This window comes from Phodopus roborovskii, unplaced genomic scaffold (genome assembly GCF_943737965.1).
Source record: "Phodopus roborovskii unplaced genomic scaffold, PHOROB, whole genome shotgun sequence".
NCBI lineage: Eukaryota > Metazoa > Chordata > Mammalia > Rodentia > Cricetidae > Phodopus > Phodopus roborovskii.
The window spans coordinates 4,822,974-4,944,294 of record NW_026126618.1 but is presented as its reverse complement, the minus strand read 5'-3'; the positions used below and the strand labels follow the sequence as shown (position 1 = coordinate 4,944,294).

At 44.9% G+C, this 121,321-nt stretch overlaps 3 protein-coding genes across 3 annotated transcripts; 2 read left to right on the top strand and 1 right to left on the bottom strand.

Moving 5' to 3' along the window:
* Window positions 1–43,498: 43,498 nt before the first annotated feature.
* Snrpf (small nuclear ribonucleoprotein polypeptide F) lies at window positions 43,499–49,186 on the top strand. Its single transcript, XM_051206330.1, has 4 exons — window positions 43,499–43,604; window positions 45,082–45,207; window positions 48,525–48,589; window positions 49,048–49,186. Exons 1-4 carry the CDS (start codon window positions 43,602–43,604, stop codon window positions 49,112–49,114), a joined length of 261 nt encoding a protein of 86 aa, XP_051062287.1. The 5' UTR covers window positions 43,499–43,601; the 3' UTR covers window positions 49,115–49,186.
* A 716-nt stretch (window positions 49,187–49,902) lies between these two features.
* Ccdc38 (coiled-coil domain containing 38) lies at window positions 49,903–102,180 on the bottom strand. Its single transcript, XM_051206322.1, has 17 exons — window positions 102,118–102,180; window positions 101,969–101,984; window positions 101,688–101,787; window positions 96,539–96,594; window positions 96,276–96,376; window positions 94,470–94,635; window positions 88,869–88,933; window positions 82,686–82,849; window positions 82,492–82,572; window positions 76,253–76,404; window positions 71,437–71,497; window positions 68,938–69,013; window positions 58,982–59,133; window positions 57,100–57,235; window positions 52,075–52,280; window positions 50,629–50,722; window positions 49,903–50,159 (listed from the first exon to the last, which is right to left on the bottom strand). The coding sequence occupies exons 1-17, from the start codon at window positions 102,178–102,180 to the stop codon at window positions 50,046–50,048; spliced, it is 1,803 nt and encodes a 600-aa protein (XP_051062279.1). The 3' UTR covers window positions 49,903–50,045.
* Window positions 102,164–114,284, top strand: Amdhd1 (amidohydrolase domain containing 1). Its single transcript, XM_051206276.1, has 9 exons — window positions 102,164–102,315; window positions 103,641–103,747; window positions 103,842–103,906; window positions 105,785–106,062; window positions 108,224–108,449; window positions 111,584–111,708; window positions 112,030–112,123; window positions 112,819–112,979; window positions 114,122–114,284. The coding sequence occupies exons 1-9, from the start codon at window positions 102,179–102,181 to the stop codon at window positions 114,207–114,209; spliced, it is 1,281 nt and encodes a 426-aa protein (XP_051062233.1). The 5' UTR covers window positions 102,164–102,178; the 3' UTR covers window positions 114,210–114,284.
* The last annotated feature ends 7,037 nt before the right edge of the window (window positions 114,285–121,321 follow it).

Genomic DNA, 121,321 nt, shown 5'->3' with positions numbered 1-121,321 from the left:
AAGACTAGTAAATATGGGAGATTCCTTTTGTTTATATCTTTGATATAGTAGTATAGTGGTTAGGAGCATGATATATGGAGTCTGATGTTCCTGGGTCTTCGGCTTACTGTTTGGCTGGGGTTTTATGTGTCCTTCCTACATTCCTATATGGGGATGATAACAGTGCCTAATTCATAAGGAGGTTATAAACAACATGTGAGTTAATATTCAGAAAAGCACAAGACATTATTTTTGTCTTTGTTAAATACAAAATATAAAAAAAGCAAGTCCATCATATATATACTCTTGACCCACCTTGAAATTTCATTCTTGAGTTATACACAGATAGTCAGTAGAAGGAAAATAGTGGTCCTGGCTTAATTTTAAAAATGGCTTTCCTTCTGTGAGACAATCTCTACAGGAGATAAAAGCAGGAAGGAGCCAACCCCCAGCTGGAGGGCTGAAGGAATTGGCATTAAATGATCATCACAAATAATGAGGGCCATCTGTGTGGCTGTTGGATTAGAACTATCCACTGGACACTGGTGGGGTTATAGTAGATATGGCTGAGGTATTGACTCCTTCCTTCCCAAAATAATTTTAGCTAATCTTTATGATTTACTTATATTTATTTTATGTTGGTTGGTCTTTTGCCTGCACGTATGTCCGTGTGAGGGTATTAGGTCCCCTGGAACAGAAGTTACAGACTGTTGTGAGCTGCCATGTAGGTGCCGGGAATTGAATCTGTGTCCTCTGGAAGAATAGTCAGTGTAACCACTGAGCCATCTCTCCAGCCCACCCCACCTCCCTGAATCTATTCTTAAGAAATAGTTCAGTAGTGAGGGATGGGACCCTAGTCCTTCATCTTTGCCCATTGTTATGCTGACCTGGTAAAGTCATTCATAATTGTTGAGAGTCCATGATTTTAATGACTGTGGGTTTCCCAGAATATGACGTTTTACCAGTGTCCTCTTTAGCTTCTGGCCTTTATAATCATCTTTCCACACCTCCTTCTGCAGTGTTCCCTGAGTCTTGGAGAGGGTGATACCACAGTCTTGTTTGGGGCAAGCTGCCATTTCCATGATGAGGCATTAGAAGAGTTGAATAGCTGAGCCAAGTTCTCCACAGTTGGGGAAATGCACAAGTTTGGATTTTGTGTAGGTATACATGTGTGTTCATGTGTTTGCAAAGATCCATGTATATGTGTGTGTATGGAGTCTAGAGATCAAACTTAGGTGTCATTAGGTGGAGCCGCTGCCCACCTTGTTTTTTGAGGCAAGATCTCTTACTGGGACCTGGGGTGAGGGTACAGGCCAGCTCAAAAGATCCTCCTGTCTCTGTGTCCCCAGCCTGAGAAGTCAAGTGTGTACCATCATGCCAAGCTTTTTACATGGGTGCTGGGCATCTAAGTTGGGTCCTTAAGTGGCGCCACAGTGGGTGCTTTACTCACAGAACTGTCTTCTCAGTTGGATGTCAGGGTTTGACCTTTCCCTGACTTGCCTCTTTTAAGAGCAGCATGGTAGGGGAGAGGTTAAGGGGAGTGGCTTACCATTAGATGCCAGCTTCCCCTTTGATAAACACATTCAGAGAGTGTTTAAACCTTAACAGTGACAGTTTACCCCACCAAGCCCATGGAGTTAACCACCATCTATCTTACTCACCCCCCCAGATCTCACTTCATCTGGGGATTTTTATCTTTACCTGTCTCTGGGCAAGTCTACCTAGACACCTTAAATTCAACACTGAACTGAATTCACTTCAACTCCAAAACTAAGTGCATCATCCAATGCGTTTCTTCTGCAGTCTATCTTAGTAACTTTAACTATTATTCATCTTTATAAAACTACAATCTCATCTATTATCTCCAAAAGAAGGGAACCTGTGAATACTTAACCACTAGTATCATTTTACCTCATTAATAATTTCAGCAACATAGAGGCTAGGGAGATGATTCCACAGATAAAGTGCCTATTGTTCGAACAAGCATCAGGCCTGAGTTCAAATATCCACTCCCATGTAAAAACCAGATATGGTGGTGTGCATTGATGATCTCCAGGTTCAGGGATGAGACCCTGTCTCAAAAACACAGCGTAGAGTGCACTAATTGAGGAAGCCCCCCCCCCAATATCTCCACCCATACACCTGTGTGCACCCCCCAACACACACACACACACACACACACCAGCATAAGAAAAGATGGTGGAAATGAATCGTTTAGACACTTCCCGTTTCTCTCATGGGAAAACTGAAGCCTACTGAAATCACACATTTAGAACTTGCTATTGCATAGCCTGATCTCACCAAGCTGCTACAGCTAGCTGGGGTTTGTGGGAAAGATGGGAGGCCACAGAATTCTCTTTCTTTCCACCTTGATTGAAATTTTAAAAGGTGTCCTGATGGGAGATGCCTTTTCAGATGTCTACAGAACACTTAGATTCAGCAAGATGGTCCACATGTTCTGTGGAAGAAGAATACAGCCGTCAGGTAATTTTAATTAGGTCAGGCTAAGTTAAATGGGATTTCTCAGACATTTTAATACTCCATGTTCCACTGCGGATCTCACTTGCAAATGGATGCACTATTATATTTGAAAGAATGCCATTTGGTTGCACGATTGGGAGGCTAAGCTCTTTATCTTAGCAAAATTGGGGTTGATTTTCCTCACATGACAAGAAGTCAGGAAGCATAGAGTCGAGCAGTGTCACTGTTCAAAAGAAGTCATCGGGCTTGTATGGTTTTCTTCCTCGTGGGCACAGTATGGCTGTCCATCTGCAGGGAAGATGAATGGAAAAAAGAGAAGATGAAAGGGTGCACACCAATGGACTCTTAGGAGAAATATGTTTATTCAAGCATTTGCCCACATGTGCGTATGTGCACCGTGTGTGTGCTCACTACCCTCAGAGACCAGAAGATACTGGATCCCCTGGAATTGGAGTTACAGACGGTGGTGAACCACCATGTGGGTACTGGGAATCAAATCTAGGTCTTCTACAAAAGTAGCTAGTGCTCTTAACCCCTAAAGCAGTGGGTCACAAGCCCTTGTGGGGTTCATTGACCCTTTCACAGGAGTTGCATATCAGATACTGACATTATGATTTATAGCAGTAGCTATGAAATAATGTTATGGTTGGGGTCATCACACCATGGGGAACTGTATTAAAGGGTCACAGCATTAGGGAGGCTGGGAACCACTGCTCCAGGGTATCAAGCCACAATCTTTTTTTTTTTTTATAGTTACACTTATTTGTGTTTGTTCATGGAGGTTAGAGCACAACTTTAGGAACTGGTTCTCTCCTTCCATCATCGTCTCCCTTCTACTGTGGAGGCCCAGAGCATCAGTGCTAGACCTTCCGGTTTGGAACAAGCACCCTTGCTTCCTGAGCCATCTCTCCAGCCTGACTGACCTTAAGACGCTTTCTCCTAGCAGCCCAGTCCACTTCCTTAAGTCTACACACCCAGAGCAGGGTCAGTCAGCATCTCCAGATTAAAAGAAAGTCTCAGCCCCTAAGAGGAGCAAAGACTTCCATCCGGGCACACAGGGACCCTTAGCCAAGTCAGGAGTCTATTAAAAAGAAGGGAAGGTTGGGTGTTGGGAAAACGTGGGTCTCTGCATGTCATCAAAAGTTAGCAGTTTCACCCAAATTAGCATATCCCAATGGCTCCCTGCCCCTTGGCAGATGGATTTGTGCTGCTTGGCTTGGCATTCTAGCTTTCTATGCCAGACCAGTTTGTGCCACGGGCTCCTTGCCACCCGTACTGAGCTTCTTGCAATGTCTCCTGTCCTGGCTGACTCTGGCAGGTCCTTGGAAGTCCAGTCCTGATAATAACTGATGTGACGTCTTTCTTTCTCTCTTCCCCAAGGGCTGTCTGTCCCTGTGCTCGCTCACTCGTGTCTCCCACGTATTACGTCGGTGTTCTCACATATGCTTAAACAGCAAGCACTATTGAGTACATGCTTTAATTAGAATGATGGGAAACACATCTAGGAAACAGGCAAAGGACTAAGGTGTAGTTCAGTAGCAGAAGTCTCATCTTGTATGTGTAAGGCTCTAGGTCTAACCCCTAGTACTAAAAAATGAATGATATAGCAAATTAGAGATAACCTCTCTTAGCAATGCCATATACTCCTTGAAATTACACTTTATTTAAGTATTACAGCTATTTAAGTCAGGCTACTCAACAAAGCATACGATGAAGAGACAGCTCAGTGGTTAAGCGCTCATACTGTCCTTGCAGAGGACCGGGGTTCAGTTCCCAGCACCCACGTGGTAGCTCACAAGCATCTATTTCTCCAGTTCTTGGGGATTCAATGCACTCCTTTGACCTCTGGGTCACTTGCACACAGACAGTACACACAAAGCCACGCAGGCATATACCTGTGCATACACCCCTGCACACTTTCACACACACGCACGCACGCGCACGCGCGCACACACTTAAACAACACCAAAATACATAAAGTGGTACCTGAAGAGTGGCATATGGTGGCGTATGTAGTAGGGTGTTAGCAGTGGGCAGAACCCTGGCTTTGGGAGGGTAGAAGAGCTACATGAGATTGAGAATTTCAGCTGAACCCAACAGCCGGGCAGGTATGGATGGATGGCTATGTGGTGGGGGTGGATGAGCCCCGCTGGGTAAAGAAAGCCAGGACTCCTGGGAGCTGGGTCCACTGGCTCATATCCATAATTTCAACTCTTGGGAAGCTGGGGCAGAAGGATTGCCTCGAGTTCAAGGCTAGCCTGGGATACAGAGGGAGACCCTGTCTGAAAGGAAATCAATAGAGGGAGATACCTGGGAAAGCGATCGTTAACTGTGGGGCGAAAGAGTGTGCATGGGAACCGGAAAGAGAGAGTAGAGTGACGACTACGGCCTGCCAGGCTGCGGGGTTATTGAGGGTTACATGGTTCTCCCTGCTGTTGCTTAGAAAGTGATAGTAGGTTAGGAAGGAGGGTAAAGACTCTGCAAGAAGAATTTCAGGGTGGGAGGTACGACACTGTGTGCAAGCTGTTGGCCAAGCTAGATGGACTTCCAGCTCCCTTTTACCTTTATGTCTCAGTAGCCCAGGCTATTCCAGGTGTGGTGGCGCACACCTTTAGTCCCAGCACTTCGGAGGCAGAGGCAGGCAGATCTTTGTTCAAGGCCAGCCTGGTCTACATAGTAAGGCAGTGCCTCAAAACAAACAAATCTAACTATTCTGTAAGTCTAAACTTGTGGTGAATTTTCAAACAAACACCTACCTGAAGTTTTTTTTTTTTTTTTTTTTTTTTAATGTGAAATTTCAGAAGATTACAACACAATTTAGAAGGCAAATTATTCCAGTTTTCTTTAGCCCCCAAATTTCCAGAACAGACCTCTTTGTAGATAGGAATTCAGTTCCCAGAAACAGCTGAAGAATCTCACTATGTGATGTCAAACCCTGACACCGTCCTCAGGGCTCACGTGAATGGCTGTTCATGCTTTTTTCCCCTTAAGATGCCAAGTGCCTGTCCTTGACTTCTTACTACTTCAAAATGCTGTGCCATCCTTCAGGCGGCCAGTTCATACTCTTCTCTCTCTCCCCTTCAAGGTACCCACCCCAACCTGTAACTTGAAAGGGAGGATGTCAAGGGGTAGAAAGAAAGAAGAATCCCCAGGGTAAGCAGTTGGCCCACCTACCCAGCCAGACATGCCTTGATCAGGGTGTTGTGTGCTGGTTGTCTTGAAGGCAGAGTGTTGGTGGATGAATAGCTATAATGATTTGAAGAATAGTTTGAGATTTGCATGCTGAACTGAATCAGGGTTCCTTTTTTGTTCGCTTGCTTTTTTTATCGGGATTGACAGTGATATTCGTTGTTTGTTTCAGGAACCTGTTGCTTATCACAAAGACAAAATTGGAGAGTGACTTAAGCTTTCGGGGTAGAAACAACATAAATAAGGGGGCTGGAGAGATGGCTCAAAGGTTAAGAGCACTGGCTGCTCTTCCAGAGGTCCTGAGTTCAATTCCCAGCAACCACATTGGTGGCTCACAACCATCTATAATGAGATCTGGTGGCTTCTTCTGGCATGTAGGGAGAACGCTGTATACATAATAAATATTTATTTAAAAAATTAAAACACTCTTTAAAAAACAAAAGAAGGAGGTGGAGACACCCTTCACTCATCTCTGCAGAAGCTCAGTAAACAGAGGTAGCCCTAGCTCTCCACAAAATAACTGGGCTCAGGCTCCGGAGCCTTTCTCTGAGCTTTCTCTTGAGGCTCTGAGCCTATCTGTGGGGAGAGTGTAAGGAATACCAGTCCTCAGAAGTCCCAGCGTGACTGTGGATTTCCAATGAGATCATACCTGTAAAATTATAAAATGATAAAGTGTGTGAGAACCATGATCGTTTTTCAGAATTGCAAGTTAGTCTTTGGCTTGTGTGTTTCTCCAACACCAGACACAATGTTTCTGTGATTCGGGATAGCTGTGACAGCTGCTGCCACCTAGGCTTGGAGAATGCAAATATTGCATCCTGATGGTTGTCTCTGCTTATCCAGTGGCAAAATAAGGACAGCCCATAAATCAACAAGTATAAACTATATGTTTTGACTTTTACTTCTAACAGTCTCCTAGCACGTTTTTGAGTCGTAAGGATCTTAGTTTGGGGTTCCAAAAAGACTGGAACAAAGTGGGGGGAAATGCAAAGCTTCCCACCACACTATCAGGGTCTGTAAGAACCAAGAAGGAGGGACTGTGCTGTGCAGCCCCTGTTTGGATTTCCACCTTGCGTCCTTAGTAGAGATGGGCAACTCTGATTTGCTGACATACACATGTAAGTGGCCATGCTTTGCAGAAACAGTTCAGGAAAAAAAAAAAAAAAAAGCCTTACTGTGAGTTAAATAATGCCATGGGCTTTCAATCCATGTTAGCCTCATAACGCTTTTGCCCAGGGAAATCTTGGATACAAATCCCCAAAAGAAACAAATGGGTTTACTTGAAGGTGGGGTGTGCCTTAGACTTGAAACCTGGTGTCATCTCTGACACAGTGCAGGAGCTTCTGTTGTGATGAGCAGTTATGCAAGGATGCTAGGGAAGAGACTGTTCCTCGATGATGTCTGAAATCCACCCTTAAGCACTCACTCCCCGCCTTTTCTCATCAGTAGTCATTTCAAATGCAAATACCTTAGGCAATTTTGATGTCCTAGGTTCTCAGTGTTACTTAGCTTTATGTCAACTGGATACAACCTAGAGTCATTTGGAAAGAGGGATTTCCAATTGAGAAAATGCTCGTGTAAGGTTTGCCTGTAGTGCATTTTCTTGATTAACAATTGATGTGGGAGGGCCCAGCCCACTATGGGCGGTGCCACTCGTAGGCAGCTGGTCCTAGGTTATATAAAGACAGCAGGCTGAGTAAGCCATGGGGAAGAAACAGTAAGTAGCGCTCCCTCCATGGTCCCTATCTCAGTCTCCAGGTGCCTGCTTTGGGCTCCTCAGCCTTGGCTTCCCTCAATGACAGACTGTGATCAGGAGTTGGGAGCCAGATAACCCCGCCCCAAAATGTTACAGTGAGCGTGAACGGCACATTCATGAGTGCCAGCCAGAACTGTGGTTTGGACCACAAAGTTAGATGGAGCTATTTGAACACTTTTTAAATAATATTAAATTTTATATTGATGAGAGTCCTCGTTCACCAGGGGATTTCCTAGTCCACTAATGACCTTGTGGAGATTATGTTTCTGTGGAAAACTGTATTTTATGGCCTCTCACCCACCTACAGGATAAAGGAGACAGAGATTGTTATCTCTTACTCTGAAAAAAAAAGAAATCAGGGCCAGCAGTCTTGAGGTAATAAGTAGCCACGATCAGTAGCTCTGAGTTCTCTGTGTCCCTGGTGTTTGGGGCACAGGTCCTTTAAAGTACACAAAGAGAGTCAAAGATGCTTATGTTTTCCCAGTGTGTACTTTATAAGTATATAAAATTTAATTGCCCCTTTATGGACACAACATACCCTGCAGTCGCCATCTAAAGCCTCGAATTTGCAGATCAGTTAGAGGATTAAGTAAACAAAGTCCTGAGAGAGCCAAGCCTGGGCAAATCTGAGTGAACTTGTCCTCGGGTGCCTACTGTTGATGGAACTTTCTCCCCTGATATAACCAACGACAATAGCTGGCTTTTAATGAGGCCATGGTGCCCTGGGGCCCTGAACTAAGCTCCCAGGAGCGGAACTTTCGAACCTGACAGTCACCTGGAGAGGAGACACTTCAGCCATCCTCATTTTACACATGAGAATGGATGACCAAGGGAGCATCAGAGGAGAGGTCCCATCCAGACTCCAGAGATCACGAGCAAACCTACCGTGTGCTCACGGTGGGCTTAAGGGAGACAGAAAAAACCGAAAGAAAGGAAAACCCACTAAACAGAGAAGGTGTCTCTCCTGTGCTACTTTCCCCCCATATGATAAAGTTACTAATAATTCTTAACTTTCTCATCCTTCTTATTGCTACGGCCCTTGAATACAGTTTCTTATGACCCTAACCATAACATAACTTTCATTGCTGCCTCATAACTGTAATTTTGCTTCCGTTATGAATCATAACATAAATGTCTGATGTGCAGGGTATCTGATATGTGACCCCTGTGAAATGGATGCTTGATCCCCCAGAGAGGTGGAAACCCATAGATTGAAAAATACTGTCTTAAGATCAGTTTTCATGGTTATCTGGTGTTCTCACTAGTACTGTGGTTATTTGGACCTGGGCTCTTTTCAGTATATTAGTAAGACTTTAATACCTACCTGTGTGAACTAAGTATTTTCTCACTCTGAGATTGTCTCCTGATAATCCACTAAATTGAAAATACCAGGTCAAACTACATGTGGGCTACATTCCAAAATTTCTAAGAAGGTTATAACCTTTACAGCCTTTGCAAATTTATAGTTTTTGATACATTTGCACAGTTATGGAAATGCATTTGTACCAATATATTTGTACAGTCACCACTAATGTATGGTGTCTGTTTTTACCTTACCCACGTCAGCATAATCATTATGCTTTAAAATAGAGGCTGGAGAGATGGCTCAGGAGTTAGGAGCACTGACTGCTCTTCCAGAGGACCCTGGTTCAGTTCCCAGCCTCCCTTCCCCCATGACAACTCACACCTGTCTGTAACTCCAGTTCCTGGGGACCCAATACCCATGGCAAAACACCAATAAACATGAAATTAAAATAAATAAATTTAAAGTATCTTCCCTAACTCAAAATGAGAAAAATGATATTTTTATTCACATATGATTGATCGTACTTGAAGCAGACTTTCCTTTCCTGTGCTTGCTAACTAGTCTTATCTCCGCCTTTCATTAATCTCTGAAGACGAAATTTCCTGACTTGCTGGGGAGGCTGGGTGCCTACAGCCTAAAGCTGCAGTTCTCAACCAGAGTGTTGCAACCTTTTGGGGGTTGCGTATCAGATACTTGCATTACGGTAGTATATAACAGCAGTATATACGGTAGTATATAACAGTAGCAAAATTACAGTTATGAAATAGCAATGAAGATAATTTTATGGTTGGGGGCCACCATGACAAGGAGGAGCTGTATTAACTGGTTGCATTGTTAGAAAGGGTGAGAAGCTCTGCTCTAAAGTAAACCACACAATGCTCACAGTTGCTCCCTGACGACTGGTTTTGTTATGTTTTCTCACTTAACTTAAAGAATTTATTTTGAAGGTCTCATTCTGTGTCCCCGGCTGGTTGGGAAACTCATGCAGGTTGTACTGCCTGGTTTTGTGTGTTAACTTGACACAAGGTCAAGTCATCAGAGGAAGGAGCCTCACTTGAGGAAATGCCTGGATGGGAAGTGCCGGTAAGGCATTTTCTCATTTAATGATCAATGGGAGACTGAGCCTGTGGTTTGTGGTACCATCCATGGGCTGCTGGCCCTGGGTTCTGTAAGAAAGCATGCTAAGCCAGGCGGTGGTGGTGCACGCCTTTAATCCCAGCTCTTGGAAGGCAGAGGCAGCCTGGTCTACAAAGGTTGAGAAACCTTTCTCAAAAAATCTAAATGAAAAGAAAGGAAGGGAAGGAAGGAAGAAAGGAAAGAAGGAAGGAAGAGGAAGGAATGAAGGAATGCAGGAAAGAAGAAAAGGAAAAGAAAAGAAAAAAGAAAAAAAAAAAAAAAGCAAGCTGAGCAAGCCATGGGAAGCAAGCCAGAAAGTAGCATCCCTCCACAGCCTCTAGTCTGTCAGCTCCTGCCTCCAGGTTCCTGCCCTGTGTGAGTTCCTGTCCTGACTTCCTTCAGTGATGAACAGCAAGGCTGAAGTGTAAGCCTAATAAACCCCTGCCTCTTGTAAGTGTAAGCCTAATAAACGACTTGCCTCTTTGTTGCAGTGTTTCGTCACAGCAGTAGAAACCCTAAGACAGATCTTCTTGCTTCAGCCTCAGGAGGGCTGGCATTACAGGTGTGAGCCATCATAACTAACTTAAAAATACGTTTGTTGCTCTTGAGACTTCTCTTAGCCGTGTTTTCATGTTCATTTTCATATTTGAGTGTCTTTCAGCTGTTTTCAAAACTCGTTTCTGATTTAATTCTGTTGGTCTCAGAATAAATTCTGTGTGTTTCCTGTTCTTGCAAATGGCTCTTCTTGCTCTATATTCCCTGTGGGTTTGAGAACAATCAGTATCATTAGACTGTTGTGGGATGGAGTATTCTAGAAAGCTCAGGTACAGCAAATTAATCTATCTGCTTAAGTCCTATACAGATTTTTATTCTGTATAGGTCTTCCCTTTCAAACAGTAGTATTAGTAGCTGGTGAACAAGGCAAGAAAAGGCAAATAAAACTCACTTGGCACTTAAAATGTGAAACCAATCACTAGACACATTCTCCATCAAGTTTTCAGTTTGCATCTGGCAACTCTCTCCAACAGTGAAAAAGGTTGTGCTCCAAGACCACAGGGATAAAAGGGTGAATCACATCACCAGTTGGATCTTTCCATAGTCTATGTGACACTTTTATGTCAGTCTCGTGCACCAAATGTTTTTATCTGTGCTCTTGTTGACTTATAATGGGAAAATAATAATAAGACTCAGAGCATTTACATCTTTTTATGTTGTGCCCTCTCTGCACTGTACACCAGCAAAGCCTTGGTGGTGTTGGCGCTGTTACAGAGATTTGTCTGGTTGTATAGCATTACAGTTTTAAGAGCTGCTTCAAAAGCAATCAGGCTGTTTGGAAGACCCTTTTCATAGCTGATGTACGCTGCCGTCAAAATGTAAACAGTGCTCGGATCTCGGGAGCAAACACTGAGTACACACTCGCATCACGTCACTTGTTCCAAGCCCTTCAGCTATAACAATGCAGAGTCGTGAAGCTTGGGTTTACTCTTTAACTCCGACCCTGTTCAAAGATCACTTATTGGCCTCTGATGGGACAGGTGGCATGCCTGTTACACTTTAACAAGGAACCTTTGGGTGAGGTTGTGTCACTCAGAGACCCCAGGATGCTTTCACGTGTGGCAGTGTAAACCCTACAATAGTCTTCTCTAGATCTGGAAGCCTAATGTCCATGTCCATACTGGGCACTGGGCAGAGATTCAAGACTTCTCCTTCCAAGTCATGAATGGAGAATGCTATCTTGCTCCTCAGAGAGTAATGGCTTTGCCAAGCAATCACACTAATTTTCCAGTGTTGGCAGTAATATTCCAGATCTTAATAAACGAGATACATGTTTTTTTTTTCTTTTTGCAAAGCATATCTTAACATTCCTCCTTTTTGTAACAGAATTTACAGGGAATAACTTTGCATAAGAGATACCATAAATTCTATAAGGCTGTCCAGAGAAGTCAAGATTCACTTCCCACATGAACAGATCATTTCTAGCTCACCTAGTCGCATGGGCTGGGAGTGTACTATATTTGCAGTTAGTTTCAGGAGGCTTATATGCTGAGGGAATTGAATTTATACATTTATGAGTGTGCAATTAGGCCCTCTCTAAAATATGTCAGTAGTTTTGTGTAATTTTCTTCATAAAAGTAGAACCGATGTCTCATTAGATTAGCTTTAGACCTACATTGGGTTGTTTTTCATGAATGATATATGTCTAATTTTATAGTTATTGATTTATTTTGTGTCAGAGGTGTGTCACAACGGAGGGTTCAGGACTCAGTTCTCTCCTCCCACTGTGTAGGTTCCAGGGTTCAAACTTAGCTAGCCAGGCTTGGCTGCAGGCACCTTTACCCCTGAGCCATATCACCATTCCCGAGTGGCATCTTTTAGAAACTAGTATTATCTAACTCTTTGTTCTTGATGCATGGCAATTACTGGGTTTTGTACATTCATCTAGCAACTATTTAAGATTTTAGTTCTAATCATATGTCCAGTCTTGATTTTTTTTTCTGTATAAACAATATCATGTGTAATTAAGTAGTTTGCCTTTCCCAGTTTACAAAGACCTTTAAAGATGTCTTAAAAACCTGTTTGTTTTTCTTTCCTAACTACATTGGCTAGAACATTTAGTTTGTTTTGAAAAAGTCACAGTACTGGGAGGACTTCTGGTTTCTCATATTGTCTTGTGAGGTAAACAGAGTGCTTAAAATTATGCTTATTTCTACCCAGCTCCCAGTGTTTTGTACTGATAGGATTCGGATGCCAACCATACAATTGTTTGAGTCGGTTCTTTCTTAAGAGATCCTGCATCTTGACCTTCCCCACTGTCAGAGCCCAAGTCCCCTGAACTGGTGGTTCACTTCCTCTGGCTTCTCTGCTGCGTGACATTGGGAAGGCTGTCCATGTTTATGTCTCTGTGAGGGGTGTGACCTGGAAACAATCCATGGAGCTGAAAGCCGTAACCTTGCCTGTGTGGTTCACATCTCCAGTTAAGACTTCGGGGCCTCTTGCAAGCAAGCAATGATAATCTTCTAAGACCTGGTCCCCAAAGCCCTCCTAATCGTGTGTGAAGAAGGCTTATATTGCCAGCTGCAAGAGGAAAATATCTGGGCTATATTATGTAATTAAGAAATTAAGAAAAAGTGTTGCTTCATTTAATATCAGTGCAGTCAGGATGGGAAAAGAAACAAGGAAAGAATGGAGATATCCTTTAGAGAAAAGAAATAATACAAAAATGCTACAGTTAGCTGGGTGGTGATGCACACGCCTTTAATTCAGCACTTGAGAGGCAGAGGCAGGCAGATTTCTGAGTTCGAGGCCAGCCTGGTCTACAGAGTGAGTTCCAGGAGAGCCAGGGCGACACAGTCAAACCAGGTCTTGAAAACAAGCAAATAAACAAAAATTCTACAATTAACAATTCTCAGTATTGAAAATGTTTTTGATGAGGTGTGATGGCAAATGGTGATAATGGCATGCCCATGAATCCTAATTGTTTGGCCTACTTCTGAGTTTAAGTAAGCCTAGTGGTGGATTCTTTTTCTTTTTCCTCTAAAAACATTGTGGGAACTACAAAGTAACAATACTACTTTCATGGTAAAAAGTAACAATACTTCTTTCATGGTAAAAAGTAACAATACTTCTTTTGTGGTAAGAAATGCTACTCTTAATGATACTCATTGTAGCCATATATACATTATAATCGCTTTACTTATAACTTTCATTCTGGACTGGTGAGATGGTGCAGTGGGTAAGTTTACTTGCTGCCAAGACTGAAAATATAGTGAAAAGAGAGAACCAACTCCCTAAGTTGGCCTCCAGCTTCCACTCTCACATCCCTCCCAAATAAATAGTACAAAGTAAATAATTAAAACTTCCATTCCATGTCCACTCCGTGTCAAAATTAATTTTTTCAGACCAAAACTATAAATTTCTCTTCAGAAAGGAGGCCCGTAAGTCATAACTGAGGTTAGCAAGGAGTTCAGCAATCTGTTTTTGTAGCCTCACATCTAAAGCTTTGTCTGTCTGTCTGTCTGTCTGTCGGTCTCTCTCTCTCTCTTTCTCTCTCTCTCTCACACACACACACACACACAGAGGGGGGGGTTACACTATTTCGTTCACTCATTAATTCGGAACTAGATAGCACAGACCTTGTCTTCACTGGGGATAACACCACAAAGGGACTGGTAGAGTGTGCAAATATACAACTCTATTTAGGATGGAGCCAGAGTACAAATCAAGGTAAAGGGGGATGAAGATTGGATGCTCTGAGGTATTTGCAAGTAACAATGTTAGCACATGAGCTAAACAGAGAGGCCCAGGGTCATCAGATGAAGAGAAGCTTGGAAAGATGTTTTGAAGCAGCCTTCCCAGCCGTGAATAGGCTGACACTGTGATGTGACCATGGATGACCAAGGATGGTCCACTAGGATTAATTCATTTCCAGGCGCCATTAGAGAGGGTACTGGGGATAAATTCTCAGTAAATGTCTGTTCAAAGTAGAGGGAGGATGATCAGTTAGATAGCTATGTGACCTAGTTGAAAATATCCGGGTCCACCGGTGCCCTTAGTGGTTAAGGAAAAAAAATCTCCCTCTGAGTTGTTTTTGTGGGTGTGGCTCCCAGACAGCTTTGGTGACGCATCAGGAAAGACAGACGGCAAACAGACCCAGAACAAGGGCTACAAGTGACCTCATCATAACAGCTTGGGTGGGCCTGGAGGTCAGTTCTCATGCAAGCACATTTGTTCTAGAAAGTTCTCATATGCTTGGAAGACAAAGACACTGCCTTCACCACCATACAAATATAGAACTATCAAATAGGTGACAGGAAATGCTGAATGGGGATAGGCAGGAACATTTTTGGATACTACCTGTTGATTCCTCCTCGCAGCGACCTCTTCCCCTCTCTCCTCAGGAACACAAAACAAGGCAGGGATATTCTCTATGTGCCCCAAATCATCATCATCTTTAGAAGCGAACTTGCACAAGACCTCCTCAGAAGAAACCATTATTACATGGGTGTCTGGGTTTCCCATAAGTTCCTGACTAAACCTCTGATGTCCAAGGTGATATAACTGCCAATCTTCTGAATAGGATTAGTGCCCCTTATAGAAGGACCTGGGAACCCTGTTTTCCCTTCTACCTCTTCTGTTACCCCAAGCAGAGAGCAAGCCCTCACCAGACAATGACTGCAGCAGCACCGGCATCCTAGACTCCCCAGAACTCTGAGAAATAGGTTTTCGTTGTATGTAAACCACCTAGTCTGGGTTACCTGGACACCACAGTAAGAACAGGTTAAGATGCGGGAGGAGGAAGCTCGAGATAGCTGTCCGTATCTTCCCGTTCAAGTCTGCGGTGTGCTCTGGTTAGCAGTGACCGCTCACAAAGGTCTCCAGAGCTTTGAACTGGTTCTTCTCCCTCACCCTCCAAACCATTCGGAAGTCAGGCACCTCCCTCTACCTTCTTCACCAGAAGAGGTCAACTCGAAGTTTCCACATCACTCACCCTTGTAAAACAAGAAGCACTAAAGATCTGGGAAAACCACAGACACATAGGGAGACAGGGTGAGTGTGTTGCCTCCCATTTAAGCCCACTGGTGAAATGAGGAAAGTAATACTAGTTAAATACCGTTAATCAAAGCATTTAGAATAACGCTTGGCTCCTAGTAAGCATTTGATAAAAGTTAGTAACTACTTATTTTTTTCCTATCAAGTAGAGTGCTCTCTCCCCCCTCCCCCACTTGTTGGTCTATAGAAATTTTCAGTATTGGAATTTTATTGGGTCTGTAGTTTCTAAACCAAGTATGTGAAAACAAATATTTTTGTATATTCTATATACAACACATTTGTATGCTATAATAGAATACCAACCTACTACAACTTGCTCTTTCAGCCGGACATTCTAATTGCTGAAACAAAAATGAATCAAGAGGTTATTGATTGTGTTGGGAAATAGGATGAGGAAGCTCACATGCTCTAACTTTACGAGACAGTCTGTATTAGCCAAAAACACCTGAGACAATCAACTCCGAGTAGGGGTGCTTTCTCTGGAGTCACGGCTTCAGAGCCTTCACTCCATAGCTTCATGCTTTGGGCCTGCGGTGAGACAGAGCATCATGGCAGGGAGCATGTGAGGGGACAGATTCGCTGAGGAAGAAGGGGGGGGGGAGGAAGAGGAGGAGAGGAGGAGAGGAGAAAAAGAAATAGTAGTAGTAGTTGTTGTTGTTGCTGCTGGGGGCAAGTATAACCTTCAAGATCCTACCCTCATCGACCTATTTCCTCCAAAGACTTACATAGAACGTGGTAAGAATCTGGGAAACTATAGGCTGATGGATGTTTCTTGGGGAAGAAATCACTTACACCAGAAACTGATGACTACTGCAGGCTCCCGTCCCAGGATGCCTCCCGATGCTCTCTGTCTCCGACCAGGAAGTAAGATCGAGAGCTGAGGTCTGGGAACCCAGACCTAGTCCCTCCCAGGTCATGCCTGCACCTGTCCCCATGCCCCAATGGGCGTGGTCAGCGCAACAGGTGCAGGTGGGGTGGACATCTCACTACACTTACTTTCTGAAGTTCTCAACATTCTCCAGTACCCATTTAGTTATGGATCTATACGTGGATTCATCCATGCAGAAGGCCGGTGACCTCATGACCTAATGTCAAGGCTCCATCTCTCAACACTGCTACACACTGGGGACTAAGTGTTGACATGGGAACTTTGCAGGGTAACTCAGATCCAAATTGTGACACCCACTCCCTACCACAGTGACTTTGGGAAGACTGTGGCCCTTCTGTAGGCTAGTCATCTTCAAATTGAGACCATGTGTCAATCACATAATTTTTTTATGAGAATTAAATAAATAATATATATGTAAATGTCTAGGAATTGTGCCTTGCACATAGTATGCACTTATGTGAACTGTTTTATATTTTCTCCATATAGCTGAAAAATATATTTTGCCAATGGAATTTTCCAATATGAACATTTCCAAAATATTCAATGAGAAAAATTTGTTATTTTCTCACTATGAGTACCCCAAATATATTTGATAGTTAAAATTCATGCCTGTCTACCTGCCTAATTTTAGTATATTCTTTAATTTTTTTTTAAGTACATGTATGTATGTATGCTCTTGTGAGTTTATGTGGAGCAAATGTCTGCAGAGTCCTGAAGAGGGCATTGGATCCTCTGGAACTGCAGTTACCAATGTTTTTTAGCCACAGTGCAGGTGCTGGTAACCGAACCCGGACCCTCTGCGAATGTTTTTAGCCACAGTGCAGGTGCTGGTAACCGAACCCGGACCCTCTGCGAGAGCAGCAGACAGTCTTCACCACAGGGCCATTGCTTATGTTTTAACCCTCATATATTTAGTTTCACCCCCCTTCATTGTCCCAGTCTACTAGGCTTAAATGTCAGTGTGTGTACACTTTAGAAGCTATTCCCGAACTGGCAAAAGCGGGCAGACTGTAGCAAATGTGGTATAGATACACTTAGAATATTTTTACCTTTCTTTTTCTCCAGACATTGCTAAACATCATAAGTAATAGAGACTGAGATGCCTATGCGTGTGTTTTGCGTCTCTCTGTGTAACTACTGTTTATGAAGTTCTGGAATTAACGACAGGCTAAAACGCAAACAGAGAAGGGAGCCAGTGACTCATCACATTCTAATGCTGCTTAATTCGCAGGCTTCCTGCGTGAGTTAGCGGAGAGATACGGCAATTTTTAAAGAATAATGACTAAAATCTTTTCTATTTCCTGCTCAAATGTCTTTTTAAAGTGAAGTGCTTTTAAGAAAAGATTATTGGGACACACTTTATATTAAGAAAACAAAGGAATCAGAATGACCTTAATAAGCATATCTTTTAGGGCAGTGGCTCTCAACCTTCCTGGTGCGGCCACCCTTTAATACAGTTTCTCATGTTGGGGTGACCCTGCACCATAAAATTTTTTGTTACTACTTCATAACTGTAATTTTGCTACTGTTATGAATCATAATGTAAATATCTGATATGCAGGGTATCTGCTGCGTGATCCCTTTAAAAAGGGCCGTTAACCGCCTAAGAGGTCGTGACCCACACATTGAGAGCTGCCGTTCTAGAGTTAAGATTATAAGTAAAGAAACAAGAGTTCAGTGTGAAACCACCTTTTTTTAGTTAAGAATGAGTGGGGTGGGCCCTTTTAGCCTCCAATGCCATCTTGCAGGAATTAAACCAAAACAGCACATAGGGACAGAGGACAGGCACCCACTGTACCATGTTCTCTACATCTTTAAGGAAACATGGCGTTGTGCTCTTCCATACAAACCCACAGACTGGGACGACGTAACATTGAGGAAATGGTGTTACTCAGAAAGGAGTGACCACCAATGTCATGATGACCGAAGTGGAGGTTTGGGTATCACCCAGAATCCTGTTGACATCGCCGTAAGGAAGCGAGCAAAGCATGAGCCTCCCGCCAACAGAACTAAATGCACCTTGAGCACACTGAGCCTTTTGAGAGCAGAAGCAGCTTCCCCAGTACTCGAAGGAGAGTGACTATGCAAAGGAGAGAAAGCCACAGAGAAAGGCACCCAAGTTCTGTGAAGGTACTGGAGTGTGCTGCCCAAGAGAAGCATGATTTGTAAGAACCGGTGGAAGGGAGCCTGAGCTGATGTGTACAGACTCCCAGAGAGCCCGTGGCATAGCAGGTGGGCACAAATAATCAGAACATCACATCTCTGGACTGCAATGCACCAGGATGTGTTCACATAGACCTGTAAGGATGTGTTCGCATAGACCTTTAAGAATGTGTTCGCATAGACCTATAAGAATGTGTTCGCATAGACCTGTAAGGATGTGTTCGCATAGACCTGTAAGGATGTGTTCTCATAGACCTGTAAGGATGTGTTCGCATAGACCTGTAAGGATGTGTTCGCATAGACCTTTAAGGATGTGTTCGCATAGACCTGTAAGGATGTGTTCGCATAGACCTGTAACCACTGTGAAAAGAGTGTCGAAGAAGAATCGCAAATTCAAGGCCAGCCTGGGCTGAGTCTCAAAGCAAAAAGATATATGTATGTATGTACTTATGCATATACATACATACATACATACACAAGGATTTACATAGGAGGAAAAAATCAATCAAATATCACCTTTGTTGAAATACAACAGTGATATCTTGTTGGATCCAACACCATCTGGTACCTTTGAAACGCATGCCTGCACAGCAGGTGTAAGTGGCCTTAGGGCCACACCTTGAAGATAACAGCTCCTTGGGAAATAGGGTGAGGAATGCGTTTGCTTCACTTCCAGGAAAAGTTCAGAGGCTAAAGGAAAACCAGGGTTACAGATACAAGTGTTTTACAAAGGGTTTACCTTAGAAAGAAGCAGCAGACCCAGCATTGTGGGGCTCCTGCAGTCCCGGGCCCTGGGGGAGGCTGAGACAGGAAGAGGGTAATTATGAGGACAGTTCAGCTGCAGCACAGCAAGACCCGGGTTTCGACAAGAAACCAGCTTTCCCATTTACGTTAAACTCGGATTGCCAAGGATGCCATTTTTAAATCCCGACTACGTCTTCTCAGCAGACTGAGTATTTTCTAATTTTTTTAAACCCAATTTCAAAGCCTCACTTGTTGAAAATCAAGTGACTATCCAAAAAAATGTGTCATGCTTCGCTTCCCAGCTGGGATTTATAAGGAATTAGCTTTACACTGTTTTTTAGAGCATCAGTTGGGAAGGGTATTTCACTTTCCACCTCCGGGTCATTTTTAAACCACATCAATTATTTTTCATGCGCAGCTGTTCCCCCCGCCCATCCACGAATGTTCGCTTGAGGCATTTTGCTTTACCACGCATTTCAGAAGAGAAGGAATAAAGGGGAACCAGCTAATCTACAAACACTTTGCCTACAGTAGTAGAAGAGGGGATAGAACCCCCAAATTTCCGTAGAAGTAGTGACTGCTTAGTTACAATTTGAATGTCAAATATATCACCTACTTAACTTGAATCCAACTATAATTTAAGTGTGACTTCCATCTTAATTTTCCTACCGCCTTTATTCATTCAGTGAGAATTTGCTCATGTGCTTGGAAGTACGTATGAAGTGTCCTGGAAGTTCTTTAGAGGTCTTCTGTGAGATTGGTATATTGTTATATACTATATTATGTACTATTATAGGCCATGGTGACACACACCTGCCATCCCTGAGCTTGGGGAGGCTGAAGTAGGAAAAGTGACAGTTTGAAGACTAGCCTGGGATATATAGTAAGACATTGTCTCAACAAAAAAGAAGTAAGCAGACCCTCAAACAAGAACAAATAAAACCTTTTGCACATAAAGCAAACTACACCAGAGACTAGAGTGCCTAGGGGAAGGGGGTGGGTGGATAAGATGGCTTTTGGATTTTTGAATAGGCTAAAAGGTGTCAAGAAAGACCTTTCACAAAGACATAAGGATATGGGATGTTTAGGATATAGCTGGTAGCCCTGTCTCGTGGAAATCAGTATAATAATAGATTTTAGCCCTGTAAGCCTAAAGGCCTCCTAGGCTGATTTCTGTATCTACTGTCAGATGCCATCTTCCAGGTACTGATGTAAAGCCTGAACCAACACTGGCTTAGGTGATTGGTTCCACAACGACCTTATGATAGAAATGCTGTCCTTGTTCCCATTTTACAGATGCGGAACAGTGAGGTAGCAGTGATTCACCCCAGGCCATGGAGTTCCTGAGTGGCTGACTCCAGGTCTCTCTGTAGATGTTCTAGTGGTTGAGCCCACAACTCACCATATCCTGGGACTGATGGCTCCTCTACTGTTAGCCCCCTCAGATACCAGATAGAACTGGAAAAGCTGTTGAAAATCCTCTGGCTGTTCAGTGTTATAAGTGGTGTCTATGTTCATTGTGCAAATGTGTGTGTGTGTTTGTGTGTGTGTGTGTGTGTGTGTGTTGTGTGTGAGAGACGGGGTTTCTCTGTCTTGTTTTGGAGCCTGTCCTGGAACTAGCTCTATAGACCAGGCTGGCCTTGAACTCACAGAGATCCACCTGCCTCTGCCTCCCGAGTGCTGGGATTAAAGGTGTGAGCCACCTCTGCCTGGTGTACAGACTGGTTTCATGCAAATACTGCTGTACTACCTTAAGAAGGTGGTTAAAACTGTCACAACATACCGTCACCTAGTTCTTGGTTAATACGAAAAACAGTGATGTCCAGGGCTTTAAAAATTCTCCTATACTCAGCTGTGGTGGTGGATGCTACAATCCATCCCAGCATTCAGAGATGGGACAGTTATCAGTTTGAGACTAGTCAGGTCCACATAGCAAGTTCCAGGCCGGCCTAGGCTGCAGGGTGAACAAAAACAAACACGAAAACAAAATGGAGACAAATTCTCTAAGCATACAAAGTGAACCTAAGTTGGCAGATTTAGTAATTCTACTCATTTGTGAAAGGTTTGGACACTCCAGTGGCTCGGATTATTGTAAAAACACATGAGACAGAATTTTCTGAACAAATGTCAAAATGTTTGTAATTAAGAATTCCTCTTGGTATTTAAAAACCATAATGCTCCCTAGGGAATGAAAACCAACAGGGCCAGGCAGTGGTGGCACACGCCTTTAATCCCAGCACTCAGGTGGCAGAGGCAGGCAGATCTCTGTTGAGTTTGAGGCCAGCCTGCTCTACAGAGCGAGATCCAGGACAGCCAGGGCTCCAGGGTTCCACAGAGAAACCCTGACCTCCCCACAAAAGAAAAGAAAAGGAAACCAAGACAGGTACAGTACGTTTCTTATCCCAAAGCCAAAATAGCATATGCCTAAGTATTGGATTTGTTCGCTCATTCGTCCATCCATCCATCCATCCATCCATCCATCCATCCGTTCATTTGGAACTGGCTAAGATCTTCCCAAGGCCCTGGTCAACTGTGCTTTCAGGTGCTGCCGATGGAGTTCCTGGAGAATGAAGCAGCCTGGGCCCTGCTAACTCAGCACCGACACACTCTGAGGACGGGTGGGATTGGAGTGGAATATTATATGTTTTAGGATTCTAAAATTACACTATCCTGATCCCAGTTATTTCTGTTGTGTTTCTAAGGAGAAAGGGACTGGCATGGTGACTTACGCCTATAATCTCAGACTTTAGGAAGCGGAGGCAGGAGAATTGCTGTGAGTTTGAGGCCACTCTGGGCTGTGCAGGGAATTTCAAGATAGCCTAAGCAATAGAAAGACACTGTCTCCTTTAAAAGGTGGGGGGAGGGGAGGAGAGAAAAAGCCAAATAATCTCCATGTATTTATAATCATTAGTGAAAAGATAAGGAAGAGGGAGCTAGAGAAATGGCTCAGAGGTTAAGGGAACAGTCTGCTCTTCCAGAGGTCCTGAGTTCAATTCCCAGCAACCACATGGTGGCTCGAAACTATCTTTAATGAGATCTGGTGCCCTATTCTGGCCCGCAGGGATACATGCAGACAGAATACTGTATACATAATAAAAAAAGTAAATCTTAAAGAAAAGACAAGAGAGAAAATCCATGGGTCCCAGCAATGGTTTCAAGAGCAGCTTCAAGAAGTGAAGAGTGCGTTCAGTCTGCCCTGGTCTGTTAGCATCTACCACAGGCTGCACTGAACTTCTCCCCAAGTGAGTAACTCTAAATGGTAATGATTTTCAGACTGTCAAGAGTAATGGCAAGATGGACTCTTACATGTGACATCTGGAGTTAACATACACAAACAACATTTTATCAAAGAAGCAGCCATTGTCAGGGTGAGTCAGTGTGAGCCACGTCAGTACAGAAGGAGAAATGCACGTGAGCCCCGTGTGACTCCTGCAAGTGGCATCTTCTAGAGAGAGAGAGAGTGGCCTTTGATCAGGCTCCAGAGAAAGGACCCGACTTCCAACCAAGGTCCAGAGAGAAGACTCAGCTTTCAATGAAGCTCTTGCCATTTTGGTTTCCAGAAAGAGAAACTAGAGAGGCCAGAGAGGCATGGATAAGCCAAAGTTTAAAAATGTCCTTGCCTAGTTATCAAGTACTTATTTGTGAAAAATGTAATTTTCCCCATGGGGTTCAATATTCATACTGATAATGATAAAGTGTGCAAGAGACATTGCCAGTTGTAAAGCGGGGTCAGTATTCAGACGCTTTGTGCTGTAGCTCTTTTAAGACAGGATCTCACTATGTAGGTCTTGACCTTGAGGGAACTAAATTTTCCTTCAATTAGATAAGTAAAACAGTGGCCCAGAGCCCTTTATGCCTCTCTGATGAGGGATGCACAGGCATGTGTTTGTGTTAGAAAACCTGTGGTTGGATACCTAGAACCCAAGTTAGAAGCATCTAGTTTCATACATCCTTTCACAATGATGCAATGACCAGCTAGGCCAATAAAGGTTCCTGTGTGGATTCTGGACCCATGTGGCTTAGAACATACAGTAAGACTTCATGGTAGAAGAAAATAAACCCCATTGTACCAATCTTATGGCATTGGTGTAACGATACTGAGTAGAATAATACTTTAGCAACTGGGATCTGGACATGGTGGTACAGAGAATCTCAAGTTAGGGACCAACCTGGGCTGCACAGTAAGTCCCATCAAAACATAAAACATTCACCAAGTGTGGTGGCACACGCCTTTAGTCCCAGCACTCGGGAGGCAGAGGCAGGTGGATCTCAGGGAGTTCGAGGCCAGCCTGGTCTATAGAGTGAGTTCCAGGACAGCCAGGACTACACAGAGAAACCCTGTCTCAAAAACAAACCAAACAGAAAAACTACCCCCTGCGGGCCCCAGATTCTCAATATCTCTGTGTAGCTATGACCTGAGTAGTGTATATAAATGAAAGAGAGGCTGTGGGGATTACTGTCCTCCTCCATGTGATGACCCGGCTGACAGAACAGGAGGTTTTAGGGTAGTCTCTTTCTTTTTAATAGAGAACCTGAACTAAATGCATTGAGTAGCTTTTAAGTGTCCTGTTGGCTCCCCAGGACCTGGTGAAATTTGAAAGAAACAGCCCAACTCAGCTCACGTCAGACTCAGGCTAAATCCAATGCTTGAGGTAAGACGACATCTAGCGTTGGTGACGAGTCAGTGAGCTCCGTCAGGACAGTGGGCATTGGGTTGTGTTTGTTTGTTTGAAATAAGGTTGTTTGGCTTTGTTAAATGGCCAATTCTTAAAAACAGCTGTTTTGTTTGTTTGTTTGTCTGTTTTCCACTTTTATTGTTCAGAGTGATTTTGAAGCTACCTCAATTTAAATGTTAATGCCATTCTTCTTAACCAAAGTAAAATACTCAAAGCAATAGATACCATGGAGAATAAAATAATGCTTCTGTGCCCCTCCCCTGTGTACCTGTTTCTCAGTGTCCGTATTAAGCCAGTGAACAGTTAGGATACTTCAGTCTCATACTTCAGTCTCTTATTCTGGGTTCTGAGCTACGGTCATTAGCCATCCCTGTTCCGCCTGGACTGAAGGGTTTCCCGAGATGATGAGGCAGGATTTTTGCAAGTGCCCCAGCTGATGTGCCTAATAAGCTGGGCAGGGATGGATTGTCCCTTCTTACTTTGACCACAGTGACCTTCTGGCCCTTCCTTATAGGCCGACTCTAGGCTCATTAATCATCAACTCACATTTGTTGAGCAACTCCTGTATGTCAAGTGCTGTGTTTCCATACAGTTTCTTTGCTTATGAGTATGTGAGTTATATTGTGTACATGTGGTACATGTGTGTATGGGCACATGTGTGTGCATGTATGTGTCTATGGACATGCATGTGAAGCCCAGAAGAGACAGATATCTTCTCCTATTGCTGTCTGACTCGTTCCCTTGAGGCAGGGTCTCTTTTTGAACCTGCAGCTCATTGTTTTAGATGTGCTGCTGGCCAAGAGGCTCCTGGAATCCTCTTGTCTCTACCCCTCAATACTGGGGCTACAGTCATGTTTGACCAAGTTTAGCTTTTATGGGGGTGCTAGGGATTTGAACTTAGGTCCTCAGGCTTACCCAGGAAGCACTCTTATCCAGTGGGCCATCTCCCCAGCCCCTTCATATCCCTTGACGAACAGGTACAGCTCAGTAGATGACTCTTCTGCATCATGGGGGAGGGGAGATACTTATTTAATTGGCCAGGGCAATGAAATTGCTGACACACACACACAAAGAAAATTAAAACCATGCCTCTTAACTACATTTTCCCTCCATTTCTACTGTGGTGAACATTGCTGTAATTGCATATGCAGGACTTACATCTGCACTAACTAAACTTCTGGCAAAGCCCATGGTGTCTGGCCTCACACAGGCCTTCAGACATTTTTGGTTTGATAATATTTCTGGTACATATGATGGACATGGAATGGAGTTTGTATGTTATAAAGCTTGGGTCACAGTTCCGTCTGCTTGTGACAGTGTGAGACACCCAGTGTCTCGTTTGAACAAAAATCTAAGGGAGACAGACAGGTACAGCATGGCGGTACACTTCCACATCTGACTGCGCCCCGTTTGGAATTGCACCCCATGGCTGCGCTTTTCCGATTCACCCATCGGTGCCTTTCTGCAGCATAGTTAGTTAAGAAACCCTCAAGTTTCTCCCTTTTATTTTCACTGTGTCCCAAATACCATTTGTAGGCGATGGCCATAAACTATTACTTGTTGGATATTAGTTGCCCAGATATTGACAGAAATTAAGTGAGGAGCAAGAGAATGAGGATATCAGCTTGGAACATAAATTAAGATCCCTTAGTTTCCATCTTGTCTGTTTGCATTCAATGACTTCCATGCTTTTTTTCCTTGGCCAGGAAAAAAATTTGTTTACCTTCTCATGGAACTTGGCGTATACAGCGCAGTACCCTCTAGAGGGCAGCAGATTCCCTTGGCTTGTGGCCTTGCACTTAATTGATTAGTTTGCTGAGGGGCCTTTGATATGGCCTATTATTATTAAGTTAGAGACATTAAATTTCTGGTTCTTACAGTAGAGATAGGCATTAAATTTAGTTTAATGACAATGAAGTAAATGTCTGGCGATGAAATATAATACTTAAAAAATAAGCCCTCAAGTGTCTGACTGCAATTTAAGAGACAAAATTAAGCCCGTTCTCTAGAGGCATTTGGCCAAGAGTGATGAACTGTTAAATACTGTTCCCGACAGACCCTTGTTGTAGGTACTTCTTTGAGTGTTCCTTTAAATAAGCTAAGATGTTGGGACCCCAGCAAGACTTGACTCCAAGCTGAGGGGTTAGACCCTTCCCTGGTGACCAGTCGCCTAGAACAGAGGACTGTAGGTCAAACCGCCCGACTTGGGCAGGCAGCTGGGCTGTCCTCACGGCAGCCTGACTGCTCTGAATACTCTTGGGATGTCCCGAGGTAGCTGTGCGACAACCACAGCTGCTCACTGCTGAACCGCCACGTTGGCTCCAGGAGGCGCCACACGAGTCATGGCTGCGTCGCGAGCCTCAGTGAACTCTACGTGACCCCACTAACCACTTCTGCAGGGCAGAGGGGAGTAACTTATCCCAGCAGCCTAGCAGAAGATGTGTGTGATGGAGACCACACCTCTTTGTGAAGGGCTATGCTGTAATCGGTGCAAACACCCTTGCCCTTCATGTCTTCTGGCTACATTAGCAGGCTAGTTGGCTTCGACCTGAAGGGACCTTTCTGCATTGTCCCCTGGCATGGCACTGTTGAACCCATTGAAGGGCTTCTCCACTGTGGCCTTTCCATTGTTTTTGAAATGGGGGCTTACTCTGCAGCCCAGGTTGGCCAGCAACTCACAATGTAGCCCAGGCTATTAGACTAAGTAATCCTCCTATCTCACTCTCCCAAGCACTGGAATTACAGGCCCGAGCCCCCACATCGAGCTGGGCTTTCCCCCTTGCGTTTGAGCATTATTATTACTAGAGATGGCTGAGCCCGGGATCCGAAGCGGAAAGTGTGGCGGCAGTGGAGAGAGGGTGACAACGAGCTCCAGAGAGCAGTAACAGGTAGACACCAAACAACTGATGCTCAGTAGAGCTCTCTAGGGCTTTGAGGCAGCAGCTGCGGATGGAGGGAGCATGGAGATGGTCAGAGAGAACAGAAAGCTGTGGATGAAGACAGACCGAAAGCTGTGAGTAGCCAGAGGTGAAAAACTGTCGGGCAGGGTTGCTGGAAGAGTTCGGGTGAACTGCCAAGCCCTAAGGTCAGATGCTGGCACCTAGCCCTGATAGCTATACACCAGATGCTATAGGGTCAGGAAAGGTACTCACACCCGGGGCCTGCCTGGGAGCAAAACACCCCTAGGGGATCCTGCTCCTGAGAAAAAATAATTAGATAAGCACATCACCTCTAGGCCCAGGCACTCAGAGACCTGGGTCTACCAGCATTAGACCTTTTCTTCCCCTACTCATGATGTCTACCTAGACAGAACAAAAGGACCCAGCCAGGGCATGGAGAGCCAGCCCACTGGTTAAAAGCACTGGCTGCTCTTCCAGAGGGCATGAGTTCAGTTCCTATCACCCACATGGCCCCTTATGCAGCTGTAGCTCCAGTTCTAGGGGATCTGTTGTGGAATATTATTTTAACTGGGCAAAGCTGTGCTATATTTGTTTTTGCTGCATTCGTTTAATTATGTAAAGACATGTTGCTGTTTCACCTTGCCTGCCTAAAGTACCTGATTGGTCTAATAAAAAGCTAACCAGCCAATAGCTAGGCAAGAGAGGGGATAAGTGGGGCTGGAAAGCAGAAAGAATAATAAGTAGGAGGAGAAATCTAGGCTCGTTAGAAAAATAAGGAGGAGGAGATGCCTGGGGCCAGCCAGGAAGCTGCCAGCCACCAGACACAGAGTAGGACATACAGAAAGAAAGGTAAAAAGCCCCCAAGGCAAAGCAGAAGAAGAAAAACAGGTTAAGTTATAAGAGCTAGCAGGAAACAAGCCTAAGCTAAGGCCAAGCAGTCACGTAAGTCTCTGTGGATTTGGGTCAGTGGCTGAAAAGAAAAAGCCTGCTGCAGGGATCTGATGTCCCTTCTGGCCCCTGCAGGAACCTGGGGCATGACATCCATGCAGGCAAAACCCCAATCCGACTAAGTTAAAACTTAAAAAAGCGTAAAGAGGACTCAGCCAGCTGACCGGTAAAGACTGTGTAGTGTTGTAAGACCCACAGAATGAGGAGTCTTCCAGTTTCGGTCGGTACCCCCAAGAACTCAATGTCCAGTCCAGTTGACGCAACACTCAAGAGGCTTTAATGAACAGGAAACGTTTGCGCAGATGGGCCCCCTCAGCATGCAGGCTAGAAAGAAGCATCATTCTCCAGGCACAGGTGTTTTTAAAGGCTAAACTCACAAGCTTAGGGAGGGGGGTGATCCTCTGTCCATTGAGTATGTGACCCTTGGAGGCCGGATGGTCTGCTATTAGGGTCAGCAGACCTTAGGGCCTCGGGGTGTGCTAATTAATCTTGTCTGGGCAAATGGGAGGTACAGTTATCTCTTTGTTTCTTAAGGACCCTATTCACCACCTGCTGACTCACAGAAAGGAGGGGCAGTGTGAATTCTTGGTATCCTGCTATCTCGGGGCCTTGTGAGGGAAAATTAGCCAATTCCAGGGAACTGATATTGGTCTGTGTTAGCTTTCCAGGTCAGACTGTCCTTCATTTCAAGTGGGGAGGTTTCCTTAACTTTACTTTTTTGTCTTTCATTGTGTTGTGTTGGGAAGTCTAGGTCATGTCTGCTGGTTTTCCTTCTTATTCTCAGACACAAATATTGATCAGGTGTCTCATTAGAAACAAAATGAAATGTTACTATGAGAGTGGGGGAACTATGTAGCTAAGATTCCATTGATCTCATCCACTCGTGGCTACAAATTACAATGCTGTGGGACTGCATCTAGATTCTACCGATGCTCGGGGCTGCAGAGCATGAAGTTTGAAGTTTTGTGTTCAGCTCCAGGCATGAGGTTTTAAAGAAATTATTTTGTTTGTTTATTTGTTTGTTTGTTTTGTGATTGGGATGAGAAGTCAGAGTTAGGATCACTGAGTGGAGATGGCAAAATAAAACTTTCAGTATGTGGCCTCTGACCTTCTCCTGGAAAGGCGAAGTTTAAGTTTCTCTCCGCTGGAGGAATGTTTTCAGCGGAGGAGAATACAGAGAGAAAATAACCGCTCTCCCACCCTCTGTCCAGATGTAACCTCTGTCAACATCGTTGTTGTTGCTTAACCTTTGGAGTTGGCCACAGCAGATCCACACAAAAGCAAACCCACATCTTACAGTGAAAGAAACCTTTTTATTCCCCATCCCTCAAGCATGTGCTACAGGGTTATCTCAGTTCACAGCTAAGTTTATCAGATTCCAGCCAGGTACACCAGGGTGTGGGCCACATCCCACAAAAGCCGGCTCTGTTTATTTGAGGTGTGAATAGAACTAAGACACTTGTTTGCATACAGGCTAACTGGTGAAGTAGAATCTCCAACAAGAAAACTGAGGCCGTCTGTTTACCAACCTGTCTCAAAGGCTTGGGGAGCAAGCGTGGCCTTGGGCTTTAGATGAGGACTGCAGGCTCTAGCTACACATTGGAACTTTTCCTAAAGCAAGCTCAGCTGACTTCTGGTAAGCCCAGTTGTCAGTTCAGTCCCTGTCAATAGCCCAGCAAGATGGTGGCTTCTAGGATAGACTTCAAATGGCTACTGAAGACAATTTAAAACCTTTTAGCTAAAAGCCAGTCTTTGAAGAGCCGGGGGTGCAATGCGGTTGGCAGAGTGCCTGCCTAGAATGCACAGAGTCCTGGGTTCAATTCCCGGCCCTGCATAAACTGGGCATGTGGTTGTACACACCTGTAATTCTAGCATCTGGGTGGTAGAGGCCAAAGATCAGGAGTTCACGGTCATCTTCTTCTGCCTAGCAAGTTGGAGGCCCACCTGTGACACATTAGACTCCCAGACAAAATAAAACCAAATAAAATGCAGCCTTTGAAAACAAAATGTAAGCAGAAATATGTGTCTCAGCTGCCCTTTGGTGGCTGCTAGATTGTGTGTGTGTGTGTGTGTGTGTGTGTATGTATGTTTCAGTGTTAGGGAATCAAAACCAAGGTCTTGCACATCTAGGCAAGCACTCTACCCCTGAGCTGAGCTGTATTGCAACAACTAACAGATGTTATAAACAACTTCTCTGATTCATATTTTGCAAAAGGATCTAGAAACTGAACTAAAATATCTAGCTAGGTCTCACAAGAGTATCTTGACTGACTGTGATAAGTGTATTAGTACTGTTCCCATTTTGTAGATGAGATGTCTAAAATCGGAGGAACTGAGTAATTTCCCCAGCACGACTTGGTACCGAGTAAACTGGCTCTCTAGTTTGTGTGCCTAACCGCTGCAAGACTCAGAACTTGTGGAGAGATTAATATTGCCATAGAGAAAATCTGTGTATCTACACCTTATGTATACTTCCTATGCTAAGGCACATATTATAATATCTCTAAAGTCTGGGATTTTGCAATCAATAGTGTCTGAAATTCCAGTCAACACATAGTTAATGCACAAAGTGCTGCTCCTTTGGAGTAGAATAAAATAAATCTCCCAGGCACTGTAGTAGTGCCCTATTTCAGGAAGACACTTGTAGACACAGAGATCTTTCCTCCCTGAAGAATGCTGATGAAAAATAAATGAAATTTCTGAACACAAAATTTCATCCAGTTATTCAACCATCAGGGAAAAAAAATTGTTTTTCAGTTTCAAGATGAATTAGAGACCCAACTCTGGCTCCTGACGACTGGATCAGATTCTGGCCAAGTGATTTCCAAAGCACACAACTGGAAGTATGTTTCGTAATCTATGTTAACCTCAATAAGGTGTGAATGTTAGCACTATCTGCAGGGTTATTGTGAGGATTCAGTTCAATAACTCATCTAAGGGACAACACATTTATTGTTGTCCACTATTATTGTCAGGGTAATTTTTGTATTTAGTTAATGTGTGTGTGTGCCTGCATGCGTGTATGTGCCCCATGTGGATGCCAACAGAGCGCAGAAGAGTGCACCAGATTCCCCCGGAGCTGGCGTGATCGATTGCGTGGTGGCCGGAGAGCGAGGCAGCACGTACTCTTAACCACTGAGCCATCTCTCCAGTCCCTATGTTCATAATTTAAATGTTTCTCAACAACCTTATTTGTTTCATACAGTGCCCTTAGCCTAAAGCAAATTATAATGAGATATTCATAATTTGTGGGCAAACTATAAATTGCTGTGTTGGCACCCAGAGAAAGGAGCAATTCCTTGGGAGATAGGCTTGTGTTTGATGTCCCCTCAGGCTGGCTCTGGTAAGGTAGGCAGGGGAGGTGGAGGTGTTCAATGTAAAGAAGACGACATGTGTTAAAAGTCGCGTGCTACAGGTGTTCTATGCCCTGAGCCTCTCTCCTAGCCTACTCCCTGAGAACAGTGCGAACAGAGATTATACTATTTCAGACCAAAGGCTGTAGTGAGCAGCACCCTCTGCTTGTTCTTACACAACAAAACTGCTGTTAGGTCATGTTAAAATGGGAGGGATGCTTTGCCCACTGTGCCCTTCCTTAATGAGCTGTCAGAGGCTCTGCCAGCCGTTTGTCCTGTGAGCGAGGTTTTATGAAGGCTCTTAATAAAGCGCAAGGTCAGGGGGAAAGCAACATACACATTCACCAGTCGGCAGGAAGCCGAGAACCTGTGCGTTCAGCATCAGCAGGGGGCTGTGGGAAACTGTCTATCCTTCCAGCCTTGTTTGATGGACTGATGTTAAAAGGAGGGGGTAGGCTTGTCCGAAACTCAGATTCTTGCCCCAGTTTAAGTTCCAGAAGCTTCTGGGGGGCACTGTCTGCTTACAAACAGCGAGTGGAATTAGGCCTAGCAGATTTCATTTCCATGATCTTGGTTTTTGAGCACTCACCGGAGAGGTGAAATGCATCTGGTACTGTATGTAGGGAAGGTCACCGGTCTGGGCGTGGATGTCCACTGCCACATATTTCAAAATCACCTGAAGTCGGGCTACCACACAGGGATGCCATCGATAGAGAGCCGATTTAACTATGTGTAACATTAGAATTAAAGGTTTGGAGTGGGGTTGGCCCCACCCTTAAGTTCTTAAAATTTGTGTTAAAAGGTCTAAGGTGACAGACCCTGGTTCTGTAGCTTGTCCCCTGCGGACCCTTTGAGCAGGTTGTATTCTGGACGATATCACCTACTTCACAGACTGACTATGAGGGTTAAACCGAGATGATGGAAAGTGTGATCACAGGCCACTGCGGCGACACAGCTGAATGTCATTACTGCACCCTTCTAAGAACAGTCTAGGTTTCCCTCGGGTGTACCTACAGGGAGGAGAAAACTTTCATTCAATCCAAGTAAGCATGGATCAAGGAATTGAAAACATCTCATAAAATGTTCCTTATTTTTTGTAATGGCAACAGTACCGTCTAGCCTGCTAGCTATAACCAGATAAGGAATGGAGTAACGCAATGGGATCAGACATAAAGTCTGCTCTTGCTGGCCCGTTCTTGCCGGCCTCCGTAATGCATTGCATTTCCAGTTAGTCTACTGTAGTAACTGCATGCGTTGCAAAATCCCGCTTCACGGTGTGCAGCGGGAGAAAACTACGCCTGCCCTCCTTCCCATGCATAGATGCAGAACAGTGAAAGTATTATCTGTGGACAAAACAAAATTCTGTTACTTTCACTGAAATGGCAGCTCATTGTAGGACCTTTGTGTGAGCTGTTTGCACACTTGAAAGCATAGCTACAAATTAAATTACTAACTTAAATGAACATGAAATAATATCATATTAAAGCTGGAAAGGCCTCTAGGATTGCGTCGTCCCTTCATGTGACAAATGCAACAGAAAGTCCTGAAGAGGCGAAGGACTTTGTAAAGTGGCAGCGGTGCCGCGTTTAATTGTTCCCAGAATTGCTATAAGTAATAAAGAAGATAGAAGACAATGGGATGCATCTAACAGGACAGGAGACGTGGGGACTGTTGGGGAGAGGAAGGGGACCAGAAAAACAGGGTCAGGGACAGGAGATGAGAGTTGGGGAAACAACTAAGAATAAAGTACGTGGAGAGATGCTCGGTGGTTGAGAGCGCTGGCTGTTCTTCAATAGTTTCTGGGTTTGGTTCCCATCACCCACATCACGGGGTTCACAACAGCCTGTCACTACAGCTCCAGGGGACCTTGATGCCCTCTTTCGGCCTCTGTAGGAACATGAACATTCGTGGCATGTGTACCTACACATAAATGTTTAAAAATAAATCTGAAAACAACCAACGTAGCTATGAAACCATCACAGGGGAAGCCATCACTTCGCATGCTGCCTTCAAAGCTAATAATAGTGCAGCCTGGATGCTGATAGAAGCTAAGGCCATGGCTAAGATGAGCATGGAGTGATAGCTACTTTTTCTATCTTAACTGGTTCTCAGCACCCAAGGGCAAGTGTCCATTCTTCGGATCATTGCACTTAAGATCAAATGCTGCCTCAACAGTTCCTTGTATCATTTCTGCAATGCATGGGGCATATTCTCTGGTGTCTTGGACAGTGAACACCATCCAGGCTCCCTGAGCTTAGATAGCTTAAGGAGATGCACTCGGGGTAATATTTGGCTCTAGGAAATTCCACAAGCTTCCCATCCTGCAGTGAGTATATCCCTCAAGTATGTGTCTATAATGTCTTGTTTACCGTTATTACACTATATATAGGTCATGATGATATTAATTGCTTTCTAATTCTTTTTTCTGTTTTGATTTTTTGAGACAAGATCTCACTCTGTAGCCCAGGCTGGCCTGAAACACTGTAGAGTCCAGATTAGCCTCAAACTCATGATAATCCTCCTGCCTCAGCCTCTCCTGTGCTAGAAAATTGTACATGTGTGTATGTATCTTCTTCCATCATTTGGGTCCCAGGGATCAAACCTAGCTTGTCTGGGCTGAGATATGATAAAGGAGGGACTTCATGCCTGGTCTTACAAATGTAGTAAAATATCCACCATGACTCGGGAGGTTGCAGGCCCTCGGGTGGGGGACCTGCTACTGTTGTTTTGCTAAATGGGCATGCTGCTCATTTGTGTGTGTGTACTCTCTCTCTCTCTCTCTCTCTCTCTCTCTCTCTCTCTCTCTCTCTCTCTCTCTCTCGCACGGATTAGTGTTGCCCTCAATGTTGGCCACTGCCCTCTGCATGGGTCAGCAGTTAATGCAGACACTTCTAACTAATTGGTCAAAAGTGCTGCGAATCAGTGACTACTAAGGCTCAGGCCCTAACGGTACATCACCCTCCCACCACCAGGCTCAGCAGTCGCTGTAGGACCGGGGAAGGATGTGTGGAAAGACTCTTAAGAGCTGATAGATGAGGAGCAGTACTGTGCAATGCCATCTCCTGGACAGGACACAGCCATTGTACTTACGATCTTACTGCAGCTCTAGTCCCTGTACGAGATCAGGCAGCATCCCAACGGGAAGCACCGACTGAACTCAGAGAGAGAGAGACAGAGACAGAGACAGAGAGACCGTGCTTTAAAGGAGAGGACATAAAGTGGGAAGGAACCAGCTGACGGTGCCTGGGGGAAGGGGGTGGAGATTTGGTTTGGATATGATCAGGACCCTGTTTGAAGTTGTTGGAAGATAAAGGGAGCCTATTAAAACAAACCTTGTGTCTTCATACATGAAATAAACTTGGCTTACCGAGTGCTGCTCCAGGAATGGAAAAGAGAGGTATTGATGTGTTTGCCAGGTGATCTTCCTGGAAGCCCTGGCCTTTGTTTATGCTTGCACCTTTTTGATGGTATCTGGGATGCTGAAGTCAGAAAGCCTCTGTGGCTTGCTGGGGAGTCATTTGGCATTCTTTTTTATGCAAGTGATTTTCTTAGTATCTTTTTATTTTCAGAGAACAATGGCTAAGCTAAGCCCTGATGGAATTCCCATAAATTCCAGATTAGTCATGTTTGCATTCATGTGGGTTTAATCACAAACCAGGACAAGTGTGAAAGAACCGAGGCCTCCCCCTTCCCCACAATACACCACGAACACGGGAAATCATCTTATGAAGAAATCCTTCCTTTGATCTCACATTAATTCCCAGTCTTTGTCAATATTTGCTCGTATATTATCGAGGTCAAAATTACTCTTAAAACAAGTATGTGGCTGTGCTGGTTTGTAGATCACCTGTGTTCAGGTATTTGCATCACAGTCTGTATTTGGGGTCAAAGGATAAATGTCAGGATCTATTCTTTCCTTCCTCATTGTAGGTTCCAGGGATCCGACTGGTGCCAGGCTTGGCAGCAGGCACATTTACCCACTGAGCTGTCTGCACATGAATAGTGTTAATTGCTTATAAAGCCCTAGATTTTTTTTATTTTAACGGTTATTATACTATTACTAGTGTTGACTTCTTTCTTTTGAAACAGGGTACCACCCTACAGTCCTGGCTGGCCTGGGGCTTTCTGTGTGGACAAAGGCTGGCATCAAATGTGTGATCCTCCTGCCTCGGCTTCTCTAGAAGTGGGATGACAGGCACACTCTAGACACACTATTGCTGACCTTGAATGAATGAGCCTTTCTGTGAGAGATTCACTGGCTAGCCCCTTCTATGGATGTAGCATTTAAAGAGAAGCTTCGTGTAAGCAAGAATGGCTGTATGTGCAAGAGAAGTAAATTATGATATTCTATAGTGGATCATTGTGTGGAACATACATTGAAAAAAGAACTGTGGGCACAGATATTCATAAGAATCTATACCGTAGCATCTACTCCATCCTCAGATTACTAGGCTAACGCCTGTGTGACATATTCTTGGACAAAAGACTATGAACAATTGGGACACAATCCAAACACAGGCTCAGAGAAGATACTAGGAATTGTAATATTTCAGCTCTGTTGTAATCTCATAGGACAGTTGCCATAAATGTGGCCCAAGTGTGAACCAGAGTGTCATTAACCTTGTGTGGCTGAATTGATGAGAATCCCCCAAAGCAAGCAATGGCAAACCAACCCTGACAGGGTATGCTTTCACTCCTTATAGTTGATTTTCTTCCATTTTAATACAATATACAACAATGACAGTCGGTAGTAGACTGGCTAAGGGCCATCGCTGTGAAACAATATTGTCACATGATAAGACAGAAGCCAATTAAAAATATTTTCAAATAATTTTAATTTCATGGAAAAACATGACACCAAAATACCTAACAAGATCCCAATGATATTAAATAAAATGGGGGTTGTGGCGATTATTATTTATGATTTATGAAACAGAAAGCAAAGCCAGCCACACTAGTTAGCTATAGAAGGTAGGCGGTGGTGGCGCACACCTTTAATTGTACCACTTGGGAGGTAGAGGTAGACAGGTTTCTTAGTTCAAGGCCACACTGAGCTACACAGTCCTAAAGAGAAACAGCTCGCGCAAAGGTGATCTCGGGATCACACGCCTTTAATCCCAGCACTAGGGAGGTGGAGACAGGAGGGTGTGGCTGGGTGGAGAAAGGAATTTGAGGAGCAGGAGACAGGAATTCAGAGCTTTTGCTCAGAGGATTTGTGGAGCCGGGATTGCCATTTCAGCCAGGTAGAGGTCGATCTCCTGGCTCGGCTGCTTTGCTTCTCTGCTCTTCAGCTTGAAGTTTGAACCCCAGTGTCAGTCTTCAGGTCTTCTATTAGTCATATTACAAGGGTTACTCTGGCTGGAAAGACGGCTCAGCAGCAGGAGCAGTGCCGTCTCCCCGAGGACCCGGGTCTTATTCGCAGCACCCACATGGTGGCTGACAACTGTGTGTGACTACAGTTATAGGGGATCTGACACCCTCTTCTGGCCTCTGCAGGCACCGGGCCCGCAAGTGTGAAGACTTAAGTGTGAAGGCTACATTAGCTCCTGGAGAGACACAGACAGACAGACAGACAGACAGACAGACAGACAGACAGACGGGGGTATAGGGAAAGGGGATGGGACGACTAGAGCCCCACCCCTAGTTTACTAAGGCAGTTTTCCTTATACTGTATCTCTTCCCCTGGAATTATTTTAATTTATGCATCAGCACTCATCTGCAGATATCCCCAAATCCTTACTTTTTCTTTGTTTCTTTTGCTGCTTTTCCTTACATCCATTCTTAAACCCATAATGGGAGTTCCGGAAGAGCTTTGCAGCTAGTTTGATTCTGGCTTGTTAGCACCTGGCTTTTTGATCTGCCTTTTATTGCCTCTTACCTGAGTGTTTCCTAAAAGGCTCAAAGCAAAACTTCGCTGTGGGAGGACTCACAAAACTGAGAAGCCCTGTGATCAGGAATTGCTGTGGCTTTTGTCCCTTTGGGGAGCTTCATTCACACAACAGGTTTTGGTGAGTGGAAGTTGACCTGCCAAGGTGTAAACTGTATAAACAGTAAAAAGCCTTTTGCAAAGCTACAGTCAGGTCACCAGAAGCTGGACCACCCCACCCACCACCCCCGTGCAGCCACAAGGGTTAAAAATCATCCTAGAGTGACAGTTTCTTCTGTGGACCCCCATGAACTGAACACATGACCAGCATACACCATATTGCCGAAGCTGTCAGTGTCAACACTTCAGTGGAATGTTCTTATAAAAATGACTAGTGGCCAGAACATTGCCTAATCCAGTGCACAGAATGAATCTCCAAGTCCCTGTCTGTCTTCATTTAGCAGCAGCCTGTGTTGCAACAGCCAATGTTCTCTTTACTGTCTTTACTGTTGAGTGCTGCCATTTAGGATCGGGGACTCAACCCTGGGTCCCCTGGAAGGAAGGCCAGTATTCAACATCTGAGCCATTTCTCCAGCCCCACACTCGGTGCTCTTTTAGAAGAAGTCATTTAGTTCTTAGCGCTTACATCTGGCTGCTCACAACCACCTGTAGCCCCAGTTCCAGGGGATCTGGTGCCCTCTTCTGGCCTCTGTGAGCACTGCAGGTAAAAGTGCTCTTCCCGGTCTTGCTTGCCCATACGGTTTCTGATTTTGTTTTTAATGGGTTTTGGTTTTGTGTGTGTTTCCAGTGCTTTTTTTTTTTTTTAATTTTATTTGCTTATTTATTTTTGTCTGTTTTCTAAAGAGGGAAAGAAGGCTTGGAGTTGGACGGGTTGAGCATAGGGAGATTCTAGGAGAATGTCGGGGAGGGAAACCGTGATCAGAACATGTTGAAAGAAAAATTTATTTTCAATTAAAAAAGTATGTCACTCAATTGAGTACAAGATAGGAATGCAGCAATACTTCCATGATGTTCCAGCTAAGAATGCATTTGGAATACAATCTTAAGGAAATGTCAAGTAAACCCACACGGAGACTAAGAGATATTCAACAATGTAACAAAAGCCAACACAACATCAAGGGAGTCTTTCTTGTTGCGTGACACCAAAGGGACAAGATAAGAACATGGGAATCCTGATGATGGACCATTAATAGACTAGCACAGATCCACATCATAGATGAAATGGTAACAATATGATGCCGTGTTTCCCGGTTTTCACTCTGTACAGTGCTTACTTAAGGAAATATCCTCGTTTGTAGAATGCACACTGGAGTATTTTGGGACGGCAGAGCATCCTACTGACATCTTACTCTAATGCCTCAGGACAAATAAGGGTTTTAGGCACTATACTTGGAACATTGTTACGAGTTTGAATGCCACCTCTATGAATGTTTCCTCATTTCTTTTGTGAGGGATAGGGAATGGATGGGTTTGTGGTTTATTATAGGTAAAGGTAAAAAGAGAAAAGTTACAGTCCTCTGAAAGCGTCACAGTATCTAAACCAAGATGACCACAAAGTGAGTGAGCTTGGTGTCCTGCAAAAGACAGTGTCTGTTCTCCAGCCCCTGGACTGCAAGGAGAGCTGTGGTAAGAAGGCAGAGGGGTTTGCCGGTTTCTTCTTCCACTCATAAATTCTACTCTTTAGCACATCTATAGAATAACCTAGATCAGAGCTGAGCCTAGGTATTGCTTTTTCTACCTTTATCCATCACTCCATATTGGCAAGGAGAGCCATACAAGCCAGTTAGGAATCTACAGGCAGACAAGTCCACCCCTGCGGGGGTGGCATGAACTTCAAAGACTCTCTTCTGGATGCAGCCTTGCCTGCCTCATCCACACGGAAAGAGTTTGGTGAATGGAGGAGGAGGACCAGCCTACATGTGGCTGCCAATTGCTCATCAGGGTCACATTCCAGTGCTGGGAACAACAGCTGCCCAGAACTGCAAGAAAGGAACCACAGGCCCAGCCAGCTCATTGCCAAGACACCCCCAGAGATCAAGAAGGGTCAATAGATGAAAAGGATATAGTTAGATGGGAAAACCACACTGAGAATGATGGGAAGAGGAAGGGTGGAGTCAGAGGAGTCGCCAGCCAGATGCAAAGGGGGCAGGAGATGAATGTGCCATGCTAGTAATGGTACCACAACATGGCAGGGTATGAATAAGGAATATAGGTTAACTTAAAATGTAAGAACTAGTTAGTAATAAGCCTGAGCTATTGGCTGAGCATTTATAATATAATATATAATATATATATATTATATATAATACATATTATATATAATATATATATATATAATATAATATAAGCATCTGTGTCAGTTATTTGAGAGCAGGCAGCCAGGATTCTGGAATCCTGTGTTTAACCATGATATTCAGTCAGCCCTAACAGAACAGAGGTGTCCGTGTTTCTGAAAGACTTACACAGAGCTGGATTGATGAATAGGTAACAAATAACACACATATTTAGGATTTCCAGACTGGTGTTGGAAGTGGTAAATCAAGACATAACCTAAATGTCCCAACAATTGGGTATAATCCTAGTAACAAATACTATTCAACCATTAAAATGTCGCTATACCATGGAGAGTGTAATCCTCGTACCTGGGTGGCTGAGGCAAGAGTTTGAAACCATTCTGGTCTATGTACTGTGTAGAGAGGAGAGCTGGGGTGGGGGCGGGGAATATTCTGCTATGTGTTCACAAACAAAATCTTCTCTGAAATGGAGTGCAGTGTTAAAACAAGATACATTGTGGTTCACATAGAAAAATGTCCTGGGGGTGAGTGGGTGGGCTAGGGAGCTCAGCTAAAATGCTTGCCTCACGAACATGGTGGCCTGAGTTTGATCTCTAGAACCCACATATAAAATTCCTGGTATGGGGACTCAGGTTTGTAATTCCAGAGCTGGGGAAGCTCATTTAAGTGAGATATAAAGGCAAAATGGGAAGAATTTTCCAGGCCAAGAAAAAGGGATAAGAAAGGGGTCACTTGATGGAGAGAACATCACATGTAAGTGATGGGAGTGTGAAAAGTTGGCTTATGGGACAAGGACAGACCTTGTGGTCCATGGGACGGAATGGAACACTCATTTCAGGCTGCTGGTAATGGGTGGCCAGTCGAGGTTACTAAGCATCAACATCCTGACACAGGTCCAGATATTCATTTTGTTTTGCAGTTGGGGAGGTAGGAGATAACAACGGGTGATGGATGAAGTGTTGTTTTTAAAAACTGTATTCGTTGGAGACCTTTGAGGTATGGAGATACTGTGGGAAAACTTATATGGGGTGTTGTGCTAAGTTGTGCTGTGTTTTAAGTGATTGACCTTCTCAATATCCAAGTGTCATTTTACTTCAAACTCAGTACTGCCACCCTGTGGTAACAATGCAAAGAGCCCAGCTGAGTTCAAAGTTGGCATTTCAGTTAAGTGGTTCCGGATCTCTTTATGCCCGAGTATATTAGCTGCAGTCTTCCCAAACCAAATCTGTAACTTAAAAAATAGAAAGATTAATGATAATTTGTTTTTCCATTTTTATAAATCAACTATGTGCTACCCAAAACTTCTGACCCGACCCATTATAATCAATCAACATTTCTATTTCAAGTCCATGTTATTCTAATGAAAAGTAAAGATGCATCCTGAGTGTACACAGTCTCTGTTAAAATAAACATGCAGAGTGTTTCTGCTTGGTAATGAAAATAGTTTCAAGCTGCAATACTACCAGCAAAGAGATTCAGGCCCAGGGTCTTTATCTATAAACAGTTGCCAGTGGTTTGCAAGCAGAATCCCCTAGAGAATATCTGGCATTTTCGTTTTTTTTTTTTTTTTTTTTTTTTTTTTTTACAAGAGGGAAAGAAATTGCTGCTGGCATTTGCTAGAGAGAGGTTGGGAACACTGCTGAACAGTGTGCAAAATAGCAGTCACAATGAAAACCATTAGGGAGAGACTGGGATGTCTCACCACAAAGCTCAGCATCCATGTAAAAAGTCAGATATGGCTGCCTGTGCCTGTAACCCCAGGGCTGTGGTGACTGGAGGCCCCCTGGGGCTTGCTGGCCCCTAGTCTAGCTCCAGGCTCAGAGAGAGACCCGCTCTCGAAGGAATAGGTAGAGAGTGAAAGAGGATTCCCAAATGAGCTCTTCTAGTGTGCACACGTGCACATGTGTCTGTACCTACACCCACAACACACATACACACTAACTGAATATTATCTGGTTCAAAGTAATAGCAATGAGATTGAAAACTATGATCTAGTCTAAACCTCTCACTGTGTGAGTGAAGAAAATGAGATCATGAGAGGTGAAATAAACTTTCTAATTTTTAGTTTTTAGTTTATTTAAATTCTTTTGATATAGGGTTTCTCTATGTAGCCCTGGCTGTCCTAGAACTCACTCTGAAGACCAGGCTGGCCTCAAACTCACAGAGACCCACCTGCCTCCACCCCGAGTCCTGGGATTAAAGGCATGTGCCACCACTACCTGGCTTAATTTTTAGTTTATTAAGCAAAATATTTAAGGGTTCTAAAGATACAACATAGAGAGATGTATACAAGACCTGAGTGGGTATTTCTTCAAAGAAGCAATTGTAAGTGGCCAGCATTGGTCGTTAGGAAATGCAAGTCAAAACCACAATGAGCTAATCCTCAAACTCTTAGATGGCTCGGGTCGGTACTGACACACAGACACCAGCTGGTGGTGCTAGTGAGAGGTAATTTGGACGACAAGGGTGCTCACCCCACCAACAGATGGACCACTGATGAATCCATAGCCCAGCCCAGCGTGGGGTCGCAGCACTTGAGCAAGAGGGACAGGGTATGAGTAGGAGGACTAGTGTGGGAAGCTGCTACTTGAGGTGACATTGGTGATCATGCAGGACAAGGGGCCCAGGTGCAAGAAGTAGATCCTTGGGGACAAAGATGCCCCTGCAGGGTCTGTGTTGTTCCTAACAGCCTCTTTATCTGTTTCATGGCTGGCATGGGGTGAGCAGGGTCTTTTACCATACACTGTTCTGCCCATGGCATTCTCTGCCTTACTGCAGGCCTAGAGTGATGGAACAAGCCAACTGCGGACTGAGACCCTGAAAGTCATGAGCCAAAATCAACCTTTCCCGTGTTTTATTTTGTTGCAGTGGTGGAAAGCCACATCAACAGTCACACATCTATTTCGAGGCAAAAAAAGAATCTGGGAAACGATAAGCTGATGGATGTTATTCCGGGAGAAATCACGAACACCAGAAACAGATGACTGCTGGAAGTTCCGGTTCCAAAGATGCCTCCAGATGCTCTCTGTCTCCGACCAGGAAGTAATCATTAGAGTGTATTTGAATACCTTGTAAAAATCAGTGCTAAGATTAAGATTGCTTTCTGCTCAAAATGTATCTCTGAGACTACCAGTGAACTTTTTCTTCGTTTTTAGATGTGTCTTTAAATCTTATTTTGCACGCATGTATGGACACCACACGAGTGTCTGGTGCCCACAGAAGTCGAGGGAGAGGGAGATGAATCCTCTGGAGCTGAAATTTTGGACGGTTGTGAATCACCATGTGAGTACTGGGAATTGGATCCAGGTTTTCTGCAGGAGCAAAAAGTGCTCTCCTCCACGGAGTCAACACTCCAGTACGCGTCAGCATATTTAAATAATTGGTTAAATAATTGACAGTCTTTAGGTCTAGGCCAGTCTGAAAATCTTAAGTTACTCGGGGAACCCATGCAAAACAACTTTCAGGTTCATATAGGGTTAGGTTTCCAGAAAAAGAAAAAAAAAGTTTTTTTTTTTTTTTTTTGTTTTTGTTTTTGTTTTGTTTTTTTTTTTTTTACACTTTTTACATGGGTATCTTATCACAAGAGAACCGATATCTGCAACATTGAGATTATGGAAAGATTAAATGGGATTCTGATCGATATCTTTCCATCAGAGAGATTAACCTGTGATAGGTCAATCCCCTACATCCGTATTTACGAACACATTTGAGGGGACTGCTCCTGGCCCCCGGCTCTGGGTGTGATTAGGTATCAGCACGACCAAGGCCATCACACGGTATCCCAGACTCAACTTGACCTGGTGCCAGTTTCTGTACTGACCCGCTTCGGTGCCTTTCACTTGGCCACTCACGTAGTCTTGCCTTCCCTGGCTTCGATTAAAGACCGGCAAGTGGGCATTCTAGAATGGAGTACACTGGCATCACCGGGGACCCTGCCAGGGCCGCTTCCCAAGGGCAGGATGAGCAGGGACCTGCAGAACTGAACGCATTCTCTCAGCCAGAGGACACAGTAAACCCGCATTACCCAGAGAGCAAACCAAAACCAACAAAAACCCTAAAATCACGTCCGCCCTCCAGGGAGCAGCAGAGACACCCGGGCGGTTCGGTCGCCTCCGCTTCCCGACGCTCGCTCTGGTTGCCAGGAGACAGCGCCCGCCACCTGGCCCAATCAGCAGGCGCGTCTTTGGGTCCAATCACAGAAGCCGAGAGAAGGAGGCGGGAGGCGAAAGGGGACGCTTCCTTTTTGGCGGCCATTTCTCGGAGCGGTGAGCGGTTCGGCTCGGCTCGGCGGCGGCGGCGGCTCCGGTCACGAGGGGCTCGCAGCGGCGAGGTCGGCGGCTAGCGGGGCGCAGCGCTCGCGGGTGTTCGCGATGGTAAGGGGGCCGGGCGCCGCCGGCTGCAGCACCTTCCTTCCGTTCATCCGCGTGGAGCGCCGGCCGCGCGCCCGCTGCTCCTCCCCGCTCGCGGGAGGCGGGAAGGGGGCGCCCGCAGCGCGCGGGGCCTGGCGGGCCCCGAGCCGGCCGTTTGTCCCGGAGAAGCCGCAGCCGCGGGCTCCCGCGTCCTGCGTAGCACGGCCCCGGGATGCTGGCGACCCCAGCTCATTGTCCCCTGTCCCATTCGCGGGAGAACGTTCTCGGGCGTGGGGGGGGGGACGCGGGTGCAAAGGCGCACACCTGGGGCGGGGCGGCAGGCGGCGGCGGTTGCGAAGCTGGAAGCCGCCGGGATGCTCGGTGGAGGAGCACCCCCCCCCCACTCCCAAAGGTGGGGTGCAGCCGGAAACCTAAGTGACAGGAAGAGCAGGCGAAGGAGCGCTGGCACGCGTGAGCCCTAACTAGAAAGTGGGGTGCCTAGCTGAAGCGGACAGGGAACTCAATCGCAAGAATAGTGGTTCTGAAAAAAGGCTGGGGCCTCTCGAGCTGGCACGTGCGGCTGTGCGGTGGGGGGAGAGCGCTTCTTGCCCTTGCAGAACGCCTGGGTTCGATTTGCCAGGTCTCCGGCAACACCTGTTGGGGAGTTTGTCCGCCTCAAGTGCAGCTGGAGACCATTGGAGCATTTGTAAGCTATTAACGCGGCTTTAAGAATAGTTGCTTTGTGGATGATCAATTATAGACGGTGGAAATTGTCTACTGATTTGGACACTGTCTGTGACTTCTTTTTAAGAGTTTAGTAGCCAAGTTTCTTGTTTTCTTCGGAATGATGGATGAGTAGATTGGCGGGGGTGGTGGCCTGAATTTAAAGGGGATATTGTTTTTGAAGAATAAGCTTAGTACAGTTGCATTAAGAGGCACTACTCATGATTTTTTTTTTAAAGGCTCAGCCCTGCCTCCCGCAATGAAAGCCTGCCAACTGTGATCTCCCCCCCCCCCCCATGCATCTTTCTGTCGCTTTGCATTTGACACTCTCCCTGATGAACTGAATGGGCTCTGTGTCTGCAGAGATCATCTCAGACCATTACCTTTATTTCTGTTTTTTTAAGAATAGTGGGTAGTGATGTAGGTCAGCTTTTGGGGGTTTTTGTTTCAACAGTGCTTGGGATAGAAACAGTGGCCTTGTGCATAGTAGACCAGTGCTTGCCTTTGTGTTACACACTTGAACCACCCTCACCTGGTAGTCAGTATTTAATTTCGTGGCTTATTTTATTTCAGTGAGTTGAATATGAGGGTGACTAAATGGGTACTTGGACACAACCTCCAACAAGTTGTAGCATGCCAGCCAATCAAGAGTTTGCCCTAACTAGATGCCCTGAAGTCTTGATTGATGTTTGGGTAGAGGGTGGGTGGTAGAGGCTGAGCTAAGCAAAAATTATTGAATGCTCCTTTTTTTTTTTTTTTTTTTTTTTTTTTCTTACAGAGTTTACCCCTCAATCCCAAGCCTTTCCTCAATGGATTGACAGGAAAGCCAGTGATGGTGAAACTCAAGTGGGGAATGGAATATAAGGGCTACCTGGTCTCTGTAGATGGCTACATGAACATGCAGGTAAGCTAAGGAATTGTGGGGAAGAGTTACAAGAGCTGTAGAACAGAGTTTCTATTGTTTTGCCTCACTCCTCAAAGTTTAACTCTTGACTGATAACATATGCAGTTAAATGACAAACATAAAGCAGAATTCAGGATTGAAGTGTACTCAAGGGAGGATGCTGAAACTGTGATGAACTTCGTGGTACTGAGTCCCAGTACTAAAGCAGAACCTTGCCATTGTCCTTACTATGGCAGCCAAAGAAAGGAAAGCTTTGGCATTTGTTTCTAATACCACGAGGGAAAAACTAGTTTATTACGGAAAGCAAACTGTCCAGCACTTCCTCCTTCAAAGAGGTTTGTTTGTTTTTTTTAAATCTCTCTCAAGACAGGGTTTCTCTGTATTGTTTTGTAGGCTGTCCTGGAACTAACTTGGTAGATCAGGCTGGCCTCGAACTCACAGTGCTGGGATTAAAGGCGTGAGCTGCCAACACTCTGCTTTCAAAGAGTTTTTAAGGGGAATTTTTAAACAGCTTTGAGGAATCTTAGAATCTGAAAGCATTTTTTCGTGGGGCAGACCGATGGAACAAAGGAACTGATAACTGGCTGTGCCTTAGTTTCTGTAAATGATTTGGCCAGTCTTTTTCTTTGTAGTAAAAGACATTCTAAAACATGTCTATTTCAGCACTTAGCTCTAATTCAGAGTTACTACAAGTCACATTGCTGTGTGGCCATCACCATTATTCATTTCCGGAATGTTTTCTTCATTCACCAAGTAGACCTCTGTGCCCATTAAAAAAATCCCGTTACCTGCTTCCTCCCACCCAGTCCCTCGTGAGCGTTTGTCCGAGTTTTCTATTCTTAGCATCTCATGTAAGTGGAATATATTACAGATTCAGCTAACTTCAGATCAAAAGATTTTGTTAACCCCATAAATAATACGGTATAGCAGCTATTTATCTAATACACCAAACTGAGTTATGTGTGATCTGGGACTTTAGGTTATATGTAAGTACTCGGCATTTAAGATAAAGAGCTCAAACATCCTTGGTTAACTGAGAGGCCCTGGAACCAACCCCCCATGAATACCTCCAGACAGGCATTTTGTTCTTTTGTCTGGTGTCATTATTCATTCAGCATTCATTGGTGTTGTAAAATGTCAGAATGTGTTTCTTATGAGTGAGTAACATGCCATTGTGTGGGTGTACACATCAGTTCCTTAAGTACTGAGGTCAAACCCAGGGATTTGTACATGTTTTATAAGCATTCTCAGCCTGTTCACTCATTTCTGGTGTTTATGTGTGTGGGTGTTTTGCCAGCATGTATGTATGTACACACAATATGTGTACCCAAAGAAGGCATTGGACATCCTAGTACAGGAGTTACAGATGCTGTGGGCCACGATGTGGATGCTAGGAATTGAACTCAGGTCCTCTGGAAGAAAAGCAAATGTTCTTAACCCCAATCCAACTCTTCAGCCGCAAACAAGGTTTTTTTTTTAAACTCTTGAGTATACATGCTTAATGTGTTCGAGTAGCTGTCATACTGTGTTGCATAGCACCTGCATGGTTTTAATGCCTTCAAGTGGTGTACGAGGGTTCAAGTTTGCCCACATATGCACTCACACTTGTTTCTGTGAAGTTTCTTTTTTTAATGTATAGAATATTCTTTTGGATTAGAAGTAGTGTATCCTTTTGGTTTGCATTTCCCCAATGACATTGAGTAGCTTTTCATGTGTTATTAGCCATGTGTTTATCATCTTTGGAGGACTGCATTGACATGCTTTGCCTACTTTTATATTTGTAGTTTTTTAAAAAGTCTCCTTGTGTGGCCCTGGTTGGCTGGAACTTGCTATGTAGACCGGGCAGGCTGGTCTTATACTCGCAGATCTGCCTGCTCTGCCTTCCAAGTGTTGAGTTTAAAGGCATGTACTGCTACCATGCCTGGTGTCTTTGCCTATTGTTAATTTGTGTGGGTTGGTTTAGTTGTTGTTTCTGCCCAGGAATTAAAAGGTTACTTATGTGGATAGCTTAGCCAGAAATCCAGGGAACGATAATACAGAAGCTCTTGTTCTGGGAAATTCTTGAAATCAGTCATTCTCAAAGGCTGGAGGAAAATACTGAGGAATTAGTGATTAAAGTTCAATTTTACAAATGTGCTGAGAAGCATTTAAAGGTTAGCTTTGTTCCACCCCTGAGCAGCATAACTGGGTGTGGTGATAGAGGTAGAGGATCAGAAATTAACACCCTCAAAACTACATGGAGAGTCAGAAGCCAGCTGAGAATACATGAGACCCTGTTGAAGAAAAAGCAAACTGCTTAATGTTTGCTTTCCCAGTGTGTGGCTTCTCCGAGTTACAAGGAGCCTGAGTGTGCCCAGTTTCTGAGTTGCTTCAGTTAGCCAAACTTACTTTAACAGTGAGTAAAATGAAGTCCTTATGCCTGTGTGAGCGGTGGGAGAGGACAACCTAACACAGATAATTAGGTATGATACACAGTATGACATAAAGCAAAAATGAGGGGCTAGAGTGTGCAGTAATAGGGATAATCTAGCCCCTCTAAGGAGACTATGATCACCTGGGGGAAGTCGTCTCCATTGGAAAGAGCAGCAGAGGCATGCTCACTGTGTTTAGTGTACACAAAGAAGGCCATGGTAGGTGGTTTGGAATGGTAGTCACTGAGAGCCTTTTCACAATAGTGAAGGCGTCGGGGCATTAGTGTAGGTAATTTAGAAGCCAGTTAAGCATTGAGGGACACCTCAAAATTACTTACAAAATTAGTGGCTCTTAATATACTTTCTGATAACAATTATTTACAAAATGAATAGTCTCACAATTTTGGTGACATGTCTGGGTGTTTTGCTTCCTACAGAGAAGAAACACCTAGGAGATTTGAAGTGCCTTGTGCAACGTTCCCCTGCTAAAGAAGAAATTCTACAACTCATTCTTGACCACCCCACGTCCCCAGTACACATGAAACTTCCAAAATCTTATTTTAGTCATAGCTTTTGTACACCCATTTGAATTACTTAACATGATTTATAACGTTTTGCTCTGAGAAAGTTAATGTCTGATTCTTTGGAATTGAATTTTCAGAAAGTCGAAAAGCTATAATAGAAATTAACATCTAGGAGGCTTAACAGCTTTGAAACAAGCTTTATTATACATTAGTTTTGTACCATGCATGTCTTAATGAATACAGAAGATCCAGTGATTAAGAGTAATAGAAAGTTCTACTTACTAATTATGGATATAGTCTGAGTTGTTGGTATAGAGTGGTCTCAGTTAATGTGCTCTCTCACCAGGAGTAGGTACGCTAACATCTTTCTTTTTATCTAAAGCTTGCAAATACAGAAGAATACATAGATGGTGCATTGTCTGGACATCTGGGTGAAGTTCTAATAAGGTAATATGCGCATTTGTATGTGAGGAGTTGCTGGTGATCCTAAACCAGTTTAAATTAGTCTTTTAGTCGGATTACTTTAAAAGCAGTACATCTAAACTTCAGAAACCTTCAAAATTACTGAATTTGTTGGGGGGATTTCAGTTTATCCATCTTCCAGGCTTTCCTGTAACTTATTCAGTGTCCTGGATTACAGAGCTTCACTTTTAGTGGAGTCTAGCTGCTAAGGATTTCTGTTACATTCATTTTCTAGTGTGAGCAACCACCTGTACTGATAAGTTGCAGAGGGGGGTAGATTTGATGACTGTGCTGTGTGCTTTTAAACACATCTGTATAGCACCAACAGGAGGATGACAAGCTGTAAGTCTAGTAGTTCAAAGAGGGACAGAGCGGAGCGGTGTGATGATGATGATGGATGGCTTGAGTGGAAACATCACAATGGACCACTTTTTCTGTTACAGGTGTAATAATGTCCTTTATATCAGAGGTGTTGAAGAGGAGGAGGAAGATGGGGAAATGAGAGAATAGCATCTTTGGGGTTTTTTTTTTAATATATATGTATTTCTATACAATAAAAGATTTGGGGTTTTTTTTTTTCAACTTGACTTGTGAATTATTTATATGCAGATTCATATGCGGAGCGCAAGTGTTGAAACAATGGATGGATAATTCATAGAACTAATGCTTTAAAAGCCACCCAGTTTCATTAAAGGATAAATAAGTTTATGCTTTAGAACTTTTCTGAAGGTGAGTTTCAGCCATTATAATTCTATTGAGACTTAAAAGCAGCTGTATTTAAGGTTTTCAAACCACTTGTAACATGCATAAAGTTAAGTAGTATTTATATAGTATTAATAAATTAGCTCTATATCAATAAAGATTAAATAATGTACATATTGTAGCTAAGTCAAAACATGCAAATTGAAATAATTATGGAGACAGCATAATACAAACTGACATTTGGCTAAGGTGTGTGGTTTGTTCACTACTAAAGTTTTCTGATGAGGTTTTTCAGAGCTTACTGTGAAATAACCAGTCTCATGATCTGAGACCCTACTCTATATATAGTTTGTACGTTTAAACCTGTCCAGTTATTCTAAGAACTGTACATTATTAAAATGTAATTTGTAGCCATGAACATCCTTATTAGAAATATTAAAATTCTCATGCTTTTAGGGAGGCCATTGTGCTGTAAGTCATGCTTCATGTAAATTATGTCAATACTTTGACTTTTGATGTAGGTCTCCAAAGGGGACAACTCTAAATACAGTATTGCTTAGCTCATGGAATAATACCAATGAGTATAGTCTTAGCAGAAGAAAACAATTGTCATTCCTACTTCTATAAACCTCAGCGTAAAGGTCTGCCTTCCTGGAATTTGTTAGGATAGTCTTACATCACTGAATGCCAGCAGCATTCACATAAAACATTTGCTAATTAAATGTCTTCATGCTCCTGTTCAACTAAAAAAATACTCTTCCTCCTGTGATTTTGTTCTTATATCACTGACTAAGAGTAGCTCATGTTTGGTAGCAGATGGAGGTTTTGAACGGTAGATCAGTCGTCTTCCCAGCTGAAACAGGAAAAAATAGTTTTCTTTGGCATAACTTTTTCTATTGCACTATGTATATAGTGTCAGTATAACTTGAATATTTACATGATTAAAATGGTAAAAAGTTACAGGAGATTGATATAGACTAACAAGACAGACAGCAACTGGCTTGTGTGTACAGTGGAGTAATTTACAGAAAGCCGTTAAGGAGCAGGCAGCTCAAATATGGCTGACTTAATATTGCATTCCTTAGGGCTGTACCTGGGTTTTCCTCCATGGCTGCCAAAGGTGGCTTTGTTGGGTCTTGGAAGTTACTTTCATTAGGAGGATTTAAGGAAACTTTTGATTCATACCTCCCTTCTCTCGGGAGGGTACTCTCCCTTTGCAATTACAGGTGAATGTGTGTAACTTAGGTGTGGGTGATGCGAATCCCCAGTGTGCCTCAGAGGGGACTGGACCAGGGCCCTGTTGTGGGAGGGAGAACACAGACCTTCTTCTTGGGTTGTGCTACTGCTCTTTCCAGAGCAGCTCTGAGCCGCTCTTCTTGGTGTTTCTGCTTTTCTCTCATCTTCTCTTCACGCAACCTGTTGTAGGGAAGGAGAAACATTCTTACTAGAGATTCTATCTGTATTGTTTGGTAATGAACTGTCCAAGTGTAAGATTTCCATAAGGATGGCTTTGAAATATAATTCGGCACTGGCAAGACATTTATTTTGGAGCAGTGCCTCTTCCCGGTTTGGTCAGGAGGCAGGCCCGGCCTTCCTCTCTCCACCCCACCAAAGCACCTCATGCCACGGCCACTTTAGCTCCTTGAATGTGCAGTGCTTCTCAACCCCAGGGTCACACATCAGATCCCCTCCCTGCACATCAGACATTTGCAAAGAAAATAATGACGCACTGTATTAAAGGGTCACAGCGTTAGTTAGGAAGGTTGAGGACTGACTAGTGCGTGGAGAAAAAGATCTTTTGAAAACTACAACTGTTGTAGTTTTCAGTTGTAAGTGTATTCTCAGGACTGCTATTATAAAGAACCTGAAGTCGTCTGCTTCCTGCTCTGTAAAGAGCCATCTGAGTCACCTTCATTTTCACACAAGAGAAATGATACCCTCTGTGCATCAATCATATTAACGATACTAATGGCTAGTATGTGTCAAACATGCTCAGTGATTCTTACATTGGTTATTTGATACATCAACCCTATGAACTAAATATCACAGCTTCTGCCTTTAAAAAATGAAATAGATGAGATCGATGCTCCTTTAAGGTCACAGTAGTTGTAGTAAAAGGGCAGGAGGCAGGCTCCGTGCCCATACCTGGCACACTTTTCCCTTTGCTAAAACAAGAATATTGTGACTACTTGATCAGCATGCATTCCCCACATGCCATGTGAATGTAGCGACCACATTATAGTGATATTAGTTCCGAACAAAGTGCTATGAAAATCTATAACTTGTACAAGTATAAGGGGGAGGTTTCAGGGGTGACGGTCCCATAAGTGTTTGTGGGTGGGTGTCAGTGCGTGGTGGGTGTCAGTGCCAGCTAAGTGTTGTCAAGGGGAAACCCCTCATCCAGTAGCTCCGAGCCTCAAGCCATTCCCCTCATACACCAAGTTGCCCCGTGGTCTTCTAAGGAGAGGACCTTCCCCATAGTGCTGTTCCTGCACAGGACGGCCATTGACACCCCCCCACCCCCCGCAGCCATCCTAGTTAGATCACGGGTCCCTGGTGAACTGTATTTTCCCCCGCTCCTTTGGTTCAGAGTACTCATTACCTATAGTAACAATAACATTCATTTCCCAAGAATAGTCTCTGAAGAGCGGGGCTGGGTTGGCCCCTTGCAGCATCCCCATACTACAGTGCTTGCCACATAGAGGATGCTAGCAGTGGGGTGGGATTTATGCAAAAGCAGCCGACTGCCGAGAAGACTGTGACATTACTTTTGCCGTCGCTCCTTCTGTTTGATCCTTTCGATTGCTTCCACGTTTTCTTTGGGAATGGATTCAATGAGGTCACTGAGTTCCACCAGGCGAGACTCTACTTTGACCAGCTTCTGAACTGCATTCAGGCTGCCAACCTCAGCATCTCCGATGCAGACTCTGTACACTTGATTGATCTTTTTACTAAGTGAGTCTATCAGCTTTTCCTGAGTTCAAGAAGAAAGAGCAGAAAACATTCATTCCATCACGATGAAAAGTCCCATGAGGATCATTATTCAGTGCTGGGCAGAAACCCAGGGCCTGCTGCATGGTAAGCAAATGTTCTACCATTGAGCTATACCCTCAACCCCCTAAATGCTTTAAAAGAACATACAGCAGGTAATGTTTGTGTTGTATTTATACTCAGGTCATTATTACAGTTATTAAAGTATATCCAATATGTACAAGTATGTCTATAGAAGTAATTATACAATATATCTTGGCTCAAATTACTGTGTACCAGATTCCCTAAATGTTTCGAGAGCAGACAAAATGCACATTTAAAATCACTTTGTACCACCAATGACATATACTAACAGCCTATGTTGCATGATAGTTATTTGCATATGTGCCCTGTCCCCTTGGGGGGCGCTGGAGGGCAGGGGCTACTGCTTTTGCTACCATGCACACCTAAAACAGTGTCCTACACATAGCTATACACTTAATAAATGTTTGCTGAATAAATGAATTCATTCTTTCAAAGAAATGTATGTTCAAGCAAACAGATCCCTAGGCTGACCAAATGGAGCCTTTTAGGAGTCGAGTTTTAGAGTTTGAGAGCTCTCCATGGGGAATCCACTGCTGTATTCTAGTCTAAAGAGAGTTTGGCCGAAGCCCGCCAAGCCCTGTACCTCGCCACTGTGCAGTTTTACTTGCTGTTGCAGTCTCTTGAGCTGGTAGATAACGTAATGCGGGATATGTAAGGAATCATCCTTTCTCTTCAGTGGCTGGCTGATACTCGCCAAGAGGAACTCAATAAACTTCTCAGCAAAGTAAATCGTTCTCCATGTAGGTTCCTGCCTCGGGGTTGCATGCTTCTGCTCAAGAAGATGAGAATCATCATACAGTCAAGAGAACCCCACCCGAGGCCGATGTGACTCCCATCCTGGAAGCACAGGTCCCTCACAGAGCTACTGTCACTAAAGCCCAGGTCTGGGCTTCCAACAGTTGTTGCTCCTGTCTCCTGCTTTTGCAAATGTGCTGAAGACCTGTATATTGCCAAGCTCCTCGTGCCTCACTTTCTAAGCACTTAACTGTATTTCCATTTATAGTAAAGTTTTTTTTTTTTTTTTTAAACTTAGGGAAATACAAAACAATGCAAAAGAAAAACGAAAGTCCTGTTTACCATGAAGCCTCTTCTGTCCCCTCCACACTTATTTTCTTCCCTATTTATAGACCCACACATTCTTTTTAGAAACCTTGGAGACAGCTAAAAGGAAGAAAAGTATGAAAGGGAAAAAGTGGAAGAATTCCACCAAGAGGGAGGGTGGGCAACACTGCATTAAAAAAAGAGAAATCCAAAGCGTGTAGTTCACGTCTAAAATCCTAGCGCCTAGGCTGAGGCAGGCGAGTGCCATGAAGCTTGCATCAATATGATTCTATCTTGAAAAGAGAAAAGATCTTACTCTAATGTACATGGAAATTTAAAGTATTCCGGTTTTCAGAAAAACTGGTAGGAAAGTGTTCATTTTGTTGGGTGTTTCTGAAGGTCCTCGATTGGACACAGAGTTGGGGATGGACACATGGTGATTTTTCATGCTGTTTTTTTACGTTTTCTCGTCGAAAAGGAGAGGGAATACAAAATGAGGTGCTCTTTTAAAACAAGATGAAGAAAGATTAAGAACTAAGGAGGAAATGAAAGAAAGCAGCTTATGAAAATGAGATTGGGTCCCTGGTCCTGGGCAGCTAAAGGGCCAAGGAAAAGGTGTTCCAGGCTGAGGCCAAATAGTGACAGAGATGTGCACATCTTCTAACCTGCCACTAGAGGGCAGGCTCAGACCAGTGTGTGTGGGAGGAGCCGCTGCTCAGATTGGCTGCCCAGGGCCAGTGGGCAGGAAGATGGATCAAAGACTGGGTACCCAGATCACGTAAGGTGCCTGTCAACAGTGAATGGGCCCTGATGGGACCACAGCAGTATTTCAAACCGGACAGCTGCCTGGATGTCATCACATGTCCATACCTCTAATCCATGTGTCTTTCCATGGTAGACTGACTATATACCTTCCAGCTGAACTTTGTGAGCTCCTTGAACGCACACATAAAACCAGAGACTATCACACTCAGCACACTGAACAATGGGCCAGCAAACATTCCGTCCTTAGGCTGCTAACCACTGCTACTGAAAACCGTCAGAGTGAACCCCACAAACCAGAGGAAAGGAAAAAAGACAGAGGCCATAGTTCTGTCTCTGTGAAGTTCAAAGTGAGAAGTCAGAACAGTGGTCATCTGTGAAGGACAGAGATCCAGGGTGACACTCTGGTGTCTTAGTCCCTCATCTGTGGGCTGCCAGGGGCAGTGTTCACTTGGGAAAATCCCTTAAGAGGTAAACTCATGTTTTTCAATGCTAACGTTATTCAGGAGTTTAAAATTTTACTTTAAAAATACTGAGTCAGGAAAAAAAAAATTTAAGGGATTGAATATATTTGTCAAGAGTGGAAGTTTTGAAATAAAAATACTAATTGTTATAGGTTTGCAGTCCCTAATTATTTGTGGATACCAAAATTAGATGTGCCACATTGTCCCCAATAAATCTGCTCTTTGGGGAGAAGGGGGGGGGTTAAATTAGGAATAATGGATGTTTATTCATGAAGGCCTATGTTTGTATATTTTAAGATTTGAAGGATTGGAGGAAACTGGAAAACTCTTAAGAATATAATATGGATCTAGGGGGTACAGCTTTGGTCCAGTATATGCATGAGGCACCCAAGAATTTCGAGAAGCTGGGTATGGTGGCCTCAAGGGGAAGTGGAGGAAGAGAAACTCACAGCCATCCTCAGCTGCATAGTGTGAAGCCGGCGTTAGATTATAAGACCTTGTCTCAAAAACAAAAAAAACCCACCTACTTCTGAATTTTCAGTTTCCCTCTCTCCTCCCATACCACACTCCATATCTTTGGAAGACCGTGAGTTAGCTCATGCTCCAGAGTGGGCCTGCAAATTGTGCATGAATGCCAGTTCTATTCTTGTGACTGTTATTTTGTGGATAATCTTTTTAATTTTTTTTTTTCTTTTGGTTTTTCGAAACAAGGTTTCTCTGTAGCTTTGGAGGCCGTCCTAGAACTCACTCAGTAGACCAGGCTGGTCTTGAACTCAGAGATCCACCTGTCTCTGCCTCCGGAATGCTGGGATTAAAGGTATACACTACCGCCAAGAGTGTATAATCCTAAGAAGGAATTTTCCAATCAATCCTCAGTTCCCTTACCATCTGGGTATTGAGTCCTGGGCCTTTCACATCTGGAGTCTCCCTTCTCTTATTGACTCAATGTTAAAAAGTATTGAAGGTGCCTTTTTCTCATAGTTCCCTACCTGAGACTAAAAGGGTTTGGCTGAGGTGTGGGTACCATTAAATACCGCAAATAATTTATCTTTTACTTTACAGAGTAGTCTGCTTCAGAATTATTTAAGAGTTGAAGAATAGAAATAACCCAAATGTCTGCCAGTAGGTGAATTAGTAAACAAAGTATGGTACAGAAGATGGAATTTTGTTTTTTTCAAGACAAGATGGAATATTATTTAGCCTCAAAAAGGGCAAAATTCTGATACATGCCATGATTTGGATGAATCTGGAGAACATTAAGCTTTGTAACATTAGCTCCAGACAATGGACAGGTATTGTACATATTATATCCACTTACACAAACTACCCAGAAGATTCACATTCAGAGACAAAGGGATGGGGAATGCATGGTTAATGAGTAGGTCACTTATCTTGTGCAAGATGAAAGGCCTTCTCAGGACTGGTTACACAATACTGTGACTGTACTTACCATCAAACTATCAAAAAAAAAAAATGCTTAAGATACTGAAGCTTATGCTTAAATGATGGAGAAGGTTTGGAAATAACAGTTATGTTTCGTAACTTTTTAATGCCATCAACTTGCACACTCAGAATGATTAGATTGTAACTTTTATGTATGTTGCATCATAGTAAAAAATGGTATGACAGGGAGTGTGGTAAGCCTAAGACATTGTGCTGTTCTACCTTAGAACATGCCCAGCAGCCACGAACAGCTTTTGCTTTGACTAACTGGGGGTAGGGGAGGGTGGTTTCCTGTTTTCTATTGCAGCCCATTCCCCAAATCTACCTCTATCTAAAAAGTCTGAGTTCACGGTCATAAATGTAGTGTTAGCCCCACATAGAAGCTTTGGAGTAATTTCACTCAAGTCTTTCCAAGAAACCAGTGGTAGTCGAAGTTTCTTGTGGATCTGAAAACTACCCTGATCATTCATTCAACAAACATTTATTGAGCATTGACACTATGGGGACACTGAGCTCATTAACAGGAGAGTCCCTGAGTGGACGGGTTGCATCCAGCCAGCAGGAGGGATGAACTTGTCCATACAATGTGTCACAGATGCTGGGAAGTGAGCCAGTCTTTTTAGGCCCAAAGAAGTTGACACATTTCCTAAGCTCAGTGCTGGGCACATTTTCCATTGTTAACTGTGGCTTCACTGTGTGTTCAGTTCACTCTGCTGCTGTCTGCTGGGGTTGCCAGCAAGATGGTCAAAGGCAGTGAGCGTCACACAAACACACACTGACAAATGCAGTTTGAAATAACTACAGCAACATTTCCCGTGGACCCCAAAGGTAATATACATGGTTCCTATCTAGGAAACTGACTTTCATATTGGCAAAATAATTCCAAGTTGGGTTTCCATCCCTGTCAACATTTGTGGATTGCCTTAACTCCCCCGTCAGGTGCTCAGTAGTACACAGAGAGGCCAGATTTTTACCAGGAGACGAAGTTACCACGGGCCAAGAATGTACCTGAGCATCCGAATTGAATTCTCCAAAACTGAAGAGCCTGGACCTCAGCTCCAATTCCGCCGCCTTTTCCTCCTCTCGCTCACAGTTGGCCTTAAGCATCTGCTTGTGCTCCAGCAGAAACTCAATGTTGTTGTTTCTGTAGCAAAAGGAGGAGGGAACCTTTGTAACTCAAGATTGAGGGACTCAGCCCTCATCCTCTGCTGGGCACGTGTCAGCACCTGGCGCCCAGCAGGACACATAGTGTGCGCGCATGCGTGTGTGGGCATGTGTGCACGCATGCATGTGTGTGTGGAGGGAGATAAAAGTGCATTCGTGTGTGAGTGGGGCCCGTGTAGAAGAACATGCATGTAAAAGTGAGAGCCTAGCCTATGTTTGCCATGGAAGTCAAGAGGTCAACCTCAGATATGGATCCTCACTTTTTACCTTGGGACAGGTCCTTTTCCTTTAAACAAGTGTTGGTTTAAGCAGGGTTGGGGGTGAATGCTACAGTATATGTGGAAATCAGCGACAACTTGCAGGCTGCTTGGCAGCCAGCACCTTTACCCACTGAAGCATCTGCATGACCCAGGGTTTCTCTTTTGTTCACGGAAGCAAATGCCAGGTTGTCTGGCCCCTGGGCTCCTGGGGACTCTCAGCCCTGGTTTACAGATGTGCGCTACTGCAGCTGGCTCTAAGTGGGTTCTGGGATTCAAACTCAAGTCCTTGTGCTTTTCAGTGTGTTTTATCTGGTGTCATTTCCTCAGGTCTACACTCATGATGCAGCCAGGCAAATAAATGCTTAAATGTAGGCTTTCCTCCCATCAGAAGACATTTCTTCCCTTTCTCTGCTATTGTGGTCCCCCAAGACCCCAAATGGGAAGCGTGTAGCATCAGGGCTGCAAGTTGTTGAGTGCCCCACATCTGGCAGAGTGATCAGAACAGCCCCAGCTGCAGGGGAAATGGAGACACTTGACTAATTTGCCTTGAGAGTCTGGTGGAAATAATGCAGGACAAGTATTGGAGAGACGGCTCAGTGGTTAAGGGCACTGGCTGGTCTTCCAGAGGTCCTGAGTTCAATTCCCAGCACCCACGTGGTGGGGCTCACAACCATCTATAGTGGGATCTGTCGCCCTCTTCTGGTGTAAAGGTGTACACGCAGGTAGAGCATTAAAAAGAAATCCTCCCGAGTAAGAAAAGTTCACAGCCCCCTTCCTTTCCCTCCCAAACATGCCTGGAGGACTGTGGCTGAGCCAGCACACTCTAGGTCAGGAAGGACAGAAGGCACAATGGGGCGGGGAGCTGGGAAGCATTGATTATTGGGGGTGTTCTTGCCTTCTGGGCAAATTAATTGGCTCTGAAGTTAAATGTAGTTTGACCTAGTGCTTAAAAAGATTTTCCATCTTCTGATGCAGGAAACAAAAACTGCCAGTTTTACACACTAGCAAACAAATGGAATCCAAGTCCTATTCTCTAATCTGAAGCTTTCTCGAAACTGCAATCTTAGGGGAAGGGGACTCTGACTCATATCTAGTCTCCTCTATGCCAGGCCTGCAATGCTGCTAGACACAAGATGTTATAGTATTAAATCACAGAAAGTCACTTTGCTCAGATCCACACCCAAGGAAAACTGCATTTACTCAATCTAGGGAGTGTGACAGCTAGCCAGCTGACAGCGGTCCTGGATGGAATGAAGGCATTGGGCATCAAACTTCAACAAGTGATAGGAGACAGGAAGAAAATTAAATGAAAACCAGTCTATTGTGTACAAATGTAAGTTCTATCTTTTTCGTGTCCAGCTTGGAAATCGTTTTTAATTGCAACCCCAGCATGAACTATAAGAGACATCCTGAGTGAGTTGGATGTGGCCTCTGGTTAGTAATGCTGAATAGGAGAAATCACTCACATCTTATCTTGGATAAACTTTTCTCTTTTGTTGACATCTTCGAGATTCTCATCCACGTCTTGGGAATACTGAACCAAAGTGAGATTCTGTTCCTCCAGCTCTGTAAGGACCTGCAGCAACTCTTCTGGCTCCTTGAAGTAAATCTCCGGCATCTAAGCAATCAACAGTGAAGTGTCTCACACATGGTCATGTGACTCGTCTAGACACTATAGGGAGGGAGCTGTCACACTCATCTACTCTCCACGCATGTGGCAAACTCCTTGAGAAAAATCAACTTTTAAGGAGAAACCAATCACTTTTGCTTGGGAACTATTGTAGACGTACGAGGGCACAGTGCATTGTGGCAAGGTAACATGCTGAAGGCCTGTTCACAGGAGCCAAGAGGCAAAAACAGAGAGAGATGCCAAGTAGTAGTGGTGCGCGCCTTTAATCCCAGCACCCTGGAGGCAGAGACAGGAGGGTCTCTGAATTCAAGGCCACCCTGGTCTACTGAGCGAGTTCCAGGACAGGCTCCAAAGCTACGGAGAAAGCCCATCTCAAAACAAACTAGACAGAAAGTGAGCGAGCAGGGTCCCAATCCCCTTTCAAAGACCTAACTCCCTTGCACTAGGCCCCATCTGCAAAGACGTTACATCTCTGCAGACGTCACGCGGTCTGCAGTGGTATCCCCACCCTCCCCAGCACTGGAGGTTCGGAGTCTATACTAGAGCGCCTGGAGGGAGTAGGAGGGAGGCAGAGGATTGTAAGGGAGCTGCATCTTGTTCCCAGGGAGAGATGGTAAGATGATTTGGGGCGTGGGGAGAGATGAGGACCTTCAGAGAAGTAAAAGAGGGAGGGGCAAAGGAAAGATGGGAAACTGACGGATGTTTGTTTCCTCTCAATCCCATCTGATATGCCCTGGCTTCTTAAGAATATATATTGCTCCCATCCCTGGGCCTCTGCTAAAGAGGCCTCAGCTGGAGAGTGCCAGGCCCCAGCTAGATCTGCCCATCTGTGCTGAAACATCCTGAGTATCAGCCCAGTCTTTGACCCCCATCACCAGGCCTGGGCTAGAGGTGAGTCTGGGACCAATTCAGGTTGAATGCCCCCCCACACACCCTTCCCCGGGGAAACTCCCTGGGTTGGCCCCAGATCTTGCTGCCCCTGTGTCCTGTCCCCATAGAGGACACTCTTGGAGCTCTGATACACCCCACCCCTCCCACCAAGAGCCTGCCCTACCCTGCCCACTGTCCTAGGCTCTGGTTGAGCACAGGGACAGAGGGTGGAGCCAACAATCCTGCCACCTTCTGGGAACTTCCTGGAGCTGCTCTGAGCACACTAGACCTGCCTATCCACGCAGGAGCACCCATAATTTCCATCTGCCTGGTCTCTGACCCCCACCACCAGTCCTCTACTGGAGTTCCGGGCCCCTCCCAGAGATCCGCCTATTCCTGCTGGGCTACTCTGAGTTCCTGCAGGCTGGATCCTTGACCCCCATCGCCGGGTCTCTGCCAAAGAGGCCTCAGCTGGAGAGTGCCAAGCCCAGGCTAGACCTGCCTATCTGCACAGAACATCCTGAATACTAGCCTTCAGGATCTTTGACCCCCATCGCTGGGCCCCTGCTTGAGGAGAGTCCTCCTAGAGAGCTTGGACCACCCAGAGCTACACATCGAACCTCTGACCCACCTAAGCCCACCTGGGGAGTACAAGAGAGAGAAAGAGAGAGACCACACCTACACCTACTGGAAGAAGCTATGGGAAGACGGCAATACAAGAAAACACCTAACAATAGAAAGACAAGCATAACACCACCAGAATCTAGGGACTCAACACCAACTAGACCTGAACACCCCAAAGCAGTTGAAGCAGAAGAGAACGACTTAAAAATTATCATCATAAAAATGATAGAGGCCCTCAAAGACTATGTGAGAAAATCCCTTAAAGAAATGGAAGAAAAAACAAAAAAATTGGAAGATATGAACAAATTTCTTAGCCAAGAAAAAATAAACAAGTGAAGGAAACGGTTCAAGACTTGAAAACTGAAATAGAGACAATAAAGAAAACACAAACCGAAGGAATGCTGGAAATGGAAAAACTGGGCAAACGATCGGGAACTACAGATGCAAGCATAACCAACAGAATTCAAGAGATGGAAGAGAGAATCTCAGGCACGGAAGATAAACTAGAGTAAATAGATTCATCGGCCAAAGAAAATCTTAATTCAACAAATCCTTAACACAAAACATCCAGGAAATATGGGACACTGTGAAAAGGCCAAACTTATGAATAATAGGCATAGAGGAAGGCAAAGAAACCCAGCTCAAAGGTACAGAAAACATATTCAACAAAATCAATGAGGAAAACTTTCCCAATCTGAATAAAAAATGCCCATGAAAGTACAAGAAGCATACCAAACACCAAATAGACTAGACTAAAGAAAAAAGACCCCTCGACACATAATAATCAAAACACCTAACATGCAGAATAAAGAATATTAAGAGCAGTGAAGGAAAAAGGACAGGTAACATATAAAGGCAGACATATCAAAATTACACCTGACTTCTCCATGGAACTCTCAAGGCCAGAAGGTCCTAGATAGATGTTCTACAAGTACTAAGAGTCCACAGATGCCAGCAAAACTCTCAATCACTATAGATGGAGAAAACAAGATATTTAATGACAAAGCCAGATTTTCACAATACATATCTACAAATGCAGCCCTACAGAAAGTTCTGGAAGGAAAACTCCAACCCAAGGAAGTTAACTATGCCCACAAAGACATAGGCAACAAATAATCTCACTACACCAGAAACTAAGGGTAAAGCAGAACAAATATATTCACAATACCACTGCCAACAACAAATCTAAAACAAGCATTAACAATCAATGGTCCTTGCCCTCAACATTAATGGTCTTAACTCACCTATAAAAAGACACAGGCTAACAGAATGGATATGAAGACAGAATCCATCTTTCTGCTACATACAAGAAACACATCTAAGCTTCAAAGATAGACATTACCTCAGGGTAAAGAAAGGGTTGGGAAAAGATCTTCCAATCAGATGGACCCAAGAAGCAAGCAGGTGTGGCTATCCTAATATCTAACAAGTTAGACTTCAAACCAAAATTAATCAAAAGAGATGAAGACGGTCATTTCGTATTCATCGCAGGAGAAATCCATCAACACAAAGTCTCAATTCTGAACATCTATGCCCCAAATACAAAGGCATCCACTTTTGCAAAAGAAACACTACTAAAACTCAAACCTCACATAAAACCTCACACACTTATAGTGGGAGACTTCAACACACCACTCTCACCACTAGACAGGACCACCAGTCAGTCAGAAACTTAAACAAAAGAACTAACAGAAGTTATGTCTCAATTGGTTTTAACAGACATGTATACAACATTCCATCCAAACACAAAAGAATATACCTTCTCTGCTCCACATACTAGACAGCATAACAAACCTCAAGAGATTTTTTAAAAAATTGGAATAGTTCCCTGTATCTTATCAGACCACCATGCTTTAAAAATTGGAATTCAACAACACAAATCGCAGAAAACCTACAAACTCATGGAAACTGAACAATGTGCAATTGCACCATACCTGGGTCAAAGAAGAAATAAAGAAAGAAATTAAGGACGTCCTAAAATTCAATGAGAATGAGGACACAACATACCCGAACTTATGGGACACCTTGAAAGCAGTTTTATGAGGGAAGTTCATTGCACAAGGTGCCCATATGAAGAAAACAGAGGATAGTCACACTAGAGGATTAACAGCACTACTGAAAGCCTTAGAACAAAAAGAAGCAAGCTCGCCCCAGAGGAGAGGAGTAGATGCCAGGAAATAATCAATTTGAGGACTGAAATCAATAAAATAGAAACCAGGAAAACAATACAAAAAAAAAAAAATCAATGCAACAAAGAGTTGGTTTTTCGAGACAAATCAACAACATAGACTACCCTTTATTCAAACTAACAAAAAAGCAGAGAGAGAACATGCAAATTAACAAAATCAGAAATGAAAAGGGGGACATAACAGACACAGGAAATCTAGACAATTTTCAGGTCATACTTTGAAAACCTGTACTCCACAAAATTTGAAAATTCAAAGGAAATGGACAAATTTCTGGATAACTATCACTAAAATTAAATCAAGGACAGACAAACAACTTAAATAGACCTATAACCCCCAACAAAATAGAATCAGTCATCGAAAGCCTTCCAACCAAAAAAAAAAAAAAAAAAAAAAAAAAAAAAAGCCCAGGGCCAGATGGCTTCAGTGCAGAATTCTACCAGAAATTCAAGGAAGAGCTAATACCAATACTCCTCAAATTGTTCCACACAGTAGAAATAGAAGGTTCATTACCAAACTCATTTTACAAGGCCACAATCACTTTGGTACCCAAGTCACACAAAGACCCAACTAAGAAAGAAAACTACAGACCAATATTCCTGATGAACATCAATGCAAAAATACTCAATAAAATACTGGCAAACCGAATCCAAGAATACATCAGAAAAATCATCCACCATGACCAAGTAGGCTTCATCCCTGGGTTGCAGGGATGGTTTAATATATGAAAATCTATCAACATGACCCACCGTATAAACAAACTGGAAAAGAAAAACCATATGATCATCTCCCTAGATGCTGAAAAAGCCTTCGACAAAATTCAACACCCTTTCAAGATAAAGGTCTTGGAGAGATCAGGGATAACAGGAACATACCTAAACATAATAAGAGCAATATACAGTAAACCAACAGCCAATATCAGACTGAATGGAGAGAAGCTTAAGGTGATTCCTCTAAAATCAGGAACAAGACAAGTCTGCTCTCTCTCTCCATATCTCTTCAATATTGTACTTGAAGTTCTAGCTAATGCTATAAGACAACAAAAGGAGATCAAGGGGATCCAAATTGGAAAGTAAGAAGTCAGACTTTCTCTATTTGCAGATGATATGATAGTTTACATAAACGACCCAAAAAACTACCAGGGAACTCCTACAGCTGATAAACACCTTCAGCAAACTAGCAGGATACAAGGTAAACTCAAAAAAATCAGTAGCCCTACTATATTCAGACGACAAAGAGGCTGAGAAAGAAATCAGAGAAACATCACCCCTTACAATAGCCACAAACAACATAAAACATCTTGGGGTAACACTAATCAAGCAAGTGAAAGACCTATATAATAAGAACTTTGTGTCTTTAAAGAAAGAAATTATAGAAGATACCAGAAAATGGAAAGACCTCCCATGCTCTTGGATAGGTAGGATAAACATAGTAAAAATCTTGCCAAAAACAATCTGCACATTCAGTGCAATCCCCATTAAAATCCCACAATTCTTCCTTGAAGGGATAATAATCAACTTTATATGCAAAAACAAAAGACCCAGGATAACCAAAATAACCCTGTACAATAAAAGAACTTCAGGAGGCATCACCATCCCCAACTTTAAGCTCTTCTGCAGAGCTATAGTCCTGAAAACAGCCTGGTATTGGCACAAAACTAGACAAGTAGACCAATAGAATCGAATTGAAAATCCTGATATTAACCTACACACATACCAACACCTGATTTTTGACAAAACAGCTAAAAGTATACAACGGGGAGAGGAAAGCATCTTCAAATGGTGCTGGCACAATTGGATGATGATGATGTGTAGAAGACTGCAGATAGACCCATGTCTATTGCCACGCACAAAATGCAAGTCCAAATGGATCAAAGACCTGATCATCAATCCAGCCACACTGAACCTCTTAGAAGAGAAAGTAGGAGGTACCCTTGAACAAATCGGTATAGGAGACCACTTCCTGAACATAACTCCAGTAGCACAGACACTGAGATCGACAATTAATAAATGGGGCCTCCTCAAAGTTCGAAGCTTCTGTAAGGCAAAGGACACAGTTGACAAGACCAATCGGCAGCCCACAGGCTGGGAAAAGATTTTCACCAATCCTATATCCGACAAAGGGCTGATCTCCAAAATATACAAAGAACTCAAGAAACTAGTCACCAAAACACCAAATAACCCTATTAAAAATGGGTATAGAACTGAAGAGAGAATTCTCAATAGAGGAAATCAAAAAGGCTGAAAGACACTTAAGAAAATGCTCAACATCCTTATCTATCAGGGAAATGCAAATCAAAACAACTTTGAGATACCATCTTACCCCTGCCAGAATGGCTAACATTAGAAACACCAATGACAACTCATGCTGGAGAGGATGTGGAGAAAGGGGAACACTCTTCCATTGCTGGTGCGAGTGCAAACTTGTACAGCCATTTTGGAGATCAGTATGGCGGTTGCTCAGGAAAATGGGAATTAGTTTACCACAGGACCCGGCAATCCCCCTCTTACGCTAAATGATCCACATCCATGCAACAAAGACATGTGCTCAACTATGTTCATAGCAGCACTATTTGTAATAGCAAGAACCTGGAAGCAACCTAGCTGCCCCTCAATGGATAAAGAAGATGTGGCACATCTACACAATGGAATACTATTCGGCACCAAAAAAAAAAAAAAAAAAAAAAAAAAAATGGAATCTTGAAATTCACAGGCAAGTGGATGGCACTTGAAGAAACCATCCTGAATGAGGTAATCCAGTCACAAAAAGAGGTACATGGTATGTACTCACTCATATATGGATTTTAGACCTAGAACAAAGGATCACCAGCCTATAATTCACACCACCAGAGGAACTAGGATACAAGGAGGATTTTAAGAGATTCATATAAAGGTGCTCACAGAAGGGGAAAGGGACAAGTCCCCCAGAGCACAGGGGAAGGGGGGCAGTGAAGGGAGAGGGAACTAGGAGAAAGAGAAGGGGAGGAGAGGAAAGCATGTGGGACTAGGAAGACTGAGTCAGGGGAGAAATAGGAGAGGGAGAGAGAGAATGGGGAGAGAGAGAACATAAAGGAGGGAGCCATTATTGGTTTGAAGATTAAACTGAACCTAAAGAAATGTCTAGAAACCTACAAAACTGACTCCAACTAACAATTTGAGCAACAGTAGAAAGGCTACCATAAATGCCCTTCCCTGATAGTGAGATCAACAACTAACGTATCCACCATCATGAAGCCCTCATCTAGTACCTGTTGGAAACAGAAGCAGACACTTAGTCAAACTAGAATCCAGATGCAGAGAAAGGACAAGACCAGGCTGCAGAAACACATAGAGACAGCTGACCTGAACAAAGAGGAGCTGATGGGCCCCCAGACTGATAGCTGGAATCCAGCATGGGACTGACTCACACCCCCTGAACATGGGTCTCAGCTAGAAGGCCTGGGCAGTCTAAGGGACCTCTGACAGTGGAACCAGGATGTGTCCTTGGTGCACAAAAGGACCTTGTGGGCACATCCCCCATGTAGGAACACTCTTAACCTAGAGACAGGAGAAAAGTAGTCCCTACTTCAAATGACCTGACAGATTTAGATGACCCCTCCTGGATGGCATCACCCTACATGTGGAGTGGGGGTGGGGTGGGAGGGGAGAGTGGGAGGGGTGCACGTGAGGGGGGAGAGAGGGAAAGAAGGAGGGAGAGGGAACCGGGACCAATATGTAACATAAGAAAATAATAAATTTAATAAAAAAGGAAAATATAAAAAAAGTTGACAATGTTTAAATCCTGATTATAACTAAGCACCAACAAGCTGTTTTTTAAATTGTAGTTAATCCATATAAAAATTAAAATATGGCTTGTCTTCCATACAAAATAAATGTGTATCTTTCACCCAGAAACACAAAATAAAGTATGTATTGCTTTAAGTAAGCATTTTCAAAGTAACACATATATTAACATAATGTGTTATTATTTAAATTACCAAGACACAAAAGCAACAAAAATATTCATAGATGGGTAAATAAGGAAATACAGTATATATGTATTTATACACACACACACACAATGGAACACTATTCAGCCTTAGAAAGGAGAAATTCTCTTCTACAGTACATTTTGTGGTTATGAACATGTGTGTGCAGGTGCGTACACATGTGTTGGGGACTATAGGAGAACCTCAGATGTAGGACCCTCAGGGACTTCCCACTTTAAGCCCCAGGGGTCTGCCCGTCTCCACTTCCCAAGCCTTAGGTTTATAAGCACACAACCGCTGTGCCTGAGTTTTTTCCTCTTGTTTTTGTAATGGTTCAGGGGCTGGAGATCAGACCCCTCAAGCTTGCAAGGCAAGCACTGTGTCTACTGAGCACTCTCCAGCTCCATTACCTTATCATTTAAATGAGGTTGATTTTTTTTTTTTTTGGCTTTGAGACAGAGTTTCTCTGTGTAACAGTGTAACAGTCCTGGCTGTTCTGGAACTCAATGTATAGACCAGGATGGCCTTGAACTCACAGAGATCCACCTGCCTCCACCTCCTGAGTGCTGGGATTAAAGGTGTGTGCTACCACTACCGCCATCTCCTGGCTTAAATGAGCTTTGGGGATCATTAGAGTAAGTGAAAGAGCCCAGTCACACACACACTCTCTCTCTCCCTCTCTCTCACCCCTATAGTGTATAATTGCCATATTTAAATATTGAAATAGCGGGCTGGAGAGATGGCTCAGCTGTTAAAGGCTAGGCTCACAACCAAAAACATAAATATTGAAATAGCCAGTCTCTTAGAAACAGGAAGTTTCTAAGCGGGAGGCTGGGCAGGTGTTGGATGGGCACAGTGCTTTGGGTTTGCAAGATGAAGATGTAGAATCCACCTCACTATGGGATGTGTGTGGTCAACACTGTCGCATTGCATCCCAAAAATGTGAAGATGGACAACCATGCGTTTGCACACGGTTTTAAAAGCAAGATGATCTGGGTGAGGTATGCCCTGTGTAAAAATGGGTGGTGTTTGGTGGGCTGCTTTTCTTTTTGCTCTGCCTGCATGACACAAGAAGGCACGAGCTGTCACTACAGATGGCTGGGAGTCATCAGGTGGGTGCCGGGAATTGAACTCAGGACCTCTGGAAGAGTAGCCAGTACACTTTACCTCTGAGCCATCCCTCCAGTCTGTTTCATTTCTGCTTAAAATCACTTTCAAGCCTTCATGATTGCATTTAGCTTTAGGTAAACTCGCCAGCAGTTTTGCCGAAATAATGGTGTTTTAAGGCAGGATTTTTCGAGGTTCTGCTTACCCAATAAAGTGAAAAAACAAAGCAAAAACAAAAAACCACCCTGGGCTGGGATGGTAACTCAGTGGACAAAGCCTGGTTGTACAAGGATAAGAACTGGAGTGTGAAGGACACGTATACATGATGGGTGAGCATGGCAGCCTCCAGCCTCCCAGGGACCTCTCAGGGAAAGCTGGCTAGGTAGCCAAAAGTGAGCACCAGATTCAGCCAGGAACCTTGTCTCCGTCAATAGAGTGGAATGCAATTAAGGGTTACCCCCAGTGTTAACTCTGGCCTCCACATACACAGGCACACATGTGCTCAGACACAGGCAAACTTAAATACACACAACACACTACACCATCGAGGAGTTGGAGTTTTTATAGGATGGGTTTGATTATGTATCTGTCCCAAATTATTTCCTTTGTGTTTTGTTTTTGAGACAGGGCTCACTATGTATCTCAGGCTGGCCTGGAACTCACTGTGTAGCCCAAGTTGGCCTTGAATTTTGTTGTTGCTTTGGTTTTGTTTTATTGAGTCAGGTGTCTCTTGTAGCCTGGCCTCCACTTGCTACCCAGGGCTGCCACGCCTGCCTCCCTAGTGCTCCGCCCCGTCTGGCCTCTTGGCCTGAAATCTGTGGCTCCCCGCTTCACTCTCAGAAGGGCTGGCATATATTCTTATGCTTATTGTTCATAGATGGCTTGATGACAAATATTGGTGAAAGACGGGATTTTGAGATCATCATCAAGTCATATTTCCTTCCAGAAAATGTGTTAATATGTTTGGAATAGAGTATTTCAGAAGAAATGAATGTCGAGACCACACACAGCTGAAATCAAGAGAGAGAGTCTGGTTACCAGATCGAACTCCAGCGGCTCATCCTCCATAAAGAACTCCAAACTGTCCTCTGAGGCGGCCATGCTGTCAGCCCGACTGTAAAAAAAAAAATCACTTCTGAGTTATTTTCCATTAGTAGGTTTGCCTTTGCTCCTAAATTAATTTTCATTTGTGTATGAGTGTTTTGTCTGCATGTATGGCAATGCATCACGCACACATAATTGGTGTCTGTGGAAGCCAAAGGAGGGGGTCAGATCCCCTTAGATGGGAGTTACAGGGAGTTATGAGCCAACATGTGAATGCTGGGAATCGAACCTAGGTCCTCTCTGCAAGGGCAGCCATTGCTCTAACCACTGAGCTACCTCACCAACTCCTATTACAGATTCTTTTCACTAGACTACTTACTGTTTTAGGAGACTGCTCACCCCACAATTCCACAACTGTACAAAAGAAAACCATATTTAGTCCCAGATAGAGTCACACATGTAATGAGACCACACAGAAGGCCCACAGAACAGAATGGTTTTTTAGCAGCATCAAAAAAATTAGTTTGCTTTCTCTAAAGAAACATGTGACTACCGACCTCACCATAGCTACTTTGTCAAGACCAAAGTGGGCCAAACACATGACTTCAAAATGTGGACTCTAGTGCTCACTCAAGACCGACCACCACCTTCTGAATGTTTTCAGCAAGGCAGCTACCTGTGTCCTCTGGAGATTTGCTTTTTGTAGTAGTTTCTAATCATGTGAGGAAGTACCAGGTAGGCGGACGATAAGATACAACCTTACAGGATAATGGTGTTGGGCCTACGAGATGGCTCAGAGGGTAAATAAAGGCACTTGCTACTAAGTCTGATGACCTGAGTTCCATCCACAGACCCCACATGGTGGGATGAAGAGAACGGATTTCATAAAAGCTGTCCTCTGACCTCCCCGTGTGTGCTGTGGTACATGTCCACACGCCACGTGTACACACACACACACACGTGCACAACACGTGTGTACACACACATGTGCACACATACACATGTACACACACGTGTACACACACACACACACACACACACACACACGAGGGAGTAGGTAAAAATAATGAAGTGTCCTGGCAATTGGCTCCGGAAAAAGATTCTGTATAAAAGATAAACTGAAAACGATTAGAGTTTTAATACAGCAGGAATAAGGGAAGAGGAAGGTAGTTGGTGATGAAGGCTGTAGTGGAGTGAAAAATGAGTAAGCGCAGGGAGGAGAGGGAGGTGATACCTGACAGAAAACTGAAAATAAACAGTTGGTGGGGTCTGGAGAGAGAGCTCAGCAGTCAAGATCATTGGCTGCTCTACCAGAGAACCCACATCGGGCAGCTCACTAATGCCTGTAATTCCAAGGGCTCCACTGCTCTCTTCTGACCTCCATGGGCACTGAAGACACACCCACAAACACGAGCACATGCACGCACACTCATGCACAGGCACGACAGATCAAAGGCTGAAGCTATTGAGAAACTACATATCATACGCACCGCTGTTGGAGTGTAAAATGGTACAGACGCTGTGGAAACAGACATCTAGCATCTAGCCCACTTTCACATCTAGACATTCATCCAGGGAAGTAAGGACTGTCTTCACACAGAATGCTGTACAAGGCGCCAAAGAGATGGCTCAGCAGTCAGTACTTGGGCTTTTGCTGAGCACCCACATGGTAGCTCACAACTGTGTCCAACTCAAGTTCCAAGGGGATCCGATGTCTTATTCTGGCCTCGGGGATCCTGCATACACACGGGGCAAATATGCCATGCAGGCCAAACACCCATATATGTAAAACATTTTTAAAAGATTTAATTATGTGTACAGTGTTCTGCCTGCATGTATGCCTACATGCCAGAAGAGGGCACCAGATCTCAACCATGTGGTTGCTGGGACTTGAACTCAGGGCCTCTGGAAGAGCAGCCAGTGCTCCTAACCTCTGAAGCCATCTCTTCTGCCTGCCCGCCCCCCCCAAAACAAAACAACACACACACACAAAACAAAACAAAAACAAACAAAAAAAACCTTAAATTGGACAAATAAAACATGCAGTGGCTTGACTCATTACAGCCCCAAACTAGAAACTAGGTGGATATTCTTCAGTAGGTGAACAGTTCAAAAACACAATGTTCAGACCACAGAGAACCTGAGAACCAACTATTCATGGTCTAACATGGGCAAATTATTACAATTCAAAGGTTGCAGCCGGGTGTTGGTGGTGCACGCCTTTAATCCCAGCACTTGGGAGGCAGAGGCAGCAGGATTTCTGTGAGTTCGAGGCCAGCCTGGTCTACAGAGCTAGTTCCAGGACAGGCTCCAAAGCTACACAGAGAAACCCTGTCTCGAAAAGCAAAACAAAATTCTAAGGCTACACACTGCACGATCTTGATATCACACTCTTGAAATGACACAATCAGAAATGGGCAGATTAGTGGCTGCCAGGGAAGAGGCTGTGGCTATAAAAAAAGACATGAAAAAATCAGCAGTAACATTTTGCACCTCACTGGGCCAACGCCGATGTCCTGGCTGTGGTACTGTATTACCGTTTGGCACAGGATTCCTGTTGCAAGAGGCTGGGTCAAGAGTCAAAGGGGTCCTACCAGTAACAACGATCTCAAAAGTGAAATTTTAATTAAAAGGTATAAAAGGGCCAACTAAACGCCACAGAAGTGGGGTGACCCCAGCATCCCTGGAATCAGAGTCACATGTCCCCGTGGCCCTCAGGGGTTGTCATGGATACAGCAGTCTTGGCTCAGAACTCTTCCTTCCTCAAGTTCATTCAGCATGTCTGACCCAGACATTTATCTCCTCAAAGCGCCCACTGGCTAGGTAGGGTTGACAGTGAGCCATCGATGAGATGAGTTAGCATCAAGTTAGGGAAGGAAGAAAAGAGTAAAGAAAAATGCTTTATGCCCCTACTGCAGCAGGTAAGTGAGGGCTAGACCTGTAGGTGCACAGCCTAGCAGAATAGCTAAAAAGGGAGTCTGGTGGCTTCTATGATTAGGCTGCTACTCAAAGAGTAGAATTCTGGGGGCACCTCGGGAGTGCAGCCTTGGCCACTACTCACTCCACGGTATGTGGCAAGAGCTCAGAGACCAGGCCCTCTGTGTTGAGGAAAGGCTAAAAAACAAAAGTTGTCTAGAAAGCCATTCAGTTTGTTTGTACCTACTTGAGCGTGGAGGCCTTCCTAGACTCTGTGCTGAAAGTAGATTTCCTCTGTTCCCGTCCTGTTCGGAGTGTCCAGGCGAGGTCCGTGGGTGACAAGAGAGGAAAGGGACGCTATTAGAGATGAGCCCTTGTCGCTTGCTTCCAGGCACTGTGTGCCTGCTCATTGTTAAAGCATGGTTTGCCTATCACAGTGGCAACCGTATGGCAGAAGCAGCTTTTTTGCTCAACTGAAATGGGACTCCAAGCCCAAGAGTCCCGTTTACACAGCGGCTGAGTGGAACTTGACTGCTGCAAGTCACGGATGAGGGACAAAAATGGACAGCAAGCCATGGCTCTGTTCTCCCCATACAGTTGACCCCGTTTCTAATCACAGGGTTTGCAAGAACAGGGAGAACGTAAAAGTTATGCCCGCTTCCACTCTTCTCACGAAGAGACCCTACCTTCCAGCTGTGGGCCTCGTGGACACTTAGTTTGTCCACATCTGTGTACTCATAAAGATCAAGTTCAGTCCTCACCCGAAACTAATGCCTGGGCCAGTATTGGCCCCGAGAGTCTTCATCCACATAACCAGGACCTACCAACACCGTTACGGTTCACCGTTGTGTTTCCAATTCCACTGGGAATCACAGTGGGCCTCACCCTTGCTGCTTCTACCTGGCAGCGTCCTACACATTCTTCAAAACCCAGCCCCACTGCCTAACCCTACTGCGTCACGCTTCAGTGGGTGCCCGGGCGCAGAAACTGTCTTCCATTTGTCTTTGTACCCCAAGTCTTTAAAAGTGCCTGAAATGCATTGTGTGCCTTCAAAGTATAGAGGGAAGGGGAGGGGAGGGGGAGGGGAGGGGGAGGGGAGGGAAGGGACGGGAAGGGAGGGGAGCAAGGGGAAGGGAGGGGAGGGAGGGGAGGGGAGAGTAGGGCAGGGAAGAGGAGGGGAGAGAAGGGGAGTAGAGGGAAGAGGAGGGGAGGGACGGGGAGTGGAGGGGAGGGACGGGGAGGGGAGGGAAGGGGAGAGGAGGGGAGGGACGGGGAGGGGAGGGGAGGGAAGGGGAGGGGAGGGGAGGGAAGGGGAGGGGAGGGAAGGGGAGCAGAGGGGAGGGGAGCAGAGGGGAGGGGAGGGACGGGGAGGGGAGGGACGGGGAGGGGAGGGACGGGGAGGGGAGGGGAAGGATGGGGAGGGGAGGGGAAGGGAGGGGAGGGGAGGGGAGGGAAGGGGAGCAGAGGGGAGGGGAGCAGAGGGGAGGGGAGGGACGGGGAGGGGAGGGACGGGGAGGGGAGGGGAAGGATGGGGAGGGGAGGGGAGGGGAAGGATGGGGAGGGGAGGGGAGGGGAAGGATGGGGAGGGGAGGGAAGGGGAGCAGAGGGGAGGGGAGGGGAGTGGGAAAAATGAAATCTCATCATACAATGTTTTCCTTTTAGAAACACATTTAGAGCACATTACTAAAACCAAGTTTAAGAAGTGCTACTTAAACTGAGTAACACTTATAGTTAACTTCAGAAGATACCATTGAGACTCACCCCTCTCTCTCTCCATCCCTACATACTACCACAGATCCTCGAGTGGGCAAAGGCTCCAATTGACTCGTAAGTTTAAAAACAACAACTTTTAACTACCTGAATGCTTATTTCTGGGCAGACAAATCTTGCTTTTGGCTTAACCCCAACATACACTTGCTGCTTAGTGGCGAGATCACACGTGGAAAGGTTCCCAAGAGTCAGCCTGGATTATGGATCACAAACTCAGGTGAGCACCGGGGGCCCAGATGCAGGAGGGATGGTGGCCTGTGAGAACTAGGATCACTGAACAGGGAAGACTGTCCTCCAGGGAAGGTGACTGTCCCACAGGCAACATCCTTCAAACCAGGATGTCAGGTCTGGTGGGTTTCAAGGGAATGCTGAAATTCAGATATTTTCATGGCATCTGATGGTTTTAAGTGTGATTTCCAAGTCAGTGTTAAAACACTGGGTCTAAATCCCTGGTGTGTGGTGGTGGTGGGCAGTGCTCACGGTTCACTTCGGTAGGGCATCCTCAACTGGCCACACCCAGGCTAGGGTGTCATTACAGAAGGCAAACTTGAACCAAAGGATTGGGGGCACCTATCTATGGAGACATTTAGGATGAGGTTCTTGTCCACTTGGACGTCTTTGTGATGAAATCTGAAAGAACAGAAGGGCTGAATCCCAGGGTCAGGGGTGGCACGGGCATCACCCCACCCCCTATTTCCCTGCTGGGCCTCCAGGTGTATTCACCTTGGAGCTCTGCTCAGTGTGGCCACCGGCCTGGGCTCTCACCTTGACTCGCCTTTCTTACACTGCGCTCTTCGGAGAAAGACACACTGTCCGATTCGGCACTGCTCTCTCTGTTACCTGAACTTATTGAAAATTCTAGAGATGAAGAGAAAGTGAGTTGGTGGGGGATAGAACTGGGAGGGGGTGTTCATTCCTGGGGATGAGAGCTTTGCCTGGGTGTGAAGGCAGAGTTATCATCCAAGCTTCCAAGTTTCCGTGGAGATGCAGGATGGGGAGGAGCCTGTTGTCTGCACTCTTACTTAGCAGATGTCCAGGACTGCTCTCTGACGTAGGGAGAAGAGATGAGAACGGGGCCATTTGGGGCTTAGGGGATCTGCATTTCCAACATCAGTCCATCATAGCTCCACGGAAGCAACTGATACTAGTCTGAGAGGCCTACTGGGCTCTGAGTACCCTCCATTTAGAAGGGACATCTACTGTCATATGGAAACACATCACTTGCTCAACATCATTTAATGAGCTTTGATAAGTGCCATGACTGATGTCCCTCCCAACCAGCTCCCATTTTCAGTTCCCAGTTTCTGGGGTGTAAGCGTTCAGATCGTGCGGGCTCCCTCGAGACTTCCTATCCTTGCATGGAACCCCGAAATGCTTCAGGCAGCAGCTGAGAATCTCGGTGCTTACCTTACTTCTTCCCCCCCTCTTCAGGATAACTCTGCTATGTGCTCAGCAAGCAATGTCTACCCACTATTTCAGAATTTTCTTCAGGAGGAGGTTAACCGCGCCCCTCCAGTGTTGCAGGAAAGAAAATCCATGTTCACGGGGCTCTACTTGGATCAGATATGAAGGGTTTGCACGATGGGCTCTAGCTCTGCTCCTTAAGGGACACCTAATGTCAGCCCAGCCCTGTTCTAACTACTGAGACGCATTAGCATGTACAATCATGTTTAAACATGTAACATTTAAAGTAGCATTATTGCTTAACTTTCTGTGTGCGCCTCAGGCTCACGGTACTCAGTCCTCTCCGCTGAAATTCAACTCCCTAAAGATCCCTTGGCGTTACACTTGTAGTATAATTCCACTAAATACACATTTATTTCAAGAAAAATGGGTAACTTAGAAAGTCCATTCATCTACCTGAAAATACAACATACTTTTCTATTTGTCAAATCTCCAGGCCACACACATTAAAGTTGTTTTGCGCCTCCAAAGTATCTGTACCATTTCCAGTGGATATAGTTAGTTTATTTCAATTAGTATATTAGGTAATAAAATATAATCGACTTTGTGTCTATTGAGACTACTATAGAGGCCTTTAATAGTACCAAATATTTTAGATACCACTATATCATCTATAAATAATGTATTTTCTATGTGTTCATGTATTTTTGTTGCTCTATAGCTGAAGCTAATTTGAGTTTCCAAATTAATAACATATAATAATAGGGCAGAAGAGATGGCTCAGAGGTTAAGAGCACATGGTGGCTCACAACCATCTGTAATGAGATCTGGTGCCCTCTTCAGGCTTGCAGGCATACATGCAGACAGAACACTCTGCACATAATACATATATGACAACAAAAATAAGGGGGTGGGGGGCTGGAGAGATTGCTGAGCAGTTAAGAGCACTGACAGCTCTTTCCAAGGACCAGGGTTCAATTCCCAGCACCCACATGGCAGCTCACAACTGTCTGTGACTCCAGTTCCAGGGATCTGACACCATCACACAGACATACATGCAGGCAAAACACCACATAAAAATTATAAACAAATCTTAAAAAAAAAAAAATAAGAGGAGTCCTTGTCCAAGTTTTAACTTTTAAGTTCTGACTGTGAAATAAACTTTGAGCAGAACACTCTAGAATCCGGGGTTTAGCTTAGCTTAAGACCCGTGACTTACTTTCTAAGATTCTTGGGAGAATGGCGTTACTCTTTGATGCCTGAGCTCGTTTTTGTGATTGTTGCACTTGCCACTGTTTTGGGGACAACTTCAGCAGGAAAAATCCGTATTTCATGTACTCCTTGAGGAGGAATTCCGTTTTGGCTATTTCACTTCAAAAGAAATGAGGGCGTGGTTACACGGCTGTGAAAACACTCCCCCCCCCATTATTTTTTGGCACAACAGCACATTTAATACAACTTTTAAACACAGCACTTCTGAAAGATATGAGCAGCAAGAAACCCAGAGGCAGTCCTTTGATTAAAACAGGCCCAGTCGCACGGACACACAGAATGGCTATTAAGCTTCAGCCACGTGGGGGAATTGGAAGGGGAAAAAGACCGTGGGTGAATGAGAGGAAGCAAGAGAGCCATTCCTCAAAGGCTTGGCACCTGATTGTGTCATCAGTGTGCAGAATGCCCGGCACGCATACTTGCACACCCAGTACAGCATTTAAAAACAGGTCTCTGTCTCGGGGTTTCTACTGCATCAGTGAAAAACCATGACCAAAGAGCAGGTTGGGGAGGAAAGGGTTTATTTGGCTTAAACTTCCAGATCCTAGTCCACCACTGAAGGAAGTTAGGACAGGAACTCAAACATGGCGGAACCCGGAGGCAGGAGCTGATGCGGAGGCCATGGAGGGATGCAGCTCACCAGCTTGTTTGTTCTTCATGGCTTGCTGAGCCTGCTTTCTTACAGAACCCAGGACCAGCAGCCCAGGGGTGGCCCCATCCACCATGTGCTCTGCCTCCCGCTTTGATCACAAATTGAGAAAATGCCTTACAGCTGAACCTCATTGGAGGCATTTCCTCAACTGTGGCTCTTTCCTCTGATGACTCTAGCTTGGGTCAACTGAACACACAAAACTAGCCAGGACAAGGGACCCCTTGTCAACTTGACACACAAACACATTACTATTAAGCCACAATCGTTCCTTTCTTATACATCCCCAAGATCTCACATTAAAATCGCAAATGAAACTTCTGCTTCTCGCTCTCAGTGATGGGCGGCGGCTGCCGAGCGGGATGCAGGTAACCGCTGCCCGCCCTTTGGACCCCTACGCTGGCCCAGCTTTCTGCTTGCTGCCAGCATCAGAGCTGTTCAGCATGTTTGTGGTGCTGATGCTGAATCGTTCCAAGATGGGCTGGCCCCGGGACTTCAACCAGTTCAGCAACAAGTACATACGGCAGACCACGCCCCTCACCCTGGAGCAAACCATTAACCTATGCCCACTTAACGATTACACCTTTGGTGCAAAAGAGCCCCTCTAAGAAAAGGTTAGCTCTGTTGCAGCCAGATTTCAGCGCACGTGGGAGGGATTTGATAAAACTGGGACCGGGAGGACGATACAAGGGGTTGATTGTACACAAGCACGGGTACAGCCGGGAACACCTTTCTTCACATTAACTGGCGGTGAACTTAACCCAGGAGAAGATGAAGGACTAAAACGCTTAATGACAGAGATGCTGGGTCATCAAGATGGATTCCTTCAAGACTGGGTCATTGGTGGCTGCACTGGTTAACTGGTGGAGACCAAAATTTGAGCCTCCTCAGTATCTGTATATTCCTGAACATACTACAAAGCCCAAGGAGCCTAAGAAGTTATTTCTGGTTCAGTTTCAAGAGGAAGCCTTGTTTGCGGTCCCGGAAAATTACAAGCTGGCAGCTGTTTGTCATACATTGTTTGAAGCGTATGACAATGCGACAGGAATGGACCCATCACTTCTAGTCTTCCTCAGTTGTTGGGCAGGTTCAGTTTTACACAACTCAACACAGAAGCAATGAAGCCATCTCTGAGCACAGCTTACACGCAGAGAAGGGCTGTAGAGATTTTTGGGTTTGTCCCTTGTTCCCTAAGCTGCCACCTGTTTGAAGAGTAAAATTAATAGGAACTAGATAGTGGTGTAAACATGTGACAGTGTTCACTAACTGTCCTACTCATACTTTTCTGTACAACACTAAAAATGGTGAACTTCCTTTAAAAAAAAAAAATCACAAATAACTTCCAAAGTCCCACTCAAACACATTAAAATTTCAGTCTCTTTACAATATCCTGTAGCAAGCTTTGAGTCCGGGATTTAAGATATTCCAAAAGCATAAGACCTTTCATGACAGAGAGAGATGTCTGCTCCTGACAGTGCCCTCTTTCAACATCTAATTTTATTTAAAAGCGCCAGTCTTTAATCGGCGGGCTCCTTTACAAATTAAAATGAGAAACTGTCACAACCTGAACCAGGCAAAACCATTCACTCACTGTCTTCTAGACCCCTCCAAAGGGCTCAGGTCGCTTCTCTGGCTCTGCCTTCGTTGGGCCTAAAGAGGCCTGGGCTCGAGCTGAGCCTACCTAGAGTTTGGCGGCCTGTCTTTGGCCTGTAACCTCCACGTGGGAGTGACTCAGCAAGGCCTGATGGGAGACTGCCCCTGCCTCGCTAACCGCTAGCTTGGTGGAATATTATTGGCCCTTTCTCCTTATATCACCTTACCCCATCCTAAGATTTCTAGCCCTCCCCCACCTCAACCCTGCTGATGCAGTAAACCCAGATCCTGCTTCCACAGCCTCCTGGATTAGCATGTGTTTCTTCCTGCTAACCTGGAGTGGGGAGGTCTGAGTCCTCCACACTTAACCATCCCGAGCAATCCCGAGAAGGAAACCGGACGGACAGGTCCTTCTCCAGCCCTACCCGCTGAAGCACACAGAGCTTGTCTTCTAGGCTTGGCTGGCTCCACTCCACGGCTGCTAATGTTCTCACTGGTATTCCCATGGTACTGCCATCTCCAAAATGCCACCGCCCTTTGCTGCAAACGGCTCCACATTCACCACCAATATCTCATAGGGCCTCTTCTTGGTGCCAAGCCTCAACTTGTTTGCACGAGCCTTCTGGTACTGTGCCTTCAACTGCCACTGAGGCTGCACCTTCAATGGCCTCTCCTGGCCTCTCAATGCTGGCCTCAGCTGCTCTCCATGAGCCCTTCATGACTTCAAAACCAGGACCACCTGGGCGACTCTTACTAAGGCTGCCAACACGAGGTATAACCGCGACCATCTAGGGAACACAGCTGCCCTGTGCTCTCAGGAAACACTTCCCAGATTTCACTTCAACCACGAAGATCCCTTCTTAATCGATGCTAATTTCTTAGCTCCAGCTGACCAGCATCAATTGTCCCAGTAACGTTAAGGTTTCACTTTAGTGGTTCTGCTATCTTGTTAATCACAGCTGATTCTTCAGCCCCAGCTAGCAAAAACCACTGGATCTTAATTCAGAATAACGAGTAGCCTTGATAGTCTTTAAGCCCCACCCCCTCCTGAAATTTCACAAGCCAGGCCTCTACTTCCTGCACTGCTCTCAACATTTTTTCTTTTTCTTTTTTTTCCAAGACAGGGTTTCTCTGTGGCTTTGGAGCCTGTCCTGGAACTCGCGCTGTAGACCAGGGTGGCCTGGAACTCACAGAGATCTGCCCGCCTCTGCCTCCCGAGTGCGGGGATTAAAGGTGTGCGCCACGACTGGCTGCTCTCAACATTCTTATATTCCAGGTTCCTACACTGAGGTCTCAACACTCAGTGGCTTTCCTAGTCCACAGTCCTTCCACAATCCGCCCAAAACACATTGTCAGATCTGTCACAGCAACACCTACTACACTGATGCCAATTTGTCTGAGGGCTGGGACCCGGAGGCAGGAACTGATGCAAAGACTGTGGAGGGAGCCGCTTACTGGCTCGTTCCCTCTGCCTTGCTCAGCCCGCCTTCCTATAGAACCCAGGACCAGCAGCCCAGGGATGGCACCACCCACCATGGGCTGGGCCTGCCCTCTTTGATCACTGAGAAAACGCCTTACAGCTGGATCATACGGAGGCATTTCCTCAGCTGAGGCTCCTTTCTCTCAGATGATGTTAGTTTGTGTCAGGCTGACTTAGAAACTAGCCAGCCCAGTATCCTAGGAACGAGAGACACCGAGCAGAGATTAAGGATGCACACCGCTCTTGTGCACTAGTTTAGTTCCTAGAGGCCATGTTAGGTGGCTCACAACCAGCAGAGAGACCCAATGTCTCCAGCCCAGCAGGTACTTGCACAAACATGTGTCTTAGTTTGAGCTTTTATTGCTGTGAAGAGACACCACGACCATGGCAACTCTTATAAAGAAAACAATTAAGGGAGCTCACTTACGCTTCAGGGGTTCTGTCCATTATCATCACAGTAAGGAGCATGGCGGTGTACAGGCAGACATGGTACTGGAGAAGAAGCTGCTACATCTTGCAGGCAACAGGAAATCAACTAACACTGCATGGTATCCTAAACGTGAGAAACCTCAAAGCCCACCCCCTCAGTGACACACCTCCTCTAACAAGGCCACACCCACTCCAACAAAGCCACACCTCCAAATAGTGCCACGCCCTATGTGACTATGGGGGCCAAATACGTACAAACTACCACAACACATAATTAAAAAGAAATTGTTAAGGGCTGGAGAGATGCTGCAGCGGTTAAGAGCACCGACTGCTCTTCCAGAGGACCAGGGTTCAATTCCCAACATCCACATGGCAGCTCACAACTGTCTGTATTTCCAGTTTCAGGGGCTCTAACACCCATGGCAAACACCAATGCAAATAAAATAAATTTTAAAAAATCTTTTAAGCAACAGATGTTCTTATTTCCCTCTTAGGGGCAAAGAAACGGGTTACTTGCTTCCCTCTGGTAGTGGCTGATGTCTGTCGAATGCTTATGTTCTCACCAACAATACCTAGAGACTTGAGCTGTATGCTTTCTTCAGTTTCCTACTGGTTTATCTCAGTCATGATCCAAACAGCCCCATACGCAGAGCTGAACGTGGGGCAGCAAGGCCCAAGCCAGTCTTCCTCATTTAGAACCCCATTAGTACCATCTTACTGCTGCATCATCTCAAACTCTATCCTCCATCCTATATCCATCCTTCCTTCAACCCAGAATATGTGGTCTTTAAGGGTCAGCACACAATTCCTCATGTTCAGTAGTTGGGAGCTGGTGGAAGCCCCTGATTCCACCTCCCAGAGTGCCCCAAACATCATGGGACAAAAGTTGGCTAGGACTGCATGCCTGTAATGGAAAGGTTTCCAGAGAAAGTCATTTCTTCTTGTCAAATACTTTCCATTCTCAAGCCATCTTACCACAAAAGGAAGGAGCTCCTATTTACTGGATGGATCTACACACACATCTGTTCCATTATCTCGATCACCCTTCTAGAATGTTGAGACACATAAGTAGTGAGCAAGGTATATGGCAAGGTTGTTTAGGGATGTAAAGGTGGGTACTACGCAGAACATAGTAGTTAATACCAGCAGCATGGCCCCTACTCTGCTTCCACATGGGACCAGATGGGTAGGATAATAGACAAGTATCATGTATATATGATTAAATGGATAGGATCATTCAAATGGCCCTGGTAGTGCACCCCTCTAATCCCAGCTAGTTGGGAAGCTCAAGCAAGATGTTTAAGGTTTGCTGGAACTACAGAATGAGTTCAAGCCCAGCCTGGTCAATATAGCAAGGCACAATCTATTTTGAAGTACCTTCAACCTTAGATTTTTAAATAGAAGAGGCTGTAACAGCCAGACTCTGTTTGAGCCATATTTTGTTGAGCCATATCTGTTGACACATATTTTGTCCCACAGTAGCCACAAGATTCTTTTAGATAGTGAAAATCATTCAACTAGGTTTCCTTGAACACAGAAAGTTTGAGAAGGGGTGACTGACAATGTAATAATACCCCCCCAATCCCTGGCCCTGTGAATTGTCTCAGTATAGATCTTAAATTTAACAGTGGCCTGAGATTCTACTAAGGAGTTTGAGTACAAAGACTGCCAATGACGAACGGAGGGTGATTGTCAAACGCGTCCCAGGTGAGAGGCTCAAACGTGGGTGAAGGGTTTCTCACAGTGAGCAAAAAGGAGGTGCATAGAAAATAAAATGTATTTACTCCTGATACCATTTTTGCCTCTTTTCAATGAACTCCTGTTTCTGTATCTCTAAGTCAGAGAGCCATTCAGAGAGAGAGGCTTCTGTTCCGACATCAAGACAGCCGCAATCTCTGATAGACAGGTCCCTCACTTTGAATCTGTCCGTACCAAGTTGCCAGCTGGTTAAGTCTAGCCCCTGCTTGGCCTTTGCTGGGCCTAGGAGGTGGTGATGGGATGTGGGAATTGGCTGAGCAAGGACAGCAACCCTCACCTCTTTATTGCCTGCACTTCCATGCTCGCTTTCTTGAGCTCTGTTGTCATTTGGATTTTGTTTATTGTTTCTTGTGCTGCCCTGAAAAGAAATACCCATCTATTAGTAATTTTTCTAAGAAACTGAAACAAGCAAGCAGAGCCTTGGGGACAGGGGCGGGGGTGGGAGGGTGTGGCTGGGATGGAGACACTAACATTTTAAGAGCATCTACAGATCTCTGGTCATTTTCCCGAAGGAACTCTTCAAAGGACATCGCGTCAGCTTGGAGCTTTTTCTCGGCTTTCTTGAGTTGATTTTCTTTCACGGATATGAGTTTTTCAAACTTCTGAATTGTGTTTTTCTTGGTTAACACTGCATACTGGGAATAAGGAAAACAAGAGTGGGTCAGGAACATTCACATGTTACTGGTAACGTTTCAACACAATCTCCATAAAGGCTAGTGGGCCCTGCAACAAGATAGTGGCTTTCATTACAAGTAACAGTAACATGCACACAGCTGGAGCTTTATCTCATGAGGGGAGACTGCTTTGGGGGCCAGTCAGGGGCAAGTGGAGCCTTCTCAATAGCTTTCATGAAGAGACTCTGTGTTCTTCTAAAATGGCTGTTTCCACCGGTGCTCTTCAAAGAGTAGGTCCACGTGTTACCCATGATGCACTTCAGTTTTTTGGACACACAAAAAAGCAGGCTGTCTGTAGCTACCAGGCCTCCCATCTTCTCTAATAAGAGAAATAAGTTTCAGCTCAGGACACAATGGTGGATTTCTCCAAGTTGACCAGAGGCCGTGGGTTATTTAACGAAACCCAGAGGGACTGGTTTAGATTCTCAAGTGTACGTTTTGACAACTTTTTTTAAGTACAACATATGAGATATGGCACCACAGGGATTTGTACCCCTTTGTGTGCGTGCATACTCTGTAGGAAGATTCCTCCAAAGGCCTTTAGTGTTAATGCCCCAGCTAGACACCCCGTGTGAGAAAGCAAAAGCCCAGTGCCAGAAATGGGCCACTCTTTTTGAGTTGTTGATTAGTGGGGTCCCATGGACCCCCCAGACATCATGAGCTATTGCCATTTCCCTTGGTAACCCTCCAGAACTAAGACCCTGTGGTGGTTAGTTATCTGTCAACTTGGAACAAGCTAGGGTTATCGGAGAGGAAGGAATCACAGCTGAAAAAATGCTTCCCTAAGATGGACTTGCGGGCAAGCCTGTGAGGCAATTTCTTTCTCCTTTTTCCTTTTTTGTTTTGTTTTGTTTTTGAGATAGGATTTTTCTGTGTTGCCTGTTGCCTTGCTATGCTGGAACTTTTTCTGTAGACCAGACTGGACTCCAACTCACAGAAAGTCACCTCCCTCTGCCTCCTGAGTACTAGGACTAAAGTCATGTGCCACCACCTGAAGCATTTTCTTGATTAATAATTGATGTGGGTGCGCCCACCTGACTGTGGGTGATGCTACCCCCTGGGTAAGAAAACATGCTGAGCAAACTATGGGGCGGGGGGGGGGGGAAGCCCATGGCTTCTGCCTCCAGGTTTCCGCCTTGCTTGAGTTCCCAAGCTAATTCCCCTCCGTATCAGTGATGTACTGGATGAGGAAGATGGGATGAATCCTTTCCTTTCTCTTGATCATGGTGTTTTACCACACCAATGGAAAAGGAACTGAGGCAGAACGTATCACTGAAGACACCACCACGGAGAAACCAACTGGTACCGACCTAGACGCTTCACCCTTTCTCAGTAACTTTCATGGTGCTGGAGAGTGACGCTTCACCCTTTCTCAGTAACTTTCATGGTGCTGGAGTGTGACGCTTCACCCTTTCTCAGTAACTTTCATGGTGCTGGAGTGTGACGCTTCACCCTTTCTCAATAACTTTCATGGTGCTGGAGAGTGTTAAGCAGGCTGGTAGTGGAGAAAAGTAACCAGCACTCTCAGCCGGCTATGGACTCCATGCGTGCACATATAGTACAACAGTAACCAAGTGCTTTCTGACTGGACCTAAGGTCTGTTCCACTAGGTAGAACCCTCGCCTCGCCCAGTTACTGGGGTCAAGAACTTGTGGCTAGATAGGTCCTAGGGGAGAACCTACTATTATTCTGCTAAGTAGATATAGATTGAAACAACCCCTGTCTCCATGTAGTTTAGTAACTGGCCCTCATAATCTCATAGGGAGTGGCACTATAAAGAGGTGTGGCCTTGTTGGAGTGGGTGTGGCCTTCTTGGAGGAAGTGTGTCACTGTGTCGGTATGGTTTGAGGTCTCTTTTTCTCAAGTTTCTTTCAGTGTGACAGTCAGTCGACTTCCTGTTGCCTCTGAGTCAAGATGTAGGACTCTCAGCTCGGGCACCATGCTCCCCACCATGATTATAATGTACCAAACCTCTGAAACTGTAAGCAAGCTACCCTCAATTAAATGTTTCCTTTATAAGACTTGCCATGGTCATGTTGTCTCTTCACAGCAATAAAAACCTAACTAAGACAGTTAGGTTACTACTGTTGTGGTGTTGAGATACCATGACCAAAAAGCATCTTGTGGAGACAAAGGTTTATTTCAGTTACAATTCATCAATAAAAGCAGTGAAGGCAGGACCTGAAGCTGGGCAGGAACCTGGAGGCAGGAGCTGATGCAGAGGCCATGGAGGGTACTGCTCACTGGCTTGCTTCCTTATAAAACCCAGGTCCCACCAAAAACCGTGTGGGTCCTCCCACATCAATCACTGATTAAGAAAATGCTCTACAGGCTTGTCTACAGCAGGATCTTATGGAGGCATCTTCTCAACTGAGACTGGCACTAGTCAAGTTCACACAGAGGTAGCCAGCACAAGTCCTATGGCATGTTGCTCTGCCCAGAGATCGGGGCATCTCTCAACTGTCACCAGAGACTCTTCTTGTAGCAGATTGGGACAAACACAGAGACCCACAAGTGGTTAACAAGCCAAACATAAGAGACTGTGGAATGCTCAGCCCCAAATAGAACATCTGTGTGACATCAATTACCACCCCATCCCCCCAACACCCCCCCCCAGGCTCATGGGTCATTATGGAAGAGCGGAAACATAGTGAGAGCCAGTGGTGTGGATGATGTCAAGAACACAGAGAGTATTTTCCAGACACAACAGGAAAATTGCACATATGGACCCCCAGCAATTGCAAGAGCAAGCATAAGACCTTTGCAAACTCAAAACAAAACCACAGCATGAGGACTGGAGGTGGGCATGAAATCTCTCCCTTAGCTGCTGCTTCGGAAGAGAGTTATTTTTCTTTAACGGTGTGACTCTTGGTAAGCCCACCACATACAGGGCAGGCCCCACATCCAAGAGTGGTTGGGTAACACAAACCAGGCTTAAAGAAGACTGTAAGAAAAAAAAAAAACTTAAAAAAAAAAAACTGAACACACAAAAGTGAGCAGGTAAGGAGGTGAAGGTTGATCTGGAATGAGTTGAGGTGTGTGTGAAATCATCAAAATACATTGAATGAAATTCTCAAAGGGTAGTAATATTATTTAAAAGAATAAATTTTAGATATAGACAAACGCTCTTTCTACATTGCTTGAGATGATTATACAGTTTCCATTTCTAATCTGTTGCTGTGCATTGTCATCCATTCTCAAACGTTAAGCTGCTTTCATATGCTTAGGATAAGCCCCAATTAGCCATAGTGGATTACCCTTTTGCGTGTTATTAGACTTGTTAAAAATTGTTTGTGATGCTTGCCTCTAGCTTTCTTCTTCTTTAGGCAGTTCTTATATTTAGTTAGTTCGTTCATATAGGTGCATGGGCAGGGACACGTGGAGGTCAGAGGACAGCTTGTAGGAGTCAGTCCTCTGGCTCCACCATGCGGATCTCAGATACTGAACTCTGGTCATCCGGCTTGGAGCCTTTGTGCCTCTACCCACTAAGACATCCTGTGGGCCCTGCTCCCTTTCGTCTACGGCTTAGACACCAGGGCAGTGTTCTTGTCATAGTGAGTGTGGGAAATGTTCCTTCTTCTTATCGGTATTTAACAGGGCATGTCAAACTAGAATGGTTTTCTCTTAAACCAGCGAATATGGACTTTTCTTTCTTTTGCCTACTAGTTCAATTTTTAGAGTGATGTGAAGCTACGTATCTGCTTTCTTCTTGGATAAGCTTTGTCAGTTTGTAACTTTCCAGAAACCTGTTCCATCCACGTCCAATTATTGGCATAAAATTGCTCATAGCATTCAACTTGTAATACACTAACATTTACATTTTAAATGAGACTTTTCACACCCCAAGTCTGCCACAATAAGCTTTTTGAAAAGGAAGGGGGGGGGGAGGGAGGCAGAGAAAAAGGGCTGACAGAAACGAGGCAAGATGGTATGAGACCAATTCAGGGTTTTCCAGACAGGGTTTCTCTGTGTCGCTTTGGAGCCTGTCCTGGAACTCTCTCTGTAGACCAGGCTGGCCTCGAACTCACAGAGATCCACCTGCCTCTGCTTCCTGAGTGGGTGCCGGGATTAATGGGGTGCACCGTCACTGCCAGGCCCAACTCAGTTTTTTAAAATTAAGTTACTCATCCCTAAGTCTGCCCTCAATACTGACACCAATAGCAAACTTGAGGAGCGCCTTAAATACCTTCATGTTTCTGGGAGATCTCACAAAACTCCTGGGTAGTTTCTTACAAGGGAAAGAAACATTAAAACGAGCCAAAAGAAGAGCCCCCTGAGGCAGAGTTTAGAGCAGGTTCTCAGCCTCCCTGATGCTGCGACCATTTAATACAGTTCCTCCTGCTGTGGTGACCCCCAGCCATAACGATATTTTGTTGCTACTTCATAACTGTAATTTTGCTGCTGTTATGAACCATAATGTAAATATCTGATATGTCACGCCCTACATGTTGAAAACCACTGATTTAGAGGCATTCCAGATGCAAAGTTTCTGGGACTCTTTCCCCATGGATCCGGCCTGTGGTTCCATTCCTGCATCTGCCAACAATAAATGTGGCTATAGCCAACCAGGGAATCAACTGGGCTCACCAGCTGGAGTTCCCAGCTTCATTCCATAGGCATGATTGATTGGCTGACCTGTCTTCAGTCCCCAGACCCTCTCGGTGTGACCCTAAACCTCCACATTGTTGGCTTTTCTGACATGGCCATCCTAAGGTTGGCGGGTGTGGTGAGCCTCACCTTAAAGACATCCTTCTAGAAGACAAGGCCGGAGCCAGACATTGTTTTTGGCAAGGTCAACTTTTTTCTAGCTACAATTTTTAGTGATAAGCTGACTTAATTATCTCTTGGGGCATGTTATCAACCTGCTTGAGGGATTGGACAAAACACCAGAGCAGTGGACAAAGCACATTTACTTCAAACCCACCGAACTCCAGAGAATCTGCCAAGCACCATCTTGAGGTACCAAGACATTAGTTACATCACCCAGGTTTCTTGACGAAGGCCAAAAGTCACCCAGGAACTAATACTAGCAAACAAAGGCACAGGGTTCTCTTCAAAGTTATGTGATGTGGTTTCTGTGACATCTGTTGATGGCAGCTGACCTCATAGAAAAGCATTAGCTCTGGCCTATAGTTCCAAGCATGTGCTATGGAATTACGACAGATCAGATACATTTTCCTTTACTCACTCACATTCAAGACCTTAAGAAACAGACTATCTTTAAATGGTTAGGGCTTGACGACAGAGGTGTAAACAACAGCCAGTTGATTCCTTTTGTAATTATCCTTCACTGTTAATGTGTACAGTGTCTCTGTGCTATCCATGGTAAATTAATGTGTATACAAGCATAATAAGTAATATGTGCCATATGGCCTGGGCTCTAGTTCAAGGTTACCGACTGTAGTTTATATGATACTGCAAGGTCTTCCCTGGTTGTCTACGCTGCATGCTTGGTACAGGTGCAGCTGGTACCACAGGCAGACCCAGCAGTGCTTTCCAACCTGCCTCAGGAGGCTCTTCTGGCTGATTTTCATATTTCCTTTTTCTGTAACAAGCCCTTTCTCTCTGGCATGAGTGGGTATATCGAGAGAGCTGGAAGACTCCAGAATGTTCTGCTTTGCACCATAGTTAGCCAGAATGTCAGGAAAATCTAAATCAAATTAGGCTTCTCAAGGGCTATTGAGGCTATTCTCAGACTGAGGGGAAAGAGAGATCTTGGGGCCCAATGTCCTCTAAAATACAAACTGCTTCCTGGATTTACGGGTATAGATTACCTGAATGTAAGTTCTCCAAAGGGAGGAACTTTTGAAATGGCTGGGCACATAGTAAATACTCAACAAATGTTGTTCAAGTGAATAAAGACAGGAACAAGCCACTCTGCCCAGCATGTCATGGAAAAACATGACTCCAGGCTCAGTATCTGACAATACTATGTAGGAAGAATTCCTGGCTAATGGAAGAAAGAAGTCACGTTTAATACCTCAAGTAGAAATCTGTCTCTCTGGTCATTAATAAACTCGTGCACAGTCCTTTTTCTGTCTGCACCTGGAGAGAACATTGAAACAGATGTAGGTTTAGTTTGCTAGCTTCCAAAGATACTGCGCAGGACCAGAGCTGGTCAAGTTACCATACACGCTGCATACGCAGGCTAAGCACAAGAGCTTTGCCTTCCAATGACATTTCCCTGGCACTCAAGCTGCCCCGACAGTAGCTACCACTTAATTTGTGTCTTCTAATACATCAGGAAGCTTATAAGGATTTTAAATATGTTATTTTATCATGAATAATTTACTATCGAATTCTCTTTGTGTGCTAAAAACTTAGGGATGCCAAAATTCTTGCCCAAGATCCCACAGCTACAAGTGACAGAGATGGGCAGGCCCCCGTGAGTCACTGCTCTAAAGCTTTTTTAAAATATGGGATTTTTATGAATTCCTTGAGAATTCCATATACAACTATTGTATTTTGATCATGTTCACCTTCATACCTCCCCCCTCCATTCTCCCAGAACCACCCCTGCCTCTCCACCCATCCTAACTTTGTATCTTCTTTAAAAACTTAAAAAAAAAAAAAAAAAAAACTCATCGAGTCCAGTCCATGCTGGACCCTCCACGGGAACACAGCTGATGTAGCAGGGGTTTACAGGGAACCCACCTGTAGGAGAAACTGCTGGCCAGCCTACCCAAGCCGCAGTTGTCCTGCCCAAACCAGCTCACATGAGCATGCGCGGGCACTTCCTCTCTGAGCCATGCCTGCCTCAATGCCCAGAGATTGCTGATGCAGAGACCAATGAGGAAAGGGAAACCCGGCAGAGTCAGCCCCCTGAGCCAATGGGACCTTGGGAAGCGGTATAAAGGCGGGGCTAACTTCCTTAATAAACGAGTTGACAACTGGTGTCTTCGTAGTTGGTGCCACCCTCCCTAAGAAGTTACCAGTCGTGGATAGCTTCTCAGTTAGGAGGTCCTCCCTCCTCCATGCTAGAATGTTTGTGGCTTTGATCTTGTACAGGTCTTGTGGAAGCAACCACAGCTGCTGAGTGTTCGTAGGTGTGATGACCCTCACATATCTAGAAGATACTAGTTTTGGTCCTCTCTGACCTCAGGCTCTTAGCATCTCTTTGCCCCATTTTTTTCTGCAGTGGTCCCCGAGCCTTTAAATTTCCGTTTGTGTTTGTAGACTGACGTGGATCTTAACGTCCTCAGGCCACATGTCTTTTAGAGACCACAAGCCAAAATTGCAAAAATGCTACATTTCCACATTACCGGCGTGTAATGTGGTATAGAATAAAGTCTCTCTCAAAAGTAAAGTAAATAGAAAATAGTTCCTAAATCAGCAGTGGGCCTGAGCTGCCCTGGAAGGGAAGGCTATGTCTCCCCTAAAGATGTTTCCACTTCTAACTAGCTGGGAGATGAGTAAGCCCATTCACTCTCTGACCCTGTTCCCTCCTACTCTCAGCTCATGGCCATCACCGTGATCTGCTTATGAAACAGGCATGGAGTTATGTGGCTTCTGAGTAGAAGCTTCAAGAGCCCTTAGCTGCAGCCCCTGCAGTGTCCTAGACAGGGAGTGTCCCTTCAGCAGAGACTCAGGGAAAACAACAGAGAATTAAAGCTCTGGGATTGGAAGCCACTGAAATTTCAATATGACTTACTGTGAAAGCATAAGGTAGCCCAAGTAGGAATATCCCTCTATTGTACAATGGTGTTGGGAAAAGGAAATGAGACCAGAAAATATAAAAACACACAGAAGTTTCTTAATAACTATTAGCTGCTATTATTCAAATAATACTCCTGGAATGAGTCATTTCATTTTATGGTCAATCATAAAAGCAGCAATAACTATTATAGTCATTAGCAAATGTTCATTGGGAAGTAACCAATGGAGTTGGGCAGGCTTTGACTTGAGTTCTGCATTTGCTTAGAGATTTGAGGTGACTCAACCTCATTGAGACATTTCTATTTGCATAGAGGAGGCAGAAACATCTAGCAGCATTTTGTTGCAGGTCAAATATAACATACCCAAAAACTATCACTTAGAGATAGTTTTAATACCTTAAAAATTATACCATCTTGAAATCACTGACATTCGTAACAGTGCAACCCAAAGTTCAGTTGACTCAACATCATTGACATTTCATCTGTCTTGTCTGTTGCTATCCCTCCCTTTCCCCCAACTAGAATATTTTTTGGGGAAAAAAATCTTGGAACTATTTCATCCTTAAGAGCTTTAGTATGTAACTTTACCAGAAAGTTTAAAAAATAATGCTCCTCTATTGGGATGGGGGAGCAGTGAGTGGAGAGCGAGTTAGGAGAAAGAGAAGGGGAGGAGAGGAGATCACGTGGGTCCAGGAAGATGAGTCAGGGAACGAATAGATGAGAGAGAAAAAAGAGATGCCATAATAGAGGGAGCCAGTATAGGTTTGCAGAGAAAACTGACTCTAGAGAAATGTCCAGACACCTACAAGGATGACCCCAGCTAACAATCTGAGCAAAGTGGAAAGGCTACCTTAAATGCCCTTCCCTGATAATGAGATTGATGACTAACTTATCTACCATCATAGAGCCCTCATCTAGTAGCTGATGGAAGCAGAAGCAGACACCCACAGCTAAACACTGAGCCGAGCTCCTGGAATCCAGTTGTAGAGAGGGAGGAGTGATAAGAAAATGGGGTCAAGACCAGGCTACAGAAACTCACAGAGACAGCTGACCGCAACAAGGGGGAGCTCATGGACTCCAGACTGATAGCTGGGAATCCAGCATTGGACCAACTCAGACCCCCTGAATGTGGGTCTCAGTTAGAAGGCCTGGGCAGTCTCTGACAGTGGAACCAGGATGTATCACTGATGCAGGAAAGGACTTTGGAGCACGTTCCCCATGGAGGGATTCTCCCTCAGCCTAGAGACAGGAGGGAGGGGCCTAGTCCCTACTCCAAATGACTTGACAGATTTTGATGATCCCTCCTGGAAGGCATCACCCTCCCTGTGAAGTGGAGGGGGGCATGAGAGGGAGGGAGGGAGAGGGAACTGGGATTGATATGTAAAATAAGAATATATATATATGTATACATACACACACATATATGTATATCTATATCTATACATATTTAAAAAAATAATGCTCCTCCTATCCTCACTCCAAACAAACTGACAATTCCATAATGCCATCTCATATCCACCCTGTGTGTGTGTGTATGTATACACATGCTTGAGCACACCAGTGCATGTGTACATGTTCACACATGCATGTGTATGGTGTGTGTATGTGTGTGTGTGTGTGCATGTGTGTGCACTTTCCTGTGCCTACATCCTAGCATTTTGTGTTTTATTCCCATGCTCCCCATCATGATGATAATGGACTGAACCTCTAAAATGGCAGTTGAGCCACCACAATTAAACGCTTTCTTTATAAGAGTTGCTATGGTCATGGCATCTCTTCACAGCAGTACAAATCATAACTAAGATACAAGGATTGTTGCAGTCAGCTCGTTTGCACGTTCTGTGACATGTTGGCACGTCACCTATCATTTTAAATGTTCTCGATGGCCCAAGACTCAACATGGAGGCACGAGATGGAACCCAGGTATCTCCAAGATCTGGTGGTGTAGCCACGCCCTCACTATTGCCTGCCAGCTCCTGTTGTTCAGCTACATCTGCATCTCCAAGATGGTCTAAGTAATTAATGTGGCTTGCTCTTCTTCTTTAAAGATGTATTTGGGGCCTGGAAAGTTGGCTCTGGAATGAAGAGCATTTGCTGCTTTTGCAGGGGATCTAGGTTCAATTCCCAACACCCTCACAATCGACTGTTAACCCCAGGGGCTCTGACACCTTCTTACAAACATGCAGGAAACACCCATACAATAATAAACAAACCTAAGTGTTTTTAAAAGGTTCATCTGTTTTTATTTCACGTGTAAAGTGTTTTCCCCCTGCAGGAGGTGTGGGATCACATACTTTCCAGGCCTGATCCCCTGGAACTGGAGTTACAGACAATTGTGAGCCCATGCAGGTGCTAAGAACCGACCCTGGTTCCTCTGGAAGGGCAGCAAATGCTCTTGCATGCTGAGCTATCTAGACAGCCCTTCTTTTTCTTAAGGGTTGTTATTTGTTTGTATGTGTATGGATATTTTGCCTGAGTTCATGAATACACTACATGCTTGCCTGGTGCCAGACGGGGTCAGAAGAGGGGATTCCATCCATTCCAACTGGAGCTACAGCTGGTGGTGAGACACTATGTAGATGCTGGGAACCGAACCCCAGTTCTCCACAATAATCACAAGCACTTTTGACTGCTGAGCTGTCTCTCCTGCTTCACGGCTTGCTTTCTCTGCAGGAGTCGACAGACTCAATGCCCCCTTCCTCAGTAGACACTCTGGCCTTATTAGCTGCAAAGTGCTTTCGTTTGCAGGCACTTCTTGACCTATGATGTGTAGGAAATGCTTAGGACATTTCTGACAACCTGGTCCTTAAACCAGGTATGTTTTGCAGACAAGTTTCTTTCACCATAACAGCTTCCTGATACTGAATGTCTGAGTCATATCTTTTGATCTACAAAGCTCCCCCATCCTTAGGAACACACCTCCAATAGTACAGACAGCTAGGGCTGCTGCCTTCATTGTATCCATCTTTGCCAAGGTCAACACTGCCGTTTTGACAATGGCTTCCTTCCTTCCCAAAAGCAAGAGAAGCAGCAATGATCTTGGGAAAAGTGTATTTGTATCCAAGCTTCTTTCTTCTGACCCTCAAGCCTGTGGCAAAGATCTTACCTGTCATACTGTAACAGGCCCAAGAACGTAGCATCAATGCCACTGTGTTAGAGGCGCCATTCTGACCTGAAAACCCAGCATGCAGGTCCCAACCCCTGACAAAAAGGGAACAAAGACCTAGTCCATAGTTCTACAGAAGTCCACAAATAGGAAGTCGCTACAAGTACTAACCGTACTTTTTGGTCTTTGTAAGCTCTGCTTCTTGCTAACTGAAGTGTGACAAACCAGGATGTAGTTTTTGTGCATAAAAGACAAAGGACTGTGGGGCTTGGGGCTGCATGATTTGGGCAAGTTCCCCATGCAGCTACTGGCCAGCAATAAAGACTTTCTTTTTGCCTTTAAGAATGTCTGAGTTGGGGTTGGAGAGCACTGCCTGCTCTTCCAAAGGTTCCAAGTCAATTCCTAGCAACCACATGGTGGCTCACAACCATCTGTAATGAGATCTGGCGCCCTCTTCTGGCCTGCAGACATACATGCAGACAGAACACTGTACACACAATAAATAAATACATCTTTTTTAAAAATGTCTGTGTTGGCTGGTCAGAGGTGCCATATGTCTTTAATCCCAGCAGAGGTAGGTGGATCTCTTGAGTTCGAGGCCAGCCTGGTCTATAGAGTGAGTTTCAGGACATCCAGGGCTACACAGAGGAACCCTGTCTGGATCCCGCCCTCCATAAGAATGTCTACACTGTGGTCTCTGGCCATTTCATCTTGAAACAGCATAGATTCTGTCTCTCTCACCATCAGAAAATCTCCCAAACCTATGATGAATAGCAAATATCAAAAACAAAAATTTAAAGCTAGAGTAACACGGACTCACCTTCTGTCAGTCTGAGGATAAGAGTAGGATCTAGCCCCAGACTGTCATAGGAGCCGCCACCTGCTTCAGCATAAAAAGCCAGCTGGCCAAGGTGCGAGCGACTTTTCATGCGAGATGAAAACGTAGTCTTTTGGTAGATTTTCATGCTGCGGCTCATGAGTCTTTCCTGCACAAGGAACAAAAGCACAAAATGCATTTCAATACACCAGAGTAGCATGTTGTTGTAATAGTGGCCATGTGCAAACAGCAAAGACCTTTGGCCTCAGGCAGCTGGGGAGCGCAGGCTGGAAGCAGTGCACACAGCATCCCCTTCCTTGTTTTATGGAGACAAGGGAGAACAGGCTACCCCAGAGGCAGGAAAATGTCTTTCCAGGGAAACCCCAAAGGTTGGCTTGCTGGGACTGAAAACTTAAGAGGGGATGGACCACAGGGAAGGTGGTGAAATCCCACCCTTTGGATTTCTTTCAACCTCTCTCTCTCTCTCTCAGTTTAATATAGCATTATGCTCAACAAAGGCTCTCCAACATCTGGAGAAAAGCCACCCCAAGATGAACATTACGCAGTCTTTCCAGATACATTACTCATCATAGTAGGGCTAGGAGAACCCTTTTATCTTTGGTAAGAAAAACTGAATCTCAGGCTCACTACCAATCTAACTTTATTCCAGATTACTCTAAAAATAATTCTCTTCTCTCTCACCAGAGAGAGACTTGTTTATCCATGTCAGCTTTGACGCCTTTGGGATTGTTCCTAAGAAATCAACCTCTGTCAACACAGTGAATTCTGTCTCTCCCTCCTCTCGTTGCTTCTGTTCCCATCAACAGGGATGTTGATGTGTCTCCTTTACATATCTGAGTCCATGGCCTGTCTGTCAGTTCTAAGGTGTTACCTGCGGGAAGATGCACGTCTCTTTTGTACTTGGCCAATGATGCACGACACACCAGCCACCTGTGCGAGCAGCTAGTCCCAATTTCAGAAATGTAGCAATATGAAAACTGTAGGTGTCAGACAATGTGAGGTAGGGCAGACCATGGCTGTCACACCGGTTGGTGATGGTGTAGCTGCCTCTCCCCACTAGGTGATGACCTCTGAAGGTCTCTGCTTACCCCTGTGTTCTGCATGCATAGTCTTCCCAGAGTGGCGATGACAACCACAGGCCAGCTGTACCAGTAACCTACATGTCACACATCGTGTCTTTTTTGTTGTTGTTGTTTTCTTTTTTTCATTGTTTGTTTTTCGAGGCAGGGTTTCTCTGTCTAACTGTCTTGGGACTCACTTTGTAGACCAGGCTGGTTTGGAACTCCCTGAGATCCAACCGCCTCTGCTGGGATTAAAGGTGTGTTCCACCACCATCACCCATCCTTTTTTTTTTTTTTTAAAGACAAGCTTTCTTGGTGTAACAGTCCTTGCTGTCCTATAACTCACTTTGTAGAACGATCTGGCCTTGAACTCACAAAGATCTTCCTGCCTCTGCCTCCTGAGTGCTATGATTAAAGACATGTGTCACCCTGCCTGGCCCCAACACCATGTCTTAATACATAAAAACTGGTAAGAGGGCTGGCAAGATGGCTCAGAGGTTAAGAGCACTGGCTACTTTTCCAGAGGTCCTGAGTTCAATTCCCAGCAACCACATGGTAGCTCACAACCATCTGTAATGAGATCTGGTGCGTTCTTCTGGCCTGCAGACATGCAGGCAGAACACTGTGTACTTAATAAATAAATAAACTCTTAAAACTGGTAAGAACTATGGCTAAAAGCACATAACTCTAACCTTTGTGGGACTTTGATCTAAATAAAAACCCTTACCTTTCTCTTTGCAGCCATTTCATTTTCCTTGAAAAGGAAGAGATCTTTGAAAAAGATCTTGTAGGGTCGTTCCATTTTGATTGCGTCATCTTTTATTCTATCTGAAAAGAGAGAAAGAAAAGGAAGAAAGGAGGGAGGAAGGGAGGGAGGACAGGAGCTGTTAGTTCATCTAATAAGGATCTAGGCTTAGTAAGTCTCCCCTGAGCTGGAGTAAAGAGATGGCATGCTGGGCTCTGAGAAGGCAGGATGCAAGCACATCTTACCCTCCAGCTGAAACTGGAAATACAGGTCCTGGGTCTCCTGGGTAAGAGTCCATTGTCTATGACACAAGTTCAGGGCTCAGTGCCCCCAGGAGACCCAAACCAGCCTCCTCTTTCCTCTCCTCACCCCTCTGCCCCTCTCTCTCCTTGTCTCCATCTCTGAGAGAGTGGAATCTCATTGAAGGTGATGGTTTCTACTTCTGTCACTGTAGTCAAGTTTGGCAATTCTAACCAATTCTGGTGTGGAGCATTCACATTCGCAGAGAGTGCCCAGGAACCCATGCTAGGTGTTAAATCTTTGTCAAGCTTTGAGGTGATAATCAAGTGATTCCTTCTGTCGGGCTGGGCTCTGCAGGATGAGGGGAGAAAATGGCAGATTTCCACCGAGCTCAGGCTCTCTCCCATTCTCCAGGACAGTGTGATATTTTAAGATCTAACAAAGCTTGCCTAAAAACTAGAGTGCAGAGATAAGCCACTAAACAACACAACTTAGTTAAGAGCTAATCCACCACACACACACACACACACACACACACACACAGCCATTAGTTAGCCACAGTGGTGGCCACACCTTTAATCCCAGCACTCAGGAGACAAAGGCACATGGATCTCTGTGAGTTCAAGGCCACCCTGGGCTACATGAGAGTGGATCAGTCTAAAAGAGAAACGGAGCTCTCACCTTTGAGCCCAGCACTTGGCATGGCAAGCCTTTAATCGCAGCTCAGCTCTAGGGAGGGTTATAGGAGGAGCAGGCTGAGGTTTGGTGGAGAGCATTGCAGCCAGAGCTTTTGTGAAGGCAGGATCACCCCTTTCAGTCTGAGGTAGAGGTAAGAGCTAGTGGCTGGCCATTTTGCTTTTCTGTTCTTCAGCTCTAACCTCCATATCTGACTCTGGGTTTTTATTATCCGTGCTACACAACAGCTAACTATGACAAGCTAACGCCCTCTGACTAATCAAACCTCAGCAATACCAACAAATCCTTTCTTTCTTCTGCTGGCAAGCTGCGTTCTCCCTTACCCCTTAGTCATCACAGAGCCTAACCACACCAGATATATATGCAAGAACATATTGACAGATAGATTTTTACCTCCAGAATTCATTGATGTCTGAAAAAATTGGGATGTCATTTTGTCTCGTGGTCCTGTTCAAAGAGAATGAAATACACTTGTTAAAAATCCTGTAAACACAAGCAGATACACTCAACATAAAATACAGAGCCATAATAGAAGTATAAGCAGTCTGCATATAGGGTCTGGAGCCATGGCCCAGCCACTGAGAGCTGCTCTCTTAGAGGAATTGACTTGGGACCCCAGCACCCACACTGGGCCTGGAACTCCGGCTCTGTGGGCTCGAGCACCCTTTGTTTGACCTCTTTAGGCACCTTTACTCATGTGTGTGCACATGCATGCACTCACATATACACACAATTAAAAACAAAAGAAATATTGCGACATTTTGGTTGTGAGCCTATCCTTTAATGACTGATCCATCTCTTCAACCGGAAAAACAAGATAAAGTCTTAAATAAAAGGAACAAACCAACCACCCTGTATATATTGTATAAAAGTGGCTAAATTCAGCTGTCAGCGGCTTCCCAGCAACTTTCCTGGCTTTTAAAACCATAACCACACAAACCCAGCAATCCCCATTCCAGGGACTTTCACCCCAGGAAATAATCAACCTCGAGAGCAAAAAGTGTATGAGCTGTAGTGTTCTTTTGGTACAATTTAATAACTTGGGGGTTGACTGAGTAGCTGTGGCATGCCATAAACTAAACTGCCCTGCCTAGTGATCCTTAACATGATTCGGGGTCACTCGACCTGGGGTCCACTTATTGTAATTAAAAAAAAAAAAAAAAAAAAAAAGGCAATGAGATGACTCAGAAGGAAAAGGCGCGTCCAAGAAAGCCTGGTAACTAGAGTTGGAATCCCAGGGATACGTGAGCAGCAGACAGGAGGCAGCTGGGTCCCACAGGCTGTCCTCTGACCTCCACACATGCAAAATCAATCAATCAATCATCAATCAATCAGTCAGTCAGTCAACCAATCAATACACTTCCAAGGCATAGGGATGGCGTGGGTGGAGAGAGCTGCGCGTGAAGTCTGGGTTTCCTAAGGCTGATGAGCCAGCGTCTGCAGAAATTAATTTGCACTTGCTCCTTCCACTCCAGGCAGGCTTGGGGTGAGGCCTGGTGGGTGTGGTAATTTAAGGAAGGCAGTGCTTGAGAGAAAGACACCACGAGACAGGTTCAGGCAGAGGGAAAGGGGTAGTGGAAAGGGAAGGTGAGGAAGGGGACCGGGCACTGAAGACAGGAGCAGCAGGAAAGAGGAAAGGGGGGAGGGGGAGAGGGAGGGGGAGAGAGGGAGGGAAGGGAGGGGGAGGGAGGGAGGGGGAGAGGGAGAGCGAGAGCAGGCAGAACAGAGAGGGGGAGAGAGACAGAAGGATGGGAGGGGACAGGGCCATTTTAAAAGAGACCGTGTTGAATGTGCACAGGTGGTGCTCTTAGTGGCCTCAGCTGAGAGCGCACCCTGTAAGGACCCCAAGGACAGGCCAGTGCAGATGCCTGAATACTAAGAGTGGGAGGTACTTACTTCAGCTGTAAAAGAATTCCCAAAAAATAAATAAAAAGTGAAAAGAAAAACATCGTGAGAAAATAACTCAGTTGTGAAGATAAATAATATGCTAATGTTTTTTTTAATTCTTAATGAATACAGGAAAGTTGATGGCAAATGCTACTGTCTTTGGAAGTCCCCAGTGTACCTGTCCTTCCTTTGGATTTATCTCCTGAAGGACTCATGAGGTCAGAGGGAGAGCTAGAGTTTCACAGGTCTTATCACAGCGTTCTGGACTAATTTTAAATACCATTAGCCAGACCACTCATTACCAGACACTGCTGGAAGCAATTTGTATCCAGCTTTCATAACTCTATGCTTACAACTCAGTGAAAAATGAGTTTTCAGATCCCCTTAGGGGTCTTTTATATACATATAAGACTGTGTGTGTGTGTGTGTGTGTGTGTGTGTGTGTGTGTGTGTGTACACATGCACACATGTATACACACACACACACACACTGCGTCTCCCACATCCTTATAATTCTCCCTGACCCAACGCCTCCTCCTCCCCACCCACCATGGAAAAGCTGTGAACTGTGGCCTTGAATGGTGTAGACATAACTGAGCCAGCAGTTTGTTGTTTACCTGGAAGGCAGGGGCCCCTGGGTCCTTGGCCTACTTTAGGGCCTGCCTCTCTTAATTAGGTCAGAACCACATCAGAAGGATGAGGAAATGCCTGTCAGCTTGACCTCTTGGCCCTGCTCACGTCAGGCTGGCTGCTTTTGTGTGGGCTTTTCTGCTGACGGTCCTGATAGACCCTTTGGCAAACCGAGAAACACAACTAAAGGTCAAGGCATAGTATATGGCGTGCTCTGTGAAGCCAGGGGAGAAACTGTACTACAGCCTGAAGTCTAATACGCAACTGACAATCAGGGAAAACAGCATTAAAATAAGCAACAACGGGAATGTCCACACCTTACGCATACATGAGCGTCAGCCCAAATGACTTGCATTTTATCTGAAGGTCAAACAAATCCACAAAATACAAACAAGTGCATCCATGTAAGGCTAAGAAAACTGTGCCTTGAAAAATTTTAAATAGATTTCCAGGTCAGCTCAGAGGAGAAATGACAGAGGTGGGAGCACTTTTGCTGAACCCAATTGGAACCCTTCCTTTACACCTGTAGTTGCCTAAATCCGCCAGGGTGCATTTGCCTGCCAAGTGTGTCAGGTCGAGAGACATTTTATAATATGAAAATCCAGTAATTCTCTACGCATAAGTGACTGCGTGTCTGTCCTCTGCTAATTCCACTTTTCCCTTGTCCCCACCTTTCCTCCTCCTCCCCCTGCTCCTCCCCCTGCTCCTCCTCCCCCTGCTCCTCCTCCCCCTGCTCCTCCTCCTCCTGCTCCTCCTCCTGCTTCTCCTCCTCCTGCTCCTCCTCTTCTCTCTCTCTCTCTCTCTCTCTCTCTCTCTCTCTCTCTCCTTTTTCTTTTCTGCACCATGGATGATTGGGATTGTGTTTCTACTTTATGAGTAGCCTTTGGGCCTTTCCTTCACAATGTTTACTTATTTTGTAACTTCTTTCTTTCTGTTTTTCTACCCCATATCTTTTATTAGAAGACATAGAGTGGAGCTCTATTTGTTTCTAATCTGTCCATCTAAAGACATTTTGCTGTCTGTTTTATAATGATTTTAAGGTGTTCCAAAATTAACCTTTGTGTTTTGCAAGATAAGCCTATTTTCATGGCTTATTATTATTTCTGTCAAATTTTTTTTTCTTTCTATTGTAATGTCTGCTGGGCATGGAAAGCAACATTCCTGTCTTTGAATGAAATGTACCATAGAAACCAAATAAAATAAAGCTGCTGGTATATGCCTTTAATCCCTGTACTGTGTGTGTGTGTGTGTGTGTGTGTGTGTGTGTGTGTGTGAGAGAGAGAGAGAGAGAGAGAGAGAGAGGTGGGTGGTTAGAGACAGTTGGGCCTGTGAGTTAAAGGCTATCCTTGTCTACACAGAGAGCTCCAGGACAGCCAGGGCTATGTAGTATGAGCCTTCGTCTCAAAAAAAGAAAAAGGAAAAGGCTCCCAAAACATATGCACACACGTAACATTATACATACTAAGCATGTTGTACTTATGTATTTAAGAATGCACACACACCATGTATATGTAACAAGATAAAAGAGGTCATGAATTTGAAAATAGAACAAGGGGGTTACATGGAAGGTTTGGAAGGAGGAAGGGGAAGGGGGAAGTGACGTAATTATAATCTCAAAAAGTTAAAAAAGGAATCTGAACAAATCCTGGTGCCTGCCAGGCTTTCTTAAACAAACTGGATGTTGTCAAGGACCTTGAGTGCAGCTTGTGTAGAGGGTACCAGATCGGGTGGAGTGGGCGTGGCAGATACCCAGATCAAATCTGATTTTACCTCAACGAGTTTGGATCAGAATTGAGAACTATCCTTCACGAAGACGCTAGGGACAAAGCAGACAGAGGCGCCAAACAGAGACCCTGCGTCTCAGCTCCATCCTTTCCTGCCCCAGGTACCCTTCATCTTGGGACCGTCTGGTAGCAGGACCCTAGAGTCGTGCTGGCCAACCGAACAGTACGTGGCACCCGCAGGAGCTGCTCAGACACCGTCAACCTTCTGCCCCGTGCCCCAGCCGCCTCGAGCACAGCTCGCCCGCGCTGGTCTGCTCCTGCATCCCCATCTCAGGTCCCCCGGGCAGAGATTTCCCTGCACTGGAGTCCCCTGTGCATGCCCTAACCGACTACACTTCGCTTGGCCACCGCATCTACCTAGTCCAACTTGATTTCTCCAGGTGGCTAATTTGCAGTTTTATTTTGATCCAAAAGTTAGGGCTTGGATACAATCTTTACCTCCTTTGCCTAAAACCTGAAAAGGAGACCTGAAAGGACTGGCGTCCACAGAACAGTTTATTGCCAAGAGCTGTTCTTGTTGGCTTCTGTCTTTGGTCAACTGCTGCTAGCGAGCTCCCGCCCCGCGCGGCCCCGCCCCGCCCGCCCGCCCGCAGCCACAGCTGGCAGGGCTCTAGCGTCCTCTGTACCCGGCCAGCAGCTAGGACGACCATGGCGACCGGCCACCGCCTCCTGCTGGAGAACGCGCGGCAAGTGGTGCTGGTGTGTGCCCAGGGCGAGCGCTTCCTGGCCGGGCCCGCTCTGCGCAGCCTGGCGGTGCTGGAGGGTGCCAGCCTGGTGGTGGGCACGTGAGTACCGGGGTGAGGGGGCCGAGGGGGTCCCGGAGCTAGAAGCTCTTTCTCCAACAAAATACCTTCAAAGCAACTTTCATCGACGATCATCGATGTCACCATAGCTTCTATGGTGTTTGGCTGGATAATCTAGAAGATTCTGTAGTCTTTTTCTCCCTAAAGTTCAGATATTGGCCCAGGTCTGTAATCCCAACACTCAGGATACAAAAGGAGAGGTCAGTAGTCCAAGGCCATCCTTGGCTGCTTGTAGAGTTTGCGCATGAGACCCTGTGTCAAAAAATAAACAAGAACTAATTAATACTTTCAAATAACAGTAACATCACATCTCCCCTCTCCACTCCTTCTAAAAGCACCTGCTGTCTGTCTGCATTATGTGGTCAGGCATAGTGGCTTGCGCCTTTAACACCAGCACTCTGACCTGCAAAATCACTCAAGCCCAGGATTAGGGAACTAATGCTAACAAGTAGTTTACACACTTGGTTTTTCCATTGTTTTCTGAAGCAAGCAAAAACGCACAAATACCCACACCTTTTGGGTGTGTATTATTTTGTAGTCCACCCCTCCCCACTTAGTAAATGGTGAAACCTCAAAATTCAGCTAAGAATGTTTAATGGCTACCAAAGGGGCAACAATAGCAACAAAACCCTAACACCTTTGCAAGATGATTTCTAGCTTCCCCTGGTAACTGTGTCGTTGGATGTGTATTTTGTTCAGTCACAATACTGGGAACCTACGGCTGAATGGCAGCTCACATTCTTAGAAGGCAGAGATCCGTTAGTGTGGTTATGAAGAGAAGCCCTGTGCTCTTAGCATCCTTACACAAACTGATGCAGACAGGGATCTCCAGCTCAGGGCTGAACTCATTGAAACACCACAGCACTCCTAAAGCAGTGTGCTGGGCTGGAGAGATGGCTCAGCCATTGAAGGCTAGGCTCACAACCAAAGCAGTGTGCTTCAACAGTCCACTGTGTGCAGGGTCCTTTGTCAAACTGCTTGCCCGGTGGCTACTGGTTAATTCAGCTTCACGCCAACTGGGCATAGAGGAGTTATGTGCTTGGGCATCATTTAGGGATTCAGTACCGTGGGAAAGGGGAACAGTGATCTTAGAGAAGGAATAGCAGTGACTTCTACACATGGTTTAGCTTCTGTCTTCAATGTAACCCACCATCTCTTTCCTTAAAACCCAGGTCAGAAGGGAAACACAGTAAATGCTGGCTAACATCAGGGCATCCAAAAGAACATTTAAATCATCAATCAGGTTCTTCAGAAAAACTTCCCCAAACCAAGTAACTATTTCTTGATTCCACCCCCCCCCCCCCCAGTGATGGGTTTATAAAAGCTATTGGCCCTGCTGACGTTATCCAGAGACAGTTTTCTGGAGAAACTTTTGAAGAAAGAATTGACTGCTCTGGGAAATGTGTCTTACCAGGTACTGACACTCTTCTTCATAAAACCCTGAAAAGGACTTTAACAGTGGCTCTAGCACCGTCTAAGCATCTTCCGTTTCTCAACTTCCGTTGCAGGTTTGGTGGACGCACACACACATCCTGTGTGGGCTGGGGAAAGAGTCCATGAGTTTGCAATGAAGGTAACTGCAACATGAGTGACAGGAGCGTGATGAAGCACAAGCAGGCTGCCCCTTGTAATGACAGAGGTCAACCAGTGCCGCCTATCGTTTTTAATGGACGTCTTTACTTGTCTCAGTAAAGAACACAAATGGCAATACGACATGTTAGGCTAAAGAGTGTGGGAAGCCTTAATGTTATGATAAATTTCGAGGGTAACCTCGGTGGAGTCCATGGCAGGCGAGGGTGACTGGAGCGGAGAGACAAACACGACAGGCAGACAGACAGGGCTTAAGTGAGAAGTTTTATTAGAAAGGAAAGGGAAGGAGGGAAAGGGAGGGCAGAAGAGAAGAGGGAGACAGGAAAAGTCTTATCTGCCCCAGGAATATAGAGAAGGTGGGCAGAGGTCTGTTGCACCTGGGCTGACCAGGGCACTGCCTGAGTGCATTCTGCCAGGTGACAGAGGCAGGCCAGCGTAATGCCTGAATCCTTACAAAGTAGACTTAATTGAAACTACCCCAAATCTTTATATGACGTGTAGAGAGCTAGCAACCGGTTTAAGGAAAGGAGTATCTGAAGGTTTTCAGCTATAGACAGAGAGCTCAGCAACTTCGTGGCTGACCCCGCCCCCATGTAATCATTAATTGTAATTTTGAATGAGTTTCAAGAAATAGTTTGAAAATCACTGTTTACTGCTAACAACAACAATAACAAAAAGGCCTTACATTATTCTCTCCCCCCCAACCCCAGAATATAAAATGTAGTTGTATCAGTTACATCAGCCATAGTTAGCTCCTAAATGAAACTGTTATCTCATTTTTAAGGGGAAAAAAGCACAGCCTAAGCAGTGACAGGTTATTCTGGAAAACAGAAGAAAGATCCTTTTCTCTGGCTATCATGTACCTTCCTCAACAAATCAGAACTGCTTTTATGGCAATTGTATTATTGTACTGAATTTCAGAGCTAGGAGCCACCCTATGATCAGGCTATTACCCTGTGATGATGGAGAAACTGATGTTTGGGAAGGGAGCCGCAGACTATCAGGGGATGGCGGGGCCAGACACATGCTTGGTGTGGATCACACTTCCTACTGTCCACATAAGTAGTGACTACCGGGATTCTAGAAAGAACCTCTTTGTTTTAGTGACAGAAATTAGGCTCCAAACTCTGGTGCCTGGATGCCCTTGGTTAGTAGAAAGCAGAATAACCCCCTAAGCTTTATTTTCTCAACCATGGTGAGGGGTATAGAATCTGTTGACACTTGGCTGGTTTTGCATTGGGACCAACTTCACTATTAAAACATCAAAATACCCCTCTATCTGAGTGTTAGTTAGTTGTTAGTGCCTCCAGCTGCCTATTTGCCCACACACCACCTTGCCCATCTCCACCCCTCAAGTACTCTCTGGAACGTGCTTCTGCACACCTGGGGGGGTTGTCTTTAAGGACTGTGTGCCTCTCTGATTTGGCTGTTAGTGCCTGTGCCCTATTGCTTCTTAAACTGATCGATTGATTGAAGCGGGGTCTATGTAGACCAGGCTGACCTGTAACTCCCTATACAGCCAAAATACATCTTAAGTTCTTGAGGGCTTCTACTTCTTGAGGGCTGGCTTTACAGGCCTAGCAGCCTCTTAACCATCTTGTAAAATTGATTTTATCTTAGCTTTTTTTCATTGGTGTGTGTGTGTGTGTGTGTGTGTGTGTGTGTGTGTGTGTGTGGTGAGAGAGATTCCCCTGGAGATGAAGTTTCAGGTGATTGTGAGCTGCCATGTGGATGCTGGGTACGGAACCCCAGTCCTCTGTAACAGCATCACTGCCGAACCCGTAAATCGTCTTCTATTACCGCTCCTGGAGGTAGGGTCTGCAGACCCACTTTTACCTCCCTGAGTGAGCCATGCGTTCAGTTGGCAGGGGCCACTTACATGGACATTCACCAGGCCGGAGGAGGGATCAACTTCACGGTGGAGCACACTCGCCAAGCCTCGGAGGAGGAACTGTTCCGCTCCTTCCAGCAGAGGCTGCAGTGCATGATGAGGGCAGGCACCACGCTGGTAGAGTGCAAGAGCGGCTATGGCCTCAACCTGGAGACGGAGCTCAAGATGCTGCGTGTAATCGAGTGTGCCCGGAGGGAGCTGAACCTGAGTCTGTCTGCTACTTACTGCGGGGCTCACTCAGTCCCCAAGTAATCTCAGTGGCAGCAGGGGGTGGGGTGTGCGGTGGGGGTTGGAAACAGAGTCTGTGTTCTCTGGAGGGTGGAGGCGCTCTAACACTTCAGCTCTTGCTGAAAGATGTTCTGCTTCTAAAAACGGTGGTGCCCAGGTTTTAAGGAAGGGATTCCGACAGCCTCTTCAGTATTCCTAGTCCTTTAATAGGACGAAGAAGGAGGAAATATTTCAAGCCTTCTTTTCATAAAGAATGGCTCCTTTCGAGTCCTTTCAAGACACAGCTGCTAATTCAAAAAATGTCCCAGGATAATCCATTAGCTTAAACCACTGTAAAAATCACTCGTTATTTCCTCTAGGAGATCAAATTGTGTAGTCTCAGTGTCGGTGAAAGGGCTTCATTAATCTGTTTGCTCAACGGCAAATACTTTCATTTTATTAATCTGATTTTTTTTTAAGCCTCTGATTTATCTAAGGAATCTGAGCTACTTGTCTTTATGAAGAGAACTCTCTTACAGCCTGGCTGTGCAGGTCTTTCTGTCCTGAACTTCTAGGCAGGAAGGATTTTCCGTCCAGATCTGAAAGGTTGGCAGAGGAGCTAGCTGTCTCCAAACTTTGCCCAGTCTTCACCCGTCATAGACTTACGATACAAACTGTGTCTAAACCATTTCAATTCATTTTTAACTTAATTGTGAAGTGGCTGAATCACTTACTAACATGTATGACTCCTTTTAGCCCTTTTTTTTGTGGGGAAAAGGCTTCAAATCTGTTTTGGAGTGTTTTAAAAGAGTACAGAGTCACTACACGTCACTGTAGTACAGGAACATGATTGTTAATGCTGACATCCACTTGCTATCTCCAATCAGAGGAACCAAAAACTTAACACTAAAGTTTTGTATTCAAAGAACACTCCAGGCATGAAGGTGTACGTCTTTAATGCCGGCACTCAAGGCAGAAGCTGACTGATCTCTGTGAGTCTGAGTCTAGCCTGATCTCACTCAGAAAGTTCAAGGACAACCAGGGCTATATAGTGAGATCCTGTCTCAAAATCAAAAAACAACAACAACAAAAAAAAGACAAAAAAAAAAAAAAAACCCAAAGATATAACTGATTATGCAGATATTTAGTATTTGTTTCAAGCTTTTAGCATTTCTATTTTTGAAACTACTAAAGTTTGAACTGAGACTTTTAAAAGAGCCTGTCAATAGGGAGTTGTAAATGGTTTCAAGTGGAATATAAAGTGTGGGACAGCCTGGTTTTTAATAATTTTTAAATATTGAAACCTGAGTTTAAGTGAAGCTTCCCTGCTAAGTGATTTTAAGGGTGTTCTTTAACTGTTCCAAACACGAACAATCATGTAATAAAGAATTGCATATACCTGCTCTATGTCACTGTTGTGAGAAGTAGAAATATCTCATGTAGATACCCTGTTTGTTGACCTTTGCTGGTCCACCTACATGTGTTGCTGAGTGAGAGCCACTGTGCCAAACACAGGGCTGGAGTTTTCTAGAAACAGTCTCCAGCTGCCAATAAGCCTCTGACCCCTATGATTTATGCCTGGTGTGCAGATCACAGCCATGTGTCTAAAGTTATGGACAGAGTGCTCCATGTCTGCCTGACTTCCACAGCTCTGCCCTTGTTAACGACTCCCGAGTTCTACAGAGCTTTTCAGAGCTTTCTTCTCTCTGATCCACTCCTGTTAGGGAGGCAGGGTACTTTAGGTAAAGGCTACGGGGGAACCTGTGAATAGAAAGGGAGAGAAAGGAAGTGTAAAAGCTGGAGCTCAGGGTGTCCTCGATAGAAACATTCAGCTTTGCTGCCACAGGCATTGCTGGCATCCCCAAAGGGCACATGACCAGCCCAGGGAGGTTGAGCCGTTTATATATCTGTGTCTAATGTATAATGAGGTCCTTCAAACAGAAGTCTCATCACTACCCCTGCTGTGTGAGCATGACAGAACTACCAAATGCTCTGGTTTCTTTTCTGGGCTTGTTATTCTTCTCCTACTATATATGTATATATATATCCTTCAATGTATATGTAGTATATGTAATAAGTATATTATCAAGCAATATATTACATATCACAATTATTAAAGAGCAAGCACATTAAAGAATATACATGTATATATGTCACATATATAAAGACTATGCCCATGATTACCTCACTTCCTTCCACTAGAGGAAAAACCGCCATGGAAGCCGCTGATGACATCATCAGTAACCACCTGCCAAAGCTGAAGGAACTCTGCAAAACTGGGGAACTTCACGTTGACAACATAGATGTGTTCTGTGAGAAGGGTGTCTTTGACCTGGGTACCACCAGAAGGATTCTTGAAGGAGGAAAGAAGATGGGGCTGCAGATTAACTTCCATGGGGATGAACTCCACCCGATGAAGGCCGCCGAGGTATGATGACAGTCGGCTCTTTCCTGCGTTCTGGCACTACAGGAAAAAGTGAAATTTGTTCAGTTAGGAATACCCTTCTGGAAAGGTAGAATGGGAAGTCCATGGTCTGGCTGAGCCTGGGGACACCTGGCCACTGTAGAAACTTTCTTGAGGAACTGGGGGATGGCTCCTTCAGTAAAATGCTGGCCTTGGAAGTACAGACTCAGATCTGATCCCCAAGCAGCCTAAGCATGGTGGTATGTGCGTCTAATCCTGACCATGGAGAGGGAGAGATAAGCAGATTCTGGAGCTCTAGACCAGAATATTCGGTGAATTCCAGACCTGTCAAAGGGTTGGGGGGCTAGAAAAGGGAAAAAGGAGGGAAGGAAGGAGGGAAGGAAGGAGGGAAGGAAGGACGGACGGACTACCAGGTGGCCTGAGAAACAGTATTTGAAGGTGCCTTCTGACCTCCACAGTCACATTCACACACAATACAGTTGCACACATACACACAGAGACAAACACACATGCACATTTATACATTCACAGCAGATACACACAGTGACACTCAAACACATACATGCACACACAGACACTCTCACAGAGAGACATGCATGTGGGTCATACACATAGACACAGGCATATACCAACACATTCAGAGACATACACACAGACACAAACATACAGGACACACACATCCACATGCACACTCGCACACCCAGTCATGCACACATGGAAAGATCCACACAGGCACATGTACAATTATACCTATACACATAGGTGGACACATACATGTGCACACACAACTTGTTGCTGTTTGCCCATTATTGCCCTGCGCTGGCTAACAGATGCTTAAGTGCTGTGCTACCTCTAGCTTGATTACTTCATTTATCGTCTCCTGTGACTTTATTACAGTCACAGAGAAGAGAAGCATCCCCGAGATCTCATTTGCTAATGTTGTGGTTGGTACGTGAATTAGCTACTTTTCTTTCACTGTGACAAGGGCCCAGCTGAATCAGTGTTAGAAGGAAAGGGCTCATTTCGGCTTGTGGTTTGGGGACACAGTCTGTTATGGTGGGGCAGCTGTTACATTGCAGTCAGGAAGCAGAGGAATGCTGGGAATCCACTTGCAATTTCCTTTTTATTCAATCTAAGAGCCGATTTTATGGGACATTGTCACCCACATCCAGGGACAGTCATTACTCCTCAGTTGAACCTCGATGGGAATGCTGTCACAGATGCATGTAGATATTGTCTCCAACATAATTTTAAGTCTGGGCAAGATGATAATCGCGCTGGTTAGTTTTTTTTTTTTTTTTTTTTTTTTTTTTTTTTTTGGTCAATCTGGTAAAACCTAGAGTCATCTTGGAGGAAGGAACTTCAACTGAGAAAAGGCCTCTATAACACTGGCCTGTGGGCAAGTCTGTAGGGCCGGTGATTACTGATTGATGAGGGAGTATCCAACACACCAGGGATGATAATACCCCTGGGCTGATGATCCTGGATGGTATAAGAAAGCAGGCTGAGCAAGCCATAATGAACAAGCCAGGAGGAAGCCCTCTTCCATGACCTCTGCATCAGCTCCTGCCTCCAGGTCCAGCCTTGTTTAAATTCCTGTCCTGATTTCCTTTGATGAACAGTGCTGTGTAAATGTAAGCCAAATACCTCCTAATTTGCTTTGATCATGGTGTTTCATCACAGCAATAGTAACCCTAACTAAGACAAGGCTTAGAATTTTGCTCTTAGTGTGAATTCTTGCCTATGTGCATGGGTACCAGGATCTGGATCTTTCTTATCTCTTCCCTTTTCTCTCTTGTATCTCTGTCACGAACCAACCACAACAGACTACTGCTAACATCCCATACCTTGGATGTGCTGTTTCTCTAATCTGGACTACTCACACTCTCATCCACACTTCATCTTAGCTGTTACTTCTCTGGCACCCCATCCCAAATCTCCTTAATGTTAGATTGTGGTTTCACCCTGTTTTTTCCCCTCTGGCTAAACTTGCACCCAGTACTTGAAACTCTACCCCTGGAGGTCAGTACAGTTCCTGGGGTACAGACAGGCTTTTGTAAATAAACGGTTGCTGACTTTGTCGAATGGATGTAACTGTGTGGTCAATGAGTTACTGTTGGTCAGAGAAGAGCAATTAGCGGATAAAACTGAGAGACCCCAGTATCCATGATAAGCAAGTCAGATTTGGAAAGCAAGGGTGATTGCAGAGTCAGAGAGATACCCACCCCCTAAGGAGTTTCCTGTGGACCTCCAGGCCCTCCAGATCCTTGGCCCCAGACGTCTTCAGACAGGAGCACACTGCTGATACAGAGGTCAGCATCGCCCTCAGGTTAAGATATGACAGCCTACACAGCCACAGTGTGACAGCAAACGACAGTCTGGATTCTTTCCCTTGGGTTGTTGACGACATGCCAGCCTTCAGCCTGGAATTGTGTGTGTACGTGTGGAACTGGTCCAGTTGGGAATAAAGTATATGGGAGACCAAGCTGAGAAGAGGCCCATTGTAAAGTTTGCCCAGTCATCACACAGCCATTCTGCAGTTGTTTCTGTTCTATCAAATCCCAGTGCTTCTTCTGCAGAAAAACCACTCCCAAGTTTTACAGCCTCAAATTATTTAAAGGTTTTTGTTATTTTCTAACTGAACTTTCCCCCCAGGGTGGATGACATTCCAAGACAGCCATATTTGGTTTTTTGTTTTTGGCTTTTGTTTGTTAATGCTAGAGTAATTAAATGTTATTATCAATATTATTCCCTGGTTTTATTCTGATTTCTGAGAGTCACAAAATTAAGATTCAGAAAATAATTGTGTTTAAGATTCATTTTTTATGTGTTTGCCTTTAAAAAAGCAAAAACAAAAATGGTCTTTATTGATTTGGCTGGCCTGGAACTCATTATGTAGCCAGCCTAGACTGGCAACTCTCCTTCCAAATTCTTGGATCACAGATGTGATCCACCATACCCCACTTTAAGACTAGTTTTTACCATCACACTAGTTTCAGATGGTTCTCCATGACAAATCCTACATCTATTTGGGGGCCCGTGCTCATCTGAAGTAGTTGGCAAGAATTCTTCACAGAGCAATGTGGTAACGGTATGAATTGTACAGTAAGCCTTTTCTCTCCGCCCATTCTGCCCAGCTTGGGGCTGAACTAGGAGCACAGGCAATCAGTCACCTGGAGGAAGTAAGTGACGAAGGCATCACAGCCATGGCTGCGGCTAGGTGTTCTGCTGTCCTTCTGCCCACCACGGCCTACATGCTGAGGTAAGGGCCTTTCTCAGCCTGACACATTGCCTTCAAGTACGGGTTGTGAGACTTCAGGGGGTGCCTAGGCATTGTTGCGAACAAACTCTGAGAATGCTGATGGCAGCAACTTAGATGCTAAGAGATGCAGCGACAGTGGTACAAGGTTGTCATCCTAAGGTGCAAACAACTGATAAATCCATAAATGCTGGGGATGCTAATGCGCTCCTCCACTTCACCACTTACCCTGGGGCTTCCTCCCCTCTTCTAGAATGTGAAACGCTCCCCTTGTTCCTGCGGAAGTTCCAGCTGGAGACTGTCACCTTTCCCCTCTCCCCTTAGGCTGAAGCAGCCTCGAGCCAGGAAGATGCTAGATGAGGGAGTCATAGTTGCCCTGGGCAGCGATTTCAACCCTAATGCATACTGCTTTTCAATGGTAATTACTTTTCAGATATTTTTCTGAACAGAGCGAACCATGAAACATATACATTTAAGTTTTCTATTCGTTGTGAAAATGTATTTAAGAATCTGAAAGTATTTCCCTGAGGAGAGGAAAAGGCTATATCAGAGGCTTAGTTGAATTTTCTGTACACACCATTGCATCCAGGACTGAAGAGGTCAGTCTCCTCATTCAGCTTTGAGACTTAAGGTTTTATAATGAGCCATTTTCCTTCTCTGGGCGTAACGGAGACAGCGGGGCTTTTGTGGGTAAGGGTGGAGGCAAACTTCCTATTCAGCAAAGGGCCTTCTTGAAAACTGGTAATATTAAACCCACAGTACTATTCAGTAATAAAGTTTAAGAATCTTATGTGTAAATTTGCACTTTCCATAGCAACTTAGCTATATAGAATATATATATAAATAACTTATATGTGTGTAATATATAATACTATACATAATATATTGTATACTATTCATAATATATATTCCACTATATATATATTTTTGGGGGGGAGGATAGGGGAGTGGAATAAACCCTGAGGCCTTTGCATACTAAGCACAAACTGTTTCTGGGCTATTCTTTCCAGACACAAATGTAATTGTCTTTACTTGTGCTTCATGGAAAAGTAGTCTGATTGGCAACTGCTGCTGCTCTGTTTTTCTCCTCCAATGCTTTCTGTCCTGCCTCAGCCAATGGTCATGCACCTGGCCTGTGTGAACATGAGGATGTCCATGCCCGAGGCCTTGGCCGCTGCCACCATCAATGCAGCTTATGCGCTGGGGAAATCTCACACACATGGATCTTTGGAAGTTGGCAAGCAGGGGGATCTCATCATCATCAATGCATCCAGGTGAGAGGCCTCCCAAGATAGTGCTAACCGTAGTAACCATTAGCTGTCTTATTTGACGTCCATGTAGACAAGCTTTAGACCTTTGCCATATGTTATTATTAGTACTAGGTAGACTCCAGATGTCCCAGTGCCCTCTATCTTTACCCCTTCCTAACCAGAAAGTCTCCCCTGAGGTCCTCAACTGTGTAGCCAAGCAAGTCTCCGAGTCTTTTCGGGTGCCTTGCATCTTTCTCTGGCCTCCAATTCCTGCTGTTTCCCTGGACTTTGAACTTGCCTCCGGTCTGTGTGTTTGAGTTTACACTAGCCTCGGGACCTTTTGCTTCCTCACAGCTCCAGCTGTCACTCTGGCTCTGACTTATTCTTTCTCTGACTCACGGAATCAAATGGCTCCTAATGCCTCTGTAGGCTGCTCTACTCCTAAGTTCTTAGTTCTCACCCGAGGTCTGCCACCTGGGTGGCAGTTGGGTCCTAGTGTCTACATCTAGATGATGGCAATGTTGTGTCTCTTTGACTCTCATAAGCCCGTCACAGCCCTTGGGTCCCATGTTCTACAGAGGAGAGCAGGTCCACAATGTAATTCCTTCCGGAAGAATCGCCTCCTTCCATCAAACATAATATGCACGTGGCACTCATGAACCCCTTTTTAAAGGTTCAGGGCCTGGGCTACTGGCTCAGTTCCTAAAACACTTGCTATAGGAACATGAGGACCTGAAGTTTAGCCCCAGGGCCCATGTCAAAAGGCAGGCTAGGCACGACGGGGCCCTGTGCACTCAGCACTGCCGGAAACCGAGGCGGGGTGGGTGATCCCCGGGGTTTGCTGACCACCCTGTCTAGTCAAACTGACTGACTCCAGCCTCAGTGACAGACCTGTCTTGAAAAGCAAGGTGGGCAGTGATTCAGGGAGACACTGAATGTGGCCCACCGGCCTCCAAGTGCACCCACACATGTGGGCAGGCATACCCCCACAGGCATGTACTCATATACATGAATACACACACATACGCACCTACAGATACACACACACACACACACACACACACACACACACACGTGCATGCAGAATTCACTTTAAATTATCACTTACTAACACAGTGATGTTTTTGAGTTACGTGCCCTGGAGCAACTGTTTGCTTTCTTTCTAGATGGGAACATCTGATCTACCAGTTTGGAGGCCACCATGACTTAATTGATTATGTTATAGCTAAAGGAAAAGTCATCTATAAAAAGTAACAGATCTTGGACCAGTGGGCAAGGTCTTCTGTCACCAAACCAGAGTTCAATCCCTGGAACTCACTTGGTAGAAGGGAGAACCCCTACTCTCTGACCTCCACACACTCACTGTGGTATGTACCGGACACCCCCCCCCCCCACACACACACACAGACTACCACACAGATAAATGTAGTAGTTACTCTCTGACCTCCACACACTCACTGTGGTATGTACCGGACCCCCCCCCCCCCCCCCCGCACACACACACACAGACTACCACACAGATAAATGTAGTAGTTACTCTCTGACCTCCACACACTCACTGTGGTATGTACCCCCCCCCCCCCCCCCCCGCGCACACACACACACAGACTACCACACAGATAAATGTAGTAGTTACTCTCTGACCTCCACACACTCACTGTGGTATGTACCGGACACCCCCCCCACACACACACAGACTACCACACAGATAAATGTAGTAAGATAAAAATACAGTTTAAAATGATAGATCTGGAAGACAAGAGAAGACGCTTTCTCTGTATCAAATAAGTCCACATAGGTTAAAGCACTTTCGTGGCTTGCCAGAACTATGTCACTTAAGCCTAAACATATATCATACTCTACTGTTCACTTGAAACCCCAAGGGGTGACCTGTTTGACTTGACACGTGTTCCTGGATGTGTAAACAGTAGACCTATTGTGACAAAATGGAGAGTTGTCTTTCCAAGATTGGCTACGGGTATTCTGGGTTAACTATGATGAGAGCCCAGAAATTCCTCTGTGGGAGAAACCAAGCCTGAGAGCTCTGCTTTGTTTTTGTAAGTGATCTGCCACGTTGAGGCCAATGGTACTATTTCCTAAGAAGCCAAGAGAATCTTCTCTCCCCACAGTTTTTTTTTTTTTTCTAGTCAGTGAGGGCCTTCTGGGGCAGAGGCCCCATGTTTAACATCTTGTCAGCCCTTGAAATGAAACTTCACCACAGTTCGAGACTTGATATCTTGCACAGACATGGAAACTGTCCTATATGAACTCATTTAAAACAACGCTGATGTGGTTTTTTTCCTATCACAAAGCCATGGAAAATATTTGTCGTTCTCAATAAACGTTATTACCGTTGTGGTTCCTGACAGCCCCGGAAGTAGATCAGCAGCAGATCAGCAGCGTTGCCTACAGAGTGTTTTGAAATGTTCAAAGAGCAAATCACAAAATCATTTGCCGAGTGAATGATTTGTACAAACTATTATTCACAACACCACGTCAGCTTACTCATGTACTTATGTAGTCATAACATTATCAAACACTGTCCTATTTACAAGGTAGTGATTTCACAAATAAACATTAGTTGCCAAACCATTATCAAATTCAGAGCCTGAGTCGATGAGGTGTTGTTACGTTCAGTATAAACCAAGTCAAGATACCGAATTAATGAGGTTTTGCTGTTATAATAATGTACCTGGGGCAAGCTACTTGTGGAGTGAAAAGGGTTATTTAGCTCCTGGTTGTGTCTGTTCAAGTTCCGAATCGTGCGGTCCAGGCTCTGGAGAGCACCCACCCCCACCCCTGGTGCTGGGTCAACGCCTGGCCCATTTGCTGTGGAGGGAGTGATGGTGAGTAAGCAACCACAGCCCAACACAGAAGACAGAGGCGAGGTGGGATCAAAGCCAGGCTTTTATAATGAAGGCCTCTAAGCAACTATCCGCAGCCCCAGGAGAAGCGAGTTCGTGTCCTGTCCCCTCCTTTCCTTTTGGTTTTTCAAGACAGGGTTTCTTTGTGTGACCCTGGCTATCTTAGAACTCTCTCTCTCTCTCTCTCTCTCTCTCTCTCTCTCTCTCTCTCTCTCTCTCTCTCTCTCTCTCTCGACCAGGCTGGCCTAGAACTCAGAGGTCTGCCTGTCTCAGCCTCCCGAGTGCTGGGATTAAAAGTGTGCGCCACCAACACCTGGTGGCCTTTCAAAGACAACCCTCCACCACAGGAGAGCCAGGGTGGTGATAGACACCTGAAATTCTAGCACTGGGAGGTGGGGGCAGGGGGATTAACAGTTCCAGGCTAGTAGCCTAAGCTACATAGTGAGGCCCTGTCTCAGACACAAACAAAACTAAACAAAGCCCAGAAAGGAGAAAGAAAAGGAACCCTAAAGACTTACAGGTCATCTTAGTTCAATTCAATTTAACTTTTGGCCCGCTAAGAAGTTTTCACCTTTGGGAGGAGGTATCGCTCTTCTGAGAAAGAGTATGTGTGGGCTGGGTGCTGTGCAAGACAGGGGAACTAATATATTTGAAAAAGACACCACACATGCACGCACGCACACGCACACGCACACGCACGCACACACACACACACACACACACACACACACACACACACACACGAGACTTTGATCACCGAGTTCTTTCATCTGCCTGGAACATAGAGAGCTTGTTCCCTTTCTGTCTGAAGCTCCAATTTTAAGCTGGGCATCGCCTTCAGGGAATTTATGATCTTAGGGCTAAAATGGACATTAGAAAGGAAAGCCAATGCCAGACAGCCTTAAAAGCTCGCTCCCTTAAAAAAAAATAACCCACAGGCACTTGGGATGTAGAGGCAGGCAGTGTCCGAGTACAAGGTTGCCTTGGTCTAGAGAGGAGTTCCAGAAAGAAAGAAAAAAAAAGTAAGAAGAAAGGGAGGAAGTAAGGAAGGGGGAGGAAGAATAACTCACGGTAAAACACACTAATTACAAATTTAGATTAGTTTTTTTCTGGAAATGTCCAAGAGGTGTAAGAATAAGCCATTGGAAGGTAAAGGCCATGCCAGCCACTTAGTTAGAATTCTTCTTTCCTCCCTCCCTTCCTCCCTTCCTTCCGATGGTAAGTTAATCTAAATTTTAGAGTTTGAAATATGGAAGCCACATGTCTTCTGGATGGTTCTATAGAAGCTATGGTGGGCAGGGGTCACCTGGAACTCATACTTAGGCACTCTCAGGAGTTCAGAGACCCTACCCCACCCGACGACCCACGAATGCTGTTAGCATTAGTTATGCTCGCTGTGATCTGGTTTCTGACTGGCTCTTGCCATTACTTCCCCATGGTATTTCTAACTTTCCCTTCATTTGTTTTCTGACCTGGTCCACCGCCCGGGCTGTAAGTTAGAAGGACAAGAACTCAGAGGTTAGTTGCTACTTATTTAAAATTTATCCACTAAGTCAGGTGTGATGGCTCGTGCCTGTAATCCCAGCACTAAAGCTACAACATCAGGAGGGTCAGCTTCAGCTACACAGTGAATTAAAGGCCAGCCTGGGCTACATGAGGTCATATCAATTTTGTTTTAAACATTTATTTTTGTTATGTGAACGAGTGTTTTTGAACGAGTGTTTTTCTTGACTCTGTGTGTGTGTGTGTGTGTGTGTGTGTGTGTGTGTGTGTGTGTGTGTTGGGGGGGGCGGTGTCTGAGATGGCTCAGTGGTTAAGAACACCGGCGGCTCTTCCCAAGGATGCAGCTGTCAATAATCAAACCGGATGTGCTCTTCTGGCCTCCACACAAAGCGGCATGGCACACAACTACGCAGACACACATGCAGGTGAAACATTTGTACACATAACATAGAAAATAATGTATGCGAATATGCGAAGGAGGTCAGGCCTGACAGTACAAGCTTGTATTCCCAGCTACTTGGGAAGCTGAGGCAGGAGGATCTGGACTTGAAGGCTGCCTTGCCTATGGGGTACGTTCAAGATCAGCCTGCATAACTTAGCAATAGCCTGTTGTGGTCAGACCAGAGAAGCTGTCCTAGCCAAGTCTGTAAAGTGAAGAATTCCCTTCGCTCTGTTTTTTTTTTTTTTTTTTTTTTTTTTTTTTTAAATCTCTCATTGTAGCTTCTCCTGTTGTGCTCGGTGCTGTCAAAGAACATAATTAACCTCTCATATGTCTTAGTGCCAGTCTATGACGAAACCAGAGCTCTACCTCGTTCTTCCCTTACCAAACAGTCTCAAAAAAAAAAAAATATTGGGGAAATTTAGCTCAGAGGTAGAGCACTTGCCTAGGCATGGGGAGGGAGGAAAGGCAGGAAAAAACAAAACAGAGATGGAGGGGAAAGCAGCCTTTTCAGCTCACCACTGGAAAGTCAGAAGCAGGGCAAGTCCCATTGGTACATACAGCACCTCGGCCACAGATGACACAAATCCCTTCCTGTCTCTGCTCTGCCACCCAGCAATGGCCTAGATCTGGCTGTCAGTCAACAGCCAGCTCTGTGTTTCCTCATCCAGGTCAAGCAGGAGAGAAAGATGACTGCCCTGGCTCCAGGGAGAGAAAAAGCTTTCTCAGAGGTGGCCAATAAAGTTCACCACGTCATTAGCTCAGGTGCAATCTGAGGCCTTTCTTGATTGAACTGAGCCGGTAGCAGAGAGGACTGGTTTGCGCTAAGCAGGTCCACCTGTAAGCCATGAGCGCGTTCTCCAGCGTTCCCAGGTAACAGCTGACAAATTAGTGCCTTTAACAAAAGTAACCAAAAAAGGACAAAGCCGTTATTTTTTTATCATTTGTTTATGACGGTCTTTCTCAACCTCCCTATTGCGGCAGCCCTTTAATACAGTTCCTCGTATTGTGGTGACCCCCAACCATAAAAATCATTGCTCCTTCACAACTGCGATTTCACTACTGTTATGAATCACAGTCAATATTTATGGTTTCTGACTTAAGCGACCCCTATTAAAGAGTTGTTTAACCCCGAAAAGGTCCTGACTCATAGGTTTATGATAACACAACCCCTAATAAAGAATTATCGCCTTTAATCCCAGCACTTGGGAGGTAGAGGCAAGCTAATCTCAGTGAATTCTGGGTTAGCCTGGCCTACAAAGTGAGTTCCAGGAGAGCCAGGACTGTTACAAAGAGAGACCATGTCCCCAAAAACAAACAAACAAACAAACAAAAAAAGTGTTATAACGGCCAGACTCCAAAATAAAGCACAAGTATAATAGTATGAAAAGTATCTCTTTTCAGGTATTTATTTGATTTTATAAATTGGGTAGTTTGTTTGATATGGCCACAGTTTTACTAAGTCATGTGTCCATGTCCTGTGGTCTCAGGCTCTGGCTTGCCACGCGGCTTGTGCTGGCCGCAAGGGAATCAGCAACTGTTAGAACACAGTTTTGGCAGACCTCATGTCTCCTACTGCCCTAAACTGGAGGAACCCAGGCAAGAGCCTGGGGAAGGAAACCCCGATATGTCACTCATCTGCCACCCCTCCACAGGAAAGGCACTGGGTTCAGCACGTTGTCTCAGATCTGTTATCTTTTTTCTGACTGAATCTTCTAGAAACTTGATTAGCTATCATCACTCTTTCTAAAGAGGTAGAGGTATGTCCTAGTTAGCCTTAGCTGTCAACTTGACACAGCTGGGAAGTCTGTGCCCACATCAGATTGGCCTGTGGCCACCTTTGTGAAGGATTATCTTGATTGATAATTGCTGTGGGAAGACCCAGCCCACTGTGGGTGCCGCTGTGGGTGGCATAGAACCTAGGCAGGTGGGCCTGGGCTGTGTAAGATGAGAGTGAGCCAGTCAACAGCCAGTAAGCAGTGACCATCCAGGTTGCGGCCCTGACTTCCAGCAGCGATGGATGTCTGTGGGAGTGTAAACTGGAAGAAACCTTTTCCTCCACCAAGCAGCTTTTGCTCCCAGTATTTCCTCACAGCATCAGCAAAGCAAATATTAGGTGTTAAACTTTGCTCAAAAATAAATACTAAGAGGTAGGAGTGCAAGTCAGCACCAGGGCATGTGCTTAGCACATGCAGATTCCTAGGTGCAGGTCCTCCCCAGTCAAAGAACACAGTGATAGCAAGCCATGGGTACAGGTTGCCCTCCCCGATTACCTGCAATTTGGGTAGAAAAATGTGTAAACTCTCTCTCTCCCTCTCTCTCTGTGTGTGTTGACATTCAGCAAAAACTAACAGGAAGAACAACCTGCAGTCAAGCCTGTTCCTGGGACCATTTTCACCTCTTGAATTGCTGAAGGCAATGATTGTGAACAAGATATGCTCTGTAGAGTTGACGATGGACTGGGCAATACATCTTGGGCCCCTGTAGTCTGTGAGCAGCGAGGGATGCTGGCAAGTGTTAATTAACCAACTACAGTCTTTCTAGCCATGCTTTCAGACTCTTGCGCACTCAGGGTTTTGCACACGTTTACAATGATAGGTGCAGAGTCATTGATCTTTGCCTTGGGAATGTCAAGAGGTCACATGACCGTTCTGAACAATTACACAAGGCCTTCCCACAAGATTCCTTATCTACCGTGGGGAGAAACAAATTGGGTAATACACCTGAAGGCCCCATCTGACCTGTGTCAACAAAGCAAACTTTAATGATTACCTATTCCAGGCAGTGGGTTGGCTCCCACCCCTGCCCCCAAATGGCTCATCTGTGTAACAGAAGGCTGCTCACTAAACTTACTACCGACAGGTGAACGGAGGACTAAGTTATGGGAAATGACAGGAATAACTTCCAACTTCAATGTGTGAACATCACCAAGCATTTAAAAGATGTGTGTAGTGATTTGAGAAATATGAAAGGCACAGCTAGGCAAAGACAATCTTTTATATTCATCCCCTAACTCCTTTTCATTCTTGGAGGGTTGGTTCAAACACTCCTGCAGTTAATAGGACACAGGAAGCAACTAAAAAGGGAGTGTTAACATCTGTAGTTAATGGCTTCAGACCTATTCCTCTCTGCTGCTGCTGCTTCTTCTTCTTCTTCTCTCTCTCTCTCTCTCTCTCTCTCTCTCTCTCTCTCTCTCTCTCTCTCTCGTGTGTGTGTGTGTGTGTGTGTGTGTGTGTGTGTGTGTGTGTGTGTGTGTGTATGTACAGGTGCAATGGCTCCTGTGGGTATATGCAGAGCCCAGAGTGAATGCTCAAACACATTCTTCTAGCACTCACTACATCTTTGTTTTGAGGCAGGGTCTCTCACTGAACCTGGAAGTCACTGTTTCTGCAAGACTGACTGAGCAGTAGCCTTCAGGAGCTGCCTGTCTCTGCTCCCCAGTTCTGGGGTTCAGGAGCCCACCACCACACCTGGCTTTTGACACTGATGCTAGAGACAGGAACTCAGTTTGGATCCTCCTAGCTCAGTGAGTGCCTCACTCAGCTAGGCACCCCTGAAGT

Coding starts and splice junctions, on each gene's coding strand:
- Amdhd1 (XM_051206276.1), top strand. CDS start 102,179: ATGGCGACCGGCCACCGCCTCCTGCTGGAGAACGCGCGGCAAGTGGTG. Junction 102,316..103,640: donor GCCAGCCTGGTGGTGGGCAC/GTGAGTACCGGG, acceptor CCCCCCCCCCAG/TGATGGGTTTATAAAAGCTA. Junction 111,709..112,029: donor ACCACGGCCTACATGCTGAG/GTAAGGGCCTTT, acceptor CTCTCCCCTTAG/GCTGAAGCAGCCTCGAGCCA.
- Snrpf (XM_051206330.1), top strand. Junction 45,208..48,524: donor ATGGCTACATGAACATGCAG/GTAAGCTAAGGA, acceptor TTTTATCTAAAG/CTTGCAAATACAGAAGAATA. Junction 48,590..49,047: donor CTGGGTGAAGTTCTAATAAG/GTAATATGCGCA, acceptor TTTCTGTTACAG/GTGTAATAATGTCCTTTATA.
- Ccdc38 (XM_051206322.1), bottom strand. CDS start 102,180: ATGGTCGTCCTAGCTGCTGGCCGGGTACAGAGGACGCTAGAGCCCTGC. Junction 96,595..101,687: donor CGGGTGCCACGTACTGTTCG/GTTGGCCAGCAC, acceptor CTTGTGTCATAG/ACAATGGACTCTTACCCAGG. Junction 59,134..68,937: donor AGCCGCTGGAGTTCGATCTG/GTAACCAGACTC, acceptor TTGATTGCTTAG/ATGCCGGAGATTTACTTCAA.